The following is a 144,179-nucleotide window of genomic DNA, read 5'->3' on the forward strand; positions in this document are numbered from 1 at the left end:
GTAAATAGAAGAACAGCTACATGATTAGCTGTCCTGTCTATAGTTCATGTGCTTGCCCATTTACTATGTTTAAGATGCAGTTTGTTGGTTCTTCAAAATGATGTTCAGGGTTTTCACTCTGTTGAGCACTTCAGAAATGAGATTTTACATCATTTTTCACTTGATGCTGCCTGGGTTTTATTTGGCAGTTCAGAAGGAAGTGAATCTGCCAATGATCAAACCAACAGGCATACAACAACAACAAAAAAAGGCTTAATGTAGGAAGGCAAGATTGTAAGTGAGATAAAGGCTGCTTTCTGGTTTGACTGTGATGCTTGTCAGACCATGCTTCAGTGCAGAAACTAAATGGTGAAGAGGCAGAAAAGGGGGGCTTGGCTGTAATACAAGTCATTCTGTCTATCCCCCAAATGTACTTAAATTGTTCCATGGGTCCACTCCAGACAAGCCACATACAAGCTTCTTCTTGAACTACAGATCATCACAAGGAAAAATAACACCCTTCGGAGCATTATTCTGAGAGTAGTACTGCATACTTTTTAAAAGAAAAATACCAAATCCCTGCAAGTTCTTTCTCCCAGGTTTTTTAATTTGACCCCCCGTCTTGCGACCTGCAGACTGGTCTTCCTTCACTGCGTAGCACATTCATTGACATCTGCAGTATCTTCTCCCTTCAGATCCTCATTCAAACTTTTTTTCCGCTCTATTTCAACCTGAAGAGGAGAAAGGGGAAGAATATTGGTAATGAGAAAGGAAACCAAAAGAATAACAAAGTCTTCCTTTATGGCGGTCCATGTTCCACTAAGGTAAAGAAACTCTTGGTAAAATGAGAGTGCTTTGAAGAGAAACAGACTGAGGGAAAGCTGGGTTTTATTTACCCCTTAGAGTAAATGTGTAAGTCTAATCCGAACAGTGTTACAATTCAAGTGTCATGACATCTTTTCCAGAAGAGAAAAAGTCATGCAGAGAACTCTTCTCACCTGATTTTATATTCATTACCATCTCTAGTTGTACTTTGAATCCAAACCCAGAACAAAATCTGAAGAGGACAGGTAGCTTCCTAAGTGACAGAAGACAACCAGCCTAAATTTTAAACTCTGATGTGTAAAGCAAGAGCTTAATCTTCAAAATGCACAGAATCGCAGAAGATCTTGAATTAGAAGGGTCATCGAGTCCAATTCCCTGTTCCTCGCAGGACTGCCTAACACTAAACCAGACATCAGCACATTCTTGCCATCCTCAGGCTCAGGTGCTTTGGACTACTGAAGCCAATTTGTACTGTGATGGGGCCAAGGTGATCTACGATTCTATTCTAAATTTCAACACCTCTGAAAACTCAGGAATGAGCCAATGTCCAGTTCTTCAGAGGAATGCTTAGGAAGAGCAAATACCTTCTCCAGAGAATTTAAAAGACTACTAAAACCCTATTACCATTAAAAATATTTGCCATGCGGATCGTTTCATTATCTCTCATCTCTGTTCTTAAAGAGGGCAGGTAGGATGCCAATTTCTCTGCTGAGTGATCAGCTAACATGCAAATTTTGGCATACTGAGATTCTTGGCAGGTATATACGTAGTGCATTTTCCCATCTGCTCCTCTCCTTAGGGCAGGCAGGAAGAAGAAATAGCTAAGCAGAGAAATAATGTGATCCTTTTGTGTGCTGTAGCACTCCCACTGTAGCTGCTTTGAAGAGCAGAAAAACTCCCTGTTCACACTTTTACTGTATCAGCTAATCTCCAGTAGCCATGAGTATGCTTTTCCACAAACCAACTGCAAGCAAGGTTATTCCATCTTTGCTGAGGGATAATCTGCTGCTTTTTTACCATGAATCAATAGGCTGCACATGGGTAGCTACTGCACAGAGCCTAGCATGTGTCAAATTCCCACCGCATCTGCCCGTGGTATTTGTCTGCCTACAGTTTTCAAGACAATTAAGCATGCAAAGTAACCACAGTGATTACCACATACTCAGTTTTACCTTGTAACTGTAGTGTGCTGAATAGTTGACCCACTTCCTCACGTTGGTCTTGTCCTCGACAGAGATGGACCGAACAGTGGCTTTGGAGGCAGAAGTGGTGGGCATGTCAAATTCCACATCTACATAGCGGACAAAACTGGAAGGCACTTCCCGGTCAGAGCCAAGCTCTAGGTGACAGAAGAAGCTGTGAGGATGGCCAGAAGCTGGAAAAAAAGAGCAAAGAGACATGAAAGTTGTGTTGGATGGATCACAAAAAACAACATTTAAGAAGAAGCAACACCATGAAACTGCAAGAAACTGAGAATCTGCCTGGGTGAACTAGTTCACACGAAGTGAAGTATCTTACCTGTTTCAGTGCTGTAGGAATTTCCAGAGGAATTAAACAAAACTGCAAAAAGGACTGCCAATCACTCTGGTTTTCTTTTAGTGGGTGAAAATACAAGGTGTAAATCAAGCACAGTACAGTAAAGGTATTTTCCCTCTTCTGATTCCCCCAGTGCATGTAACATGTTAAGCGCATTGTGGCATACCCTTCTGAAATGTCTGTATTGGTAATGAGGAAAGGTGGGATTTAGCAGCTATTTCACATTTGTTTGAAATTGTTATCCTCATTTTTAGCAAAAGAAAATATACTGGATAATGTTAAATAACTTTCCTGGGCTCAAAAAGCAAGCTCATGCATAGCTTGGAAGTAACTGTTTATTCTTTACCCCATGACAAGGTGGCTAGTCATTAAAGATTGCAAGGTGAAGAAAGAATCACATTCAGCTCTGTCATCTGTAAATGATAACCTTTGTTATTATTTTCCCCCCTGTGTTTTGCTGGACAGCAGTATTGTTTAAACATTGAAGTAGGGACTGCTAGTCAAACTAGACTGGTTTTATTTCTGACTGCAGCCAACTCCCTAACCTCTTGAGCAAGTCATTTAAGGTCTGCACCTTAATTTTTCTGTCTACAAAATAAGAAAGAAAGCCTTCAAAGCCACTTTTGGATTTTCTGATTGAAGGGATCGAGAGTTTTCTCACAAGTGGAACGTTTAACAACGTTAACAACAAATCCAAGGAAAGGCTATGCAGTTCAGCAGAGACAGCACTGATACACAGCACCACAGCTGGAGGAGGTTATGAATAAGTGGGTGCAGTTATCAAACAGACATAAAAGCTTGAGTTCTGCAAGCATTAAAATACATGACCAGGACTTTCATAAGGCTTAAATATCCCAAGCAGAGTGCTGACTCTGGTTCTATAGTGAGCTGGGAACTCCCTCTGACAGCACATCCCAGCTTTTTATATCTGGAGCACGCTTTCCCCGGGTAAAATCAGTGGCACACAGCAGACCTCAAAGATGGTGCCCACACACCATGGGCCAGGGACAGCCCCACTGCTCCCGGGGAGATCACTGTGCCTCTAGCACTGCGGGGCTTTTGCTTCTGGCCAGTTCTGGGGCTCGGCTGTGGTGGACACACCTGTGGTGGCAGCACACTCCAGCCTCTGCCATGGGACACTCAGGTGCTGCAGCACGCACCTGGTCACCACTGCTCTGTGGTACTGCATTATGGAGATGCCTGAAAATGAGTCATTCCTGGCTCAAAATTTCTGTGTTCAGCACTCAGTGCTGGCAACCAACTCCCAGTCTCGGCCCCCCCATTTGATCATATCCCTTCACTCACCCTATGCCAGGCTCAGCAGACTCACTGCAATCCTTCCTGCTCATCTGCTTTGCTATGCTTTTCTTCTCCTCTAGATTACAGTGGGCTGCTCCCTCCTTCAGGCTGCCTGGATTGCCGTGGAGGTCCACAGCAGTCTGAAGGAGTGGTAACACAGCACTGGTGCAAGCCACTGTCCCGGCTACAAGGTGTTCAGCTTGCAAGGTGTCCAGCTTGCACTGCTACACTTCTGAGCTGGCACATGCTCAGTTGCTTTTGGACACATGTGAAAGTAGCACTGGGAAGTGTTTAAGCAGGCTTGAGGACACTGTGTGATGGGTGCTTTGGACATCTGAGCTTTTAAGCTTCTCATAATTTCAACTGGACACATGGAACTAGAAACCACTCTTCTAACACACATGTTGGTGGATGGCATCAAAGGCTCAAAAAAAAAAGGGGGAGGGAAACAAAGGCAGGAAAAGGAAGAAAAATATTAATGCAATGCAACTTACAATGTAATTTTCCAATAATTTAATTTCTTCCAGTAGTTTTGCCCACTAACAGAAAAGACCACGCACAATACTCAAATAAAACACAGAAGTTATTCATTTAAACCAGCACATCACGGTAGGCAACAAGGTGAAGTGATTAACAAAGCAAGTCCTTCACCAAAGTTATAGCAAAAAATACCCAGCACACGAGTGTCCATCAGTGAGGCACATGAGGCACAACTTCTGTAGACCCTCTGTTCAAGAGGCTCATTCAGAGCTCTTTCTCTAATGGACAGGTACAGTTTTTAGTAAAATCAGTCAACAGACTGCTTTTGTTTTGCAGCTTCTGCTGCCTTAAGCTATTAACATTTCTTTCTGGCAATCAAAGATCTCATAATTCATATATATGCATGGGTTACCGTGATTGGAGAGAATCTGTTCCAAATGACTCTTGATATCCCAACAAGTTTGGATTAAAGGATTTAATTTACTTCAGAAAGTATACCAGGTGCCTGGATCCACAGCCAAAGTAAAGCAAAGTCCAGATATCCAGATCCAAGGTTCTGCGCATAGGCTACATCCCTGCTTCGCTGGAGGTGCATTTTCCCATGGTTGAAGACCAGGTGGATGTTTTCCTAATATTCTGCTGGTGGATTAAAAAAACCCAAACATGTGGAGCCCAGCCAGCTGCAACTGAAGCTCTACAGAGCCTGTGAATAAGCTTTCTTTATCAACTGCTTTGATCACATTAATTGTGTTTATGAGAAGGGCAATAAAGATTGACAAGCTATTTTGGAAAGGATTTTAGCAATGTGGTTAGTAGAATCCAGTCCATAGCTTTTTCTTAGGTTAAATCACAGTCAAGAGTACACACTCTCCTTCTTTTATTGTATGCTTTTTAAGTGTCCAGTCATAAGCAGCCACTTTGGCTACAGACAGAACAGATAAGTTCCTAAAGTGAGAGTGCAAAGGGCTCCATCCCATTAGAAAGCACAAAGAGAAAACATTTGGATAAGACAGCAAAGCTACTGAAATAGTTTGCGAGCTAAGATACTACAACCTGAATGCAAGCAGCGAGCTTTGGGAGAGACCAGCTCTACTCTCGTGTAGATGAGGTACTGGCCATATTTTTCTACTTAGTGCTTGAGAACAGCATCATTTATATAGACTTTTGCAAATAGTGGAGGTGAGTTATTATACGACTTGTGGGTAGGGCTGGATACAGCCAAGCATACACAAGGTTGGGAGTAGATCACACATTAGTATTGTATGGTCAGAAGAGTATGTGGTCCATCAGGAAAAACTAAGGATCAGGAATCACTGCTTTTCAGTACCATTTATATCCCTCATTGCTTGCCATGTATTTTGAGTAAGGAAAACCATGCGACAAGTGCCATCAGGAAATGTAAACAGTCCCTGAGAGGCAAGGTTAGATTTAAACTACATTTGGCCTGCCCTGTCATCATTTTTGGATTCCCTCCCTCTCACGTAACTCATGTGTCCTGGCCAAGACAGTGCTTGCATGGCCCTTCCTTTCCCTGAAATTACATCTGACCTGACCGGAGGGGTGACGACACTCTCTTCCTCTCAGGATGTAAACAAATACTAACTGCCTTGAGTTCTGCACGGTGACAATGATGGATAGACACCCTGTGGCAGGGCTCCAACAGCACCATTAAGTCTGTGATGCATTTCCTCCTGACACGGGGATATATAATAGAGCCTCACACTTGGAGAGACAAGATGAAGCACACAAGAGGCATAGATCAACATCTCCCTCAAAGTAGTGATGGGTAAGGAAGCATCACGTCGTAGGAGGCAGTAGAACCTGGAGTTCTGCCTCTTCTGTGGGTTTGCTACTGGCATGTTCTGCGATTATGTTAAAGTCTGGGGGCTTTCGTTTCCCCAGCTGTAATGTCTGTATGGTATACTGAGATTTTTGGAGAGAAGATGCCACAGAAGGCCCAATTTCACAGCATGCAGATGGCATAGTGAGATTTTCCTCACAAGCATGTTACTGCTCATAAACAGCCTGAGGTTAATTTTGCATTGCAATATTTCTCTTGAGTTCCCAAGCTCTTTCTTCATATGTCTCATACTACAGACAACATGGAGCTTTCACTTTTGTTAGCAATACCCCTCCAAATTTGTAACCTCTGTTGTAAGTTGGTGTCCTTGGTCTGAAATGTGGTCCAACAGATTAGAAGACTTGGATCACTGTTCTGCTGACACTATAGCTTAAACTCAGGAAAAACATATGTCCTTAAAAGTGCCAAATCTGGTACTGAACTTGCCTTCAGGGAATACTGAATACAGAAACCCTCCCAGTCACCCAGCTGCATTACTACAGCATTAATACATTAATACTAAAAAGTCCATGTTTGTAAAAAGTTAGTCTAGATCAGACAAATTCAGAAGTAGAATTCACTATGAATAAAAGTAAACCTGAGTTGTCTAGCTTTATTGCACACTGCAGATGAAAGGCAGAAAGTGGAATGACTGGCAGTGATGGCCAAAGGGAACAGCAGTTTGCCCATAATATTTGAATGTTTAATTATGAAAATGTTACTAGAAATACAAAGAATTGTAGGGTTTATGCTGGTATTCCCTCTTCAAGTTGAAGCTGTCTGCACTGGTTACAGAAACACAGCCACAAACTCGTGCTTGGAAATGTCTTTTTTTTTTTTTTAATGGTTGCACAATATTTTCTGTCCTCTTATAATCCCCATTCCAGATACTTTCTAGGCATTAGCTGTGGTATATGTGTTGAAATATATAGCACCAGCCCAGTATGCTTGGCAATGCACGGAAAAGAAATCACATGTGCTGGATGAACTACAGCATTTTACGTGGTTCTGTGATTCAGTGCTGTAGCATAGTATGCTGCCATTGCAAGTTACCTGAAAAAGCCCCGCTTCCAATAACAGTGATAAGCACACAGAGATGTTCGATGCCTAAGTTCCATAATGTACTCATAAAAGCAAAGAAGAAGGCATATTTTTGAATCTGGAAAACCTAAACCTGTTTTATCATTAGCAATGTTTGTAGGATACATAAAACTACTGCAATTAAAGTTCAGATAAATGCTTCATGCAACTAACTGATGTCTTTTGGTAAGAAGGTGACTTATCCCTCACCATGTAAGCCCAATGTTCTTTATCTTCCAAAATACATAACTCCTTCTAGTTTAGGCCTGCAGAGACGATGTGCACCACTTACCTGAGTTTTTGTCAGGCAGCCGGTTTATCCTCCATACGATGGAATTAAAGGCATGCTCATATTTGGCAGTTCCCAAAGTTACTCTCATTACTGGCTCAGAACCAGACAGACTGGTTGATCCAAAAGTGGCCCCCTTGTTCACCTTGGCTTTCAAAGATTTCTCCCCCAGGACGCTCTCCCTGCGGAAGTTCTTTACCCACTTGTTTGGCACTGGGTAGCGGATCATCACGTTTTCACAAGGGACCTGAGTTAAAGGGTCACGGTTGGAAGAGAACCCAGTGGACATCATCAGCCAGCTCTGCACCTCCACCTCAGCACCATTGATGCTGGCAGCTGTCCTCAGAGTAAAAGGCAAAGTTTTCTCAGCAAAGACAGTTCTGAATCGCATCAGTTCAAACCGGCAGGCATCCAAGGGGTTGAACAGGATAATACGGGAGTTATTAAACACATCTTCATCCACACATGAATGGAACCGACAGCTGTATAATTTAATCCACTTAGTGGTAGTAGTGGGCATAATATCCTGCCTTGCAACTATTTCATTCCCTTTGATCAGGATATCATTAAGGCCTAGTCTGCATTCTGCCAGGCCAGAAAGGAAGCTGAGAACATAGATATGGGTCAGCACACTGTGCTGGAGAATCACACTGTCCCCTTTGGCCAAGATGCCATGAAACTCATCCCTGACATCAACTGTGATTTCTTCTTCCTGATAATTCAGTCCTACTGTGCTCAGATCTGTTGATGAGGCTGGCAAGTTCATCAGTGTGTCTTGCACAGCACTGATGAAGCTAAGGAAGTCTTCATAATCTGTAGTCCCAAGTTTGATAATTTGCTCTCTCTCTGCTGTGTGAGCAATGGCTGGCTTAGGCTGATACTTCTTTTTCTCCTTATAGGTTGTGCGGTCCAATCGCACACTGTGTATCCTTCCATTCTCATCATAGTTCTGGAGTTTGCGCTCTGAAATCTCATGATTGATTTCAAGTTTGAATTCCCGGAAAGGTTTCTCCAGTCCCTTCTCATAATAAAGCTGTATACATCCACTGTCAGTCAGCTTGACATATATTGGTCCCCAGTGCCTGGATGACATAATATTCTTCTTCTCTGGGATCCTGAGCATCATTGGCCATCCATCCTTTGGCTGAGCTGGTGCCAGATTAAAAAAGGCTGCATCAAGATCATATGGCATCATGGGGTCATCATCAGGCAGGGTAGGGGTGCTCACATGATCTGGTTCTCCAATCTGAAGTTGCTTGAGCTGCTCTACAGCATCTGTGTGGGTTATATTTTTGCTTGCCTCATGGAAACTGATGATATCAGACTCTTGATGAAGAATAATGAGAGAGTCTCTTTGGCTTTTGCCTGGACCACTGGAGACAGAAGAGCTTTTGGAACGCCTGTCTCGCTCCTCAAAGAATGAGCTGAACGGGTTGATGGGTGAAGGTTGGACATCTCTCAGAGATTCATCCAAGAAGGGATTAGTAGCACTCCATGGTGGTGTTTCAACAGAAGGCAACTTGGTTAAGGAGGAGAGATCGAGTTTTTGAATTTTGGAGAGGTCCCCCAGTGTGCTTTTAGGACGTTCTCTTTTCTTAAAAGATGTAGTGAGGTTACAATTAACATCTGGAGTCTGTGTTTCTGCAGGTGGGGTCTCTGTTTTCAAGGGAGAAAGATTTGTTGGTGAAAAACTGACTTCATTGTCGTCAAAAGTCACCCAGCTGGGAAAGCGAACTGTGGTTGGGGTAGATGAATGCCCATTCATGGAGGTGTTGTTCAGCTGCCAGTTGACAGCCTCCATATCTATCTCTTCATCTTCCTGGAGAGACGAGGAATTGTCTTTAAAAAAAAAGAGGGGAGGGGAGGAAATTTCAGCTAATTACTCTGAAGTTACCTAGTTCTCTTCAAGCACAGAAAACTACAGTCTGGACAACAGTTTGCATGCTCAAGGAAGGCATTTTCATATTCTGGGCAACAAAGATAATCAGAAGACTTGGCTAAAATGCTTAAGAGTCTGTCCAGAATTAACAAAGAAATAGACAGCTGAACACAGGAAAGGAATGCAGTAAGAAATAGAAAAGGAATTAGAGCAATGATTGTATTGCTCTCATTCCAACATAATAACTTAAAAAAAAGAAAAAGAAACTTAGCCCACATGTTGCAGTGATTTTTTTAAAACTTCCCTCTCTAAGCTTTCAGGCTGCATTTCTTCTCTCACCTTCTGTTATTTGTTCCCTCTCACTCTTGTTCTCATTTTTTCCCTTTCTGTCCCCATACCCTTTTCTCTACAGAAGAATACAGTAGGAGAGGGAATGAACACTGAGGAAGAGCTCTTCTGCACTTTGTCACTACATATTTGTCTGCACATTTGCTGTTAACTCAAAAGCACATGGGGATATGGTGAAAACACCATAAAGGGTATGTAGGTGGCAGTTTTGCCCAGGATGTGTTTAGCAAAGAGACTCTTTGGCCTACCCAGGGGGAAAGCGTCTGAGAGTCCTTGGATGTCTTTGAAGAATCTCTCAGAGAAGCAGTGATCTAGGGATGTACGTCAGCATACAGAAAAACATTCCTTTTAACTTATGGAAGCTGTCCCCATCCTCTGTCAGGACATGGCACCTTTGACCACTATTTTCCTAATATCAGGCTCTGTCAAGACACTTCCCAGAAGCTTACATCTTACTGTGCTATTTCATTCCCAGCTCTTCCTCATGGATATAGCTGCAGTGGTAATAAGGTGTTTTCCAAAATGAGCATACATTCTCAGAGTTCAGAAATTAAAGGATTCTCTTCCCATTTTCTTCCCACTGAGCTGATGAATAAAAGTGCTTCTCAAAATGAGCAGCCAGCATGAAATTACACTCTGCAGCTACACCACGGGTTTGCTCTATGTATGATACAACAGTACTAGCATTTGTGCCTGTTGCTTCTGATAGATATATAGGTCCTATGTTTTTACCTAAGTCACTATTCTTCAGTACAAGCAGAAAAGTGAGTGTAAAATGTAGCACTTTGGTATGGATGCACACCTGTGATATTTTACAATATTAACAACAGCAACAATAACAACAACCTATTTAAATTATTATTTAAATTGCCACCAGTTCCCCCCAAAAGATGAACTTTGTTCCCATTCTGCCTCAGCCATAATAAGACAATTTGAATTTTCATTCCAGTTATCATTTAGGACATGGAATAGGGAATATTCATGTTAGCCAAAGTCACGCCACTAGCTCACTATAATGTCACGGGTAACTTGATTTTCTGGGCCTCTCATCCCAGCTGCATGGGAGTTCACTCAACTTTTTGACCTAAGGATAAAACACACGATCCAAATTCTAAAGGTTAGTGCAACTCAGAATTATACATGAAGAGAATGATACCAATCTGTTTTCAAGCCACAATAATAACAAAGCAATAACAAGAACAGATAGCTTTTATAGACTATCCATGCATTTCAAAGTGTATTTGAAAAGAAGTGGCACTATCTCAATTTCCCTGATTTTCTTCTCTACCCTGACATTTTACTCCCAGCTTTGCACTATGCTTCTCTGTAGTCCCTGCTACTGTTTACATCACTGGATGCTCTTCTGTCTCCAGCGACCCACAGTGGTCTTTTATCTGTTCAATTTTGCCACAAGACTATAGATTTGTGAGGGGAAAAAAACAAGCCACCTTATTACCATTCATCCAAACCACCTTATTATCACCCTAAGAGAGAAAGTAATAAAAACCCCACCAAGAATAATCTGACTTTGTTCTGATCCTCAGGTCCATACCAATACCTTCCTGTGTTCTCTCATGCTTTTCCAGTACTTTGGTTAGCAAGCATGTAATCCTCTGAAGCACAGCAAAGGCAATGAAAAGATGTGGTAAAAGTCTCTGATTTTATGGTATTTCTGGGAAAACATTCCCCATTTCTTTTAGGACTTCTAGAAGTCCTATGTTTATAAGGTCAGGGTTTCTTAACAGTGGACCACCTTTTCCCTGCCTGCAATTATAATTTTTCCCTTTCCTATACCTCAGCTTTTGAACTACAGAAATCAAATGGGAATTCACAAATAAAGCAGTAAAATAATAGAGACAGATGAGAAGACCTTCTTGAGAGTCTATGTGAAAAACACAGAAATCACCTGAAGAATTTATTTCTAAACTGGACAAGTTTTATAAAATCCTTGTTTTGACTCAGATACCCAGAAATACTGCAGAAGCACTACAAGAAGATGGTTTCACATGTGTAACCATTTGTGTAATTTTATTTTCTAGAAGAAATCAGTAAACTGTTATTTGATTTGATATGTAGAAGTGTCAAATCTGGGAAGTGAAATAATCCTTCTTTCGCAAACTAAAGTCAAAAGCACATTATTCTGCTGCCAAAGAACCATATGGTTGGGTTTACAAATGTTTGATGAATACAGAGGTGGTTCTAGGAAAGAGAGGTTTTTAGCTCTGTCTGTAAGAGAATGGCTAATAGCAGGCAGTTTAAAAATAACTATATGCTAATGCAGCTAAGCATCCAAAGAAAGTTCCTAAGAACTAGATGAAATAGTGTGTTTCCCAAGAGAAATATTGGAACCTCTGCTGCAAAGGCAAATATAGCATAGTGAAATGCTTGTCATGGCTACAGGATGTCTTAGACAATTACTTCAGATTTTCCCTTCTTGACTTTTTATGAATTCCTGAACATGGGTGATAAAGTTTAAAATGCGAATGTCCTTCCATTTGGCAGCACCACAGTAGGTCTGGGAGAGGGAGCTTAAGAAAGTGATTTCCTAAATGAACTCCTTGCTTTTCTAACTGCTTTAAAAATTCCTTCCTACAAAATAAATCATGAGGATTGGTTGCTGATGGGGTGCGTTCTTCAACCCATAGTGACTCCTGACTAAGACTAGATCTGCATAAAAAAAGAAGTGATCAAAACAAAACACTTGTGGTTTTTTTTCCTTTTGATTGACTGACTTTGCTTTCTTAAGTAAATGACTTGGATAAGTGTTTTCTTCGAAAAATTAAAACACCTTTTAATTGTCTGTTCTTGCCAGAGTCCAACCTGACAGGTTGCTCCAGCCAGCTACAAAACACAGGAGCAGATTTACCAAGGTGAAGGTGACAGTAGCTCTGTTTCCTTTCCCAGTGACACCAGCAATGTGAGCCCTAGGCAAGCAGCCTCAGGCTACCCACACAACTATGCATCTTTGTATTCATTCCCACACGTAAATGGTGCCTGAAACCAGCACTGGCTGTACCTTACTATGTACATGTCCCAGTATAGTTACCAAGCCATTAATTAGGAAACCTAAGTCCACAGTGAACAATAAAATGCCAACCTGTGTTGTAATGGGGTTTTTTTGTCCACAGACCTCTTCATGTTTTGTTGGTTTTACAAGGGTTCAGTAGCAAAACAGTTAATCATTTCAGTATGATAAAACTGAAAACCAGCATTGTTATAACGGATGTAGAACATCTCACTCTGATCAGCCTCTTGTGACTCCCTACAAGGAAAGGAGGCGTTGGTTCCCATCTTTTTGTTTTTCTATTTAAAGTATTTTGGCCAAAACCACCAGGTATTATCATGCTAAAGGACACTGATAGAGACTGGAACATAGATTTGTAAGCATTCCTGCAGATATTGACTGGTCTTATGTCTGGAAGGGATGACTGATGTGTGGAAGGGATGACTGCTCACACACTCTACTCCTGCAGCTGAACGTACCATATACAAAAATTTAACAGCAACCTAGTTTCCTAGTGTGTTGAACTGTTAATACAAAAGCTATGTTTATAACTTCGTACCTTATGGCACAGCTAAGAAACATTACAAAATCATCACAGACTAAGTAATCACCAGGAGAAGGTGCAAGATGAAAGACTGAGGTAACAGACCCAATCTCTATGGTTTTTTCTTATTTCTTCTTATCCTACTCGGCAAGTTCCTCAGATCACATTGAAAGGATTCATACTTCAGTAACTTTTCAGGTGATCATACTCTGTCATATCCTGTCACTACATCTCTTTGAACTTGGGTGTCTAAATTTAGGCCATGTAAATCAGTGGCCTGATTAAACCTAGTACAGATTTATCCCAAATCTGCAGTAGTATATAGTCTGCAGTACTATATAGTCTGTTCCCAGCAGTGGGTTAATGACTAGTTAAATATGATGCCTGTTGCTTGGTTAACTGCTGCAAATTCATCACAAGTCCCAAAAGAAGTTTAATTTTTTAAAGAAGTTAAATAATCTGAAGTTACAAAGAAGTTACAACACTGAGCTTCCATCTCTATTTAAACACAATGAATTTCATCTATGTTCAGTTAATTTATCCCCATGAGTCTCTAATCTTTACAAAATCTCTTGTTTTTCATTTTAAGTGTAAGCTTTCATACAGATACTAAACCAAAGATGAAATACAAGCAAATTATAATTTAGACCCACACAGCTAGATTGCAGCAGTCCTCATACTGGAAGAACAACGTTGAAAAGGACTGTGCTCCATCTACCATCCTAAAGGACTCTAGAAGTTTTTGTGGACTTTAGTTTTTTATGGCTTGAAATTTTCTTATCATTCTGTGTCTACACATGTACGTATTTATGGGAAGGCAGAACAACTGTATTTCAGGCATTTATGCATACTGTGCTTTGTTGCCCTGAATTATTTGCCTTCTGTCTCCTTCACTCATGCTGCATCTCGCTGCTTGGAGAGGGAATAGAACATCTTCCCAAAAGCTGAGTCTGACCATTAAGAAGCTGGTATTGGACTACTCATTAGAACAGTGGTAGTTGCAGCTGAAGTCTCACTGCAACCAGCCATGATGCTACTTGACTGCATTTTTTTGTTTCACCTGTTTTCCTCTCCTTCCTGTTTACTTTTATTCAACTGGAGAAACTAATCAAACAAAGACTGTAATTCAATCAGAGCCATGTCATTATTCTTTCAGAAAATGCTCAGGATAACAAAATTAGTTTGTAACTTAGAACTTTCCTGCATGATTAAATTTAAAAATACTCAGTATTTTTATTGTGTTACGTTTACTGAGTAGTTAAAACTGGGTCATGAAAAAAAACATTTCAGATGTGGTATGGAATAACTGAAACAACATTTCAGCAACTCATAATCTATGCACTGTTAAGTCCACTTTTCCTTGTACTGATCTCAGCTATGCTGGCTGCTCTTGGCTGCAGCTATAGCTTTGCGAAAGTTTCTTACATGTTCTGCAGTCTATGCTGTGCAGCAGGCTGGGCTAGTCTTAAAACACTACCAAGCATCTGTAACACACCTCATGCACAAAACTGGTAGATTAGATTCCTACAGCAGATATCCATATTCAGAAAAAGTGTTTTCCAAATATACTGCTTAGGTTTTAGTCTGTAAACACTTAACAGTTAGTCTACTAATACTCTTAGAATTACAGTCACGAACAAACACATAACCTATCCAGAAATCACCAAAACATCACAGCAAAAGATAAATATTTATTCCCGGGACTCCATTTAATAACAATTTATCATCTGAACAGTAGATTACAAATTACAGATAGTTCATGAAAGTCATGGACAAGGTTGTTAGTGTCCTGAAGAAACTGCCAGATCTTAATGCCAGGTAGGAATTACGTGACAAGAAGTCAGAGGCAATAAGGAACTTTAAAAGGGAATAAAACTCTCCTAATGATAGTTAGAAGGCATTAGGTACTCTAAGAAAAAGCACTGTTTATCACTTAAACCCAGCTTTCTTGCTTTTTGTTTTGTTTTCCTGTGTTGTTTTTTTTCTTTTTCAGTAAAGGCTACCTTACAAAGAAACTGAAGTAAATAGATTTTGTTCTTGGAACATACTTAACAAACTTCTGTGTAAGACAATGATAGTGAGTGGGTCCCAAAACTATTACAGAAAGAAGTTTTTTTTGATTTAAACCCAGTTGAAAGTCACAGATCTAGAAAGCAAGTGTTCTACCTGAATATCAGTTCATGTGTTTCCATTAGCTGGCCAGAAGGTGGTACATTAAGACTGATAAAATTAGAAGAAGTCTTCAAAATTTTCACAAGATTTAGACGACACTATGCCTGCTCAAAGAATTCACAATATATATGTGACATAATAATACTGTTTTATAATTAAGAATCATTTGAGCCAAACTGTGAACAGATTCCACATAAGTGGTGGAGAAAGCATTAGAAACTGCTTGCATTTCCTTAGAACTTATTTCCATTAAACAAACATAATAGACTCATAAAGTAAACACCATAGCAACTAATCATGCGTACGTGATTCATTACAAAGCAACTTCGTTTCTATCCCTGAAGACATAGCATAGATACCACTGACATATTTTTACCAATGTGTCATCTAACTTTGTTTTCAGCAAGGTGTGCGCAGTCCAGAGGTGACCCAGACTGTGACTACACCCTAGCCTTAGCCATTATTACTACCATTGGAGTACTTACGCTCCCAGTTTGGCTAGGCTAGACACAGCTTGTGTGTGAGGTGACAGAGAAGAGCTGGGAAACACAAAGCTGAACCTGTTCCAGCACAGAGATCAAGAGAACTACAGGTTCTCTGAATCTCTCTGCTTCATCTTTCATCTGAAAGAACAACAAGCAAACAAGAACAATGGAAGACATGCACATAGCATTTTTCAGAAGCAGTTCCTTTCAAAGTACAGTAACGAAGATAAACACAGTCAGTCTGACTGAATGGACTTTGGACCTTGCTTCTACCCAGACGTCTGCTTCCATCTCTGATTTTACTCTGCTGTACATACAGCATATCCTTCAGTAGCAGAACTGCCACTGAGACATGACCACAGAGCTCATGAAGAAGCATTCTGAAAGTGAACAAGGAAAGAGAGAAGCCCCTGCTAGCCCAGGATATCTTAGGAATTCATTCTGGCAAGCAGAATAAATCAGTAGCAAATCCTACAAATGCAAAGACAATCCCACATCATCTTGGAGGAGCTGATACTAGTGGTTACATAAATCTCTCGTACAGAGACAATATACTACTTCATCCTGCCATAATTTCACAAACAATACATGATGCACTGGTTTTGACCTCTTAAGTTTTGTCTTCAGTGCTTGAGATAGGACCATGTGGAATAAACCTGATATTCGCGGTGCCAGACTGCAGGTGGAAATGTGCCAGCTACTGGATCTTCTCAGAATTTGGGATCCCATTAAGCAGCATCGCCTTTGACTGAAAAGCAACTCACTATGGTCTTATGCATCAAGTTATGAATCCAAAAGACAGCTGCAGTATTGATCCCAGGATCAAGTTTTATATCATATCAAGTCAGCAGCTCACATCCTATCTGCCAGACTTGTCTGTATATCTCAGGTTATGTCATATTTACACACTACCTTTACCCTGAGCAACAGCAAAATTATTTACAAGTTATGCCACTGCTATTATTAAAAAAAAAAACAAAAACAAAACCCCAAGGACTCGTTTCCCAATTTCTAATGTAAAGCTCTGTGCAAACTTCAACTTCACCTGTGTATTTGAATCATTTAATTACCTGATGAACTGTAAAGACAGATTTGTTCTATAGACAACACAGCTGATAAATATTTGTAAATTATGGAAGCTAACAGTATTCCAGTTTTACCTGAAGCTTATGATAATTCTTTCCAACCCTGTAGTTTCTTATAGAAACATGTTCCGTTTAAAGTGCAGAGAAGACCATGTAACTACGTGAGGGTAGCCAGTTTGGTCAGTCCTCCTCGACTCAGAGCATATGAGAGCTACAGGCTACAATGAAGTTTCATGAATTAACAGGGGAGGTGCTCAGTGCAGAGCTGAGAGGAGCTAGAACAAAGCCATGTGTAGGTGAATATGGCTTCTTTTTTTTTTAATTCCTGCGGGGATATTCGACACATAACACAAAGGACCAAAGGCAGTTGGCTGGAAATAGCGTGAGCAAACAGAAAGGACAGCCTGACTTAAGTGTGATGCCTGACCCAACTGGCCTGCCAAAACAACACCCCCATCCTCAACAAATAATAATTACAGGTGCTTGAGAAGCAGCATGATGCAAAGGATATGACATAGGAATGGGTTGCAAAAGGCTCAGGTGCTGATACGAAGTCTGTGATTGTCTAAGTGACCTTCTGCTAGCAATTTATGCCCTCTGCTCCTCAAGTTTTCTCTCTGTAGCAAAGCAAAACCACTAATGTAATGGAAAGTGTTAATGGCTGTTGTCAATTTGATGAATAGGCTATGATAACTCATGTGACAGCTTGTGGGCTTTATACGGACCACACAGGATAAATGGAATAAGCAAGGGAACTAATTGGAGATAGTAGAAGCTGTGACCCTTGGCTAAGCAAAACGTAACTCATGTGTGCCAAGGAATGTCCTTCTGCACTGGCTATTCGCAGGTAGGTGTATCCAGAAGAGAACAATTAGAAAGGTGGAGAAGCTGCAGTAAACAGCTAAGACTGGATGCTTAAATAGAGGATTGGCTGTAAACTGCAAGGAGAAATGCTGGGCATCTGCGTCTTACTGTTTGTTCCTCTCCTATGCTGAGAAACAGAGCACTGTCCACATTATTTGCAAGCAAGAAAAATTCCACCAAAAATACTGGAGGTAAGCCAAAAAGGTCCCTAGTGCCATTCAGCAATTGTCTGAGATCCAAGTACAACAAATACTGTTTTTTCTAAAGAGAGACAGAGTGCACGGCATGGTTCCCTCTGCCAAGACTGACCTGATATTAACTGGCAAAACTGATCATAGAAAGAATACATTTCTCCAGCTCTCAATGAAAACTGTCATATGAATGAATGATTCAAGATTCCGTTATTTTTTAATGCGTCTGTCTTGCACACTGCTGGAACACCAAAAAATATTATCAAGGAGACATGTTCTCATACAAAGACAAAACACAGAAAATATCCCTATTATTTGTTAGAAGAAACACAAGTATTTAATGCCTGATTTTGCTTCAAATAAACAGCAAGGACTGGGACAAATAAAAGCTTGTAACACCGAGATTGAGTAGTAAGGTCAGCTGGAGAACATTTATAAAATGGAAAGAGATTTGAGAGTTCTTCCAGAAGTGTAAGGTGAGCATACAGTTGCTCCTTACCCTGGGATTGTAAGGGCACGAAGACTATTTATACCTCGTATTTTAACTGTGCAACTGAAGGACCTTAGGTAGGAATTGGGATAACAAAAGTAGGTTTCTCAGAGATCCCAAACAAGAAAAGCTTTGCATTGAGTAAAAGTACCGAGAGAAACCCTGTAGTTTCCAAACAGTTACCACGACCTTGGAAAACGAACACTTGTTGCAGTAGGTACTGAAACATGCTTGTTACAGTCAGATAGGCACCACTTTATTCTGGAAATAAACTTTGTCTTCAAAATCCATATTATGCTGTTGCTAAAGTGGTTGCAGGGTTGAGCCAGGGTGCTGCGTTGCTGTTTTTCACCCCTTGAGGCCCTTAAAGATGTGTTCTGAGCAAGACAGTTTACACAGATAGGACATAGAAGAAACATTCCCACTGGTGGTAACCAAATTTCAGCCTCCTTTATGGTGACACTGTTCTTAGTTTTTGCCCATCCAGGAAAAGTATAGTGACATTACATGGGCTGTCTTGGACAGTGTTTCTAAAAGCACAGCTGTATTGGCCCTGCCAGTCTTAACAAGCACAACTTCAACCAACTTTGGAGACTAAAGGAGCTGACCTAGCTCACCCTTCATATGCATATAACAGAAGGACTCACGAGGATGTCAGAAAACAGAAAGCTTGTCAGTCTGTTCATCCACCCACATTTTAGGTAACTGATCTTGCTGTATGGCCCCCTGACCCAGCGCGAGTCTTGTTATTATCCCATGGTGCTATCAGCATCTCATCTCCAACCTCAAGGCAGCTGCCGACCAGCCCTGAAGGCTATTATGAGGGAATGGCTTGTTTTACAACATATTGCTCTGATTAAGGAGGCCATTCCTCCCTTTGCACACTCATCTGTTCCAGGTCTGGGACTCCCTTACTGCAGCCCTTCCTTCAGCCCAGGCTCCCACCATAAAAGCCCAGCTGTTGTGCAGCTATTCACAATTGCAGGAAATCAACAGAACCAAATACTGAGCTGTTACCTATCTTATGTCATTTGTAGTTTTGTTTTTCCTTTTTGTATGTGTGTGTGGAGCTACTACGTTACACAGGATTGTTCAGGGTCACTCCACAGCAGCAGCCAAACAGAAATGATCCAACAAGCAATTTCTTCCTCTCTGCCTTGGGCCATGCTGGTGTGATTACAGTGAACAGAAAGGCACAGGTCTCACTGTTAAATGTGGCAGTTTGACCAAAAGAGACTCACATGAAGAATGGAAAGAAGTAACTCATGACGTTACCACAGCACTTTGTGATGAGAAGTGAAGAGGAAACCTATACTTCCTCCCCATATGCACAGACTGTAACTTCACACCTTCCCATCCCTCTAAGTTATGATTTTGCCTGGGGGCAAAACACAGGGTATATACATTGTCCAAATTCCCTTACACTAGTCCTGCATAACTTCTAAGTCACGCTGATTTCTTTTCTTACTAAGTTTTAGCTCCCCCCATCACCACTTAGTCTTTGCTGTATGTCCTCTTTCTTCCCCAAATAATGCTCCACATTCTTCTGATGGGGGTGCAAAGGGGGAGGAATTCAGCTAAGTGACTTTGCAAAGTCACCTATTTTTCTTTGTAAGATAGAAAAAAGTTATGAAAAACATTAAATAATCCTGTGGAGAAGTAAACAAGAGACCCCAAATGTCAGATATAGCAGTTAGTGAGTATCTTACTGTATATATACACACATATGCATATATACATGAGAGAATAAGTTGTCAGCTTTAAAAGTGATGAACAAGGAATCCTGAAAGTTTCTGTCCTGGGGCAGCAGTTACTAGGAATCAGGCAGGGTACAGTGGCTGGATGGGATGGGGCTCTAATAGTGTGAGGGCAATCCGTGTATGAAATACACCACAGAAAGCTAAGCAGAAATAAACTGTGTTCTTGAATAGCCGATGAGACCTAGCAGGTCTTCAGGATACAGGACAAGATTAGGTGAGGAAAAAATAAAAAAGGAGATTGACAGTGTGATAAGAAACCTTACTGCCTGTTATCACCAAACTGCATAGCTGGTTTGGTGGCAGCTGAGAGACAAGAGCTGAGCAGAGAATGTGACTGATGTGAAGGAAAACAACAGGGCCCCCACAGCTGCTGTGCCCTGTAAACAAAGCAAGGCTTTCTGAAGGGCCATGTGAGATTTTGCAGAAGAGCCCTGAAAGAACTGAGGTCTGCCTGAAGGAAACAACAGGGATTACAGAACCGAGGAACATGGGATAATAAGATAATATAAGGACTTTACTGAGCTTGAAAAGAAAGCTACCCGGACTATAAAAGAAAAAAAATAATTATTAATGTATTCCTATAAAAGGATGAAATGGACATTCAAGAAATGAATGGGCAACAAACACTTAACAGGTAATTAAAGTACCCTTAGGGCAGCATCTTATATAGTGGCACTGACTGCTGGAGGAGATTTGACAGGATTTGCCCAAGAACAACACTGCTATGGACAAGAATGACTGCCTCATTATATTTGTTTATATTATATCTATATTCACACATTATATTAGAAAATTTCAATAAGTCAGTTGATCACTTCCTAGGAACAGAGGTTTTTTTAATTTGTGAGATAATGTTGCAGAGGTGTTTCAGTACATCATGGAAATGTGGGGTGGGGAATTTTTTTTTCCCCACTGGTTTACTTAGGTACAGTGAATAAACTACTCACAAAGAATCAGAAACAGGTGTCAGATGAAAATGTACCATCAGCAGTCTACTAGGTTAACAAGTCTAGAAGAAATATCTACAGAGGTTTAGAAACATGATGCAATCTGATCTTTTGTGCTGCACCTCCCAGGTTTGCAGGTTGGTACCACTCACTGAAGTCACATCAAGGTCAAACGATGGAAATAAAAAGACCAGTCATGTGGAGAAGAACATGCACCTCATGGGAAGCTTTGAATTTAACATCTCAGTGAAATGGCATTTCTTGTAGGATTCGTTATACATATGAGCACTTGAATTCATGAAGGAGAATTCTGCACTCACTCTGGCTTAACGAAAGCATGTTTCTGCTTGGGACAAGGAAAGAGATTATACTGGGAGTGTGTTTATTTGAACCAGAATTAATAATGTCCTAGAAATGCTGACAGTTTGGAAGATTAAATCCTGTATTTACTAACTCAGCAACTAACTCAGATCCTCCCTGCTAAATTTCCCCATCATCTGTGCACCACAACATAAGGGGGCAACCTTAGAAAACAAGATATCTACTTAACATGTGATGAAATCTGTGCTTGAGCTCGGAAAAAAATCGGCCTTGGGGTCAACTGTGCCGATGATTTTGGATATGAAAATTGGTTCACCCATAAAGCAAATTGAAACCCAACTCTTTTATTATCGGATCCGAGCAGCTGTCAGATGGCAGTAACCCGACAATGCTGCGGTAAAAACTGTGCCACACGCTAGTGCGGGTGAGCCAGGCTCCTTGGAAATAGTTTCATCAGGCATCAGAAAGCAATTACTGAATCCCAGCAAAACCTAATTATGCCCCACCTCCTCCTGTGAGAACTATCATTTAGGAGAAACCAAAATTATTTCTCTTCTCTCTGCCCTATAGTTAAAACATAAATTAAGTGGATGATGTCCCCCCTCTTTAAACTTTTATCCCTGTTTAGTCTCTTCTTTGTGCCGCGCCTTTTGTCTCCGGGATAGGCTGCCTCGCTGGGGCTGCGCCCCCCCTGCCTGGCCATGGGCGACAGGCAGGCTTGAATGAACAGGAAGGAATGTTAACCCCTGCCTGCCCTCTGCCTGCGAGGGAAGGGGCAGGATTGCTGCACTGGGGTAAGCGGAGTTTCCCTGAATGAGGAAGGCAGTGGCAAGTGCCGTCCAAGTGCGCTGGGTGCAGGTTAACTTTCACGCAGGGCACCCCTCTGGAGCATCATTACATTTGCTCATTACAGAATTGAAATAGACCAAAACAACAAACACCAAACAGGTGTTGTTAAAACCCTAATGTGACTGTAACTGGCATCCATCTGAGCCCACCAGAAATGCTGGAGAAAATACGACTGTGCTCAGTTGCAGTCATTTTCCAGGATGCTTCAGCTCAGCAGGGATGCTAAGAGGTGGTTTTGCAACTTAAACATACAGCAAGAACTAATCCTGCACATTTTATCTCTTTCTCCCACACAGCATGTTACAGTGTGAGCCATTAGCAAGTCATTGAATGGAAATGGCAAACAATTCCCAAGCACAAAGAATAAATATAGATAGCATTGGTAGCATTACCCTCTGTAAATTCAGTCGAGTTTGGAGGAGGAGCTACTGGAATCCTGTGTGTTTAACTTTTGGCTCTCAGAATCGACTCTCTTTATGTACACGCAGCTCTGGAGTATACACGTTTATACACTCCACACCTAAGACTCGCTGTCCAAACTGAAAGCTCCTGGTTACGTTTGTGATAGGCAAAACATTTTTAAAATGATCTTTAATCAACTTAGACTAACAGATCAACTGTTAGACTTTTACTCCCCGCTACTGTAATGCCAGGGCACAGAAACTGAGGGAACAATATCCAGCAGACAAAGCAATTCCCTATTCAGCCAAAAGCCACCTTATTTTGGTTCGGATGGAGACTCAAGGATCTGCCTGCAGCAGCTGCCCACTCCAACAGTTTGTAAACTATGTTCATATAAATACACTGAAGTCGGAGTGTTTCTTTATCATCTTTCTAGCCTGCAAAGCAGACTGAACATCTCTTGAGAAAAGGAGCTCTCATGAGAGTTATCTGAACTTCAGGTCAGGACAGAAAGTCTCCTGGATCAGCATTCCTGACAACATTTTAATGATTCTCTGTTGGTCCCAGCTGGAACCTGTACATGCTGAGGCAGCTGTAAACAGACAATAAGCTAAGCTCAGCTGAACAACTTCTGGCTTTGGAAAAGCTCTGGAGTTTGGCTTAAATCTGGGAAGGAGAAAGTTCAGGTTAATTCTTTACCTTACTTCATTCATTTCCTAGCAAGGGACCACCTGGAAAGCAGATTGCCATATCTGCCTCTGGATGGCCAGATGCCAAGCAGATTGCAGTACTCGGTGAAGACGCTCCTGGGCTGGTTAGGCTGTCTGCACTCTGCATGATGAGGCAGATAAGAGATGTAAAGCAGAATTCCTGTATTTGTGAGAGGCAATTTTGCTGAGGAGACAAAAGGGAGCCTCTCTTGCTACACTGAGCTAGTAAGAGCTACTTTTAGATGGAAATAATTCTGTACATCTCTTTTACTGTCACCTGTAAATGTGTTTTTTTATGAATGGTATGTTCAGTAGTATGTACTTTAGGAAAATGTGCATGGAGTTCACTCAGGTAAGGAGGGTCAGGGGAAGTAGCGCAATGGTATGGGATGGAGGGCACCTTTAGAGGCAGCGATTCTGTAAAAGATTTGGATGATTATCATCACTTCTAGTGCAATTTTAAGGCTAAAAAACTGGTGAGAAACATGAAGCAGAAGGGAAGTCATTCCACTTGCGTATGTTGGTGGCCTGGTTCCTGGTGGACCACTACGATTCGATCTTCTGTGCAGAATTCAGGGAATTAGAAAAACTGAGGAGGGTTCAAAAAAGATCCACAGCAACTATAAAGGAATAAAAAACCCTACCACACAGCAAACCACAAAAGCTCTATTTAATCTGCTCTGCAGGAGATTCGGGAACAATCAGTCTGTAAGCTCCTACACAGAAAATTATGAAAGAAAAATTGCTGTGATTTAATAAGTGATATGTGATAGTTGGAACACAGCACAGAGAAACTGAGATTAGAAATCATGCAGAGTTTTAATAGCAAAAGCAATTAACCATGGAACTGATTTACCAAAAACTCTGTGCAGTGAAATCCCATGACACGGGAGTGCTTTAGGGCAGGTAAGACTTAAGTTCTCACAGGGACTAAATCAGGGGTGTGCTATGGTTTTTGATATGCAGAAGCTCCAATTACATGATCAATTTAAATCTTTTTGACTTTTTAATCTGCATGGGAAAAAAAAGCAGCAATGGTTATTTAAGTAGCTCCATCTCACTCTCCCGTTGTGTGATGAATTTTGAAATAGCTGCATGAATTTTAGTGCTGTTCCCTCACAGAAAAACATTAATGTAACTAGATTAAGTATGGAGAGTTGAGGTCAAATTGAGCATTTCAGAACTGGCTGTAAAGTGGCTGTAAAGAATGTAAAGTAAAAGTTACAAAGAAAGCCAGGCCAGTATTCAGGATGCCAGTTGTATCTGTGAAGATGTCCTCACACAACCTGATCTCAAAGTGCTCAGACCTACACGCTCCGACACATAATAATACTGCAGTACAAGCTGCTGCTTAAAAATAACAGAGGAAGAAAAACAGGAGTTGTATCAAATTATCCTCTCTTGTAGATCACAACATAGATGAATTTTGATTTCTGCACTGTAGAACTCAGTTCCAAATTATGTGCTTATGTGTAAATCCAGCTGCTTATTCGTGCGTACACGGTGGCAATGCATTTCTTGTGTTTTCACCAAACACCAAAACACTGGAGTCCCCTAACAATGAAGCACTTGACGAATCTGAATTGCTCACTCACCCACTGAAATTCTATACAGAGCAGCTCAGAGCTGTTAATCTCACAGCAAAACCTGCTTCCAAACCTTCCCCTTCTTGAACACCTCAGCAGGCACAGACGGAGATTTCCATTATCCAATCAGCGGTATTTGGAGAAAATTCACATAGCTCTTTTTTACGTTTCAGTTTATCTTCTTATACTACACAGAAGCTTTTATCAACAAGGAAGCAGCCTACTTTTGCTTGTGGGATCAGAAAAGAAATAACCTCCCACAAAAGTTCATGAACCAAGCAGCCCTCCTCCCCCACATCCCTCTCAGCTTTAAAACATGGTGCTTTTGTACCAGTGCAGCAGGCACTAGGAATAAGGTGCAGGAGGACATTACATGCTGCTTTAGTTGCATACATACAATTTGAAATCCCCTTTTTAATCACTTGTTCCTGGAGGACCAAAAGCCAGCCCTGTGCCTCATCCTACCAGTGTTCACAGCATCAAACTCTTCCTGTAAGTAAAACTTTCCCAAGTTACTGGTATGGTGTTCAAGCTTCCCTTGGACTTCACTGGACTTCATGGGAAGAAAGTTAATGTCTTTCCCAGTCTTCTCTCTCTATAGTTCATCCATCAGTCATCCTCCCGTATTCCCACCCGACCCCACCACTTACAGCCCCTGCTGTTAAGAGTACCTTTCTTCTAAATGAAGTTTAGATGCTCCTCCTCCCACCGATACTACATCCAGAGTGCTCGGATGAATGGATTCTCTCCTTGCTGCACTTACCCGGGGCTCAGATAACTTCAGTTTGGCGGTGCCAGCTGCAGGCGCGTCGATCGGGCTGGCTGCCTCTGCCTGGGTTTGTCCATGGCTGCCTCTGTGCGAGCCGAGTAGGGAGTTATGCACCCTGCGTGTTGGAGCAGGAGCCGTGGCTCCCCGCCTGCCAATCAGCCCCGTGACACTCCACAGGGTGGGCAGGGCATAGAGATGGAAAAATGTGCAGGTTACGTTCAGATCTGGCACTCCCAGGAAAGCAGAAGGTGGGGCAGACAGAAAGGCTGGGAGCAGCAGGCTGAACGGGCACAAGACCTCGTGTTAAACCCTGCCAAACAAATAAACTAAGTTTTGCTTTTTCCTCTTTCGTGTAAAACCTACCTTCTGGGGGCAAAGCTAAATCAAACCCCAAAACATTCCAGCTGATCACCTTGCAAGAAAGGCAGCAGGCTGCTCCCTTGTCATCAGCTGAATCACCGTGTCCAGTTAACTCTTCAGATACCAGATGGTTTTAGGACTGGGATCTTCTTTTGTCCCCTCAGGGGAACTGTTCTGGCTCTACTTCAGATTGGTTAAATACAAAGGTAGCTTTTAGGTGCAAAGTACTTGCCCCATTTTAAAGAAGACAGGCATTTTTATTCTCTACATTTTCACCTCCTTGGAAATATTTTCCTATGTCTCTCTCAAACTAATGGACAGAAATTAGAGGGTGGTTTCTGATCATTGGAAGTAAATGAGATGCTAGTGCAGTCTTACAGAAGGGAAATAAAAGGCATAAAAATCCTAGTTTTAAAGACCAAACAAGACAAATTTATGATGGTGATAACAGAATATGTCTATTTGTGATAGCAGGGGATTTGACTTCACGATCCAGGGAGTTATTGTCAGTTTTTCCCATAAAAGCCAAACGAAAGAAGGAAACCTAACCTACCCACCAAACAGCCAAGATCACCAACACATAGTGCTCCACCTGCCAAATCCACTTCTAGGTCTTCCCAAATGTCCCTGCCCCAAGCACTCTGGATGTAAGGCTGAAAACCACAGGGACAAACTGTCTGTGCCTCTGAGAAACAGCCAGCATCCTTCTGCTCCATTGTGACATTTCTAGGGTTACTCAGGTTTTTCTCATTTCCCCTTAGTGGTTACTATGGAGAAACAAAATGTATCTGGGACTTTGACACACTAAGGAAAACAAACAGATTGTTTGAAGGCAAGGTTATTTGGATAATTTGGAAATTATGCCAGAAAGTATTTGGCTCACAAATAAATTATTGATTTGACATTTAAACATTAATATAAATCAGTATAGATTTATATATTAAATCTATAATTTTAAGTACACTGAATTAACTGCAGAAGGTAAATGTCTTTATGGTTTGAATGGTGGAGCATGACAGGGTGTAAAATCAACAAGGAAAGACCACGCTATGATTTTCTAAGTTTTGGTCTATAGCTGAGTGTGAATTAAATGATGAAGTGGGGACTAGGTGATGGAATGAATGACCAGGTACTGTAGGGACAAATGTGTTGTACAGGAGTCTTTCATGTAGGAAAGGTTCAGAACAGCATGCAGCAAAACTGGTGGCTGCCAGCCTGCAGAAGAGACATGACTGCCTCACTGACAAGGTATTTGTGTTGGCGGTGAGGGTGCGGAATCAGTGGTTAGATGCCTCTTTTGAGGAAAAAAACCCCCATATTAAGTGTGGCCACACACTATCCCCCTTGTACCAGGCTCTCCATTTGGGCCTTTGCAAATCTGAGTTTATGCTACCCATGTGACATAAGACAACAGCAGAGCTGGAACATTAGTCTTCTAATACCCCCAGGTCTGCCAGCCACAAAGGTGTCCCTTATGCAATGCTGTCACTGCTCATCTCCCTCCTGCACTTTGTTGTAACAGCTTCATACAGCAGATAGGGCTTTATCTATCAGTGTAAGAAAAAGCATTTTTTGTTTCACAGGGGCCAAAAATTCCCAGGCTTGCAGCAAGTTGAGGCTAGGGCAGAAGGAGAGGGAGAAATTAGCCCAAGGGCAAACTGCTTGAACAAAAACTTTTAAAGGTATAAGGCTTAAACAAACATGCTGGCTGGAAAAGATGAAAACTCAGACCTGCTCTTGTGACTTTCCAGATGAACAATGGTTCTTTTCTCATTTCATCCTCTCTCTCCTCGGCTGAGGGAACCTTTATGTAGATAATTTTGTCTGCTGTTCTGTCTGTTGCCTCAAACTTTTTCTGTGAAACAGCAATGTAAGATGAGCAGGGAGATGAAGTCATCTTCCCTTAGACTTCCCCCTTTGTTTCTTGTTCCCAATTAAAGTCCATAATTAATCTGGCCACAACAGAGCACTGCATAGGGTGCTGGGATGTTGTGGACATACTGAAGCAAACTTGTTTCTCAGGGAACAGAGGGTATTTTTCCTCATGTGGTATTAGTCCCATGACCCTCTGCCTGATAAAAAAGCTCTTAAAAATGTGCACATCAATTAACTCAAATTAGGAGCAGGATCAGATCTGGGGAGGAGAGTGAGGGCGGAAGGAAATCTCCTTTCCAAAAAACACATGCAATAAAGTGCTGCTGTTATCTCTAAGCTGAACACCTCAAAGACTCCCAACAGTCTTTGTGAAAAATCAGGATAAACTCAGTCCAAAATGCCTGCTAGGCTGGTGACTCAGGCTTTCTGCTTGGATGTGGGAAATGTAGGTTCAACTGTATTGTTTATACATGAGCTCAACTTCAGCTTTGTGTCCTTCATCTTCGGAAAGAACCCTACCCACCAGGCTACTGCTAGTTTAGGCTGAGCCTGTCAAAACACTACCTTGGACCTTAATGGAAGTCCTGTCAAAACCAGTATGGCCACAAAACTTTCCCAGAAAAACTAAAAGCAGCTGATCAGTATCAGGTGTCTGGTTCATCCCTTCCAAGACTGTCCTTTTCATGTTTGACACTTGCTTGGCTGCTACAGTTGTAGATAGCTGGAGCTTTTACTACTGGTGCCTGTTTGACAGCCTAATGCATATCAGTGGAGAACAAAAGTCTCTAAGCATTCCCAGTTATCCATAACAAGGTCTATTTTCCATCACACCTCACCAGGCTTTATTCACATTCATCTTTACAAAATATGAAACCTGGATGAAAGTCTGTTTCAACTCTGTTTCCTGAGGCATTTGAAGCATTAGTAACAGATAAGGATTTGCTCTTAAGCAGTATCTTGTTGCTGCTGGCCTTCACTCATCCTATAGCAGTTGAGAACGAGAAGGAACCAAGCCCAGCCTGTTCAACTCAGCTGAACACAACCCCCCATCAGCCACATTTGGCTTGTGTTTTATCTTGCAATCAGCAATTTCTGAACAGAAGCTATCCCAGGGTCCTTTTCTTGGGAGAAGATGGCAAAATTAAAGCTCAGTGGCCCAGAACAGGTTTCTGGAGTACCATCCTGGCAGGACAAGATGTTTCAGGCCAGGATATATTCGAAGTAAAACAGCACATAAGGAATGAAAGGCATCAAGATACACTGTGAGGAACAGCCAGATAAACCTCAGCTGTATAATATACGTGGCTTAATCCAAGCAAATAGAGCCAAATTCAGCTGCTCAGGACTGAAAAAACAAATAGACAAACCCACTAATACCCAGGAACTCCGAGACATGGTATCAGATGGGTTTCTGCTTGTTACAGGTTTCCTTATGGTTGAAGTGCTATTTTGCAAGTTAAGTGTTTAAGATCTGTGAGAAGAGAGTGTGTAGAGAAGCTCACAGGCCACAGACTACCTCCTAGCTGGTCCAGTTCTCATACTGGGAACTCTCAGAGACACCTCCTTCACCCCCAAGGGTGCCCTAACTGTGCCTGCCATTCAAATCCATGACAACCTTGCTGTGGTTAGAAACAGACCCCTTCGGATGATAGGTCACACGTAACCAAGCCCTTCTCCGACTCAAAGTTGCAGGCAGGAGCTCTGTCCCCATCAAAGACGAGGCTGGTTCAGAAGAACCTGAGCATGTTATTTTCTTCATACACTGATTGGATACCACCTGACAGAAAACATTTCTCCTGGGGCTGTGAAGCAATCTGCATTGCTGGCCAAGGACTCCTGATCTGTGTGCATAAAGGGTGGTGAGGTGGGCCAGAAAGCCAGGGTTTGGACAAGGGTGTTAAACAACAGCATTAAGCTCTATCCAATTCAACAGACACTAGGTTGGGTTTGTGTGATTCTCAGCCTTCCCTTCCAACAGAAAACATGGGTTAGATTTTGGTTTGATGTCTTGCAAGAACCTATAAATAAAAGCACGTTTACATGCACACACACATATATAAATAATTATATGCATACACACAGAATAAGGGAGCACCCTGGCTCACTTGCGGCATGTTTTCACTGCCTTGTGACTTCAAGGCACAGAAAAGGGAAAGGCTTCATCCAGTGCCTGGGGAAAGGAACCTGAAATCTTAACTCCTGACCCTAATGAATGGACCAGTAGAGTAACAGAGGAACAGACAGCTAATCTGAAGCAGCAGCAAAAACAGTGCCAAAGTTAATGCATCATCAGCAGGATTTATGATGAAGAAATACAATTTAGAACTCTGGCCTCTCATTGTTCTGGAGCAAAGCAAACTCTGATATGCTCAAGAAATAATATATTTGTGAAACAACTCCTAAGGCTTTAATGACTATTACAAAAAGCTGTCTGCTTTGTTTGGTATTATTTGTAATAACTGGAAGGTGATTTTTAAATCAAAAACTCATGTGAAGTCTGCAATGATACACAGAAGCCACACCTATTGTAACTTACTCCTGGTCATAAAAAAGAGGTGGTGAACATCCGGACCATGATGTTTGAAGGCTGAGAAAATCCTCAGTCACCCTAATGACAGACATATTGCACAACCAAGTTTCTTTATATTAATTTAGAGGAAACTTAATCTATTACATTTCCTAGCAGGTTGCCAGCAGACACTGCAGAGTGACTAGGACAGCTGGGTGTTACTAGGTTTATCCTCACTGGCCACTCACTTTCAAGGGATAGCGTGTTACATGGCCAAAATTACATGCTACCGAATCACTTGAGGGATGCTCCAAGTGATTTACCCTGCGAGCAGCAGCTGCACCAAGGGATGGCATGATCCCACCTTGCCCAAGGAGATGAGCTGCAGAGCTACTAATTGTGTTAAGAATGTGAGAAGCCAAACAAAGGCTTTTCACATCTGAGGCATCACGGCTGATTTGTCCAGGTCATGGTCTGAAGGGATAATGGAGCCAAATAAATTCTCCAGCCCATCAACATGAAGCTGAATGAAGACTTCTTCAGTCAGCCTTATTAGCAAAGTATTCTGCAGTGCCTAAGGAGGAGGGGCTGCTCTGCTTTCAACAGGACACAAAGGGTGCTAATTTCTAATCTGTGCTCCTTTTAATGCTCTTTAAAATTCACAGCCAAATTATAAAGTATGAGAAGCTGAGGAAAATAAATATGCAGTTGATAAAGGCAGCCTTTGTACTCAAACTTCTTTGGGAGAAACCAGAGTAGAAAATTATGTTGGAGGATCTTCACTGTTCCCACCATCTTACCTCATCACAGGAATTAAAAATGACTTTATCCTTATAGTGCTAGCAATAAAGAGAATTATCAACAGTCCTGCTATTCATCACTGAGGACAGTGAAACAGTAATGCACATGCTGTAGCCATAGTTAATTGCCTTAGTGATTCTAGCAGTTCTTTTTCAACAGAATTCATATTTGTTCACCATTTTGTACATGTGTTAACTTGAAATTTACTTTAAAATGAACTATACTGGCAGATTCAGCATACAGCTTGGAGACCTTAAATATTGCTATATATTCACTATCATGTTTTCCTCTTTTTAAACATCTTCCCTTTTGGTTGTACATAGTCAATATGGAAACTGACTTTGTTAAACACATTGTAAAGCCAACTCCATTTATATGAAAAAATGTAGAATATAGCATTCTCCAAACACCTGTGATTTTCTGAGTTGAAGGCTTTTTAAAACAATAAAACTAAAGGAATAAAAAGGGAGTGATAGATTCTTACATTTTTGAGGAAAATTTGCGAGGAATATGTACCTCCAGACAATTACTATGCAGTTAGATTAAAACTGGCACAAGAACTTATTTTACACTTTCATTTGGGTATGTGACAGGCTTGGTGAGACTCTAGCAAATCTGCCTGTGTTATGTGGCTCTCTAGCATGCTGCATGAGGCACTGTAGGTGATTATACTGTTAAGTGTAGTGATCAGTTGCCTTCAAAACGTATTCACTGATTTGAGTGGCATTTTCCCAATTTATGCTAAATTAAGTCGTAGTCCCATGATGTCATGCTGTTAGAGTACAGGAAATAAAAAATTATTTTGGGGGGGGGTGGCATAGGGGAGGGATAGGAATGATTTAATGAATTTTGAAAAACTGAAATATCCATCAAATTTTCATTCAGAAAATTGAATTTTAAAGATAACACACAGTAGAAATCCAGATACAAGACTTGAAGTCCTCAAGCACAATACAGAAAGAGAAAATGGCTGGAAAACCACTGCAGTTTTATATTACCGAAAGGTGCAAAAAATATCATCACTGAAGAAATTTAAATGACACTGCAGGACACTTCAGTTTAGCATTAGCTACTGCTAGAATTGGGAAGCATTTTCTCAAAGAGTACCATTACTTCATTACCTTGAAACAGTGCTACTGTAATTATCCAGTCAAGAAATAGCAACTTATGTTCTTAAGCAGAATATGAAGAAGTTGTTTTGCACACAGAGGGGTCTTCTGCCACGTAAAGGCGAATGACAGCCCCTTTACCCTTTTTACCTTCACTGCCAGAAAACAAGATGCAGCAGATTCACCCATGAGGAACAAGCTGAAGCCGCCTGCATCACACGTCTTAAACATTTAAGTTATCTTAAATTGGAAAAGAATAGAAGTGATGCAGCACCCAGAAGAGGAAATATGGACAGAAAAAGAAAAAATCCTGATATGGAGGAAGGGAAAAGGGACCTTATGGATAAAAGAACATTTATTAGAGCTAGTTGATGGATTTTAGAGAGTTCAACAACTGAAGGCAAAATTGTGTCTCTGCCCAGAATGTTTCTGCATCATAGGTATATGAAAGCCCTGTAACACAGGAAAATAAATCCTGGACAGCACTATAAACTTGGATGAAGCCCACACAGAAGCTTTACCCAGCTCTGTTAAGATGGTGTTTCAGTGCAGTCTTGTAAAACAGATAGGCTGTTGGGCTGTTCAGAAAGTGTATTAAGAGTGCTTTGTTAAAAATCTAGTAAACATGTAAAGCTGGCAGTTGTGGAGGAAAAGAATGACCTCAGTTATGGTATTATCTACGTACAATATGGCAGCTTCCAACCAACATGACTCCAGAGCACTGCGTGGACTTCACTAATGGAAGTATAACCTTTGTATCGTGAATTAGCAGTCATCTCTGAGAAAGAATACAAAGTCTTTCTAGAAGTGTACAAAAATCAGCAAGTGAAAAATAGCTTTTTCTCCTTAAAACTGCAAAAGAATGTAAGAAGGCAGTATCATTTACAATTATCACACCTGAAACAGAGCTGCCTTTCATCAGGAAGCCTTTGCAGGCTCCCTTTTATCTTCAAAATGTACTGGCAGCCAGGAGGCTTAAGAGCCACCCTGAAACTTCTCTGTAAAGTAGGGGATGGGCTGGTGCATGTGAATTAAGGCTATTCACTACTTAACATAGCAAGAAAGAATTCAAATGCAGAAGAAGTGTCTGCCTAGCCATCTGTCCTCATATTTCCTTCCTCCTACTTCTTTCCTGGAAAAAAGAAATCAAGAGGCAGTCGAGCTGGGTCTCCAGGTCTGGGAGGAGAAGCCTGATGGGACCTGGTCCCATGCCTTTTAACTTGAGATCTCCTCAGAAACAAGCCTCAGGAATTAATGAGTTAATCCCAAATGCTTTGCTTGCTGAAGAAAAATTCCTCTCCCTGCAGTCTGATGAGGGATGTGCTGATTCCTATTGACCTGCTTTTCCCTTTATCCAGCAGACAAGGGGCTACTAGCTCAGGCAAACCCCTTCTCCCTTCACACTTCTTTGCTCCATTAGTTCATACTTGGGTAGATCAGATGCACAAGATAAGCTGGCTATGTTCTGTGGTGAAAGGGGATTACACTCAAGGCACCTTCACTGTATGTTCTTAATCCCCTCCCAATAGTCCCCCATTACCACCTGCATCACTCTCCTGGGAACACTCATGTGCTTTGCCTCTGCTCTGTTATTAAGATGCCATCTGGTGTTGATACCTTAAGTACTGAAGCACTGACCTCTCTCAGCTAACCTGCCTTGACCTTTATGGATTGGTTCATCTGACGCTGTCCATCTCTGGACACATGTGACTAATCAAGAAATCAAGTGCTTTCCATGGTGTTTTAACTATGCTGTGACATAGGCCTGTCCCTCCAAGACCAGGCCAGAGAACAGCCAAGGGAGCTGAAGCAGATTTCTGAGGAGAATCACTGAGTCCTGTAATTTCAAACCAAACAGAGACTGAAAGCATACCTGCAGGGTTTGATCGCATTGTGAGGTACACTGGTTTGTGCTAAAGAATCTGCAGTGGCACAGACTGTAGCAGAGATCTATGGTCTTCACAGAGCCCTTAGTACACACCCTTGTTGCTAATCCATGGCACTGTCTTTGCTGCTTTTGTAGCCACGCTAAATCAAGCAGAAAGCTGCTAATGAAACATGCAATCTGTATTTACCTTAAGGCCAGATTTACCCTGAAAGCCTTAAGTCTACTATCAGCAAGGACTGACCTGCGTGTACAGAGATAACAAGTGCACACCCCTGCTTAAACCTCCTCAGCTAAGCATGGTCTCAAATACAGCCTTTAAATCAGCACAGCTTGGTGGCTTTATCAGGAAAAGTATATTCTACTGACTTAGACAAAGAAGCAAGATGAAGACTGTGAAGTCCAGCTACAGCAATTACTAAAGAGACACACCAACATTCAAAGAAGGGTAACAATGTACGTGCAACTGCGTCAACAAAGTGAAATGCCTTTCTGCATCTCCCTCCTTGGAAACAAAGAACTCAAAAGGTTTGTAGGGAATCCTGCAGGTCTCCCAGGATACACCATAGTTCACACTAATAATATGTTGTTGGAGGCAACCGAGCCTGAACAAACAAATCAATCTGCAGAAGGAGCAGTGATGGGTTCAGGAAAGCAAAGCCTCCAGTAAAGCCCCCCTATTTCTTTTGTGTAAGACTTCCCACCCACACCCTAGCTCGGGCTGGCTGGCGAAGGGCCTGCCACAGAGGAGGCACAACGAAGCACCCTGGGCCAACCTTGTGTTGCACTTCCAGAGCCAACTTGCTGTTCTGCCCTGAAGTGCAGTGAAGCAATGAGGGTGGCGTGTCAAATGCACTAACACCCTCCAGTTGTCTGTCCTGCCAGATGGACCATGTGCCCCTCTGTACCCTGCGCGCTGGTGTGTGCTCCCATTCTGTCCTGACCCCTCCCAAGGACTCATGCCTACCACAAAACATACAAACGCATGTTCAGGGGAGGCAGAACATAGCTGGTACAACCACATAGAAATCCTTGTGCTTTTTGCACTGAATGAACACCTCTGTCGGGCATCTCAGGAGAAGGAGCAGTCTGCATGTTTTGAAGAAGAGAATCACGAATGTTCTTGGTGCTTATGCAAGAACATGAATTTATTTCACTTCATTCAAAACAGACACTGTTCTTACCACACATTTCTTGTAAGAACATGTATATCTCAGCACCACACTCACCATTATGCAACCACATTAGAAAATTTCAGAAAATGATCAATTTTAAATGTGGGACATAACTAAAAATCTGGAGAATGGCCTAAAGCTTGGCTGCTGCCTGTGCTAGGTACATTTCCTTGTGTAGAGTCAGAATTGTACAGATAGTTGTACAGATTATACTAACTACTATCAGATGGCTGCGATTGTTGAGACTGGCATATGTACCATCTCTTCAGAAGACTCACAGATCTGCCAAATCAGCTTGAATATAGCTGCTCCCTCTGGCCATGTCAGTGCTCCTGTGGAGAGCTGTCACCTTCATGTTGCTAGAAAGACAAGGCTTTTAAAGGTCTATTATAACATAACCTGAAACCTGGGAAAGGGACAAGTCTAAGCTAACTCATTATCTGCCTTTCAGATAATAATCAAAACAGCTACTTGCTGAAACATCTACTTCTATGGGTTCATTTTATATTATGAGTTACACTTTGCCAGTAACCACCAATTTCCTCTTGTCCTACTCTTCTCACTTTTGGTATGGAGCACTGAAGACACCCAACTGTTAATTTACATGTTTACACTGCTCATATACTAAATTATTACATTGCTCCAAAATCTGCCTGAGGATGTTTCTGGAAACTGTACTTTGTATTTACCATGTTTGTGAAAATGAGCAACAAACCCTAGGGCTAGAGCTAAAAGCTGTCTGTAACAGGCACCTACCTTCTCAAATGGTACCCACACCAAGACTTCAACCAGTGAGGAGATTCCTACAGGCAGTTACGCCCACAGAGGTCACAATCTTACCTCTACGCTCATCAAAGTTTATGTCTCTTCTAAGTGCCAGTGTGCATGTTTGGTCTGCATATGTAAAGCCAGCAAAGAGCAAAAACCAAGTATCAGCCAACAGTACTGGACTGCCAACACATGGCAGGCTGCTGGCTGCCCTGTGCCAAAGACAGATGCTGTTTGCTCTGCCTCCCCCGGCTGATGCTGACCTGCCACAGACCTCTGGTGCTTGCCCCAGTCCTGCCTAAGATGTGGAAAGTTCTCCTGCAAACTGCAGTTCCCACATTCTTAACAGCAGGAGGACCAGAAAGCCTCTGGTTCCTGTTTCTCTCATCTTTGTTAGCCTTGCTTCTCCCCTCCCTGCAGTGGAAACAGACCCTGGCCCAACTCCTCTCCTGCTCCCACACCCTACTATGTGGAGCCAAGCATGGGATGCTGCAGAGACAGGTCCTGTATCCTCAGGCATGGTGAAGCAGGAGGGGATAAGAAACAGAGAAAGAGTGAAAAGGGACTCCTGACCACATCCACAGCTTGCTGGCACATCAGACTCCTCATCTGCACAGGGTGCCTCTCCTCACTACTGGACACTCCTGCCCAGCTCCAGCTCCTCTCCTCATGTTCTCTACCTGACCAGAGTGCACAGCATGTGGCAATACAGTTGTGCCACTGTGAATGCTGAAGATTCACTTCTTCCCTTCACTCCCAAATGTTAGTTTAGTTATGCATGCTCTAATCAGCATGTAAACCTAACAGGAAAGGATCCTACTCTAATATTTTGATTTTCAAAGCAGGTTTAGCTTCATTCCTGGACTAACATTAAGGCACCAAAAGGAGGGATATTTCTCTTTCTTACAGAGATTATTTATTTTGTCAGTCTCACTGTTTGATTCTTCCCTACTCTTACTGAAGATAAAAGCTCAACAAAGCCAACACAGGACTAGTGAACCCTTGAAAGCCAGGTCTCAATGAGGCCTAACTTTCTCAGAATTAATCTCTGGTGGTAATATTACATACTGCAGCTAAAGCAAACCTCATATATGCATATAGAAAGAGCAAGGAAGCGGGGCTGTGGTGATAATTAAACATCAACACATCCAGACACTGTGCCAAAGCTAATGAATACTTTGCCACTGCTCTTTAATAAGAATAATGATACAGAATGTAGTGATAAGTGCACAGGAGGCAGGCTAGATAACAAAAAGGAGGGAGTGGAAATGCAAATTAACATTAATGAGGCAGGAAAACATTCTGGAGAGGTTACTATGCTCAGATCAGGAGGTCTGGTAAGCTCCCTTCCTGATAGGTGTAATTACAGTTTTCATCACAAGGACTTTAAAGGGATCGGTTGAGATGGGGATGGTACCACACAACTGGAGAAGAGCACATAATGTAACTCTATTAATGAGGGGTAAAAATTACTTCAAAAAATACAAGATTGAATCTGACCACAATATTATGCAAGACTTTGGAACGGAAAAGTGAAAAGCAGAAGATAAAAAAGGGGATGGAAGCCAGCTTTAAAAGAGGCAGTTTGTTCCAACCAAACCTAACAGATTTCATTGACAACAGATCTAGGAAAAAAAAAAAAAAGCCTGTCTGTATTAGAAAAAGCATTTAATATGGTGCCACCTGTGAAGGAGTTAGAACAGAGACCAATACCAATATTAAGACAGAAGTAAAAACCAAGCTAAAAGGAAGATGGCCATTGAGTTTTAAGAGAAATATTAGGCCACAGCAGACACAAGTACAATTTTTTGATTAAGGCTACATGATTAAGACTATATTTATCCATATTTTTAAAGAATGATCATGGCACAGAAATGAACATGCTAAGGGTGTGCTGAATGCACACAATTATGAGGAACTGGGCATATAAAGGAAGCTTTGAACATCATACTGAAAGGAGTAGTTCATCATGAGGACTAGAGTAAGAGACATGAGATTAAATTTAACAATACAAAGTTTACGATCAGGCATTTCAGGGCAGATACATCTGTTATAATGAAAGAACTCTTCAATTATGTATGAAAGTGATCTAGGATATAGACAGACAATCTGAATATAGCAAAACGGTACTTGCCTCATGCACCAGCATAAAATGAAAGAAGATGCTGGGGTGTATCAAGAAGAAAATTGCAGAAGATGGGGATACAGTAATATCTTGATATCAGGTTATGGTGTGATCTCAGCCTATGCACACTTTTGGTCACCACATCCAAGAAAGATTAATTCAAACAGGAACATGAAATGAAAAGAGCTTGCTAAGATGGGGAGGAGAGAACCAGAATACTAAAAAACTTGTCCCATTCAGTTTAGCAAATGAAAACAGAGAGAGAGATAATCACACTGTATAAATATATTAAAGGGCTTACATTGCAGAGGGCAAAAAGCCATTTGAAAGACAATATTGGCAAAGGAGCATGTGGATAGGAAGTAGTCATGAATACATTTACACCGGTATCCTGGGAAATAGCTTCCATTACTATCATCTGAAGTAAATCATATTTAAAGCTTTCTGAAATGCCTGCATGTGAAAATATACCAGCTTCAACAAATTGGTGACTAAAGTTTGCACTCAAATGGCATAATTTCCACAAAGCCTGTCATGTGCAGAGCTAAAGGTCATATATTGACTGGATCTCTACTCTCCTTTTAGGCACTAAACTAAATGAATAGGTTTGGAGAGGGGCAACTGAACCACACCTATTTGAAAATCTTGCCACACCATAGTAGGGGCAGCTGAGACCTGAGTGTTTTGGAAGCAGTGTTAGATGCCAAACCCAGATGTGGGCTCCTGCATGATAGGTGCTGAGCGCTTTAAATAGGTTTTAAATACTGAATCCTAAGTTAATAGTTCAAATCAGTCTCCACAACATTTACTGCAATACTAGTAGGGAGTTTACAACAAGTAAATTAGACTGGCTTTCATGTCACAAAATGCTGAATCACAACCCTTATTTTTGGTAACCAAGATCAGAATGAAGAAAGTAGTGTAAAGTCTCCTCTTCATCTTGTATAACAAGCATGGCCATAATGCAAATACCAGTTTATATCTGTTCTAAGATTAGGCAGAGGATTTCAGTCTCATCTGTCAAACATAAGGGCAATTAAGACCAAATTTCTTCTAATAACAGATGAACAAGCTCATTATGCAAGATTCATGTCTTATACGTGCTCCGGCATTATTTGGTTTGATCAAGGGTAGATCAGCTAGCAAACAGAGATGCTGAGAATCAGCGATCTCCCTACAGTACTCTCATCCAACTCTGTTCATTTCTTTTTCCCTAGCATTGGGGCTGGAAAAAAAAGAATAAAAGAGGCAGAAGTTTCAACAAAAATGGACATCAAAAATAATCATAAAAAGTTTCTAAGCAGCCAGAAAACATAAACTGCCAACTCAGAAGCTGGAAGTTTTGCTTAAATGATTCATACATTCTTCTTGTTTTTAACAAACCTGCTCCCCATTTTATCATACACTGTTCTTTGAGAGGATGACTGTAACTGATCCCCTAAAGGCATTCATCCTTACTTCCAGTTCTTGTGCTGTGTAGTCCAGTGGTCCCCTGAGCTTTTCTTAAATTGCAGATGACATCATAGTAAGTGAGAAATAAGCAATTCCATGCATTTGGGTATCATGAAATTTCTCATTCTTACTTGCTGTCTGCTCCTGCCTGCCTTTTCCCCTGCTGTTTTACACTGCCAATTCTATTCAACCCCTTGGTATTCAGACAGGAAATTCTAATTAAGAGAACATGAAATGATTTACAGCTCCTGTTAATTAGTACTACTGCTGAAAGCCTGCTTACTTCTCTGCCATGTAGAATTGACAATGGAAAACGCAGTCCTCAGGTGGTAATTTCTCCATCTGGTGAACCCCATTGTTTGTAAGCTGCAGAATCAGGTTCTCTGGGGTGCATCCAGCTCTGTGGAGCACCAGCTATATCACCATGTGGCACAAAGCTGGGACAATGCTGCACCACCACTAGATACCACTATAAATCATTTTTTCTTCCTGTCATTGGTATGGCAGCATGTTACCAGGAACTGAAAGCAAATGGTGAGATAATGACTCTGAAGATTGCCACTTCGAAAGAGCTGGATATGCGGTGCCTTGGTGCTCTTCCTTCATTCAGAAGCTCTTTAACTTCCTGCAGTATTGCTCAAAACAAACCTAGTCTTTCTTCTTTCAACAGGGCAATCACAAATAGTCACTGCACTTAAGTGCTCAATCTCCAATTAAGCTTCAAACTGAAATGTCCTGCCCAGCTGCAAAATCTCCTACTGAACTCCTCTCTGGCTTATCACATAGGTATGTGGCTTTCTGCACTGCATTAAACAGCAACTGCAGCCAATGTAAACACCATGGCTGAGGAATCACAGCCTTACAAACACAAATAGAGGGCTTCAAACCACCTAGTCTGCCTCAGTGGCATGAGACAAACTGCAAGGCATCTAACCCCATCTATTTTCTCAGGATACTGCCTACATAAAGGGAGATCAGCACGTCAGTCCCATGACTGGGGCTGGAATTCCGTTTGCTTTCTTTTCAGCTGATTTGACTATAGAAAACCATCAGTGAATAGGTGTCAAAAGAGTGAAATTCATCAAGACCACCACATAGGCTCCGCACTTGGCTCTTTTATAACAATGAATAACCCTGCTACAAATCCAGTTACTGTAGCCTGTACTTCAGAATAGCCATAAGGAGAAGACTCAGCACCTGAACCTTTAGTTGTCTGCAGCACAGGTCCAATGGACACAGATGACATCAGAGCTGACTCTGTGCTTTGATGCAGGCAAGAAAACACTTGATTAAACAGCAAAATTACAATATTTAGAAAACAAGTATTTTTAAAATAAAAATGTTTTTAATTAAAACATTTATAAGCAATACTGAAAATCAGACCCAGTTCTTTCATGTTACCTCTTTCTCCTCTCACACTTTACCTCTTCCTTTATCACACTTTACACTCTTCACCTGGTGGTCTCAGTATGTGGTGGAGCAAGGAAGACCTGTTAAACTCACAGGATTGAGCAGGTTAAGACTCAGCCTAGCAGGAATTAGAAGGATCAGACCCCTTTGAGCTTTTTTCTAACTCCTTTCTAGTTATTAGAACGACGTTATATCCCCTTCCTATCCCCTGAAATTCTTCATCATTCCTGAAGAAAAAGCACGAACCTGACAGTCCTACAGCACCTTTAATCACTCTCCCTTAGGAGGCAGGGTAATAAGGAAGGTAACTAATCAGTGTTGTTTTCTGGGGCACAGACGAGGCAGATACTGAACCTTTCAAGGTTAGGAGACTTCATTTAGCCTCAGCTGAGCACACAAGAGCTGGCAGCGATATCTCAATTCTGCTTTGAGTATTAGCACTAGGACAGTCCTTTTCAAAACTGAAGTTTCAAAGGGTTGGAGATTGCTGAACAGGGGCAAATTTTGCTGCAGCTAACGTTAAATCAGAAAAATACTATGGACATATTTGCTCAGGATATGCTATATCTCAAACTGAAGTTATGGGTTTGATGCAGAAATGACTGGGTGAGGCTCTTTGGCCCGAGACCTGCAGAAGGCCAGATTAGATGATAATAATGATATCATAGGCCTTGCTTCTGACCTTAAAGTGTATGGATCAGATTACTGCCAACCAAGCTTAGTTTGTAATCCTCTGTACTAAATAGATAGAAAACCCCTTTTGCTTATTATTGTACCTGCTATTCCCTCATTCTAACACTTCTACCCTCCTCCTGACAGATTTTCTGTGCCTTTTCTTCCTGCCATAAGGAGGGACTGAGAGTGACTCTGGTTCATGGTTTATACCTGCAGTCTTCAGCTGCCTCAGAGGGCAAGATGGACAGACTATACAGCAAAGACCATTTCTACTTCACGTAGGTCCAGCCTACACAACTGAGCTCCAAGCTCCCCCACTGCAAAACAGGGATGATGATTCAACACTGCTGCAGAGGTCACCGGAATACTGTTGATTTCTCAGAGTGGCCATGAAGTGTCGAAGAACAGCTGATTTCCAGTACACAGGTCTGAGTCGGGATCAAAACTTTTCTATTGCTATGAATTATCTAGACCTAGCTTCCCAGTTCTGCCCTAGTGATGCACTAACCCTAAAGAAGTTAGAAATGCCTTTAGAAAAATATGGGACAACTACTATGATATAAGACTCCTGAATTGCTAGCTGGTGGAGAATACTGGACATAAGGATGAAAAAAAAAACAACACCCTCTGCCTCTGATGTCGAATTTAGCCCTCCCAGGTTGGCGTTGTGCAAGAACACGTTAGCTGCTATTTGCTCATGTTAATCTAGGGTCTCCTGCTCCTTGAAGCAAAGGTTTCATGCTCCCCTCTGCAGACTGTCCAGCTGCCTTTGGCAGGCTCACACATACAAATGTTTTCATGTGTCTGGGACTGGGAGACCAGAACAAGTTGGTTAATAGTTACACAGCATAACTAGAGTGCAGTTCTGGGAGAAAGGTGGTAACCGTCAGCAAATGCTTTTTCCCCCTTTTCCCTTTTGGTAATTAACATGGAATATCTTCAGATGCAGCTTGCTTCTGGCCTTCAGTGCAAATACATTGTACAGCTGTATAATCTGTTCAAAGTTGCTTGTTTGAAACCTACAGAACACCATTCTTGCAGTCATCAGACAGGGCTCAGTATGTAGCTGGCTACAGTGACAGAAAAAAAAATCCTATTTGTAAGAGAACTTCTGCAGAAAAGCACTGGGAAAACGTTTGAAAATTAGTACTTGCCCTCCATTACCTCAAAGAAATAGCTGGAGCCAAGCCTGTCAGAACTGTAATCTCCAAGCTTTAAAATAGAAGCAGCAGAACCCCCTTAAACCACGCAATTTACTTTGAAAACAACAACATTCTCAGAATTAATTCCTTGTGCTATTTATTAACTTTCTGGATTTTGAGCAGTTAGGGGTCACACATGCAACCTTCTATCTCCAAAAATGCAAATGTTCTCAGAAAATAATAACAAAATGATTTCCTCAGTATCCCAGTAGTCCCAGAGCTTCAGAAGAATGCCAACAGAACAACTGGTCAGCAAACTGAGCCATCAGCATCAAACACGGTGTAGCTGCAGCTCTGCTAAGATACAAATCACAACAGAAACAACAACAGAACTAGCAACAACACACCTAAAATAGCTATCAGGGAACTTACAACTACAAAGTTAATCAGCTTTTGATACACATACAAACACACAGAGCATTATTATATAATATAGATAACTCATATATTCTACTAAAACTAGATAAATAAACATTATTTTAGAATGAATGGTGAAATGCAGAAATCCAAATCAACCTGTAAGGTATTTGTGCACAACCTCACACCAGATCCCTGTGCTTCCAAAGCTATAATCACAGCTACAAGAAGGCCTATCCCTTGCTCCTCTGACATGTAGATACTTGGCCTTTTTTGAAAGCTGAGACAGGCATCTGCTTCAGAATGAATAAATACTTGTAATCAGTAACAGAGATGTCCTGTGTTACTTAACTTGCAGAGTACAGCACAAATGCCAGAAGTTTCTGCTTCTTTTCCATGCTCATTGACCCAAGCTGAGCAACACGGCCATGCATGATAGGAAGCTCTGAGACAATGGGCCACTTCACCAGCACCTAATATAACTTCACGCACAGTGTGAAAACCCAGCTGCTGTAAAGTGCTTGTTGTTATAACCATATAAATATGCTCATGTTAAACGGGCAATTTGCTACTACTTGACCCAAATTTATTGGCTAGCTGCTGCAGGCCAAAATACCCCCCCCATGCTGACAATGACAAAGATAACATTCCTTCTTGATGCCAGAATTCAAACCAGCACAGGCAATAGAAGTGTAGCATCTTCTAGCTGCACTTTGAAAAGCATATCTTTCTCACGTCTGCTTATGTAATATTTACCTTCACCGCTGCGAACTCTGCTGCCTTTACAAGACATCACTGAGCTTATCCTGACCCCACCACTGGGCAGGCTTTCTACAGTCCCCCCCCATAATGAGGATAAACTCTCAGATTTGGATCATTCATGCCCCTACCATCTTTCTCAGGTATCACCTCCTAGGTCATATCTTATGTAAACACATGCACTAGATAAAGCTCAAGCCCATGGAATTGTTTTACATTTCAATTCTGTGTCAGTTGTGAGAAAGTTGATTCCCAGCCATTTCACCTGCTTGGAGCTTACCAGCTCCGGACACCAATATGTGCATTCTCAACAATGGAACTTGGCTCTGTGCATGCCTGCAGTCAGACCCATCTCAGGCTTTCATCTGCTCCCACACCAAACTCCAAGCCCTGACCTTTGACAGGCAGCCTGATGCTTATACATTTTGCATGCAGAATAAATTACACACAAGTAGTGAAATTATGGAACAGAATATCCTGGATTCTCTTCTATGCTGTTCAGGTAATAAAAATTCACCAGGGCTAAAAATAGTTATTTTACTCAGTGTCTGACTACTGAGTAGTTTGCTATTCTCACCAAGTCTTTTCTCACTTGAAACAACACTAAACCCATAATGGTATAGAGTCAGGTCTAAGTAGAATTTTGATCTAAGTAAATCAAAATTAGATTTTTTATTTCCAGTGCATTTTTTAGCAGTGAAATGAAACAGATTTTGTTCTCCTCCATCAAGCTTGACCTTAGTGTCAAGACACTGGTTAACATGAAATGTGACTTCACCACCATGTAGAGCACAAGGATTCCTCTCTTTCCCTTCATGGAAAAAACACATGTTATTTGAAGGCTGCATCAAGGCAATGAAACTCCACTCCAGAATGAGGCAGAGAGTCTTTTGAGAAGAGAAATGCAAATCAAGTGCTTGAATCAAGTCAGGTTTAAGTACCTGAATTTCTGGAAAGAAGAACATGATTATGCATTTTTGTCCAGTTACACACTGTGAGGGTGGGTGAACAACAGAAAAGCAGCCAGAACTGCCAGCAGGTCCTCAGCTCCTTCACCTCCACAAACCTTGCCCGATGCCAGCAGGCACCTCCAGGGTGGCCTGGGAGCCATCCCACGAACAGGAGCAAACATACGCGCTTTGTTCATGCTTCTCTTTTGCAAACTGCATACCTGGTGGTAGGAAGACTCAGTGTATTTCTCACTTCAGGTTCCTATACCACTAAGGTAGTGTATCTTATGTTTTAGCCGATGACACAGCCATCTTGCCTATATTACCTACCTTTTTTACTTTTGAAAATCTGTATGTGATTGGAATTTTTTTTTTGTACCTGCTTTGCTAATTTGTTAACAGTTTGTGACTGGCTGGGGAAAAAATGGAGTAAGAAGGCTACACGCCAAGCTTCTATTTAAATATCAACTTATCTTTTGGCCCTATATAGCAAATAATTCTGTATGTATGTCAGTGATATACAGCAGCACTTTTGCCTCTCATCTCTCCATATGATTCAAAGTCATATGAGCTGGGCATCCCTCATTTCCCTTGCTCACATGGAGACAGCCCCAGTGACAACATCCACCTTTTGGCAACTTATAACAAATCAGCAAGAGAGCAATATCCTGCACATGCTCCAAATGAAAATTCTTACCTTTCACCCTAATAGACATGAGCTCATCAGAACAGAACTGATGCCCACGCTGGCATCCAAACAGCTGGCACACAATGATAGCTTGCCTATTCTGTCTCTCTACCAGTGCTTTCCAAACTTGGAGGTACAGACTAGCAGAGTATTCTAAAATAAAAACGGTCAGACTGACTGTAGTAACTATTATTCAAAGAAAGAAAGGTCTTTACTTATCCAAAGTAAACACTATTTCTCCACAAATCCTTTCTCTTAAGCACCCTGCCAGTACCTACCATGCTGCTATTTATGAACCTTCCTTGACATCCAACCCAGTTTCACTGAACCATAAAATAATACTATTTTCACATGATGTATGTATATGTTTCTTATGGAAGGGATGTATGACCTCAGTGGGACTTAGGAAATCCATTTTCTCAAAACAGATCTTATTTCACACATACTGTGACATTCACCGAGAGAAAACACATTAAATATCTCAAGTGTGAGCCATCATGACACCAGTGAATCAATTTTCATCACCAAACTGGGTAGCTACTGACCTTCCTCAGCTTGGGGTGAACAGCTTCCAACATACTGCAGGTGCTTCCTCCTGGAGCTGTGTATTTGTGTCCTGACATGCCAGCTCTTTCTATGCTCTGTGAAAGTTTGCTTTGTTATTCGGGAATTCCTGTCATCCCAATGCTGCATGACCCAGGCTACACCACGCTATTTCTCCTCATCCAGAGGATAACTGAGGAGCAATTAACTACAATGCCGTGCAGCACATTTTTCCACATTCAGGACACCATCTGAATAGTTCCCTACAAGGTCAGATAAAGGATCCTTAAATGATCTGAATCTACTATTGAACCACCCTCTGTCATCTCCTACACTGTCTCTGCATTACTTTATAGCAGCAGTGCAAAGCACAGCGCAAAGAATGTAACCAGCAGCCTGGATATATGTCTTGGCACTCTGTGAAAGAGAGGGGCATGTGGACCTGCCTCAGCTGAAAACACTGCCAAGCTAAGAAAATTTCTGCATAGAATTTTAGGAATGGCATCCAGCTTCTCTCACAAAATACTGAGAACCAGCCCTTAGATCAGCTTAAGTGGAATGGGAAAAACAGAAGTGCTCCAACATTTTACTCAAGTCCACCAACAGGTACATAATTACACTTGGCTGTTTGGGAGCCTGTACATATTATGGGGTGTGTCAAATCCAGATGTGATTTTTTTGAGAATTGGAGTTTGTACTGCTCCAGATCCATTCCCCGTAGATCACTGCTAAGCACTGAGCTTGAGTAGCATCAAAAAGATTTGAGATGGAAGCTTGAAGGCTTCTCTCTTACCAGCTGAGTCTGCTGCAGATGTTCTTCCACTGGCCAAGTCCTCAGTGTTAATTGACTGCAGATCTGTGTAGGAGGGAGCAATGCTTGGGCTGCTGGTGTCCTCAGAATTGGTTGTCCAGCTGCTCTCAGAGGCATGTGCTTGCTTCTCAGAAGAGCTGGAGGAGGGGCAAGTCCAACTGGGTGCTTTTGGTGGAGACACTGGATTGCAGAAAACAAACAAGTATTGGTTAGAGACCTACAGGGCAATCTTCCAAGATCACTCTATATCAGTGTACCGAAACTCTGTAAACAGAAATTCCAACATCCACAGCAACAGTTATTTTATAACAAACACACAGCAACTTAACTAGTGCCTGCACTGTTACCCTCTGGCACTACTCAGTTGTCTGCCTTAGATCCCATACTGCTGGCTGCTGTGCGTTTTCCTGTTGTTCAACTACTGCAGAAGCTGTGACTTTTCAAACCAAGAAGATTTCATGTTTCTGCTGCTGCTGCTAAGATCTGAATATCTGTGTTGTGCAACACAGTGGAGTTTTTATAGTACCACGGCTTTTTATAAATAATGTAATTAAGCATTCCCTATCTGTGACACCCACTCAAATGTAGCTGTCATCTCAGGAATGCTCCACATGGGGGGAGAGTATAAAAATAAACTGAAATTGACCTATTGACGGACACTAGAAATGGCTTTTGTTTCTGAACATGCAGGATGGAGTGCTGCAATCTGAATTAACTGCATAACATTTCTGCTCAGTGTAGGCCAAACATCCTGTTGTACTCACTTGCCACACTTGCATGTCAAAGACTTCAGTCCTGCCTAACCATCACCCAGAGTTCAGAACACAATCTTATACATCCACTACTATGAATTCCTATTGTATACTCTCTACATTGCATACTCTTTGCCCACAATGTCACATAACTGTTCATAACAATGGGTGACTCTAATGAGGAAATAAATAAATAAAAAAAGATGTGGTAAAAACAGTCTCACTGAACTAAGGAGAGGTGTACTGGTAGAGACTAATCCTAATTCAGTGTCAGCATAATAACTATGTACATCTATGCTTAGCTTTTAAACCAACAAAGATCTCAACACAACCCGAATCTTGTAGTTACAGAACTACTACTGACACAGAGGTTCTCTTCACAGCATATAATACATAAACAACCCTCATTCCTTATTACTTTGAGAGATACTTTGGAAGAAAATGGCAAATAACGTTAAAGATTATTTCTCTCTCTCTACTCCTTCCAAGTGGTGTGATGGGACACTATGGAAACCTTGCTATGTGCACAGAGGGAATATCCAAACAGTGCTTCCTGCCTTGCCAGCTGAAAAGTGCACTGTGATTCTCAGGTAAGCACGCACTAATGTATTTTATCTGTACAGCTGTGAGCTGTACTGAGCTGTTCCCAAGTAGAATCCTCATCCTAAGGATGAGGAGCTGAAAGTCAGGAGATCAGATTTCTTACCGCACATGTTGACAGTTGTTGTGTTAGTGACATGACCAAAACCCCCCACTTCTCCTTTCAGTAATTCTACACTGTGTTGTGTTTGATGCCTGTAGAGAAACAATGGCAAGTGTATGATTATGATCTGTCAGTTCCACTCTCAGGCCTTTTGTTAAACATAGCATGAGGCATCTGAAAGTCATCCTTAAAAGTTCACCTGAAATTGCTTTGTCAGAGTGCTTTATTTGGGCATAGAGGACCAGCTGAAAAGAGCAAGAGCCAGGGATTTCAACTATGTTTTCTACATGGAACACTAGAAATTGTGGAATTATTTTATAAAAAAGATCTTAGACTTTTAGCATTTCTTAAAGACAGACACAGCAATATGAAAACCATAAGCTAATTTAGAAGCATGCAAGATTTCATACCTCATATACTGTCAACTTGATGTGCTTTCCAAAAAACAATTTTTGTCTGAGAGGGAGACTGACTGTAATACTGTTGCAGAATATTTCTATATAAGGGAAAATTAAAGTTATTCCAGATAAGTTGTGCCACTTTGGAAGAATATGATTATTTGATCTTTCTAAAGAATGAGACTTGTACTTTGGAAAACCGTAACCACAGAGAGCTTTCCTGCAACAGATATTCTTTAAAATATTACTATAGTCAGCTTCCACCTGTGACTGTTCAAGGTTCCCCCAACACTAACCTCTGGAACTAGTAAAAGTGCATTTTCCCCTATGCTGAGCCAAACGACAATCTATCAATCTCAAAGAGTAAGACAAGCAAAAGTAAACTTCTACACGTTTACGTCCCTCTTCAGATGCTCCTGCTGCTCTTCAAATTCCTGGAAGCACTGAAACCAAACTCATAAATGAAGTAGGACTTTTTTCCTAGAAAGTTGGAGTCTGGTCTCTGATGTCAATAGATGCAGATTCACAGCCTTTCAGCTGCAGAAATTTCTTGGAAATCAGTTTACAATGAAAGACCAGTGCCAGAACTTCCCCTAATATGCAAATCCTGTAGCATTCATAGGATACTAAAAATTAACTCATTGATTCATTTCAAACTGAGAAACGTTTGCTTCTATGTGCATTTTAGTTTTCTTGACATGTTTGTTCCTAATATGATGGATTGGCTTTTAGCATGCAGATTTACCTGCAAGCATTCATTCTTCTTTGATGTTTTGAGGACTCGCTCCTTGATCCCTACACTGTATTACAATCAACCTTGTTAGCATCCATTCCTTTCCTACCATACAGCACCTCAGATTTTCTGATTTTAGGACAGCATCAGAGCTGGTCTAGTTTTAGGCAGCTTATCTTGTGTTGCATGTACTTCCTATTTGCATACAGAACAGCACTAGATGGTTAAATTGAGATTTGCCTTAGTGTGGGATAGCCTCTCCAGGGACATGGTAGGAGCCCAAGTTACTTGAGCCATTTAAAAGTAGACAAAGCTCTTGGAAGAAGTGGGGGGTGGTGTGTGTGTGGCGTGTGAATCAGATGATGTAACAGATCTTGCCTTGCTCTAGTTTTGGTCCTTTACTGAATACCTCATTGAATTTAAGAGCACAGAGCTAACACCAATAGAATACGAAATTGAGAGCTGGAGGCCCATTGTGTAACAAATGCAAATGTCGTGTCACCAGCTGGCTGTGATCATTTACAGATTGTGTCATGTTTGTGATGCAAGCATTTCGGTGAGCCTAAAACTCTCATTTTTCACTTTTGCAGTATCAATTTGACTAGCCTGATAGTAACCATGAGAAAAATCAAATTTTGACTTTCCCCAGCAGAAGTAAAAGGGGAAGAAGGTGCCACAATGCATCATTTCTGCAAGTAAATATTTCTGTGGCTTTGCCCAAGAGTTACTGCTTCCCAGGGAGAAACCTCCCTAGATTTGGCAACTGTGAGCTGTCTATGCATAAACCTGAAAAGCAGAAATATTTTGAAAGAAAGATTTTGCCTAGCATTTAGTCTGCCTGAACCTAGTAGAATGGTTTACAACAATGTCTTAAAGATAATTTCCACTAAGAAACTCACAATGGGTGCTTTTCATTTCTATATCTCAGGTTTTGAGTGTTCTTCCCACCTACTGAACTCTTTGCCTGTGTTTTCAACCTTGTTTCTTGCTATCAGTCCCCCTAATTTCTGCTCCCCCAGTTGTGTCTTCACTTTTCCCAGGACAACAAGGGTCCAGCATCAGCCTTGGTTTTAAGTGTATTTCCTATATGACAACCACTACGTGACTGTTATCTTTAAATTACTATTTTTTCAGACTCTGAGCACTTTGGGATAAAAAATTGCTTCCAGGGGAACATGTGCAAAAATTCCATAGCCCTAAGGTCTGACAGCATCTCTCCCTCCTAGGGCACATCCTCCCCGTTCTCATGGCACTCTGGAAATGCCACATCACAAGCCCTTCTCAAAATGTGTTTCCAGGCAGCCTGGCCATCAGCCTGGGCAATTATCTAGTCAGCTGTGCAGCTGCTTCTGCATGGACAGACAGACAACTTCCTAACAGCACTGGAACTGGGACAGGAATGTGGCCAGGGGTGCTGAACCTTCACGACGTTGCTCTTCACAGCTGCCTGCACAGGAAACAGATTTCAAACGTCTCCATCCTTCTCACACCAATCCATCTGTCCATACTTGGCCTTTACACTCCTTCCCCCCCCGCCCATCTGGCTATTTGCTATTGTTCTTATGTGGGCTGTTTGCTACTAGAAATGAGTAATTGCTGTCACCACAGGGTTTCCACGGAGCCTGTCAGCATATCCTGGTTATAAAACAGTCTCCAGCTTTGCTGCCGCCCATAGAAAGAAGACGTGACCTGCAGATTAACTGAGAACAACTGAAGGCTGAGGTTTATCCTACCTCTTGCTGTCAAATGCCCCTCATAGCTCAGAGTAGTGGGCTAGAAGCAAACACCTGTGATCTCTTCTGCCCCATGACCTTCCCTTTAAAGGCTGTCAGCTGCAGTGTCCAGGCTGTTTATAATACAGGGTCCAGAACAGGAGTGGAACTAGCTCACAAAGAAGGATTTTAAAATATCCACACCACTTCCTTAGGGGTTCTATACAGTTAAAGAATAACGGCTTTTCGGAGAAGGATTACATGGAGTACCTCCTGAAGTGACTGCCAGGGGAACCATCCTCCTCCACGAATCTCAGTCAGATGCTAAACATTTGTGTGTAAATACCCCCCAGTGGCATGGATAACTTGGGACAAGCCTTTACAGGAGCACAAATGGATGCTGCCTTCAAAACCACAGTGTTTTTGGAAAATACACTCTCATCACCTCTTTTGGATATCCTAGACCTCTGCCTACAACCTAGTGTCCCCTGTGACTGAAAACACAAACCAAGAGGCAGTGGTTTTGCCAAGTACATATATCCTAAGCCTAAGCCTGGATCATATCCCTTTTAGGATGGGAAATCAAGTAATACACCATGAGATCGGTTTTATGGAAGTCTCTTTGTTATGGCTTTATTTAGGCTGAGCAAAGAATTTGTTGGGTTTTCTTCTTAAGTTTAATAAGAAGGTGCACTTTAGAGTTTTCCATTCAAGAAGGATATTGCAACATCAGGAAGGAAACACAGTGTCAGAGCAACCAGCAGCTCCATTTGAAAAAGTATGTGGCTGTATGAGTAGGGGTAAGGATCGTCTAACCATGAAATCAAATAATACGGAGGGAGACCACCTCAGTTTTACAGGTTTACACTTAACTGGTGCTCTTCCTTCTCTCCTCACCACCATGATCAGTAAGCATTTACAACTAACAACAACCAACAAATAAAGATAGGAAGGTCTTAAGCAAAACTTAACAGAAACTTTTTTCCTGAAGATTCACCCACCTCTCCTGCACAAAAGTCTAACCACTGTCTCAGACTAGTTTATAGCATACATAAAAAGAGCAGATGGAAAACTACTGGGTCTTACCCATAACCCAACCCAAAGCTGCCAATCCAAGTTTTCTGACAGAAGCATTATTCACATTACGGGGAGTATTTGATGGACCCAGTGATCAGAGTAAAGCTGTAACTCTTTTAAGCTGCTTTAATAAATATCAGGAGCAAAGTGGAATTAAGAGAGAATCTCAAATTAAACATGAGAAAGTAAACTAATGTTTACTTGGGCAATTGCTCCACAGCCTCCTGCATGGAGGGCCAGAAGTTTGTTCATACACGAAAGCTGGAAGCTTATATAGCCATATCAGTTAGCATAACCTGAGAAGGCAAGCCAGAGGCTTTGCATGCACATTTGAAGTGTGTCAGAACAAACTTCTACATTTGAAAAGTGCACGCAGTCTTGGAAGTACAGTCAACTTTGGTTGTCTTTGCAATTCTCCACCTGCTAAATCACAGCGCCAAAAGACAGCAGAAAGTACTTATGGGCACTGGCACACTAGTTGTTGATCTCACTAAGCTTCCAGCAAAAACCATACAGGGATATGAGCAGATAAAGACTAAGATTACAAAGGACAGTGATCACCATTCCCTCAGTTCCAGATTACAGTGTCAAACATGGCTCACACTTTTAAGATGGCTGTTCATACCTGTACATAAGAAATGTCACTCCTGAAAACACCACTATATTGTTTCCCCATGAATGCATTTCTCCAGGGTCAAGGCATAAGTGGAATGAATCACAGAAATCTTTCATTTTCTTTACAAAATTAAAATACTGCTAGTTCAACCCAGATCAAAATTCCGAGACATTTTTGAAATCCTGGTAACATTAACTGTGTCAAAGTACAGTACAAACTAGTCAAAGTTCAACCTCTGAGAAAAGAAAGAGCAAGGAAAAAAATCCTGTAGGCTCTCAGTGTATTCTGTTATGTTACTGGAAGGGACCTTTTCATGCATTTGCCTCACCTGCTTGCGCATGGTTTGACGGAGCACTGGTCCATGGTGCATCTTCAAACTGAACCCAAGTACTGATGGATGATGACAAATCAGTGCTGGGACACATATGGTTCCCAAGCATAGCAGAATTCACCCTGGGTTGGTCAGCTGCATCTTCCTGCTGTGTGTGGGAGAGGTCTTGAAATTCTCCAACCGCATTGTGGTTCTCTTCTGAGGAGGTGTCTGATGAAGAAAAACATTTCTCCAGAGGCTCCTCAGTCCTACCTAAAAGAGAAATGAAAATAGAATTCGTAGAACTCACTATTACTTCATTGTTTTTTATTGAAATACCTGAATTTGCCATTAAATGTAGGCAGAAAATGTCCTTCACCTAATGTAGTTTTTAGGCTAACACTGGGCATAGATCTGCACTTGATTATAAAAGGTGAGACTTCTTTGATGTCTCAAAGGACAGATCCAAACCCTGTAACAGACCTATGCTAAGGAAATCTCACATTAGAAGAGTATTTAATACTTCAGCCCAATTTCTCCCATTATGCAAGGGTAGCAGGAGATAATTCAACCTCTGCACATACTGCTTCCACTCAGAAGGCAAGCTCTGTGATGCCAGATATCTGACAGGAGATGGTCTAATTCAAACAAAGTCTCACAATGTTCAAAGACAATCAGACAGCTTACCTCGTGGGCTAACAGGGAGGAGCAGCTCATCACTGAAGGACACCCACTCAGATTGGTGGGAGGCAATGACACTAGTCAGAGAAGTCATACTCGCAGCAGGCTACTCATCTTCACTTGGGGATCATAAGGAGGAATTAGAATGGGAGAGAGGCACAGTGAAGAGGAGCCAATAGAGGGAAACACCTCTTTTGCACTTCCTGTTCTGTTCAAGCGCTGTTAAAATAAGAAAGGAATAAATTTATGTCTTTTGTTAAATGCGAGAAATAAGTGCCACCATAACCAATTTATGTACCAACTTCTGTATGGCAGGCACAGTACTGTCAAAGTGCTGCCAACTTTGAGACAGGAATGTCTCCTGTGTCTAGAGGAGGGACACTTGAGCAACTCCTTAAAATTAAAGCATCTGAGGGTCTTCAAACAGCCTCATGTTAAAATCATCAATCACAAAAATAATAGTTTATTCCTTACCCAGGGAGCCATGCTTCTCATAACCCCAGCATGAAAGGTCGTAAGACTCTCCCAGGGTTAGCAAACTTTGATTATGATAGAACCTAACCCCAGTTCCAAGATGTCAGCATGTCCTTGCTCATCTTGCTGCTTACAATGGCTGATCCCTCTTAAGAGCAAGCAATAAACTGCATGTCTCATTACCAATAACATTTATGTAGCTGTTTCTGGGATTGTGATGGGTTGCCCATCGTTCTCATCATGGTCTGGGTATGAATATATGCCCTCTCAACCAGCTGCAATTTCAACTCTGCTGCTAGACTGGAACTTCGCAATTTTAAAAAACAATATATTTGATGTTGTTTGGAGTTAAGCATGATTTTGCTGTAGCCCAGCAAATGTTTTCACAGGCACAGCAACTTCTAATTAGTATGCACTCCAATAGAATGTACCCCCCACAGATCTGGGAATCTGCTAGATGGAATGCGCCACTGCAAAAGGCTCTGGTTGTTGGCTAGTAACTAAGGTTAGGTCCAGGGAGAGAAATTCTCTGACAAGCACCCATGACTGCCTCAGGTTTGCAGACAACTTCAAAACTCTCAGAGGACTATTGCCTCCTCCTAGGGAAGCATATGAATTAGGTACCCAATTATATCAAGCATTGAAGCTCTTGTCGCCATGGTACTCAAGTACTTGAAAACACTAAAACTCAGACTTGGCTATTCTAAAAAACTTTAAGTGGCATCTCTTGGCCTGCTGTCTCGCACCTAACTAAAGAGTTTTTTGGGTGAAACTTCAAGTTGATGTACAAGAACAGATACTTCCCTGAGACTTTTCTTTACCCTACATTAACAACATTTAGGTCCAAAGAGCAGACTGAAATTTAAATGCATTCACTCTAAGCATTGACAACAGGAAGTTTGTCATTAAATAGCTTCCAGTATGATTATTAGCCTTCCAAAGGCAGGTCAGCAAATAAATGCTGCATGAAAGAGCTGAAAACTTCATAATTTTGGAAATAACAAACCAGCCTGACACTCAGAGACTTCATGGGTCCACTTTCATTGTCTGAAGAGGAATCTTTTCAAGCAGAACTCAACACGAAATGTACAGTTTTCTGCAAACACAAAAAAAAAGATTCCTGAAGAGAATCTTGATGGTTAAGTGCAATTTATCAGAAGATTGATCCTGTCTCTATAAGCTTTCCAGAGCCTATGGCACCCCACGGTCAGTCACGCTGCATATCTTTCTCTTATTCCACAACCAATTCCCTAGTGCTGGCAGAACAGCTGCACTACAGCCCAAACCACTTTTCCTCTGCTCCCATGGCAGGATGCCTGCTTTCATGCAGTGTGGGCAGACACCTCTGCCTGCCTTGCACAACATCCATTCTATTACTAGCATTCTGGGTGCTATTAATAGAAACTACAAAGCTAAACATAGAAGCGAGCTAAGAAAGAATAATAATCAGATATTTAGGGTCACCTGGACACCCTATGAGCAAAGGAGAGGATGATCTCAGCATCTTGCTTTCCTTGTGTGACTAGTTAAGCTGCATGTCTTGGACTTGTTTAAATATCTGTAATCAAGTCTCCTTTTCCCAAACAAATGAATACTGGCCTCTCTCTCCTGGAAAAGTCTTGACAGAAGATTGAAATGGCAGGAAATTAGAAAACAGTTTACCTTGCCCTTAATGCACAGAGACTCCAGTAGAGACATGAAAGAAGCAAGAAAACAGACTGCTTCAGCTGTGGAGGTACGCGGGAGATTTACACCGTTATTTTAGGATGATTTTGCTCTTTTACCCTACTGCCCTGCAACAAGCACACTTTTCTAAATCCACTCAGTACCAGACAGCAAAACTTAAAACACCTTAAAACGGACAGTGAGCACTTAGAGCTCAGAAAAGCAACGGAGTACTATACAGTGCAGCATGGAGTGCATACTCCACCTATGCAAATTCCCCATAGCTGGAATTTTCTACAGACTTCCCAGTTTGGTGAAGGGAATTGTGTTGGCTTACCGGAGTTACCACAGTTTTTTGACAAGTGGCCTGAAAGTGAGGAAAGTCAGCCTGAGTGTATCATAATGTCAGAGATTCTCAGAATAGAGGAACTCTGAGAATGCATATGAAAAGAAATTAAGACGACACATGACTTACACAGCAGCACCACTGAAAAAGATCCCATAATCCATGCAGTGATACTGTTTTTCTTGCTTATATATTTTCTTACAAACCCAGGGACCCAAACATTAACTGGTTATTGTACTTTGTATTTGGTTATTGTAGGAGACTGTGTCAGGGACAACAGATAAGGGTCCGTGGTGAAACACTCAAAGACAGAAAAGTACTGTTTGTCCACTTTGGCTGCTCCCCAGGAAGTCCAGCTTTGGTTCCTACCCGGACAGTTCTGCTTTAGAACTCCCCAGAAAAGTCTCAGGCCTTGGAGACCTTTCCAGGTACTGCTGGCTGCTTCTTCTGATATAGGCTGGCCCCCTGAGTCAGAATGAGTGCGAATTTTTGTCAGTATAAAAGCCCGAGCCTCATATGGGGGAGGCAGAACCTAATACTACCCAGGTCAAGATTGCCTCCACATGGACACCCGCTAGGTTTGAGCCTGCCACCTCACACTGCGATGATGATTCTCAGAGCTGGTTTCCTGATAGTCTCCACAGAGTCCTCGTGGTTGGTAAGATAACCAGACATCGGAAGTATCCTTCACTATCTCTATATTTTCCTATATTAATAAACGAGTTGCAAATTCTCTATTTGTCTCTCGTTTTCTCTCACCTGGAATCCTCAAACTCTGGAACAGAGACCATGGAAGGGAAAACAACTAGACAAGCTGTTAAATTCCCCATAGCAGAAAAAGAAACTAAGCCAAAGGGACAGTAAAGAAAGGAAAGACTCTGACCATGGCTTTTGTTGTAACAATAAAGTTTCACTAACACCAGGAAAGTCTCAAGGAAAAATGTCATTTTATCTTGACCACATGTTTGGCAAACCTGTACAGACAAAACAATCCAGTAGCACAAACTGAGGAATGATTGCTGCCTTGGGCAAATTTCCAAGTGTGAGAGAGCTCAACTTGGCCTGTTACAAGGACTGACCAACAGTACAGCATGACCTGAATAATAAACAAGCTCCACATTGAAAATCTGTTCTCAAGCATCATAAGGAAGTCCTCAGTACTTCAGGGTGCCACAGCAAAACCAAAACCCAGTATAAATGACAGAGAAAAAAACCCCAACCAACTAAAACACCCCCCGCCCCCCAACAAACAAATGAAAAACCCAAACACCAAAATTTGAGATGCCCAGTGAAATAAAGGAATTGGATTTTATTATTATTACTGAAAATACCAGTCTCTGCCTAAATGCCTGAGGTAAACTTACCATATTAATTACCTAGATAATGACAGGAATAAAGTAATATTTTGTTATTCAATTATTGTATTCCTAATATTACAATCGTATTTTCTTCATGCATAGAGATTATAAATTGTCCTAAGAAAATCTTTCAGGTTTCAGAACACCGAGTTTCAGAACTTACCCCAGTTTTAGTTACTCTAATTCATACATGCCCCATGATTTCAAATGTTGCTTAAGCATCTCAAGTTACCTCTTGGTACATAGAACACTCATATGGAAGCTCTCAATACCTAAGAAAGGATTAGGGCTCAAAGGGAGACAAACAGATGTCCCTTGTGAAAGTCCTGCAGCCTCTCTGGAAGCAGGGATGGCTTTTCCCATTACAGATTACACCTAAGCGAATGGTAACAAGGGCCTTGATAGAGCTCTGTCCTCTGAGCTTGGTCAAATCCACTTTGTGCCATTAGAAGGCAGGTCATTACTGCTGTCCCCTGGTAATTTCAGACAGAGATGGAGTGAGGCAGAGAGCGGTACTGAATGTGACTATAGCTATCTGATATGTTGGATGACAGAAAAGCAGTGGGGGTGTTCCTGAGCATGGGATCCAGTACAGCCACACTAATTAATGACCGCAACAAATTATTCCAATAGATATGATCTGCCTAAATCCACACTGCAAGTCAGCGACAGAAGCAGTGTTAAAGCTGAGTTGACCTGGAATGCCCTTATTTTCTATGCACCACAAGAACCCAGCCACAAAGTATAAAACCATGTCCTACAAATACACAGCTTTGTTGTAAGCTCACATTTCCTAACAGTTAATACAAGAAAGCTTGCAGGGAACACGTTGGCAAGAAAGTCACAAGCATCTCCCCCGGGAATATTTGCGTCAAGGCTAATATCTGAAAGGGCAACAGCTGATGTTTTCTCTACACCACAATTTATCTGCCACAGAAGCTCCTGTTTTCCAGAGAGAAAAAAACCACCTAAGATGTTCTCCTGCAGGCAATACCAGGCAGTTAAGAAGGCAATGGTCTCTCTTCTTCTGGATGCATCATAACAAAGGCCAGTTAGCCAAGATACTGTTTAGTGGGCTTCAAAATCTGATACTGGAAGAAAACGGTAAAACGTCTTCTTCTACTCCTTACACTCCCAAGAGCTTCAGAAATGTAGAAAGGCACCCTACAAAAGCAACAATTAGAAATCAGAAAGAATGTATAGCAGGCAGAAACCAAGGGAGCAAGCCAGACAAAATGTTTGGCAATGATAGTTCACATCCCCAGTCACACTGGCAAAGTAGAAGCTCTACATTTTAGGACTTTAAATATAGCTCACTGTGAGTCCATGATGCATTCAAAGTGTAACTGAAGCTTCCAGTCATGTAATTGCATTAAAACTTGAAGGATAATTTCCCGAACTGCTAGCCTTCCAACTCAAACAAGAACCTGAGGTAAAGACCAGCAAATTCTCTTACCATATAGAGCAACATGGTAGCACATTAAAACTAGATTAGTACAAGATCACAGGAAAGAGGCGACATGCCAATTTGTTTAGCAGAACATTTTCATCTGTAAAATCTGGGATTTCCCTCCCCCCCCCCCCCCCTTAGTTAGTATTACACAAATACAGAAAAACAGTAAGCAAAACACTAATTTAAAGATTTGCCTTCCCCAGGGCTAGACTAATTCAGAATCACTTTACAGATCAGGTTTTCCTTTGGTCAACAAAATTCTGTTGGCAATAACAGGAGGCAACAAGAAATCTAAGTGCAGTAAGCAGAGACAGGTTGGTAGCATCATCTGATGAAAGGGTGAATGCACGGTCCTCACCACTCTTCCTTCCCTTCCCAAGGCCTCCACAAGGCAGAAATCCAAACCAGCACCTCCATCCCAGACTTCCACACCTGACCATTACATATGTCACACTTTGTCTGCTTCAGGATGGTGCATCTGCAGTATTCATAACTATTGCACAACATAATGCTATAATAAGTGATGTTCCAAACCACAGTACGAGAAGGACACTGGGCTTAAAAACTGGTTTCTTCTTTCAAACATGAAAAAGGGAATAATACAAGAAATTAATAGAAAAAAGCTTCCACTGAGCACCCTGGTTCACACGTGCGATATTGATGCTTTTATATGTTCTTGTCTAAACTGAGCATAGACAAGCTATAGTCAGATGTATTCCACTTACCAAACGCTCCAAAAGCTACTGTACTTTACTTGCTGCTGTGATGATTATCAAGGTGTGGTATTTAAGTTATCTCACTCACATAAAAGCCATTATGTTCTACAATTAACCATCCTTGAACCAACTATGTCATTGATGCCTGACATCACTGCAAACAGCCATAAAGAGGTGAACACAGATCACAGAGCCCTGCCTGTACCTATCCTTCTTCTAAACTAGGACTAATGACAGAAGAAACAGGGAGGTGAGTAAGCAATCATAACTTTGCTGGAATAGTCTGCTGCATGGTAAACACTCTTCTAGTAAACACACATGCTGGCTTGTATGAAATGTCACCCTGTTCTGCCTGCCAGGTACTAACATTCCAGGATTGCCTATATGCATTGCAACAAATCACTGCTTGTACAGTGAATACTGGTAAACTCAAAACCTGATCCTGCCTCCATTTATAAAAGGAGAGCCAGCATAATTCTTCCTGTGCCTCAGGACTAGTTTCAATTGCACACATGAAATCAGGGCTTTATCTTCTCAATTGCAATAAAGATCATTTTAGAAGTTAGCTGAAAACTCTTCCCTGAAAATGGTGGGTATAATTAGTTGCCATTAATCAGTATCAGTTAAACTCATTTTACACTAAGAAAGCTAGGAGAAGAAAAAAAAAAAAGACACACACAAAAAACAAAAACAGGAAAGAAAAAGAAAGAAAAAAGTCAAGCCCTCGAACACTAGCCACATTCAAGACAAGGGAAAAACTGGATTCTATAGACAGAGATGCTTCACTGGAGGCTGTATGGCTACAGAGAGGATGGGCATTCATCTAGCTGAGCTGTGAACAGGAGAACAGATTCAGAGCAAGGGAAAAATACAGAATCCAACTGTGAAAGCAGCAGGAAGACAAGGACCATTGAGGAAGCAATGCAGTCATGAAAGCAAGCAAAGAAGTTTTCCTGTGCTGAATGCTGGCTGGAAAGAAAGATTAGGAATACTGAGTGAGAAAGCCATCTCCAGTCCAAGCCTTCTCTGTTACTTCCATATAACTAAGAACTACATATATAAAAATACCTTCTATATAACTGTGCTTCTATGTAACATCTCTTATAACCTCTAAGTTGTACCAGCAGCTTGTCCCTTTCCAGGGAAAAGAGTTTAAAAAGGGATTTTTACTACAAGGGAGATCCCTTTTGATTTTTATATATAAAGGCAACCTTAAAATTGTGGCTGTCCCTCAGCTTAAGGAAGTCCTGCATGATTATTTAAAGCCAGACAAATAACAATGCTGTGGAAGAGGTATCACAGGGAATAAGCCTGCCCTGGCAGAAAATTCCATGGATGATCCAACTGGTCTTTCCTCATTTCTAGTGCCTGGAGAGTCAGTTGAGATTATGCAACTTCATGTGATGTCAGGTCACTGCAGCCCTTCAGGGCAACCCACAAATATCACGTTTGTTGTCACTCTCTATTTTAGACATTCTAAATATAGGCCCATTAGACTTGATGGTGCTGTTTGGTTAGCATGACTACTCCTGTTTCAAAAGAACAAAAAGCAACTCTAGGAAAAAAACATGCCTGAGCAAAGATTGAATTTAAAGGGACTTTAAAGTTAAATGGAATTTAAATTTCCTGGTGCAATAGGGTAGAGTCCATTGCTGATAATGAAGTTCAGAATTCTCTGCTTTCTAACTACCAACACTTTGGCATCATCTGGATCGGTGAACAGCAGCTGCTCATTGTTATGGTACAACCCGTTTGATAGTTAGCTATGCCTGTGAGACAGCAGGCAAGCTTATGCATTCCAGAAGAGGAATCCAAGGTATGTTGTCATCTATCCACCTGAGATCATGTAGGTGCTGCAGGGGTACACTGTGAGAAGCAGACCCCTGTGGCATATGGAGGCAGCAAATCACGCATGTTTTATTACACTCAGTATTTTACCGAGGAAGCTAGAAGAGAAGCCATTGCAAGTCTGAGTATCAACAGCAGGAAGAAGGACCAGTTGCTTCTCACACTCAAAACCATCATATAGTTAATACCAGCATTTCATGAGATGCTCATCTTTTAATCTGACACAAATGTCCAGTTATGAAGCATTCAGGGCATTGACAAAAACACAATACTATACATTGAAATTCATATGATTTCGCTCCCACAGTGTGTGTCACAGTCCCTGGTTTCACAGTGCTTGGAATGGCTCAAACAAACAGCCACTGCACCAATGCGTTTGTGAGGCTATCCACCAGCAGATCATAAACCAGAATGATTAAGAAGAAAATAAAAGCCAAAACCCAAACCACGGACAACAGTTAATCACTCAGTAGTTGGGGCACTACTGTCAAAGTAAACTGTCAAAACTGGAACAGCAGGGAGCTAAACCCCAAAAACTGCTGGGTAAGCTTCTGTAATGGCAGCTCCTCACGTGCCTGGCTTGAGACAGTGGTATACGAGCGCTGTATATGCTGTATGTATAAGGTGCATGTACTCGCACATAGTACAGCAAATCTAAAACTAAACAAATGGGTCTTTATAGGTACATGAAAAAAACTCCAGTTTTCACACAGAAATAGGAATATGATATGATCTTTCAAAATGTCGTGTTGTGAAGATATGGAGTAATTTAGCTGCCCACTCCAAATCAATCCTCTAATAAAAGAAAAAATAAATAAATCAACAAACAAACCAAACCAAGTGAGATATTTCACTATTCTTTTCATACAACTAACTCTTCAGTTTCAAATAACAGGCATTTGTTTTATCAGTAAATCATTTAAAATGTAACTGCATTCTGAGTATCCCAAAGGGTGCCCTAGTTGCCTACACTTTCAACTTATGTACGTGGAAACTAAAATATGAAACTCACATGGTAAGACAAGTGAAGTCTCAAACATACTCAGCTCTCAGCTGGACTTGGTTAACACAATATCCTGCCTCCCAGATTTTTAGACAAGAATTTAATCCATGTTACATTTCTGGGTGCTGTCAGATACTGTGTAACCCAAAGGTTATTTTCTTTGGAGGAAGGCATCAGGTCTGACTTATGCATCACCTATTTTGTGTTATCCACGTGCTTTAGTAGAACAATAGGGTAAAAAACCCCACAACACCTAAAACCACCAAGATGACCCCGACCCCAACCCCAACACCCCCTTCCACCCAAGCCCCCCAGAGGTGTAAGATAGGGTTAGGGTTGCCTTGCAGACTGCAGTCTAGTCAGGAAAACAGAGCAGAGAGAACTTTATAAAGACTTCACTCACTTGGTTGAAAAATGAACATAAAGCACTGCAGACACGGGGATGGATCCTGGGCACTTCGGTACAACAGCAAGGATTGTTTTCATTAAAAAAATCTGGAATCTGGATATCCTCCTCTACGCAATCCCTCTCAGGTAACACTAGCAGCAGTGCTGTCTGTGCGACAGCACAGCTGCTCGCTGAGCCTGCTCTACAAGTGGAAGTAACGCTGTCAGGTCACCTCACTTCCCCACCCAACCTTACGTAGCCACAAGCGACCACGGTTATCCTGTTCCTCAGCGCACGATACATCTCATTTCACAGTGTTGAGATATGTGGAAATACCAGTTCAAGGCAACACTGATGCAGCATTACTGCTCTCTTGCCAGCTCTGGGGAATTTGAGCCCAGCTAACCTTTGGCAAATACTGCCTTACCCAGGGGGCATGTTTTGGAAATGGGATACAGACAAGTAGATTTTAAAGTGTTAGAGATATTTACCTCCCTCTCACAAAGGCCTAGACACTCAAGGGGACTGGGACTCCGTTTCTGCTACCAAGACAGAAGTTGCACCTCATGACTTGCTGGCAGAATTGCAGATTTGACACTGGCGTAATTCACATAAATAAACAAAAGCATGTTACAAACCACCAAAAATCAGCAGAATTACAGCTTTTTTCAAGACAGCCTTATTGAAAAGAAGGGATTATCACTTCAAAGTTAGTGCCTGTTTTGGTATCACTGAAGACCTCAATGCAGCTCCCAAAGGTCTGTGCCCACCCTCAATCCGTCTTAGCTCCAAACATACTCGTACGAACAGCCTGGATTGAATAGAGGGACAACTTGCAACCTTTCTGGGGAAAAAGTGAATGCTGGTGCTGCACTCTGAGCATGCACATAGTGCAGTACACTAACACGTCTGCCTCAATGTAGAGAGACTGAACAACTAGATTGTAGAAGACAGAAATTAGTTATTTAGAAGGGGAAAGTACTGATCTGTGGAACCTATTTTACCTCAGTTTTATCCCCTTCAGTGACATATGAGATTCTGGCAAATCCATGCACCTATCAGCTGAGATCTTGCTCCGCATGCTGAACTTGCGCACCTTGTAATTTGGAACGAGATTTAGGAACACGCAGTTGAAGTTTGCGCTACATATAATTTTTATAACTAGGATAAACTTTTTAGCCAGGTAAGTATTTGAACTCCAGCGAACTGGAAACAACGCAGATCAGAGAGAAAGAAGCATTTCTGGTAGTGTCTGTCCTCAGGAGCAGCTTAGCAATTAAAGAACTAATCATCAAACTCCATAGGCCAAATTCTTCCCTACAGCTGTTCCACTGAAACTACTTTATTAGAAAATAAACTGGGCTTGTGCTGTGGAGCTTGACCAGCTCAGGTTCCAGTTATACAGCTAGTAATACTTTCTCTTTTCAAAACCACTTAGTAGTACTTTTTCCATGCATTTCCATCACCCACACAACCACAAAACCACCACGCAGTTCTGCAAAATGCTACCTTCTGTTCACAAGAGGCCCCTGCTTCAGACAGCAAGAGAACAAAATTACTATATCAGATACTCACCCCCTTTTTCAAAAGTCAAGATAATTCTTTCATTTCATTTCACAGCTGGCAAACCCATAGGCCCACAAAGAATTAGTTGCTATAAATACTCATGCCTATAAATGCCAACTAAAACTTGGCCTAAAAGAGCATAATGAAGCAAGAAACACAGCTCAGCAAAAAGACATCCTTTCTGTCCAGCTCACCAGGCAGGTCTGCTGCCCTTGGACCAGGAGCTCTGCTCCGATTCTCAGCTCCCAAACACACTGCCTGCTCTTTGCACGTTAGGGTAGTTCCGCACTACTAGAGCTCCTTTCTAGGATCCCGGAGGATACCAGTCAGTTCCGTCCTCTGTTTCAAGCTGAAGGAATTGTGCAACACGTGTAGTTTAGCTACATTAATAAAGCAAGATGGATCACATCTCATTTAATTCCAGATGCCCAGTTAGACATCTGAGATAGTCACCTGATGCTCTGTTTATAGTCAACAGAAGGAACACAACACCTCCAGAGGATCCTTCCTCTGATCTATTTTTGAATGAGGTAAACCCCCCTCCAAAAAGGCTATGGCAATTAACTTAGGGTTGTATGTCTTCTTCACACCCAAATTAAGGCAACCAAATCACAGTCAAAAATACAATACACTTATTTCCCCTTTCATTGACACACTGTGTTAATGTACATCATCCCCCCCCCCCCCCCAGGGAGTCTAATCCCACAAACTCTACAGTACACACTCCTGGTCACACAGTGTCTATGAAGGTATTTCCTGTTATTATAATTATAATATATTTATTTTTTTATTATAATTAAATAACACCCCCACACACACACATTTTCAGGTTATTTTCCTATGCTACATTTTGGCTTCCTCCTTCATTACTTCTAAGGCTATTATTTATTTCTTTCAGGACTCTTTCCTAGGAGTTCTGTCTTCCCAAGGGGAATGTCTGTAACAAAGCTTAAAAACCACATTTAATATTCAAGGTAAATGACATTATACAATAAAACGTATCAGTATGATTGCAATCTGCCTACCCCGCCTTGTCAGTACCAAACACAGAACAACTGCCTTACTCTGCAAAGAATGAACAAGAGGCACTCAGCAGTGGTTTGCTACTCAGAGACTTATTTCTCATTTCAGATGAATGCCCCTGAGCCATACAAGATGAAATCACAAAGTGCTGACTTGAAGTAATGGCACAACTAATCAAGACGTTCCTGGAGCATGACCTCTTCCAATAAATAAAAATGTAAACTTCAACAAAGTCTTATACGTATTTCTAGACACTTCAGTGCAGTGGAATGATAAACCTCAACATATCACTGCTGATAAAATACTTCCAACATTTTAAAAAGCATTTGCTGTCAGGAAAGCAGCTAGTGAAGGACTTTGGAGATGGGTGAGAGCTTTAGAGAGAGGTCTTCAATTTCACGGCTGCCTTTCATGAACTGTTTCTCTATGGAACTGATGTTTAAGAAACCTATACATTTTAGTAAGCTACTCCTTTTAAGATTATTTTCTATTAATAAAGCATTATTTGTTTCTATCATTATTTACGGGACACATGCATTGAAGTCTTAACTTTTTTTAACATTTTACTATGATGTTTACATTTTTCCTTGTATTTTTTTTCTGTAAATATATACTAATGTTTATGTCACATTTAAAAAATTGTTAGTAAGTTGTTCAAGATGTTATATCCTAAGTCTACACTAGCAAGCAGTGTAAAACCTTACAGGTAGGTGCAGAGCTATAGGGTGAAATACTTGGCATTGAGGGCACAGCTTTCACCATACTCTTTTTGTGGCTTTTACTTCCAATTATCTCCTGCCTGATCCTGCAGGCTGAATTTGCATTAGCACTTGGAGTACATTAAGCGAGCTCCTGGAGTAGCTCTGACGCAGTTTCATTTCAAACAAAATCAGTTTACTTGCTCTGAGATGCAAACTGAAGTGTAGTTAAGTGCGGAGGATCAGGACAATCATTTCAAACATCCATTCCTGCTTTAACTAACGCACTAATGTATTTGCATCTATATTTTCCAGAAAAGAATGTAATCCTGGAGCACTGATGCTTATCCCCTGCTATCTCCATGGGACTCCATTCTATCAGGTCTTTCTCAGTGTCAATCTCTGAAATTTTACACCCTGAAGTTATGAAAGAAATAGGACCTTCCACACCATTCACCTTATTTTCATATTTAAAAGACAGTGAAAATTGATGGCAGAAGTTAAGAGGGAATCCCTATCTGGGATTCATTTATTCTGCTAGTTTAGTGGCAAAGACTATGACAGATGCTTCTCACAAAGCCTTTGTGCAATACTCGGATTAAAAGCTGCATGAAGAAAGGGTACAACCAGGAGCAAAGTGTCAGAGCAGGAGAACCCACAAGCTACAACTTTGTAGCTGAAACCACCTTGGCAACTGCTTTGCTGAGTGGAAAAGTCCCCTGTTGTACAACAGGGGCAGAAGCCTTGCAGAGCAGAACATCTTGAGAGAGTTGTAACACACAGAGATACCACTTCTCATCTTCATTTGCTGATGCCAGACTTGGGTTAGCTGAAAATTAAGGACTTCACAATTTAGCCCCCTCACAGTATGGTGTTAACCCACACACCGTCTGGGTTTCTCAAACAGGGAACTGTACCAGCTGCTAGTTCCTATGGAGATAGATGGCAAGGTAGTGCAAACTATGACTTGAGATGGGGAGCTCGCTACTACTAAGATGTAGCTGTTGCTTTTTTACATTGTGCGCCTTGGACTGTAATCTAAACCAACCACACAGCAGAGTATTAATGATAACACTGTGTAATGAGGGATCCAAAGAACTCATGTAAAGGAGAGATCTGCAGTTAAAGACCAAGGTATGCTGTTAAATCCTTGATGATAATTAAGGACATGATAAGAGAGTACAACTAGTCAGAACTGAGATACAGTGCAACATATGTGATAAAAAAACCCTTGACCTTTCCTCTTATTGGAAAGTTTAATATGAATGCCTGCTGATGGCATTCATATTTTAAAACTAATTTAAAAGCTACAGCTATAAAAGAACAATGATCACTAAAGCTGCCATTCCAATACCTAAGGAAAACGGTATGTCAGATCTGCTTGGGAGTTACTGCTACTTTGTACTTCAGACCTCCACAGGAGTATCATGAAAAGCCTTTAATGTTATACAGAAAAGTCAAAGACTTCCCCAACAGAAGCATGATATAACAGATTAAATGTAATTCACAGCAAATATTACTTTATATTACAATCAACCAAATCTTAAAATTCTTGGAGAACAGAGAACCCAGCCGTTTTAGAAACTAAGTATTTAGGGAACTCGTAAATGTTGCATAATCCCATGTAATACATCTCCCTGGAGAAGGGGACACCGCTCGTCAAGCTTTCCTGGGATAACACAAACTTCATTTGCTAACATAAGCCTGCTTACCTGGAAAAACATTAAGACAAAGTGTAGAGCTCACCTGCCTGTGTAACACCAGGTACATTTCAGTCCTCAGCAGAGGAAATAAACCAAGAAATCACATGCCACAATTACTGCACACAGGCATTCTGCAATCAACCTGTGGTTCGAAATTTACTTGCCCAAACTAGTAAGTTTACAAAACGCACGTTTCACAGGAGACAAGAATGATTCATTGGTGATTCACAAGAAATGCCAACGTTCGCCAAATCTGTGCCTTGACAATACTAAAAGTGCCCTCAAACCAATACAGTGAAGTTATTCTAAGGATAATTCCCAGCAAAAGGCACAACCAGGCATGGGAAGATGTGAGCTGTAAGGCATCGCCTGACCTAGCCCAGCACTAGAGCGTTTTTTAACCTGCTTCCTTCTGAAAAACTGAAGTCTCAGAAAGGATTAAAAGGGGGGGAGGGGGAGGGGAAGGGAAGAGAGAGAAAAATAATAAAAGTTGAGTCTGATTACAGCCAATTACTCAACAAAACAATTAACAAAAATCAACACAGAAAAGTAGAGCTGCAGTACAGAAAGAAACATGAACTTGGCAAACGTGTAGAGAGGGGGCTGTCTGGCCATATATCAACATAAAAAATCCACTTGGCATGGAAATATCTAATTAGAGCTTTTAAAACCTATAATTTACCTAGTGTATTCAAACGAGACAGAAAGATGAGTGATTTTTCTTTGCTTTGCAATATCTTAACCCGCAGAAAAACGTTTCAAAAACAGCACAGTTCAGTAGGCTCAAGCAAGGAAAAATCCAAAACATGAGTAATTGCATGGAGCAGCTGAGGGGTAGGTGGATACATGCAGCTTCCACATGCCGCTGTTAATGACTCATTAACCCTTCTGCAGACGCAGAGTAATGAGTTGCTAGGGCTTGCATGGAAACACAGCGTGCATTATTACAGACCCTAGAGGACAGCCCTGATTTGGGAGAGGATGGCTGGGGGTGGCTACGCTGTTTATCACAGTCTTCCTCGAAAACAGCCATGAGGTGGGTGTGAGATCCGGGGGAGGGGGACGCACAGTCCTGCCGGTCAGGTCTGCGAGCGGAGCCGTGAGCCCCGGCCAGGGCAAGGGGGCCTGGGGGACGGAGGTGAACTTGGGCTCCACCGGGCGCGCAGCGGAGGCCGGCCCCTCTTTGAAGTACAGCGGGATAAAGCGGCAGCCCCGGCTCCGTCACCTGCCTTTAGTTTAGCTCTCCCCTGCTCCGGTGCCTGGGACTCCTCCGCCTGGCCCTGCGCTCCGACGAACCGGAGCCGCTGCGCCCGTCCCTGGTTATCAGGAGAGGCGCGCACCCCCCGCCCCGCAGCTCCCCACCACCCGCTTCCCGCGCAGACCCACCTGCGGCAGCGGGGGCGGCGCGGCGCTCCCCGGGGCACGGTACGGACAGCGCCGAGCAACGGCGGCGCGGCCCCGTCTCGTCCCGCCCCCCGGCCAGCGGCAGCGCAGCGCCGCCACCATTGGGCGCTCCCCGGCGACGCGGGGGGCCGCGGAGCCGCATTGGCCGGGGCGGCCCGAGAGGCCGGGCAGGATCCTGCGAGCGGCCTCCAGCGAGCGGCCGGTGCAGCCGTCGGCGGTGGGAGGGTTGGAGCAGGCGGTCGTATCCTTGTTCCCGGAGCGGATCCACGATAAAGAGGTGCACGGCCTGTTGTTAAACACGAGTCAAGAGCCAACACGCGTTGCTATCTCACCGGCAGCTGCCCGCTCTTGCAGAAATGCAAAACCCGAATGTGTAGATAGAAAAATACAACACAGAAACCTCATTCTGCTCGGGCTCATTCCACTGGCATGCTTAAATACGACAATAGTTAGTTGTAACTAATGATTTTGTGTACCCGCTTCTAATACAAATTAACAGAAGTGTCTATTTTGTTAGACGATGGATTTCACAGATCAGCAAATAGCCCCACGATTTATACCAGTCAGGACTAATCAAGATAACTGCAGCATCTGTGAACCAAGTTGGTTTTAAGCTGGCAAGTGGTAGTAGAGTTACAGACATAATAACATATAGCTAAACTATCATTTGTGACTTTAAAGATTTCAAGTTGCACTTTGTATATGCAAATGTCATTACGGAGGCTTTAATTTGTAAACCTACTACAATTTCAAAGCTTCCAATGAAAGGCGGGTTATGGATAATGAGCACGTGCACCAAAAACATGCACAAATGCAAGCATGGCTGTGCACACACACACCCACTGGTGGATTCGGAGGATGACTCTGGAGAGCTGCAGAAGCGACGAAAGTCACCAGAGAGCTTCCTGCAAATCTGAACGTTGCAAGCTGAGAAAGATCAATAACCTTAATTAGATGCACTAGAACATCTTAAAGTCCTTTCCGACTCTAACCATTCCATGATTCCAGCATTGCAGTAAACATTATCATAAGAGCTTTTATTAGTAGTGGGGACTCACTGTAAAAAAAAAAAAGAATAACATTACAGAAATGTAACTCTTCTCTGGGTGAACTATCAGTTTTTTAAGTGCTCATGTAAACCACTGGGGAAGTCTGGTGAAAAGTACCAGATAACCACACAGTTATGATAACTGATGTTCTGATTGGCAGTTAGCAGCACTGCTTCGCTTGATTGTGTCTCGAAGGAGCTTTCAGGGCTTGAAGGTTTACTACTGGTACCTACTCCTCTGGGGACATGCGTTAAAACATGCCACTCAAACAAAACACGCCACTCAGAAATCAAAGCCCCCGTGGTAGAAGTGGAGATACCCTCTCGCACAAAACGCTGACAAGAGTGCCAGCTAGAGGTGGTTGGGAGAAAATAATACGCAACCCGAACATTGCCAAACTATTTGCACATTGTGAATAGTCTTACCCAGAAGTGTAAAACTCCCCCGTGTTTATTTGTATATACCGCCCATTTTGCCGTGAGAGGTTAAGGCTGGTAGCCATGCTCATTTCTACGTGTAAAGGTTAACTACAACAAGGACACAGGATAGTTCTGCTCAGGTACAACTGGTGTCTTTGTTTCTTCTCATAATTAATTTATGGGCTGAAAGAACTACAGATTAGCTTTCCAGTTACTTCCCTCTATCTCCTCCATCTTTAATGAATACAGGGTCGAGAATAACATCACTGACCGTTGATGCACTAGCGTGGGAGAGATCCTGACCTGAAACGCCCCAGGACCATCAATCCTTCCTGGTTTCAGTCAAGTCCTGAACCGTGTTTCTTCTTTTTTCTTCATTTGTTTCTGAATAGCAGCATCAGGATCAGCCATTACAGAGTAACGTTGCGCAACAGTACTATGAGCCTGTAGTCACAAAGGCAGCTACAAATGCTGCCAGGAACAGTTCAACAGCTGCAATAGTTGCCATATCTTGCACTGCTAAAAGCACACATCCTGAAATTTCATCAGGTTGTAATTAACACCCACTACTAGAAATATAGGTTATGTTTTCCAACTTTGCTGTCCTTTTCACCCTCAAGCATGTTTACTGATAGCCTTTAGATAAAGGTTGAGGAAATTGATCATTCTTCATTTAAAAAGACATTAAAGGAAGAAGGCTCTCATATAATGTTCTGCTTTTTTAGCACTTTTCCCTCTTTTATGTATATTAACAGGTTTAATCTGGCTCTAGCACTGATTTGTTTTTCTGATATCAAGTAAATTGAAGTTCCTGCATTCAACATCCTTTTAAATGGGGGGGTGGGGGTGGGGTGTGAATAGATGATTTAGGACATTTGGTTCTCTTAAACTACTCATTCCATCAAAGTTATTATACCGTTACCAAAGTATCAGACAGCTCTGTTTAATACCATTATGCTACTTGGACTTGTAAGAAATTTTTACTTTGAGTAAGATCTAGAATGGAAGGACTTGCAGGTAACATACCTGCTACAGGCTTCTTATGTTTTCAAGCCTTCTCTGAATTGAAGCCACAGAGCTGTGTGTTCCTGTGTTTAGCCATGAAGTGGTCAGGCAGTTGGACTAGGTGGTCATTGTAGATCCCTGATGTAATATTCTATACTACATTCAAATAGCTATGCATTAAATGTCTGGTTGAAAACAATTACTCATACAATAGCAAGAGAAATGAGGATACACTTCTTGAAATCTCCCCCTCCTCTCCCTCCAGTGTAAGAGTGGTGGTGGCGAAATCACACGCACTCCAGACTCTGATCTGCCTACTTCAAACAGTTTGAGTTTGAACAACAAAGATTACATCCTTCCATTTTCTAGAATGACATAATGTTGCATATTAACCATAAAAATACAGTATTCTATTGCTGACATTCTGACCTATGTTGAACATGTATTTATGGTGAGACTCTACAGGATCAGAGCATGTGACATTGTAAACGTATGTACTTTATAACTAAAGGCTAGACAATCCTAATTCTAATTCATTTTGAATATACACATCACCTGACTTTTTGTTCTTTCAGCCTGACAGATAATTAGGGTTTTAAATGTTAATAGTTCATTATAAAGACAATTTATTAATAAGTCATCTGCTTTACTGCAGATTTAACTGAATTCATCAGTTAACAAAATTCAATATACTTCATTGTATTAAATGAAGTGAGGAAGTGTGATTTAACCCTTGGTGGTATCCCAACAGAGACCCCATTCAGAAGTGTACAGAAGCACTTACAGAATTTTTTACTCATCTGGACCTGCTTCCACAGTTAAATCTGTACTTCACATACTTTATACCGTATAACTAAGTACATCCTTACAGCTCATGCATGATCCTCAGCCCATGGGTTGATATTGACACAACACAAAGAACAGTAAGAGAAAATAAGTGTGTTGTGCCAAAGGATTGTTTGCTTAGCTTCTTTACATTGTACATATTCAGATGCACGTGAACAGCTTTTGCTTCAGCCAATACAGCCAAGCCTGAAAGACCATACTTCAGGAGAGATTTATGTAACTGTATGTCTCACTTATGGCAAGATCAGTTTAAAATCCATAGCTCTGGGACAAAGGCACTGTTTCCAGCGTGCTACGCTGTCAATCTTTCCTATTCATAGCCTGGGTATTTTCCCCAAGGACAGCAATTGCTCAAGTGTCCACCTGCGCTTTGCCATTTAACAGCAAACCAAACCATTCAGTAGCTGCAAAGCATGTTCTGCCTGTGATTTGACCAAGTGAAGTGTTTGCAGAATAGCAGTGCTAAGAGTGTTATGGTTAGTGGAGAAAGCTGGAAGTACCAAATGCTTAATATAAGCAGTACAGGGAGAGACAGAGGCTTAACACGTTCCTTTATACACCTTGAACACTTCCTTTTCTGTATCTGCAATGATTTAACATCTAGAAATCCAGAGGAGACAGTGGAAACATATTTTATTTGTATTTGGATAAGGAATAGCTTTTTGAATGGACAGTCTATCTATTTTTCTAGCACCTTTCACAGTACCAAAGAGAGAGCTAATGAGATTTGGAAAGGGGATTTTTTTTTTTTAGGTTACTTTTCTGTTCATTTTCAGTATTTACCATAAGAGTTCTTCAGTTCTCAGGCAAGGTATTATTTGCCAACTGTTTACTCTATAAAAGCTCTGTTTTATGATGCTGAACTAGTATCACCAGAAACAGTTAAAAGTATTTCCTGTCAATCCATCTTTTGGACCTGAGCTAAGAATGACAAAAGTAGTGAAAAACAAACTTTTGGGAGCCTGCAAACTCAATGTAATAATTAGGCCCCAAACCAAAACAGTAACAGAAAGAAATGTTACACTTGCAAAGTAAATATTTTTTTTGTATCTCTATGGAGCTTTTCACTGAATATGCAAGATAGCAGAGTAGTCAAACATAGTTAATATGCAGCATTTGCTAAAATCATTTGTTAGTTGAGAGATAATACCTTAATGAAGAAACCCATCTTTCCTTCTCTCTTTTGAGAACTTCTTACCTACTTGCATGCTTTGCCTTTCACAAAGATCAGACTTCTAGTAGGAAACTCATTAAGGCTGTTGGTTTAGGAATGGGGCAGAAAAAGCCAACACAGCTGCGTGCAGTGAGATCACATTTATCTCACTGAGGCTGAATTCTTTAACCATAGCCACCTCCCTTCTGTGCAATGTTTCCCAGATTTCAACAATCAAGTCAGATTCAAGATTATTTATAAAATATATAAAATCCTTTACTTACCCAGTTACAGACGCACATTTAACGTTACACTCTGGATTTCACAATATATATCATTTTGGTATGCATATTTTGGTGTGGCTGTTCTTCCTGGTAGGACTGCCCAGTCCTATAAGCAATATAATGAAAACTAGAGATGGAACTAAATACAACTGGAAAAGAATTAATTCAAGGCCTCTTGATTTCACAGCATCAGTAACAAAGATAATCAACTACTGGAAAAACTCATCAAACATGTAGATTTTCAGGACATTAGTCTAAAGATTCAGAGTTGGATGATTCTCTAAGGAATATCCTATTTATAATCCAAAGCCTTAATCTGAAACGTGCCACAGTTTTAACATCAGCTGTAATAATGACTTGAAGTCCATGAAGTATATTTGGTTTTTTTTTTTTTTTTTCACACATCCATTTTTAATACTAGTAATGCAAGTAAGCTTTTCCTCTGACGTCATTGTCAAACAGATCTGGGAAATCTCATTTAGGAGCACCTCCAATGCCATTAATGGAATTTCAGTATATAGCAAACTCCAGAGCCTACCCACTTTAGGATTCCACAGAAAGGAATACTGTAAAATATTGTAAAATACAATTTTCAAATTATTTGGATAGCTCAAATATTTCATCAGATGGTCTCATTGAAAATATGATTTTAGAAGACTCTTCATCACCTGTTGCTAAGCACTTTCACTTGCTTTAGTGGGAGTTTGTAGTCTAAGAAAATGTGGATTTAACTTTGCTAGAGAGCCACCGTCCTGGAAGCTGTGCCCAACTAGTGCATATTTTATCTATACATAATATCCTAAAAGATGTTGCGAGACAGACCAGGATGGCAGCAAGTTGATGGACATACCTATTAAAAACCCTTTTAACAGTCCAGGGAAAGCAATCCTTTACAGGGTCTTTCCAGAAGCTACAGTGATTTTTAATTTTGCACTTTTGCTCTGCAAATATGAGAAATAAGAGCACTGAATTATTTAATTTTAGTAAGTTTCTGAAGCTCCTGCAACCACTCTTTTCTCTCGCAGTACATATGCATGTGTGTGCATATACATATGTGCTCCCATAATGTAACAATGACTGAAAGTGGGTTATTTCTTTCATGATCGCTGAGGCCTGAAATACTTTTAACAACTCCGTTTGATATCTGCTGCCCCATTGTGGCTGAAAACACACAGACCAGGCACAAATTTTTCTGCCTGCAAAAGCAAGTAACTAGAAGCAACAAAAAGAAAAAAAATTGCATGAATATTGTACAGAAATAGAGTCACATTCATAAATAACAGATGGGAACTGGAACATCGAATTCTGCAGTACAGTTTATGCCCGTGTTTAGGAGGAAGGATGAATGTGAAGAAAAACAAGCACAGAAACAAAATAATAAGCAAATACAGAAAATGCCTGATATAATTGGAATAACAGAATAAAGTGTTTTCTGACAGAAAAAATAATCTTCTTCCAAGTTATTTTCAAAAATCTGGGATTGCAAGCCCCTGTTATGTGGAAAGCCCCAGAAGTTGGGTAGCTAAGAAATAAAACTGTGAACAACCTACCCCTTAAAGTGGAGGTCTGTCTGAAATACTGATGCACTCAGGAAAGCTTACCAGAACAACTGGCAGTGGCACCGATACCTTTGGGGGTAAAAACATTGTCTGAAACTTACTACAGAATTCAGCTACTGTGCTGTGGAAGTTAAATCACATTTACCTTTTCCTACCTGAAATGCAAGTACAACAGTGCTCCATGACCACTTATGTTTCTTTCTGAAAATGAAAGTTAAGACTAGATGTTAAAGTAACCATGCCAAGTGCAAGGTCCTACACCTGGGTCGGAGCAATCCCAGGCACAGCTACAGGCTGGGCAGAGAAGAGATTCAGAGCACCCCTGTGGGGAAGGACTTGGGGGTGTTGATTGATGAGAAAATGAACATGAGCCAGCTTCAGTGTGCGCTCGCAGCCCAGAAAGCCAACCGTATCCTGGGCAGCATCAAAAGGAGCGTGACCAGCAGGTCAAAGGAGGTGATCCTGCCCCTCTACTCTGCTCTTGTGAGACCTCAACTGTGTGCAGTTCTGGTGTCCTCAACATAAAAAGGACATGGAACTGTTAGAGCAAGTCCAGAGGAGGGCCACGAGGATGATCAGGGGACTGGAGCACCTCCCATATGAAGGAAGAAATTTCTTCACTGTGAGGATGGTGAGGCACTGGAATGGGTTGCCCAGCAAAGTTGTGAATGCTCCATCCCTGGAGGTGTTCAAGGCCAGGTTGGACAGAGCCTTGGGCAACATGGTTTAGTGAGAGGTGTCCCTGCCCATGGCAGGGGGGGTGGAACTAAATGATCTTAAGGTCCTTTCCAACCCTAACTATTCTATGATTCTAAGTATTACCTGGAATGACGGTACACCTCCTTCAACTTAGCTTCAGAAAAAGTCATTTACAGTCTCACGATATTTTGTTTTTTGCAACAAACAGACTAGAATGACTTCTTCCTCAATAATTCTTTATGAACATGGGAAGTGAAATCAGGATTCAGAAATGCCATTAAGCAAATGGTCATTTAGTGATGAGGAAGAACGTTTTGGTATTATACCAAATAACGCATGAATGGGTCAGGTGTCACAGGTTTACAAACTACACTTTCTATTAATATTTTCATTTTACTGTAAGTTTTTTAGAATGAGAAGAAAGCAGCATAAAAACCAACCAAGCCAGGAAACCAAACCAAATATACTGGGTTTTGATGAGCATTATTCAGTGGCTCTTTATTAAAAAATAAACACCCCCCATCTCCCTCCCTCCCCCCCCAAAAAAAAAAATAATCCAAAGACAAAACCCCCCAAAACAGACAAATCCAACGCTTCTCCCACTTTCACAGCTGTGTATGTGCTTGGTACTCTGTGCCCACCATAGAAGACAAGTCCCTATCGATACAGGCTACAGGCAAGATAGGGTATTTACTCTTCTGACCTTGAACACATTGCATCTCAAGCCAGAGACTCTTTTGCAAGGTGAGGGATGGTCTCGCTTAGCTACACCAGGCAGACCCAGGCTGGTTCTAGCACCAGCAGTTGTTTCCTGCCTGCAAAGTGGTAAGGAGCCTCCAGATACTTCAGAGAACTAAGTAACTCGGGCTGTTCACCTACTGATGCCTTCTGTAGCTGTTATGGTTGCTCCTTCACCCTCCATACTTTCCTTCTCCCTAATTGTTTTCTTCCAAATTAACAAGCACAGTGGAAAGCAAACCAACATAATAAATTTACGAGGGAGGGAATCAAGTGTCCAACAAGTGGAGCGTGAAGGGACGAGTAGGTTGAAAAAGGCCTAAAAAGTGAACAAACGTGTCTACTTGGAGCAGTGCCTCTCCCACTAGCTGTTTCTAGACACTGTATTTTCCCTGTATTACAACTGACAATGCAATAGTAGTCTTAAGGATACTGGTCACTGTTCTCAAACCACACAGCAGCTCTGGGTCTGCCACACGCATTATGGACACCATATACACTGAAGAAAGGGTCACACATGCACACATATACAGAGGGCAAGTTTCTAGCACAACTGAAGCATAATTTTCTATTCCCCTTTTTGTGCACCTCCAAAATTAACATTTATTTTATCTTTGAAGTGGAACAGAAGTGCAAGTATCCTTACAGGAATCCAGGATTCATTTAGGCACATCCTTTGTTATCATAACCACTGTGAACACTGAGGGTAACCACATCGGTGGTATCTTTATTTCACAAGATTAAAGATACAGTACAAAATGAATCTGTACATCTTTCTATTAACAGAATTTGTTTACACAAATATATTACATTTGACCAGCCTTTATACTGATTTTAAATACAAAATAAATTTACAAAACTCCTACAAGACCCTTTAAAGAGCTGCAGCTGATAAAAACAAAGGGCTCCCCCCAATAGTTCCTATTTGCCATATGCATTTGCAGTAGTTCAAATCAAACTAAATCTTTTGAGTTTAATATTCTCTGAAACAAAAATAGAATTTCAGTTCATTGTTGCCTATTGAAAAAAGGAAGCAACTTGCAGAGGTGTGTTCCCCTTTTATAGTGTATTCCCCTTTTATAGACCAAAACTAGCATATAATAGGTGTAAATTAGATAATGCATAGTCTTAAAAGTCCTTTCACAATCCGTGTTTTAATATTCTCAAAAAAGAGTAACATCTGATAGCTGGGTGGTTTTGGTTTTGTTTTTTCTTAAGAGCAGCTGACTTATGGAAGATAACTAAAAACTGAGTAAAATTGTCTCACAACAGTTTTATTGGGATGTTTGTATCAAAAGCCTTATCTTCTGTTACATTACGCCATGATGGACAATATAAAGCAAAAAACAAAAAATCGAAAGTATTTCAGCAGACAGCTCTGGGACAGGTTTCAGAGTGATGAACTACAATCCTGTTTTCTCAACAGTTCAGCATTTTTTCAACCAGCAAGTGGATCTGATTAATAATTTGAGATGCAGAATGACATTTTCCCCCTCTCTTTCCACAGTTGTCCTACATATAAAACTCCCACCGACAGCAGTCACTGCTTTGTAACCGTTTCATTCTCTGTGCAAAGAAAGAAGAACATGTGGCCAAGAAGGTCAAATAGGCAAGCTTTGGCCTACATTACTACAAAGAATACAATTTTTCCATTCAAAGTATGCTGAACGTAACCAGAAAGGCTTCTCTTAAATCAAGTTTCCCTTCTAAAATACTTCTGCATATAAACTGCAAGACAACCTGTATGCTACCAAAGGGAACAAGTTCTTCACTGCAGTAAACTGAGCAACCCAGCTCCTTTAGGAAAAAAGCTGCTTAACAGAGTGCACAACAAGAAAACATATTGCTAGTAAGAGTTAACTACCCTCAAATGCAAGTTTCAGAACTGAGTAGCAAGGGATTGTCACAAAAATGTAATTCATGTTAGAGATGACCGATTTGAATTTATTAATTTCTTTAATCCCTGAGTTAACTCACCATTACTCATGGTAAGTACCTTTCTACTACTACCACTTCATTCAAATGAATGTCATCTGAAAAATTAGTGGTAATAATTTGGTGGAAGGGAAAAAAAGCAGGAGAAAGACTTCCTTATTGCTTCTTCAAAAGGCAGTTCTTTAAAGTGAAATAACTTGCTGAGCTTCAATCGCTTTCTTCTGCCGATTTCTTGGGATGTAAAAATGCATCAGGTTCACTGAAAGTCAGCTATAAGGCTGTCACATAGCAGCAATGATGAGAGATTCTCATGCAAATAGGACAGAGCTTACAGAGTTTAGTTCTAGTAGATCAAATCACCAAAACATTTTAATAATGCAGTAACAAAATCGTTAAATGTCTAACAGACCAATACCAATGAACCAATGTTATTTAACTGAAAAACATTTTCCATATAATCTTTAAATTTATTCATGCCAAGCTAAAAAAAAAAAGCTATTAAGTGACAGAGGCAAAAATACTTCAGAGGGAGTGTTCAGAAATCACACATTTTAGAAACGCACCTGGGGAGTGCTGTACACTTTAGACACCAGATTAAAGATCAATACTGTTCCATTTGCTAATGATGATTAAGACTGAACAAGACACTCTTTATCACATGCTGCAACCTTCTAAATGAAAACAAAAGATCAGTCTTCACATGACCAGCATAAGCATTTTGAAGTACTGAGAAGTTCTACCTATACTTTAATACTAGTCATCCATGACATTTCAGTTTACAAAAGGGTGTATTGCTGATCTCCTTTCCCAAACTACAGCTGTATTGTGCAATGGTCTCCTTGCAAATGTACTAAGTATGAAACCATTACAAAATCTCAATTCTAAATAAAGTGAACTGATATGTTGTTGCCAATCCACTGGAAAAAAAATTGCATGAAAGGAAGCCTTAACCCTTTACACACAACAGGTTTTTTCATAAATCAGCTAAAGCCTCCTCATTTTCAGTTGTATTTCATTCAGCTTTAAGACACTAGAGGATTTAATGCTAGTACAGAAACAAGTATTTCACTGCCACTGGTAAATAAGAACAGAAACTTCATTTTTTGCCTCTAAGCTACTCCCTACTGCTTCCCACCTCCAAAATCCTGAAATTATAAATCAATGAAAATCCTTACTAAGTGAAGATTCCACTTGCAGTCCAAAAATATCAGTCCACGGGTCATGTTCTTTACATTCATTAAAAGGCCTTTGCAATGACCTGGTGGTATCAGAAAGCCATAAACCATTAAGTCATCTTTCTCTTTGGGTTTTCTTGTTAGAAGGGGTCCTCCAGATGGCACAGCCAAATGTTATTTTGACTTTCCCATGTATGCCAGGTACAAGAGAGGTTAGAGACAGCCAGAGCATCGATGTAATCTAACATACGATTTTTATCAGTTAGCCAAACTTTGCAGTAGCATCACTGGCATTTAGTGAAGATCTCTGGGGCCCTTTTTTGTAGATGCATTAAACAGATGCATTCATGAGATAATATATTTTTCCCTGTTGCAGTGTAGATCGCTTACAGAATTGCTGAAAATTAAATACTAAACTTCCACCTCTAAAACCAAACAAAAAAGTAAGCTAACTCACTGAGATTTCTGGTTCTGTCCTTTCTTCAGTGTCCACAATAATACTGGTGCTTTCTGCAACCCAGACAGCCTCTTTGTAGATTTAAATAATTTAGGAACACTACCAATTTGGTTTTATGTTATAAAGTATTGCCAAGTACACAGGCTCCAAAAAAGTTCTAGAAGGATGCAAGATCTGGGCACCATGTGTATAGTTCTCAACTGATGAGCTTTACAGACCCAATCTGTCCCAGTCTGCCTCCTGGGCTACATACTGTCTGCTGAGAACTGTCTAGTCTAGTCTAAGGGGAACAGAGGAAAATACTCAAAACAAAAAAGCACAAATAGAGAGTGGTATGTTTGCTGTCTAGTTTTACAGAGTTTATAAATAACCCATGTTAAACCACCATGGCAGCATAAAAGACCGAAGTGTAGGAAATATTAAGAAAATTAAATAAGGATTGTAGAAATACTTGGGATGGAGATCCGAATATAAATTTATACAGCTCTAGTATTTTTAGAGTTTCAGTATCATTCAGCTTCTAGGGACCTGAATTGGCCATAAAATTGTTCTTACTTTTGTAGAGGGCAACTGCTATCAAGCAGGCAAAAGCCTTTCATTGCTAGCCTTCTGCTATCTCTAGGAGATTAAAAGACTCTGAATAAAGAGGAACTAGATACAGCAGGCAACAATTTTGTAGTAGCACTCTTGTGTTTCTATGAAAAAAAGCCATAGTGTTATTCCATTGGCACTGAAATAACATTCAAATCAGTTTCAACAGAATTTTCTTATCCCTGAAAAAAGGCAACATTCTAAGCAGCTTTCAGACTTTTTTTGTTTTCCTCAACTTCTTTGCGCCTCTTTTGGGGGAGGGACCATTGATCCAAAGTCCTAAATCACAATGAAAATTGTTCCTTTTGGAAAAATCCAGTTCTTTCACTGAGGCTTTTGTTGCTATTGTGGCGGTTGATGCTCTGGTGGTGGCTCTTGTTGAGGCACAGCTGGCCGCAGTCCTGCTGGTCTGGGAATTGCCTGATGTTGCCTTTGTCTGTAAGCTATAATTGTTCCCAGAAGCAAGGCGATGATGGTCATAAGGTAAAGATCCCACTCAGGCCCCAGCAGCTGGTCCATATCAACATGCGAGAATACATCTCTTATCTAGAAAACAAGAAGTCCACATCATCATGCCAAAGAGAAAGAATGGGAAGTTACTTTGATTTTAAATTTGACTTGTAACATTTTTTCACGTACAAATACCAGTTGCTACCTGCTTAACTTCGATAGCAGATAGTCATGGATAAGACCAGAGAAACAGGTTAGGGAAATTCTCGTCAAGGGAAGAACAGCTGTGCCCATTTCAGTTTTTCACAGTTGCACAAGTAAGAAATAGGCATCACAGGTTCAGTAGCTTTCTTAGCAAACAACAACAAAACACATCTAAAGTTTTCAGAAGGCTCAAGTTTACACTTCTGCTTAAGTAACATTACAAGGCAAGCTTCTTTTAAAATGGAAAACACATTTGATGCTTTTTTTTTTTTAATTCTGCATAACTTACATTGATTTCTCGTACATACTGCAAGGAATAAATCACTCTAAGCTTGCAAAGTGCTAGGAAGACAGGAACCTGAGCATCTGGGCTTGCTTCAGCTGCCATGTCATAGAAACGTTTTGCAAGATGAAGATCCTAAAGTTAAGAAAATACAAAGCTCAATTTTGAAGAACTTGAAAAATTAACCATAAAATATAGAACTTTTACTATAATCTACTGCATACTGTCATTTGAATGCAAGGTTTTCCATCAAGTTAAACATCCATTCAGTAAAATTACACCTTTTTTGAGGTATGTTCACCTTTGATTAGACAAGTAAAGGGAAGCTTTGAGCTGATGCTAGAATTGAAACTGACAAAGAGATTCATATTCATATTCAACCCATGCACTGTAAACTAAGGCACATATTTCGGTAACTCTGGTACACTATATCATCTCCAATACCACACCAAACATGAAAGACTATGAAAGCACAAGCCATGAAAGAGTACAAAGCAGCAACCCATCCCAGTTATACCAGAGTATTCATGCTGCATAGTGCAGCTTCTACCCATTTCTGCATGTACTCCTAAATTAGATTTCGCTCCTTATCCAAAATGGACATAACTTGCATTAATGAGGGGAGCCTGGCAAGAGCATGAGCACAAACTTTAGGAAGAGCTTAAATTATTGTTCTCTTTTGTAGTAGTTGGAATAAGAAGATAACTGTAGGAAGAACAGAGGATACATGTATCTGAACAGCTTAACTTTCCTTTTTCTGGGGAGTTTTATTGGCTTCACTTCAGACACACACTGTGCAATGTTATGATACCTGGATATAAGCTGCTTATGTTCACTCAGTGATATGTAGGGCAGGCCTGTGTAAGACCTACCTCTAGAACTGTTCCAAGTTGGACACTTAACAGAAATCTCCAGGACTTCATGCCACATGTTCATTTTATAATTTTATCATGATTATGAAATACCATAAAGATTTTCTGTTCATTGATACAGTAAAGCTTGGTTCCATAACATGTGGAAATAACAGTATGAAAATCACATTATGTGAATGAGATGTACTAGCTCACAATTTTAGCATTTTAATTTAATAAAACAACTCTGAATAATCCTTGAGCCTGTAAAGACTGTGTTTTGTTTAAAGACCATTTAAAAGAGTTTCCTTATCTGCTTCATATTGTGGTAGTATCAGCATAGAAGCAGAATCATGGCTTATTTTAATTTCTAATTAGCACGCACTTCATTCTGCTTATACACTCTTCACTCTCACTTGACAGTGAGTACTATTGGAATCTGAACTTTAATACACAAATGGCACTGAAATACCATGCCAAATCTTAAGAGAAGACCATGAGAAAATTAATTTGTTCTTATTTTGAGCAGTATATGGAAACAGTCTTCATTTCGACATGCACGCTCAGGAACTGGACAACCTGAAACCTCACACATGTACACTGTTACACACTTTTCATAGATTGAACCTATGAAATCTATAGAATCTATGAATCTATTGAAATCAAAGATTTCAATATTCAAATCAAAGATTTCAATCTATGAAAAGTGTGTAACAGTGTACATGTGTGAGGATTTTTGAAAGGGCTTAATATTTGGCATTGACCTGGTATGAGTCTGAAAACCAACTATGTAGAGGAGATATAGCATAAAATACTGTATGGAGGAAAGACAATTTATTCAACAAGTAAAGAAGAATAAGGTAAAAGCTGTTTGGAAAGAAAACCAACCAAACAAAACCCAGTAAAAAAATACCATATTGATGCAGGATTAACCAGAGTGAACAGTGACCTGAATGGAAATTGTGCAGGCCACCTTATTGGATCATTCTCCCTAACTTTAGAGGGCCTCTAGTCTTAATGATGTGGACACAGGTGGGGAGGAAGCAAGAGTACACATCCCTGCCTTCGACCGACAAAATCACAATTTGTTAGATACCACAGTGCTGAAAAATCTTTGTATGTCCTTTCCAGAGGCCTCTAGTGAAAGAACAGACTTCAGTGGTACGTATTACCTGCTACATCAGGAAGCATGATTTTTTTTTTAAACTGTCAGCCATTTGGTGCTCAAAATTCAACAGCGTCCATTCTGGGAAGAAGAAGCCAAATATTCTTTTGCTTCATTCAAAATTCAGTCCTAGCCTTTTTCAGAATATCCTAAGCCCAGCCCTAGTCTTATTTAGTCAGCCCTAAATCTCCATCCTCTCATCTTACAGTTGTAGAGTTTTAGGATGCAGCAAGTGAAGACTTTACGCATCCAGAATTACCAAGTCCAGTTTTATACGTGGAACTTCCTTGCTTAAACATTCTCAGTGCTTCTTTCCCATATTTGTATTAACTATCATCATTTCAGTTTAACTCTTCCTTCAACAGTGGATCTGTATGAGAGGAAGGTATTATTCATCTGCATAAAGCAAGGCTGCACATGCTCATCATGAGCCCTTGTATACTCATTTCAGCTATCTATGTGTAGCCATGTCTGCTTCAGGTTGGAGAATTACTCTATGCAAATATAGCATCAGGACTCAGGTTTCTCATATTCTTCGCAGTTGAACTGAACGTGATGTTACAGTATTTTCAAAATTTCATTATGTGATCTAAATTGGGCTGTTTTCAAGGCAGAAGCAAAAGAAATGAAAAAAGTTCATGCCTGAAAGGTGTGTTTAAAAAAAAAAAAATAAAAAAATCCATAGCACTGCTGCTTTTAGAAAAGAGTCCTAAAATAAAAACAGAAGATAAGCTTTAGAAGTAATGCTGTTTGTGTACTGTATTGTCACTTTTACAGCTAGCTCAGTAAACAGTTTTCAAATGTTGATTGCTTGGTGCTCCCAAAGTAACAATATTGACCTTACGACTTGTCCTTCACTATTCTGACCTTTTGCCACGAATTTAGGGGAAAACCAACAAAAATGGGTCTTCCAATAGACCAACAATTACCAAGAGGTACCTACACAAAAAAGCAAATGTTGAAGCTCACTGGAAATAAGGAAAATGAGACCAATTTTTTGCAGTTTCAGGTAACACAGAAGATACTGCTAAACTTACATAAATTGCATGCCTTAGTTGAACATTAAGGTAGGCTGCTCAAACTTAGCATGCAATTATTAATTACATTATTTTGACACATACAAGAATGTATTGCTCTGGATTGCAAAATTTTCACTTAACTCTTGGACAGCAATGCACCATTAGGCTTCCTACCTAAGAGAACCAGATACACTGCTTTCTTTTAGGGAATGTACTTTGCAAAGCAAACTGGCCTAGCCTAATTTGAAAAACCATAGCTAATAATCACGTCGTTGTTTGTGCTTATGGCTTGTTACTTGAAGATGCACGAGCTTGTTTTCAAAAAGTCATGGTAGAGAACAAATTAACCAGTGTTTTGGAGGATACCAAAATACTCTGGACCAATACCAATCTTGTGCCAAAAATACTCTGAACCTGGAAACTATATGCATTCATTTCATTACACTTCAAAGTCTCGAAAGCATTACTCAAGCATATGACACTCTTTTTGCCAAACCTCACAATCTTGGGCAAATAGTTTTTTCCCTGTCTATGCCTCATTTCTTCACATAGGCAAGTGTGAAGTGGATATACTTATCCATTTGCTACAGGACAACGTATCGGGAGATATGCTAATTCCTACTAAGCAGTTGGTTATACAGTGCACAAAGCCCAGTAGCGGTTATGGAATTAATCTAACATTAGTAAATGTGCTGTAAAAAAGCAGACTATTAGCCTACAGCTTACTCACCTGTTTGATGCCCAACCCCTTCTCATGCATGTAGCCCAGATTAAACATCGCTTGAGCACTGTGCTGTTGCTCTGATGCCAGTCGATAATGAATAAATGCAGTTTCATAATCAACATCAGTACCAAAGCCATAAAAATGGTAATCTCCAAGTTTAATTCTTGCAACAGTATATCCTATAAATCAAGAAACAACAAAAAAGATCAGATAGGTAGGCAAAGAAAGCCTTGCTAGTTTCACAGGAAGATGCAATAAAGGCTTTAGTATTACTTTTTACAGTTTCCACGAATTGTCTCCCTTTTCCCTCTCTCATGGACAGTCTGGTTTTGTTGGGTTGTTTATTTTTAATTTGGTTTAGCTAACCACAGCACAACTAATTTCTATTTTCAGGGAAGTCTTTTCCCCAGTAATCCTACCAATATTTTTACTGCTATTTAGTGGCATCAGTTGAAAAGCTTTGTCATGTTTTTCATAGTCACTTACTACAGAAAAACTTTTGATTTATTATGTGGTCAGTAAGGGCTCTGTCTTTGTTTTTGAAACAGAGGCATCTAAAACTTGAAAAATAAAGTTTCTCATCATCATTTGGTAATTGAATACTTAACCATTTAACTATCTCAATTTCTAACTTTCTACTAAAAGCCAAGTAGGTCTGAAGAATTTCAGACAAAATTCTTTGGCTCCATTTACATGATGCACTTGCTCCTAAGTAAAAAGCCAGTAGACAGACAATGAAGATGCACCTGTATGGAAGTTAGAAACCTCACACTGAGATACTTCACGATTAAGTTTAGTTTTGCTTATTTTAGTATAGGATCATGACCACCAAAGTTTAAACTTCAGTTTGTTGGATATCAAGACTGCATTCTTCATGGCTGAGCTTTGAGTAAGAAATATGACAAGTACCAAAATCCTGAAGAGTACTTTTGTATCTATTTTCCAAGTGGATTCATTTTTAGAAAAATCAGTGTAAACATTTCTAATGCTATTTAACACTGCTCTATAATTCTGTATGGCACAGCAAAAGAAACACATTGTACAGCTGTGTTTTAGACCTTTAAGGCTTCAGGATCTCAGAACAGCTCAGAACTGCATGCATTCTGCAATGGCATTATAGCTGAGAGTGGAACGAAGAACAGCAACTGCATTATGTCAAATACAACTAATGTTGAACTGAAGGAGGTAAGCTTTCCCTCCGTTTCATAAAAAAAACACATGAAAACAAACATTAATGGCTCTACTAAAAATAAAATAATTGGAACTGTGAGGTACAGATATACCTTGAGAAGCAGCTCTATTCCAGTGAAGCAAAGCTCGAGGATAGGTTTCATTTTCTTCTACTATGCTGGCTTCTTCTAGAGGGGAAAGTAATTCAGTTAAATAGGAGCATGGTATGTGTCCACAATACCACAAAAAACCCCACAACCCTATGCTTATAGTTAATCCACTGAAATGTATTAAAAACTTGAAGTCATCTGTGCTATAGCACAAACAAGATTCAACGCATCTGACACTTATAAAAGACTCTCTCATTTATATGGTCTTTCCATGTATCTGCTCACAGAAGAACTAGGAACAAATTGTATTATTTCACCCTGAAATATTCTTTACCAAGTTTCTCTCCCATTCCTGTGGTTAATTCTGAAGCATACTTGAGGAATGCCAGAAGATGCAAGTCTTAAGAGCACACAATTTGGGCTCTGAGAAAAGTGCACTCAAATACAAGGCTAAAGTATAACCTACAGTCTGATCATCTAAACCCCAAGACCAGTCAAATAAAACAAAGGCTTAAACTCTTTATTCAGCAGCGAGTGAATATTCTACACAATGGTGCTACAGGTACTTCAGAACAGAAGTTATTTTACTTGTTCATGTTATAAACTGAGAGTTGATGAAGTATCAGGAGTTCAGACAGTCTATAGGATAAACTCTTTTTCACGTCTTGTTAATTATGGTTTCAGCTATACTATCTCACAGTTGACATATATATTTTCTGTATAAAGTATATAAAATGATTTTAAATTCATCTCCAGTCAAAATGTCGATATATCTGAGTAATCACAATCAGAATTTTAACTCAGGGAAAGAGGTTATTTTCTTGCAAGTACACATTCTGAGTCAAGATGTAATTGATGTAACTTATCTAAAGGTGAGTCACTAGGGCACTTCTGAAAAACATTAACATGAAATCTTAATTTTGTGTTAAAACATCTATTGGTGGATGATAGGCTAATTTTTATATTAAGATACAAAGCCCTAAAGATTATAATAGGAGTCCTAAATTTCTGGATTTGGGATCCAGAAAGTTTTAAATACTGGGTTTTGTAGTTTCTAGAAAGATGTCATGTGTACTTCCATTATTTCCCTATGACCTCAGACTCCAAGAAATCCAAGTTCTAGCCACCTAGTTTGCATTAAGAGATCTAGGACAAGTTTTTTCAAGTCTAAGAACTAACTGCCCAGCTCTTCATCCCAGTTTCAAGAGCAGTACGAGTAAAGTTACAAAAAACTTCTAGGGACAGGGAGGGAAGAGTGCTGGGAAAAGACACTGCAAGATAAAAAACCAAAGAAAACCAAAGCTTGTAGATAAGGCACAGTAAAGACCAAAGGTAAAACTAATGCAATTCCTACTTTTCCTACTTCACAGATTTTAAAAAAAAAATGTTCAGGCTATGTTCAGGAAATCCAGGGAAGAGACTTTTCAACACTGTGCAAGCTTCTAAAGCATTCTCCCCCATCCCATTTTTAAACCCTGTAAATCAGAATGTAAGAGTATTCTTTTAGGCCAGAAAGCTGTCCTTAGAGGTGAAAATTAAAACTGACTGCTTTCCAGTATGAAGAGCAAGCAAGAGGACAAGAATCTCACTGAAGTTCTAACTGAATGAGAGTAATTGTATCTTCAAGCATCCTAGCATTCTACTAAATGGGCTACTGCAGGCCAACTCCAGAAAAAATTCAATAGATTCAGGTCCTTACTCTGGTCAAATATGAAAGCAGCATTGCTTTGTGCAACCTCATAGCCTTGTTCTGCCAGAAGAAGATACTGAACCACAGCAGAATTTGAGTCACCATCTTTATAGCTGTTGTAGGCAGTCATAAGTCTTTCAGACCAACGCCCCCGTTCGCATACGTTCTTAAACAACTGCAGGGGAATAAAACAAATGGGGCAGAAGACTGGTTGTTAGGAACTTCAGAAATTTAGGTTTTAGAAGAGGTCAACCTTTAACATTCAAATGCCTGTTCAAAATATTCACATTTCTCAGGAAAAACTTGATAGATTAATTCACTGCTTAAGACAGGCTCACTTCAAGATACAGGTTACTAAGCAAACACATGCCAAGATTCAGATGCTTACCGAGAATTACTGAGCTTTTCTGTTACACTTAAACACATGCTTAAATGAAGAATTGGGTAGTTACTGGTATTTACTTCGTATTACATTCTTTTAATTTTCTTCGTAGTTAATAAAGCAAATACAAACTTGCCATATCAACATATGAAAATAAAGATTTTTCTCGTGAGATACACAAAATAATATATCACTTTGCCTTTTGTTAGCCCTGGCTCTGCAGTCACCAGTGGATTTTAGCCAGGACAGATTTCCTACATAAGCTGACGTGGTTATACCCAACTTTCTTCAAGCCAGTATTATTTGACCCTTATAAATGGATGACCTTACCTCAACAGCAGTATGACAGGATCGCATCACTCCAGTGCCAGTAGCATGCATTTGAGCCAGATTATAAAATGCAAGAATATGGCCACCCTGGGAGGCCAAGTTGAAATACTTCAAGGCCTGTTTATAGTCTCTCTTTACTCCAATGCCATCTAAAAGAAAGAGTCAGTCATTGCTATTAATTCCTCTTGAAAAGCAAAACTGTATGAAATACAGTATGTACTTAGTCTTTAGAATTATTAAATAAAACTGTGAAAGTGTTAGGAAAAAACAATAAAATATAAAGTCAATCTAGTTAGACCACACTACAGGCTGCATATGTGTGCGTACACACGCACACGTACACACGCACACTTCTAATGCCACCTAGTGAACAGTACACACACACACACACACACACACACACACACACACACACACACACTTCTAATGCCATCTAGTGAACAGTTACTGAAAGGGCAGATGCTCAGACCTGGCAAACCATTACTTTGATGCCACTTACTGTAATACATGGAACCCAGTTGAAGCTGTCCATCAACCCATCCCTGTTCTGCAGCCTTCTGGAAATACTTCAGTGCTAGCTCATAGTTCTGCAGGAAGATTTGGTCCCCTCATTAGAGCCTTGCAATACACCACAATTTACATAAAGACAGACAATAGGCGTGTACTCATATGTAAGGACAGATCTGCATTACAGAAAAAAAATTACAGCAAAATGTTCTATTCACCTGGTCAAAATCTGGAAACAAAAAACCCTACAATGATATTGGCATGTCTCAAGTCTGTAGTTATCTCAAAACTGGCATATAGAATTGCTATCAAGAGTTACGTGTCACAGAATGGGTGCCCTGTTCTGTTTCTAGAACAATCATTTAACTTAGTTTCTCAGCTTTGGGCTAAAACAACTTGAGTATCTGTTCACATAGCTAAATATAAAACATTTGACAAGAAACCTTCTCATGGGATAAGCTACAAGGCACATGAACTAATTAAAAACTTCAAACTGTTCCTCCAGTCAAAGATGACTTACCACTGGAACACCTCTTCCATAAAGGTAAGCCATTCCTAATCCACTCTGTCCAACTGGGTTACCCTGAAAACACAGAAAAACACTTCTGTAAAGAAAGGCAAAACCTACAGCTGCATTTTTCAAATTTACCTGTAAAAATAATTAAAACAAGCATTGCTTAAGGTGTATTTGCTTTAACTTTGCTTCTAGGTCATAACAGTTATTTAGGCAGAAAACAGCATCTTTGGAAACTTTTATTCAGTAACTACACAGGTAATGGAAAGGAAAAAGGAAAAATTTCAATGCCAGTTACCAAGGTCTACTGTGCACTTTCAAACTGTCATATGAAATGAATAACCCACACTCACAGAAAGGTGGGGCATTAATAGCTTATTCTTCTTCTGGTTTTCCAAGTTTGAGAATGTTCCAGATGCTACAGAAGCTCCCAAAACCACCACAGGAAATCTGAGAGTCCGTTTCAATTTAAAAGCAGCTGTGACAATATAGCTTCAGATTAATGAAAACTAACACTTAACAGAATGTCAGGCTAGGTAGGTGGTCAGTATTTCATACTGATGCCAGCATTCATGACAGCTAGACTCCTTGTACTGAACATAGCTTCATTAACCACCATGACAACTGGAGGCAGTTTCCGACATATTCACACAAGAAGGTTTTAATTATGGGTTAATCTGGGAAAGAAGTTGAGTGTAGGTATCACAGTATCACAGTATGTCAGAGATTGGAAGGGACCTCAAAAGATCATCTAGTCCAATCCCCCTGCCGGAGCAGGAACACCTAGATAAGGTTACACAGGAACGTGTCCAGGCGGGTTTTGAATGTCTCCAAAGAAGGAGATTCCACAACCTCCCTGGGCAGCCTGTTCCAGTGTTCCGTCAGTGTTCATAGGTATATGCATGCAGAAGTGCACAAAAAGGAGCATTTGCATCATTTCTGAGCTAATCAGCTTTTTAGTACATATGCTGTATTTCTAGCTTAAAAATCATACCATATCAGCAGCTTTCTTGAAATACTGAAGAGCTGTTTCATTGCTCTGAGGTACAACATCACTTCCTTCTGAATACATCTGAAAGGGAAACGTGTTACTGAAGAACAACTGAAGAAGTCAGTTTAGCATGGAGATCATGAACCATCTTCGCTTTGTGTATGAGTATTGGACTATTCTGACTATTGCATTACTGAAGAGTCATTAAAGAACTTGTCCAGAAGCAGAAAAGATCTGTATACTGCAAAATTCAGATTCAGAGGGTTTAACTGTCAAAATGGAGACTGAATTCCCCATAAAATTAGAAAGTTTTCATTATAATACCCTTCAACTTTGAGTTCTACCAGTGTGTGGTAAAGAACACAATCAAGCAAAAATTTTGTAAGATGAGTGGAAGTCAAACTACACTGGCAGTTAAAAAAAATCTTGAAAACAAAGCAAAAATTAGTTATTAAACCCTGTTCATTTCAGCATTTATTAGATACAAACCACTCAAGCAGTAGAGAAAGCAGAAACCTGCAATTCCTTCTGTTGGGTGCCTTGACCAGCATATTATTTTTTTTCATGCTCTAAGGACATGAATTTTGCATCTCTACTGCAGTGACAGCCTGAAGATGAGCTAGAGCTGCTGGTTACTGCAGCCTAACCTTAAAGTGTACTAAAATAGAGTAATAAGGATTTCGCTCCTCAGAGGGCGAAGCTACCCCTGCAACCTAGATCTCAGGCAAGTGACCTAAATACCTAAATATAAGATATTAACATCACCATTAGCAGTTTGTCTATCATGTCTTATATTAAATAAGGACTTAAATCTGAGAAAACTGAAACAATGGCCCACCTTGGAGATACACTCAAGCTTTGGTTCAGAGTACATGAAGACCCATTGGCAACCCTGACTGAGGTGCCTCAGTTTTCTACAACGAGTAAGAATACAGATGTCTTTCTCCTTTCCTTCCTGGCCTTTTTATTTCCCAACAAGCAAAATTTTGACAAACTTTTGTCCATACACTGGAGGGCATAGAGGCCTACTCTGAATTTTGAACTCTACCACAGAAAAATGACATTTAGGTATTTAACAATTTGATTTTTTTTTTTAAAATCTAGTTCAAGCACTATTTTGAAAAGACAAAAAATTCTAAAGCAGAAAATTTAGGCTAGACATAATAGACTAAAAAAGAAAATTCAAACCCGTAGCAGAATAGAAATGCTTCAAATCCAGCATTAAAGTTCCATATTGCCTGATATCAGAAAGTAGGAAATATTTGTTATTTTTCCTTGAAAGACAGCCAATTTGCTTGCTTGTGAGAGTGTTCATCTTACCTTTCCTAGAAAAGCCATGGCATGTGAATTGCCAGCATTAGCTGCTTGATTGAAGTACTCAAATGCTCGCTGTAGGGAAGAAAATAAGAATTTTAGCCACCATGACTATGATTTGAATACCTTTTCTTGCAAATGAAGCAGAAGCTGTTTGCCAAGTTACCAGGTTCTTCTGGGGACAAGAGTTATGGATCCCACCTAATTTAATATACGTAACAGGGTGGTTCCCCACTTATAATCACAATACTTAGCAGAGGAGAAAAACACCACCACCACCACCACACAAACCCCAAAACAAACAAAAACAGAAACAGCAAAAAAAAAAAAACCCACAAAAAACTCCCACAACTGCTACTATGCAGAAGCAACAGAGATAAATTTTGTTCCCTTATTGTAGCTCCAAAACCTTGTTTAGGAGAAGATGGATATGCCAGTTCCTATTCAGTTTTACACAAAGATTGGTTATACTGTTTCTGACCCACTGACGATCTCCGAACCCTTCTAGAGCAATCGTTTTAAGGTACTTTAAATGCTATGACCATTAAATAATTTCTAGTCAGTAGCAGAGTTTGCAATAATTATCAGGACCGCACATCCTCAGTTGTCCATTTTTTCCAATACATACTTTAAGAAAAGGTTAACTATTTTAACTTCTATAAGGAGCAGTACGTAGGCTGGCCATCATCAGCAAAAGTTGTTTTCCATGCGCACTTACTATCCTTAGTATTGAAAGTTGCACTGTTTTACCTATAGAAGCAAATTATTCTTGCAAGCCACAAACTAGACTATCATTGCTAATGCACAGACAATGTGTCATGGAGATTCTACTACATGTACAAAAATTCAGCCAGTTTCAAGTAGTACCTGGTGAAAACCTGGTCTTTATTTCTGACTTCCTCACTTCTAAGATTATTAGTCTAAAACTGATTGTGTAAGAAGATCAGCTGTATGTATTAGTCACATAAAGATTAAATTTTATTGAATGAATTAAATTTTATCAAACAAACTACTGAAATCATTAAATACCTTACAGTAGCGATTAAAACACTTTTGCTTCACTGTGGTCTCAGCTATACTTTTTCGCTCTCCACCATGGGTAATATGCATAAAATATATACAGAAAGGGTACCTGATGATTTTGCTCTACTCCTCTCCCACCGTGTAAGTGCAATTGTCCAAGGCCAACCTAAAAATAAATTTTACATTGCAAATAATTAACTTTTCTTTAGGGGTTTTCTTTTCCATTAATACAGATACCAGTGAGCTAATTAAATGCACAAAGACAGACTGTATCAGACTTAAAAATGCCACAAAGTCTGAAGGCATAGATTTGCTTCATTAACTACAGTAGAGCCCCATTTTTCCATTAGCCTAAGCAGACATTTAGCCTAGATAAAAGTGACATGACCAGATACAAAATAATTTTAGCTCATTTGAATTCTACCTACCTAATTCTTAAGTCATAAATGAGCAACTTCAATTGTGACAATTTGCCTGTATTAGTGTCCTCCCCTTCTGCACTGTGTCTAGAAGAGGGCCAGCCTGCAGCATGCAGAAGCCATGTAAGAACAGATACAGCAAGAAACTGAGGTCCCCTGATGGGTCCAGTTCTTCCTTCGTAACACCTAAACCTATCCTTAAACTACTCTGTCTAGTGAAAGCCAAGATTCTTTTTCCCAAGATACTAAAGCTGTAATGTTTTGAATTTAATTTCCACAAAGAAAATCCATATTCTATTCAAGCTCTACCTTAAACACACTAAGATATGAGACTCTTCTCATAAAAACGAAACAGGAAATAGCAAACAGGTTGATGTAGGAGGAAGAAAAAAAACTATAAAGCTCCAGTGACTTTCCGTATTTCATGAAGCTGTTTCTGTAATTCTTGACAACCTCTGCATGTCATCGTGTGAACTTAATCTTACCTGTGCTTGCACATCTCCTTTCTCTGCTAAAAACTGGTAATACTGAATCAAGTCGTCTTCTAGCATACCACTTGCCATTCCTGGATTTTCTACTTCATCTGCTAAGCGGATTCGCTGAACTACTGTGCCACCAGTCAAAGAAATGTCACTAGCAACTGGAAAACAGGTAAGAAATTTTCAGTTTTGTTCAATGCAAATATTACACTCCTACTTAGTAAAAACAGATCCCTACAGAGCTTCAGACTGTTACATGGAATTAATTACTTTCACATTCTGTAAGAATTAAAGACATTTCAATAGATAAGAGATTAAAATAGCATATCATATCATGACTCAGAGCCAAACAGATAACTTGTTTAATAGCAGGAATTCTGTATTTTTATACTATCAGTGTTGACAGTACTTATAGTATCTTCTAGGCGAATAATATAAAAATACAGCTAAAGTTGAGAACATTAGCAGAGTAACAAGCTTTTACCATGATTAGCTACAAGTCGGTAGTGAGTGAGAGCAGATTCACAACTTGGAAGGACTCCTATCCCAACCCAGTACCGGTAACCCTAGAAAGGAAAATATGAAAATAAGGGACTACCGGTTATTTGACAACATAGTGCTTGCCAGGTTACTAACTTTTTTGACCTCACTTGGGCAAGATTTGATGACACAATAATAGGCAAAACAAAGGCCCCAAGTCCATTGTGTCTGCATTAAAAGCAACTAACTGATATAATTAAAGTTTAAGCATAGCCAGTATACTTCAGATAGCACTCAGGATAAAGCAAATAAGCAGAATGATACTTATGAATAAAAACCTAAAGCCTTTTACTTACACATGTTACACTTTATTGCCAAATCTCACAATACTAATTATATTAATATACATAACTACATAAAAGATCTTATATATAAAGATCTTTTGTAAAGATTTCTGGCTTTCACAGTTCTCATTAGCCTATAAAGATTAAAAATCTGACACTTCTGCTTTAAGTCAAGAGATGCAAACATGGTCCATCTAAATTCATAGTGGTATACAGCTTAGAATAAGCAGACTTTTCCTTAAATTAACACGGAATAACAGGAAGGATACTATTGCCCACGCAATGCAAGCATCATGATCTAACATGTGGACAGTGTATTCACATGAATGTAAACCTTACATTAAAATTTTAAGATATTACAAAATTTGTTCATGTGTAAAGTTAATAAACTATCTTACTTACTAAGATCATATGGGCAATCAGATTTCCTCCTAAAGCTCCAAAAGTGTAATACACCAGGGCCTTAAAAACAAACAAACAAAAAAAATCATAGGTTACTTAGATAACATCTGCCTCCAAGATAAAATACAAGAGCACACGCTGAAAATTTGTATGTTACCTTAGCTTGACTAGAATTGACTCCTAGACCAGATGCATATAGAAATCCAAGAGCCTAGAAATAAAATAAAGTTTGTCAGCACATACTTTGAAACCAGTTTTCCTGGAATACTTAAGTATAAAGTCAAACAATGATTCAAAGCTGCAAAGAACATGACAAGCTCTACCTTCACTTGGGTACCTCCTGCATCTAGTGCCTTTCCTGACCCTTTTAAAACACTAAGTTTCTAAATTATTCAGTTGCCTATGCATAGAAGTCTTACAGTTTGATTTACTGTCTAACAGATGAATTTCGTATTTTGCACATGTTCTGCCACGGGTTAGTTGTATTTATGACTATAAGCAGTTAGGATGCACAGAGCTGTTTGGCTGACGATTTTTCACAGGCTATTTTTATTCTTAAAATTTACATAGTTACTGCTCTATCTATAACACCTGTTACAGCTGTGCTGCTCAGAAAAGAAACTATTAGCACAGAAGATAACAGTTTATATTTCAGTGTTCTAAGACTATTCCAGATAATTCTAAAAGTGCACACACACACAAAAATAATCACCTCATGCAGACACTACTGAATTCTAGACCAATAAAAGTCAAGATCTTCATTAAGATATAAAATCTCTAGAGAAAACACGTTCCTGCTGTCTATGCTGAATCAGCACTTCAACATTAAACAGGAAACAGCAGACTCGGTAGCTAAAGAGCTAAAAGAAACAGGAATAATTCCTAAAGAAGCTGACACTTCCAAAACAAAAAAAAAAAAAATAGTAAGTGTATTCAGATATTGAGACATTAAAACTGGTAACACCCACAATTTAAGACATTACATGTGTACAAATACATATAAACAATTCTATGATGTTCAAAGGTACATGGACAAAGGAAGTCCCATCCCACTAAACAGCTTTCAAGATTCCTAGGAGTTTATAACTTCCTAGATTATAAATGTGTTTGTGTATCTACTTAAGTCAAAGATAAAACTGCAGATGAAAAGCCACAACAAGCCACAAGAATAGAACACAGTTTCAGAGGAGATTTGGTGGCTGGAGTCTCCTCTATCTACCAATTTTTTGATTTATACACCCAATCTAGTCAGTGACAGAACAGATAAGAAATTAAATGACAAGACTGCCACTATACTATATTATAATAAGCCATAAAATGGCTGTTTAATGATGTTTTTTTTAACTCAAAAGGGAAAAAACTGTTTCCATGTGTTTACCTTGAGGGTGCAGGTGCTATTTGTTACTGCACCCTCAGTAATGCTACCAGCATAGAGAAGCCCAGTAAAGCAGAACCTCTAAAATAAAGCAAGGCACTGGTGGAATTTTAAAAGGTAAAAGCAACCAGCAGTCAGGGTTAGGCATTAATAAAATACATTTCCTGAATCAGATGTTTTACATCAAGTTCTCGAACAGTTTAAAAAAGCAGAACTGTCTGCTATTTTTTTTAACCAGGCAATAGATACCACTTAACTGTTGTCATTCTATTCTGGACACAAGAACAACCTATAAAATCACCTTAGAGTAAGTATAATCTATAAAACAGTTTATAAACCTGTAAGAACTTTTGCAGAATCTAAGGACATACATACCATTTGTCCTTTAGGAGAACCTTCTTCTGTTAATTTTTCAAACAGTTCTTTTGATGATTGTATGTTCTGCTTCAAGTAATCCCCAAACAACAAAGCATAAGACACTTTCTCCATCGCCTTGGTATGATTCATGTCAGCTGCTTTCAGAAGATATTGATACGCTCTTGAAAGAAAACAATTTCTTAGTCACCTCAATGTAAAGAAGCATTCATAGACCTGAAGATTCTGGGGAGGCATTTTATTCCCCTGTTTTAGCCTCTATTTTCTACAAATACATCTACCTCTGTTCCAGCTCTGAATTGTCAACCTATGCAACAACTCATATGATTTATCTGATAGACAAACTAGATTTTAATGTTCACGCTACTCCTTATGCAAAGTGATCATGTCTTTGTAGCAAGAATTTTAAGTCTTGTACTAGGTATCATGTAGGACTACTACACTGAGAGTACCACATCATGACAGAAAAAAGAAGACTTAAAGTCTATGGAGTCTCTTTGATTTGTTGAGAACAAAATCATTCAAATGAGAACACTACTATGAGGATTGGGTGCAAGACAATTATATACATAATAAATTTTGTGATGAAACAATCATACTAACAATGAGAAAGTTCTCTGGAAACTCCCCTTTACTTCAGCCTTAGAACTTACCATAGTCCTCTAAAATAATTTCACAGCATCTGGTTTCACAGCAATTAAAAAAATTATAAACTTAAACATTATAACACAGCAGTATCAAGCATGCTCATGGACCTTTGAGAGCATCTGAGATTTTTCTTTATCTCTGTTCTATTCCCAGACTTGTTTTCTATCTTTAGAACAAGCAGAAGCACACCTGGCTCCCGACATAACTTCACCTTCTAAGAAAGGGTGAAGTATTCAAGAGAACTAAGATCTAATATTGTTTTACAACTCCTACACTATTTTATATAATAGAATACCAGTCAGAGTCTGACAGATACTTGTCTCTGCCAAGGTGTGATGGACAATTTCTAGCTGTGCTTCAGCTTCCCTGACAGATGAAGTAGAAATACACTCCTTATCTCCATGAACAAGTTTAATATTGTAATAGTGCTCACATAATAGTCAGCAGCCTGAAGTTACCACTTAACTGATGAAGTTGCCAACTTGAGTACCAGAGAGTTTCTAAATTAACATAGCTGTTCTTAATTATAGTGGTAAGCTGACTATTCCATCAGTTATTGGATATACACAGAGTAGAAACAGACCAGAGTTAACAGAATACTTGTTTCATTCCTTTTTTTTTTCTTTTTTTTTTTCATCTACAAGCATTAAGTCAATGTTTTGATGACACTCATTCTTCAGAAATTAGTCTTATACAATTTTTAGTGGATTCAGAGGAAAGCAGGCATAAATTTGCTATTTATTTCCAGTACTAACACTGCATAGTTTGATCCAAGTCCAATAAAGGGCAACTCATTTAAGTTCTTTTCCAGTTAAGCTACAGTGACGAGCTATGTCACTTTTCTTGTTGGGGTGGAGAAGGTAGACTTACTCTTTCTTCTGAGCCTTTTTACTACTTTCATTAAGGATTTTCATTCCAGTCTGATAAACATCCTCAGCTTCTTGCATCTGCCTTCTCTTATTAGACTGTTCTTCAGCTAGAAAAGAGGAGGGAAAAAAAAAAAAAAAGGTATCTTAAGAGCTCCAGTTACACAGCCGTTCTAAAGGGAAAATACAACCAGAAGTACGTTTCTGAAGACCACTAAATGACCCAAGTGATTACAAACAGCTGTCTAAAGGTGTGTTGGGCATCTTGGTAAACAGTTTCTTCTCACATGAGATCTTCCATGTGCAAATTTGCTGCTAAAATATTCTTTTAATTGCTCTACAACAAGCTGTGCAACAAGAAAAAGTTTCCTCCTTCAGGAGGACACTTTTAAGAGAAGAGTTGCCTTCATGCAACAAATCAATGCATACAATGGGAAACATTGTCAAACCACTATACTCTTGACAGCCTCAGAAAATAAGAGTTTTGTAGATGCCTCCACGGCAAGATTTCCCAAATAGTTCTGGGAGGTGGCATTTGCATTATAATATTCCATCATGAGAACTCTGCCTTTGTAATTTCTTGTATATCACAGTATAAAGCCTACATTAATATACAACAGGGACTTCCAGAGCCTGAAATAAAGAACATGAAAAGGACTAAAACAATTAAGGACTTGAACAAGACATCAAGTTACTTACTTTCACAGAAGCCCCACTTTTGATCTTTCTTGTAATCGTAGGTTGTTGCACACCAAAGCCTGCCATCTTCCCTCCCATCTGCAGTGCACTCTGGATATTCCTTCTCCATAAACAAAAAGGGGAAGTGGCAAGGTTCACCATCTGCAGTGCCCCCTATAGCTGTCAAAACTGGAAATACACACTCAGGAATTAAGACTGATTTCCTTTATTTCACAAATTGAAGCCACCTATTATATTCAGGAAAGCACTCATATGCTGTTTTCAATTTCTGTGAACCTCATTTAATAAAGTTTTCAGTAAAATTTCTGATTTACAAAAGCCTGGAAAAGTAATTACATTTCTAAATAGGACTTAAAAGTACATTATTCTTACTTTTAATTACGAAATGAAACAGAAGGTATAAGTTTCTTATATCCTTTAGTTCTAAGCAACAAAAAATCATAGAATGCTTCAGACTGGAAAGGACCTCAAGATCCTCTACTTCAAAGCCCCCTGCCATGACACCTCACAATAGAAAATACTTTAGTTGAGACTGGAGAAAGCAAATCTCTTACATTTTTATTGCCTACCAAAATAAACTGCCCTTTCTTTCACTTTGTCTTCCCTGCAGTCCCTTCCTGATGCAAAAGACCACCCTTAAAGTGCATTCTAGTACATACATTCCTTTTAGCCCCAAGGTTTGACATAATCTTCACAGAACAACTTGCATCACCAAGTGCAACACTGAAAGTATTTGAATATCACTAGGAAGTACACTTTATACGTACAACTCTAAGACAAGACTTAAATGAAGTTGTGAGTCTAGTAATTTTCTACTGTTGTGTATGTTAACATTAAAAACTTTATTTCACTTCGCCAATACATTTAAGTTGCATTCAAAATTACTTTGAATAGCATGATTTATTATTTGTTATGCATTAGGACTTCAAATATTACCAATTCTAATACTGGAATATTTTTAAATAAAATCCATCTTCTATGAAGACTAAGAATTATCTTCATTTTTTGATACAGAAATTATTTCAATTAGCATTTTATAAAGATTTTTCTGTTTCACTAAGCTAAATACAGCAGTTGTGTTCTGCTTCATTTGAAGACATTTGCAAAGCCATGAAATTGAGAATTTCAATGATACGGTCTTTTTCCAAGCTAAGTTTGTAATTCTTCTGGTTATAGAGAAAGCTAGTTCTTTTTTCAAGGTTTATAATTGTAATGTCTACAGACCATACTAATTATAAAATTTCATGTTGATTTTTTGAAGCATAAGGAAGTCTCCTGGATTAGTTAGCCCTCCAAATTGCTCTTCATAATTCAATTCCTTGGCAGATGTTGCACCATACCACTCCAAATTAATTGCCCCATAACACAGAAGGAAAAATGTTATTTTCAGAAGCTGCATTCAAAAATAATGTACCCAGATGCAATTCACCTGGAATCAATTTAGGTATCTGCTAACCACAGAGTGATGCACAAACTTGTGGTAAGTGTACATATAACTGCAGCTGATGGGACCACTTAAGACTGTCATTTGAACAACCTCCAGGCCTAGGATTTTAACATTAGTTGAGAAATTGAAGTTTTACTTGTATTGTTCAGTACCCTCTTCTCTTGTACTGAGAGTAATAGAACATTAAACATTTTTATAGTGCTCTGCATGAGAGTTAGCTGTACATTAAAGTTATGAAATTACTCTGCAACACTCCTTCTCCTTTACTTTTTTAAAGGTTCTAAATTCAACTATAATGCTGTTTTGCCCCCCAGATAGTAACAAACCCTACAGCAAAACAGCAATGCAATCGCAGGATAAAATGCTCACCAGCTACTTTATTATATACCTAAATAATAACTACAAACTGAGGTAAATAATTTACTCAGAGGATTACTTTTTGTGAAATTGAGTGTACAAGTAGCAATTAACCAGTTTTAATATATCTGATTATATGGCATTTTATCATTATAGTTTGTCCTGATTTGGGTATATCTCATCTCATATTTTACTCTGCAGAAACCCTGAATATAGATTACTTTTAAGTATTGACTAAATTACTATAAGAGTCTTCCAAATAGGAAAATAAACACAGCAGGAACTGTCAGCTCTGTATGAACTCGTGGGCACTTTTCAGCAAAAACTGTCAATATAGAACTCTATTGTTACAAAAACAAAAGACTAAGAACTAAACTAAAAAAATACCATTTCCTATACACCAAAGACCTCCTCACTAATCAGAAGAGAACAGGACAACCTTTTTCTTAGAAGGTTAAAAGCCCAAGTAGTACTAATTTTAAATTACTGAGGATTTTTTTTTTCAGCTCAATTTCCTGCAAAATACATGTGGAAACTTGAAGAATCCTTTTTTTTTTTTTTTTTTTGTCCCCTGTGTAATCTCATGACTATGCACAGGAGCCAAACTATTTAAAAATGCTTTATTCTCCCTTAATGCAGTCCTGTCACCAGGACCTCATTTAAGAGATGCAACATATGTAGCTGAGCTAGACTCCTGTCTTGCTCAGTTAAAGTCTGCCAGTAAAGCTGCCCTTTGGCAGGCTTTTTCCCCCTACCAGAATACAAGTACTTTGCCTTCAGAATTGCTTCTTTGACAAAATGAGTAATCCTGCCATGCACATCACTTATGTACTTCCTAAGAGGTTCCAAAAACTGTGCAAGACTTTAAATTTGTGGTTTTTGAAAGTCACTTGTACTCTGACAGGTGTAGTTAAGAACTGTAGCTGCCAGGGAATAAGCAATCTGGTTACATCTTCCTGTGTGAGATTAGAAGTACCTCAAAGTTTTCTTTTGAAACAGACTGCACTAAGTATGCTGTTAGCTCATTGTTTTGTGGCAGCAAGCTATTTAGTGGATTTTATATACTTTTTTTCAGTACAACACCATGCCTATCAGCACCAACAGTTAATCCTATTACTGAGTTTTGATGAACTGTATACTAGTTCTGTATTAGTAAGGGTGGCTAATTAGAAAACAGTCAGAGTTAGTACATAACAGCTCATTTCGTAACTCCTGCTTTCTTTTCACATTCAAATCTGAATTCAGAAGATAGACTAATACTAGTATTACCATGTAACCATATTTTTTCAGTGAAGTTGAAGATTGAACTGTTGGAACAAGTCCAGAGGAGAGCCACAAGGATGATCAGGGGGCTGGAGCACCTCCTGTATGAAATCAGACTGAGAAAGCTGGGGCTCTTCAGCCTGGAGAAAAGGCAGCTGCATGGAGACATCATAGCAGCCTTCCAGTATCTGAAGGAGACCTATAAGGATGCTGAGAAGGGACTCCTCATTAGGAACTGTAGTGGTAGGACAAGGGGAATGGGTTCAAACTTAAACAGGGGAAGTTTAGATTGGATATAAGGAAGAAGTTCTTTACTGTGAGGGTGGTGAAGCACTGGAATGGGCTGCCCAGCAAAGCTGTGAATGCTCCATCCCTGGAGGTGTTCAAGGCCAGGTTGGACAGAGCCTTGGGCAACATGGTTTAGTGAGAGGTGTCCCTGCCCATGGCAGGGGGAGTGGAACTAGATGATCTTAAGGTCATTTTCCAACCATAACTATTCTATGGTTCTATGATTCTATGAGCCGCATTTTATGAACAATTGAGAAGCCTTTGCTACATAAGCTAGGGTACTCAACTGTGCCATTTAGTTATCACCTACTACTAACTGCATGTCAAGAAAATTATATCAAGTTTATATTTTTATTAGTAGTAAAAGAAAGAACTACTAGGATTTTCTGGGAATTTATACAAAAGGACATAAGCTTTTACCTATATTTAAAAGTCTCCTGAAATCTACATGCAATTTAGATGTTGCCCTAAGGCTTCCAATGCTGTTCTAGGAAGCTTGTCTTTGCATCACTACTTGTTCCTTCTCTTCAACTGCTTCTCCAGGCAAACAGGCCGGAGGCTGAAACACTGATGCAATTTCTCCTTCTATGGCTCGTATATGTATACACAGCTTAGTATGTATACTTGAGTCCTATTTGAAGAAATCAAGTTTTCTCCATTTGATAGTTAAAGCTTTCCAACAAGATGGAAACAACAAGGATTATGGAAAACTGTTTCAAATGCATCTAAAAATAACCACTCAGATTTCAGTCATGATATACTTGAAAACTTTTTGATGTTATTTTCTAATGGAAAAGGCAGAAATATACCATTCCATTCCAGAAAGGTTAAGATGCTAGTTATTTTATGTTCAAAATTATTAGTTTTGTATTTATTCACATGCCAAAGTTGCTCAGATGCATCTTTACTGCCACTTGTTCAAAAGTCTATGAGTAGTTACCTGGACTCTGTACTTCTGCTTCTTCCAAGTCTTTATTTAATAGATTTGACATTTCTAGAGAGTTCAATTCTTCTAGCGAATTTTCTTTTTCCTCCTCTTGACTGTGAAAGTTCTCTTCGTCCTCTGACTGAGAGTCCGATTTCCCTGATTCAAGGAAGATCTGACCTGCTACCACTCGAGTTCCTGTGGAATGGTCCTTTACCTGGTCCTCTGCAGATAAAGTCTGAAGGAAAGCAGCCACATAATTTACACAATTAGAAACTGACCAGCAGCTGAAAACCCCACATTACTCTTAAAGATATTATTAAAATACTAGAGTTTAAACAGTAGCATAAAAAGTAAGTTGAACTACCTCTATCAGCTTTCATTGACTCTACCCCTTTCAGTTCTTTGAAGAGAAAAAATTATTCAAGCATAACACAACATTAATTCTTATGATGCACAGAAGAAACTAATGAGACAGCAAGAGTTACAGAACAGTTTACTGTAGGAATCAAATTATAGTTCTCAATTTCAGACCTTTGCTCTGAAACAAGAAAAACAGAATGACCAGAAACTTATTTCCTCACCTTTGACTCCAGTGATTCATCCTGATTTCCCTCTTCATCTAGAAGAGATGTCATAAGTCAGAAAAGCCTTTCCATTAATTATTTTCTTAAAAATAAATTTAGCTATATTATTGTACCATGTTTCTAAGATATTCTAATGTACTAAATTGACTAATGCACTTCAGAAAGACTATTAGTGTTGTCAGGAGGAATCAAATATTTCACAGATGATCCTCTTCTTCTTAAGTTATGCCAACACAACTGTTCATCCAACAGTGGAAAAAAAGTGTTTTTTTCTTTTTTTTTAACCTGAATCAATCCTCTAGATTGATACACAGTCTGAATCAATCCAGTCCAACTAAACTAAGTAAAGAGGTATGAATCAACTGAAAAGCGTCAATGGAATTTAAGGTTTCTAGTCACTAAATCAACTTTAATATAAACAGCTTTGGTAGTGACCAGAAAATTACATTAACACCACCCTATTTAACCACTATTCTTTACAGAAAGCCAGTTCATTTTGCCTGACCAGCATATTCAAACCTTTATATAGAGGTCTCTCTCCACAACTGTGAGAAACTAGATTGTCTTCAAGATACTGTTCAAAAGCTGCAAGCCTTGTTTAACTGTCATCTTTCTTATCTGAATGGGCTATGATATTTGGTTAGAAAGACTGGAAAGAGAAAAAATGCTAAATAAAAAAGAAATGCTATTAGGAAGAGATGTAAAGGAATAGAGGTGAAAAGGAAGGAGGAGATAATCAGAAAATATTATTTATGACAGTTTTACCACTGGATTGCAGAGTTGTGTTTCATTTCCTTTCTTCCTGCAACTTAAATGGGCTACTCACTGTGCTTCAAACAACGTGGTTCATACACATCTTGACTTAAAGCCTCTAAGTTTATCACTGCCATAACATGACTGTTCTCAGTCATCAGTATCTGATATTACCTCATTTAGATAAACAACCATTCACCCACACACATTTGAAAGAAGGTGCTACAGACCTCCCTCTCTCTGGTACACAACTCAGTTAAACCAAAATAAAAGCTCAAAGTATAAAAAGATAACTAAGCAAATCTGCCACTAACTCCTACTACATTTAGAAAACCCCTTCTGAGACTCTGAGATGTATAATGCCTTATAGCAGTGGTAAGACACTGAAAGGCTGGAGACCTGCACTGTGACTAGAAAAAGTACTTAAACTGATAGTAGTGCCCTGTACATGAAATACACCATTAATACGTTACAGTTAGCTATTAAAGACAAACACTGAATGCCAACAAAATTAAAAGTTTATAGAATTCTGATAACTTTCGATAACCATTTGGTAGCAAAGAAAACTTACATACTTCTAATCCTCATGCAAATAAAGTACCTTATCAGAGAGAAATCATCTCTGAAGTGACAAACTACAGACATGCCACTCAGTACATGTTCTGAAGACTATTACTGTAACAGTGCAATGAAAGGGCTAATCTTGGAAGTCAGGTTCCAGAAAGTGATTTCCATATTGTTATTTGAAATATAACCTTTGATTAGAACAAGTAAAAAGATGAGAATCAAATTCAAGCTAAACCAGCACAAAATAAAAATCAAGAAGGAATGCAAAGACTTACAAGTGAAGCTGCAAAACTAAGGTGACGGGTTTGATAGTGCAACTGAGACAAAGAGATGATATTCTGTTGAACATAACGAAGAATATATAAAGCTCAAGAAGTCTGACAGCTAGCAGACACAGGATCACAAATATCTAGAACAGATGATGTTGGTAAGCGTCTGTAACCTACACGTTCGGAAATGAATGCATGTAGAGCCCTTCAGAAAAACTAGTGGAGACAGCAAAGGTCACTCCAGATGAAACAGGCCCTGCAAGTAGCAACCAAGACAGCATAAGAACACACAGATTTGAAAAAAAACATTAAAAGCAGCATAAGGAAAAAACAAGGGAAAAACAGGTGCATTTCTGGCAGAGACCATAGTGCTTATCAGTTTGAGGAATCTGATAAGCCTGATTGTGATAAGTCATAGGAAGCTCTATCACTGAACTTCAACACTTCAGATCACCATGTAACAGTTGTTTATTTAAATACAGTAAAAGTACATATGCATTTATGATACTTTCTGGTCCTTTGCATTTTGAAACCATGAGACAAAGTCAAGTTTACCTGTTTTCCCACAAATTACATGCTACCATCCTAAAACCAAATGCCACTCCTACAACTTCAAACTCCAGAGCTTGTCAAGAGACTCATACATGCTTCTGGAGTAGGAGAAAATGAAAACAGGGTTAACCTACCAAGTAGCTTGTATGCTACTATTAATATATACAAAGCAGTGATACAATACCTGTTCCTGCAGTAACAAACATCATGTTGTTTTTAACAGCCATACCAGCTAGGGTGTTTTGTTTGGTCTGCTTAAAATCAGCCTACGTGACTGACAGCATTAGACCATTCTAACTTTTTGGTAAAGGCTTTATTAACTGATTTCAATTTGTGGAAGGTTGACTTTACAAGAAATGACCACACAAAGTCAAATATAAAGAGGGTATAGCATTTATGGACACTTATTAAAGAACAATTTTATTGTAACCTCATATGGAGAGAAAAAGATTTACTGAATTGAAAGGTAAGAGATATCTGTGCAACATAAGGTAGAGCTCATTAAATGCTTACTCTTCCTCCCTGAAAATAAATAAACCTGTTTCATTTCTATTGCATCATTTAAATTCTCTCTAAAGGAGCCAGCTTTGCTCCTAAGAAGTTGTACTTGAAGAACTGTTTTCAAAACAGTAGTTCCAAAACAGCACTAAAGCAACAACAAAATGTAAGTTTAACTCTTCTCAGCTCTGGGAGTTCCTTCTAAGTTAGGCAGATGAGGTTGCAGTGATGACCAATAATGTGACTAGAGGAAGGATCATTTATAGCCTTGTTATTTTGCAGAAGTGCTGACTAATACACACCTGCTACTCACAGAAGTGTGTCTACTTCTAAGAAGCAGTTAAGAAAACTGTTCTGAAAGTGTTAATGAAAGATCTATGGAAGGTCATAGTTTCACCTAGGAACAGTTCACTAGTCAAAGCTCAACTACTGAACAAAGTCACAGATGTTATGCTTGTACACTTGCTTCAGAGATTAAAGCTGATAGTTTAGTTTGGTTTTCCACAGTTACATTAAAAATAGTAACTTTTTCTTTTTCCTTTCTTTTTTTTTTTTAATTTGGGTCTGTTACCAAGGCTGCCTAATTGTATAAACCTCTTCTGAAAAGGCCAACTGGAAATTAATCCTACCATTTGTTAAATGAATTAGGGAGATGTAACAATATATTAAAAGTAAAAAGTAGGCAAAACCACTTGTAGCTGAAACGGGCAGCTGCCAGCATTGTACAGAATGCTTCACTTACATACAGTGCTGAGCTGTAGACACTACTGGATGCTCTCATGCCCACCTGCGACTCCAAAGCACTCCAGAGAGCTAAACACTTGTTTCAGCCATCCACCACTTCATATATATTTAAAATCAGCTTTAAAATTTATTCATTTTTCCTCAATTAGAAATACCAGTGTTCAGTCAATTTAAATATAGCAAAGTACTCTGGCAGTCTATGCTAGATAAAAAGATCCTACCATATGCTGGATAAAGATCCTATCATTTTGTGAGAAATACCATTTTCAAGAGAGCACTATGGAGAGAGGGGTAGAAACAAGAAGAGCTACACCGTGTGAATCAGCAAGAATGTCATTCACTTGAGGAAGCCCAGCAGTTCCAAAGTTTTGCTGTATTAGAAGAACAAATCAACTGACAAATCTATAAAGCAAAACTACTGCTACTACCAGGCAAGAAATACTATTAGTTTTGACATTAGAATGATCACTCACCTTTGGGAAATTGCCATCAGCCTGCACTTAAAAACTTTGTGGCTATCTCCCAAAGTTCTGATGAATGCCCTATCACTGTAGCCAGTTTCCCTTCAGTTTCTGCCAATCTCTTCAAACTTCAAACACAATTACAACAAAGCAACTGGTAAGAGTCTGAAGTGATGTACATCCCAGTGGGTGCACGAACCAACCCACTGGGGGTGCAGGAAGAAAATACTTTTTGTACCACTAATAAATAAAAACTTCTCTTAATAGTGTTTATTTCACCTTTATCACACTTTTTTAATTTCTGTTTTTGCGCATGTTTTATGACGTGCATAATACGTTAGTACAGTAGTACACAGAAATTTTTTAGTAAGTTCAACATTGAAGATGCATGCTTAATTTTTTTTTTCTTTTAATGAGAGTGGTATATGAGCAAAAAAGGCTTGGCAACAACTGCTTTAGAGTATCCATCAGAGATATTTCTGTGGTACTTTTAGTTATTTCTTTCAATGTTCTTTCTGTGAAACTGACTAGTTTGACTTCAAAAGAGAATTCAAAGCCTGTTTATACCATTCTTGCAGGAAAAAAAGAAATATTCAGAAAAATATTACTTGACATTGCTTCTCATGACTTTTTCAACTTTAAATTCAGCACAGAAACAGACTCTGTAGCATAGACGCTATTCCTATTATGCACACCTCTAAAGCATGCAGTGAGTTAAGCAAAATCCTTAAGTGGCATCTATTCAGCAAGACTGATTTCAAATATCCTTGGCAGCAAGTAAATTGTTCCTAGCTACAATCTGTGCAGTGTATTCATTTTAGTGCAACTTCATGTTTAAGATATAGGTCAGCCTTCACACTGAATACAAATATTTTTTTTCCAGTCCCCTTGCAATTGCTGGATAACTATTTACAAAGCTTACTCTCCAGCAGTTTCTCTGTAGGAACTGAGATTCCTTATCAGGAAACAAGTTTAGGGAACATATTTCATTTAAGTAAGTAAAATCAGAAGGGTCAGGGAAAGCCACTGAGCTGTGTCTTTTGAGAGACTAGGTACAGAGCTTCCTACAAGTATGTGACTGCCTATCTGCCCTACCAGTTAATGAGACAGTATGAAAACCTCTGCCTGTCACTACAATTAACCATGGAAGGTGAAGGCCAGTCAGACTGCGAATCACTTCTGCTTTCTTCCGGTAGAATGACAGAATTTCTACCACTTAGTCTGAGGAAAATAGAAAAATAAAAAAAAAAGAATCAAACACTACCATCAATCAGAAAAAAATGGGAAGTTTTTTTCAACATTCTCAATGAACAATCAACAGAAGCAGCAGTAGGCCATCGCTGCTGTGGTAAGCAGAAGATACGCAGCTTCATCTGTAACACGCACACAGTCACTGTTTTTTTGCTGCTTTTGTCAATTGCCCATAGACTCCTTAATATTCTTTCCCCAGGCCCCAGTGTGCAATTTCTGTATAATCTGTATTAATATAATAACTTTAAAATATAGCGCCCATTTCTTTTGGCCTGAATTTTCTTGCCTTCACTTCCAGTTCTCAATAAACTGATTTAAGCATTTAAGCAAAGTTTATGAGTACAGAGTTAGGGTTTAAAGCTATAGTTAAAAGACCCACTAGTAAAAAAACAAACAAAAAAAACAAACAAAAAACCCCCACCCCATTAAAAACCATCTTCTGAAGTCAGAAAATGTCATACTTAAACCATTTTTACTCATCCTTCTTAAAACTCCTCCATTCAACATACTCACATTCTAGATGACTGTTTCCAGACCAGACATTAGGAATGAAAAAGTGTTTAAGGAAGCATTCAACACACAGTCTCTAAGCTTGTACCAGACTGGAGAAAGGGGTTGTGTTACTGTAGGAAATCAAAACACTGACGATGTGATGACTTATTTTACTTCAGAATGATTCTTGACAAAAATCTGAGCAAGAAAGATGCTTCTATTGCAATTTGCTGCCAAAAGCTGGACTCTGTACACCTTCTCCTAATTAATTCTGGCTATTAATCAACAGTTTACCCCACAGTAGTGATTTAAGTTTGGCAATAGCTTCTAATCCTTCATACATTATACCATGTGCTTTCTTGGGCCTACTAATCGTTATTAGTTCAATTGATTCTAAGCATACAGTTTTGAAAGGCTGAACTAAGCTATCGGAACTTCATATTCACACAGTTCTGTGATACTGGACAAACAGTCAAAAGGATTGCATAGCATATGCGTACACCTGAACAGACCTTAATTCTGTCACCTAACATCCACACTTCCACGTACACAGCAGATGATTCATCCAACACTGCCAGTCTCATTTTACCTTAGCTTTTGTCTTTATATACACTATCTGTGAAAACATGCCATTAGAAGTCTAGGTACATCTCTCTAGCTTTACAGAACTCTTACGTACCTTCTCCACACCTTGCCAAGAGTCCTGCTGGCTTGCAGCAATACTTACAAAGCTCATGTAACTGTGCTTGGTATCTTAACTGCATAATCTGTATCTGAACTTCAGTAACATTACTTTATATTTCAACTTCCTAGTAATGAACCCCAAACCACACAACTTAGCTCTAGAGAAAGCTTTAAGTTACTTTCCTGAAATACCACTGGCAGCCTAAAAGCACATCCCCAGTAGCAGTGGATAAGGCTGTCTATTAAAGGAGTGCTTTCTGCCTTTAGAAACACTATATAAATAAATGCATTGCACATTCTCCCACCCACCCGTGGTGGAAAGAAGGATGTGGGAGGTAGGAACCTCAGGAAAGGAAGCAGGTGACAACACATGAGAAGCATACAAAAACCATGCTGCACAACAACAAAAGAAACTGGAAAAAAGGTTTTATTGCGACATAATGCAGGCCGCAGAAATGCTCTATATATATGTGTAAGAAAACTGTTCTGATAACACTAACATCAGCATTATCAGCTCCTCAGCAAGAAAATATGTACTAGTAAGGAAAAAAAAAGTCTCATTTTGGTTTTGAACAGAGCACGCATTACAAAGTAGGCTTCTAACGAGCTGTTCAAAGGCAGAGGCCAAGCTAAACTGGCCCCCGGAAAACAGCAGGCACAAGGTGAGCTATGGGCCCGCCGCCCCTCAGCAGCCCGGCTATTCGCGGCCAAGCAGCAGACAGGAACTCAGCTCCCTTCCTCCCCTCCGCCGCCTCAGCGCCCTGGCCAGGACAGAGCTGCACCCTCACACCCCAAAGCCTCAGCGAAGACACAGAGGACCCCTCCCCCGCTGTCACCGCCTTCACGCCCCAGCGGCGGCACCAGGACTCCCACAGACACCACGGCAGCGCGCACCCGGCTCCTCCGCAGCAGGCCACGGGGGGCGAGGCCAACGCAATGCCCAGGCCGAGCGGGGCGCGGAAAGCCGGAACCCCGGTACTCACCGGCGGCGGTCAGTCCTGCGACCCAAAGCACCACGAGGCATAACAGCAGCGAGAGGCGCGCCCGCTGCCCCATCCCGCTAGGCTCCCGAAAGGCCACCGACGCCGAGGGGCCCTGACTCCGGCCTCCTGACTCCGGCCTCCTCGCCCCGCCCACTGCCCCGCACCAATCTGCCGGTCGCGCTGACGAACAACCACGACTGCTGGCAGCGGCAGCACACGCACTCCTCCCGGGGAACCGCCTGCTCTACATGGCCCACTCCGATTGGTTCGAGAAAGGAGTTGCTCGGCTGCCACGCCCTCTTATTGGCCAATGATATCAGAAAAGGAAAACACGTCCCTCCGCGAGTGCCATATAAGTACGTGAGCGCTTTGGAAACGACAGCTTCTATTGGCTCGTGTGTCCGCTCCTACAACACCCACAGTACCTTGCGAAGGACATGGAGCGCCACGGCCGCTAGGGCCCGCAGGCGCGGCAGGTACTACGTCACCCACAACCCCCCGCGCCAAACTGCGGGTCTGGCGGCAGTTCTGAGCTGGGCGCTGGGCTCTGGGCTCTGGCGGCGGCTGCGCTCTTCCTACTGAAAGCTCAGAGGCTGGACGGGCAGGGGGAAGCTGTTCTTCGGTGGCCGTTTGTGGCTGTGGGGAACAGTGGGGCCGGGCAGCGGTGAGGGAGGGGGCTGGCTGTGGGTGATGAGAGCCGGGCAGCGCCATAAGCCTGGGTAGCTGGGGGCGGAGGGGAGGGAACACCACAGGCACGCAGTAAGCGGCTGCGGGACCGGCTTTCCTTTGCGCTAGGCTGGCTGTATCTCGAGACCCAGCTGGAGTCAAGACAGTAGCTCCAGCCGCTTTTTCAGGGCACCTGTAAAGGGAATTTGAGGGTTTAGCTTAGTTTGCTGACTTCCTGTTTTTCTTCCGACTTTTTTGTTCTCTGTCATTAGGCTTCTATGTTAATCTTTTTTCCCCCTCCAGTGGAGAAGTGTGGTTTGTGACTAAAGTTTGCAACAGGGAGCCCTATGTCAAACAAGAGAATCCCAGGACACACTTTCTTGATTAGATGTATGGGGGGCAGCAGTGAATCAAACACTTGCCTAAATCAGCACAGCTGAAGCATGTGAGACTAAAAGGCTGTCATTGGCTGAACTTTAATTTCAGAAGGGTGCTAGCTCCAGCAAGGGGATTGTAGGACTGTCAACACAACGCTGGTTCATCCTAAGAATCACAACCCTGGCAGTGTTCAAGGCCAGGTTGGATGCGGTTTTGAGCAACCTGGTTACTGGAAGGTGTCCCTGCCCATGGCAGGGGGCTGGAAGTATATACTGGTCTTTAAGTTCCCTTCCATCCCAAGCCATTCAATGATTCCATGATCATTCTGTAGGTGAAGTAAAATGCAAATTAGGAAGGGGGGGCAGAGTCTCAACCTGTAATGGAGTGAAAGGCGACTGGGCAGTAAATGTTCCTCTGTGTGTAACCGGACCGTGCTATTGCGCAACGCGGTGCTGAACTATAGTAGTTTTGCCTTCCACAGCATGAAGCCGTCACGTCTTTGCAGCGCCAGAGCCGGAGCTCTGCAGGGCGGCAGCAGCCACACCACCAAGCGTCTGTTATTTCCCCTATGGGATGGGGGACAGTGGCAGGAGCCGAGGGACGCGCGGTCGCACCTGCGCTGGATGAGGGCTTTTCTGCCGGGAGGTGTCTGAACTGTGTGTGAGCGCCTCGGGCAGGTCTCACAAGTAGTTCTGATCCTTATCGGTAGAACGCTTAAGTACCAGTAAGCTGTCCTAGCTACCGCGGAGCTGTAACGGCGTCGTCAGAGGCGGCAGCACGATCTGAGGGGGTTTTCCGAATGCATTACCGTGCCCTGGGGGCAGTTTAACCTCTGCCGCGCTCAGCAGAACGGTATCCAAACCCGCCTCTTCCCGAACTCCGCTGCCCGCGGCGGAACGCGCTGCCGCCTGAAACGGGGCTGGAGGGGAGGGGCGCGGCCGGGAGGTCCTGCCCCGCCGAGGGCCGGTAGCGGGAGAGCATGGTGCGGGTGTTGTGTGCGCGGCCGGGGCTGTGGCGGTGTAGGTGTAAGGGTACGTCGGCGCAGCCGCAGCTCCGCAGCGGTAGCCGTGTTGCTCTGACTGAGGGGTATTAGGTGCTCGAGTGAGTTGCGCAGAGCCCTCGGGGTTGTCCTCTACCACCCCCAGCCTCAGCTTTATTTCCCGTAACCCTGCTCAGTTGATAACCCCCACCAGCAGTCGTAATGGTGTGTCTGGGTGCGATGGCTGTGTAAGGCTCAACGTAGGTTCAGGGGAGACAGACAACAACACGATAGCTAAATGTAATTTGAGCAATGCACTCCCTAACCCCAGTGCTGGTTAAGGTCAGGCTCAAGCCAACTTTGGAAGAAGCATGTCTAGGCACTGTACAAATACGACTATAAATCAATTACCTTATTCCATAAATAATGGATAGTCCAGAACCCTCTGGGCTCTCCTGCACAGTAGGGGGCTGTGAGAGGTAATGAAGGGTCAACGAAATTTTGCTTTCACCAAGCATATGTGGCCTGCACAAGATAAAGGCTTATCAATCATGACCATCCTGTAATGTAACACCAGTGAAAGAAACTGAAAGAACTAACATCCACAGGACTGGTAAGAGCTGGCTCAAGACCCAGGGTGAAAAGTTCACCTTAGAGGAAGTTGTCTTACTTCATCCCCAAAGACTCCCGAGATGACCACCAGGAGGCAGAGAGCATGCGCCAAAGGAGACCAGGGCAGACTTAGGGAAATCCTTTCCGAGAAGCAATCGTAATAATTCCTCCCTGTTCTCAGGATAACTATGAATACGTGTTCAGCTGATGCAATATGAAATGGATGAAAAGCTTGTGTACGGGTATAACGGTGGGCTTCTGGCTATGGTCATGCGACCAGCGCTGTTTTCTTTGATCCACTGACTTTGTCCCTAATAAAGTTTTTTAGAAGTGAGCATGTTTCTCACAGGGTTGCATGCCAGGATCTTCTCTTGAGTAGGGATGCATCTCAAGGTTACTCCCCAAGGCTGAGAGATTCCTTATTGCATCAGACACCCAGTAAGTGCAAAACTTAGAAATCTTAGCTAAGTGATATAAAGGGTTGATTGTGCACATATAATCCTTTAGACATAAGTTGTTGACCAAGTTTGGGGCAAAGTCTGGATCCAGTTGCACTTCTCTCTGAGAAGGAGCTTAGAATGCAAGGGGCTCCTTTCTGAACCTCATGGGAACAGGAGGGTCTGCCTGGCAGTTTTGACTGACCCTGTCCTCTATGCAGCAAATAATCAAGTGTGCCTTGCCGCCGAATCTTGTTAAAACACTGTCACATTTACTACTATACTTTATTGTTATAGACACAAAATTGTTGTTTTATATCTATAAATATACTGTTGCTTCTCTCTTACAAGTGAAGTTTGTCAACTCCATCCACAACCAGGTGTTCTAGTCTTGAGGGAACAAATTTCTTCTCATCCTGACCAAATCAGGCTTTCTGTAAGCAGGGGTTGGACTAGGTGACCTCCAGAGTTTGCTTCTAACCAAATTTATTCTACATCTAAAGCTGGAGGAAGAGGGGGGTGTTAAGTGAAATGGAAGAATTAGAAGAAAAATATAATGGTGGAATGTTTTGGGTTTTTTATTATTTTTTTTTTCCTGAATTCCATAATTGCCTTCGAAATAAAAAAATCAGATAATATTGCAGACTGAGTTAGTTCAAATTAATGTAGTATGTGCTGCACTCCAAGAGTGTGGTAAATTTATTGCTGCATTTCCATTTATGTGTGCAGCAGCCATAAAATTCCCATTACTTTTTGTAATAAGTTTTACACTGTCTCCTGTGAAGCTTTGAATAGAAGCTTAGGTGGTATTTGCTGTGTTCCTTCTCTCTATGCCAGAATGTCCAAGTGACCAGACAAACCATAGGGCTCAAATTGCATCCTTTGTGTTTTAGGTATACTTAGGTGTAATTTCTCAAAGAGTTATGTACATTTTCATGAGATGTTTTGGACCTATTTAAATACTGCCTAGTATTTATATGGCACAATGTAGTATTAATCATTCTTCAGGTAAGAGAATGAAAGTAGGTGAGCTACAGTTTGAGTAGTTTAGTCATACGCATGATAACTTTCAGGGTATTTCTTATGCTTGGCTTTTGTCTTTGTAATTTGATCACACAACTTTCTCCTTTGGATTTTACATTGATTGTGAAAATTTTCTTGTATGACTTCTTTTTTTTTTTTTTTTTTAAATGCAAAACTGGGAGAAGTATGAAACTCTGTACATCTTGAAGAGCTATTTCTCAATAATCATCCTTGCAGAATGTTCTCAGAGTTTTTTCAGCTTGTTCTGAAAAAATGAAAAGAAGCAAGCTTCAGCCACCTCTCAGGGAAGATTTCTGTCCCAAAATACACTAGCTTTCTGACAGATTTATTTATTTATCTTTTGTTTATTTATTTTTTTATTAGAATGCAAAATATATAGACTTTTTAATTATCATAATCATAGCATTTTAGCTGTGTTTTTTTTTGTTTTATTTTTTCTTTGTCTTAATGTGTGTTTTTTCAAGTTTCTGAGCACTTATTTCTGAGGATGCATGACAAGAGGAATAATATTCCTAAATCTCATATTCATGTATTCAAGGCTGTAGGAGGGTTATGATTCTAGCAAGACCCATATGCAAAGTAAAAGACGCAATACAAGTGCCAGTTAAGCAACCTGAGGGAGAAAAGGTGAAAATTGCCAAGCTTAATATCACCTGGTCTGTGATATTCAAGTACCCTGTCGCAGGGAATGAGGGGAGGAGAAGCAGTGATGGAGAAAGAAAGGAACATTCTTCCACTTCATGTTAGAAAGTAAGTTCTTGGCATGGCTTTCTTGAGAATTCCAGTCAAGAGGAATGAGGAGGTAGCTCTAAGAGCTGTCATCCAGTCTAGACCAGGAACAAATTGTAGAGGTACAATTTGTAATACGCCAACGTTGTGAAGTACTAGCATTCACATAAACAGAAATGCAAATAGCTCAGCTCTGTTTCTCCTTGCCAGCTGTGAAGGTTTGAAGCTCATTAGTGCAAACCTCAGCCCTTGTGCTCTAGCTTCCCAAATATATCCACAGATCTTACTAATGGGCTCTGGTACCTGTGTCTGGACCCTTGGCCCTTACCCAGTATGCAGGGACTTCTCTACTTAGCAGGTAGGCTTGACGTTCAGTAGCAAAACAGATGCATGCACTCATGCACTGTTCTTGCAGACACCCTCCGCTCATGCAGCCCTCAAATAGCAGATCACTAGGTGGTGATCTAATGTCCATGCACAAGCCCTGTGTCCTTTACCTGGTTGTTGACCTAGACCCAGATGTAGGTCTTTCCAGATACAGGTCTTTTACTGGCTAGTCCAGTTTAACATTTGTTAGCAAATTATGGGTATATGTACACCTGCATGCACACGTGTACACACAGTTAAATTCCCAAGAGAAATAGTCTGGTCTCTTCTGCTGCTGCACTTGTATTTATAGGCCCTGTAAGCCACAGTCCCTGTTCCAGTTGCTGGCACTTACACCCCCACAGCACACACCCACTCCCAATGGTGCATGGTCCTTTCTCCAGTTGCTGCACCCAGATCTCTGTTGTATTCTGGTGTCTTTGTTCTTGGCAGCTGGATCTACAGGCCTGGTGACCTATGGTCTGCTTTCCAGCTGCTGACAGTTGGATGTTGTAGCACTCTCATAGGGTAGAGTGAGATTACAGAGGCAAAATCAGTAAAAGGATTTAATAAGAAGACAGGAAACACTGTGTTGATCAAGTGTAGGGCTCAGACAAATGTCCCATTTTTGTTCTTTCCTACCCATTCTTATCCTTCAGTTTCCTTGCCTTTGTCACTTCCCATGAAGATCCCATAATTTTTACATAACCCCGCAAGTTGTTTCTGTTATTCCATGTTTTTGTTACACTCCACAAAATCCCTTTAAAAATCTCATCCAACTCTTTATTCCACCACCCCACCCCCAGCTATGCTTGATTAGTTCCTTTTAATAGCCCATCAATTAATGACTGAACAATTTTGGTCTCTGTCTACCTTATTACGTGATCATTAATGTTTCTGTGTCTGTTTGCTTTATTGCTTTCCTTTTTGCTTGTTATTTCTGTTACACTGAATAGGCCTTAACCGGATAGCTTAATGAACCAGATGCTCTTACATTCTAGGTACTCTTACAATGGCATAGGGAAAAAACTCGAAGGTCTTAGAATCATGCTGCTTTTTGCATTGGTTCTGGTTTTACCTCAGCTGTTGAGTTTACATTATCCCTTGTATATTTTAGTGCTCCTTTTCTCAAGGGGAGAGCTCCAGTTTTCTTCAGGGAGTTTTCTTACAGGATTTAATGAAACCTGAGAATTACGTGCTTACCGCAGTTGTAATGTTACAGTCACACAGGCCCAGGGGCATACATTACTTGTATAGATTTCTTATGTCTCTGAATTGTGCTAAGAGCTTCTTCTCTCTGCCTAGTGTGGAAACCTTCTGGCAAGGACAGTTGGTGTGCTTGCACTAAAAATAATGTTATACAGTTGGCTGTGCGCTCAAGGTCCTGTCTTTATATGACAATGAATAGCAAACACAGGGTGTTAAAGCATACACAAAGCCTAATCTAAAGTGTAGTGATATCAGGCCAGTCTGTATACAAGTCTGGAGAAAATACAGCATTTATAATTTGAAAAGCATTGCAATTATTGAAATAATGCTGTAGAATCTACAGCAGAATTCTATTGTATTTACTAGGATAATATTCAACTGTAAAATCAGTAGAATTCTATCCTAGCCCCTAAATTTCAGAAGCTGAACAAAAATGAGGAAAATAACTGCTATTCTATGTTTCTTCTAAATAAAATTGAGTGTCTGTAATTGGAAATTGCAAGAGATACTCTATTGCCTTTACGTACTGCTGCACATATATGTGAATTTAGGCATATTAGAGTGTCTGACATGATTTTCTGAGACATGTTTCATGAGACGGAGTGCAAATGCAGAAGGAAATTAAAACTAATGCTGTCTGTAACCTAAAAATTTCATATATGTTGCACTTATGGATGTAGCAGTGTCGGTTATATTAAGAGCAATTTCTTGAGTAACCTGAATTACTCTAAAGTTAGAAAAGCTCGGAGGGACTGAAAGCCTTCAAGGTAAAATAGGCCAAGATAACTAGCAGAGTATGAAGGTGGGTTCAGGGGTAAGTAGGACTTGGATGTGTTTTTTTTTTTTTCAAGCTTGTGAGCCATGTGCTTGAAAATTTCTGTGCTGAATGCAGGCCCTGGAGCAAACCAAGAACTCTGCTCAGTGATCAGGTGAACAGGCAGAGATGCATGCAGGATAGTCATTATGGGAATAGGGTTGGGAACTAACTGGGAAACATCCCCAGAGTTGTAATTCTGGGGGCAACACAAAAGCAGATAAAGAGTGCCTCTCTGAGAAGGTTGTATTTTGCTATACTGATTGTACTCCAGCCTTCTGTGACCTCTTGGATACCTGATTTGCGTTTACATTATAGCAACACTGTTATTTCTGGAACTTTTTCAGGGTTAGCTGATAGGCATGGTTATTTACTATTCATAATGCTTTGCTTAGAAAATCTGAGTCACTCAGCTGGAAAAACAGAAAACAATCACAAGGTTTAAACTATCAATCATAAATAAACAATTTTATCATTCATGCAGAGAGTAATTTATTCAGAAAAATGATTCAACAAACACTTTGAATAATGAACATGCTCGGGAGAGTAATTTTTTTCTGAGGTTATTTGGGAACAGGAAATAGTAAAAACTGATCAGCTGTGTATATTTAGAGGCATGTATGTAGAAATAACTTGCATCTAAAAGGACTCAAAGACTTAATGGAGTAGGAAGTTAATATTCAAGGCTAGATGTCAGCCCACCCAAGACTGCTTGAAGCACATCATCAGAGAACTAACTTGGGGTGTGAAAAATTGGAACAGTGGGAGGTTGGAACCAATGTGTATGAGTTCTCTGTTCCTCAGGAATGGATTAGCAGCACAAGTTTTGCCAGGGCATAGATGGAAGAGTTTTGAGGAGGACTTCCACCATTGCAGGTTTATACTGTTGTCATGCCTTGATCCTGTAGCTGCCATTAGTGAGGTGGCGTTTGTCCGTGGCGCAGAATGGGCCACTGAACTTTGAAGGAGGCAAGGTGAAAGTCAGTGGTTTATGGCTAGATGTGCAGCCATATGTCATTGCTTCTAGCAAAGCCCACACAGGTCTTACCTTGCCACCAAGTGGCATTGTTGCATTGATTCACACAAAGTTTCTCCTGCCCTCAGTTTCATTGTCTTTCTCTCTCATGTCAGGCCCCTGATGCACTAAAAAGCTAGCAAAACGTGGTTTTTTTTATCTTTGCTTTGGCTCTGAAAATTAATATTCAGTTTACTAAAAGCCATTAAAATGGCGTTTCTCTGATCAAACATCTGAGACATGAAGCAAAGCTGGACTTGTCCTGGAGGGAAATGTTTTAGTTCTCCTAGGTCTAGTGAGAGAATGATGGACAAGAATCAAACCTCTTTTATTTTAAATATATTTGCTCTGATGAAAAACCTGTTTCCTCTAATGGTCTAGCTGCTCCTGTTTATGGTTTAAATCTACTTACAAGTGTAAGAGGCAAAGTGAGTGGATTTTGCATGCAGCGTGTGGGTGAACTGTGGTTTATACTGAGTTTGATGTTCATGAATTCATATAATCTAAGTGACTTCATTTTCAGTGCATGCTGTCCGTATGCTTGAGAGACAATTTTACATGCTTTTGGTGAAAAAAATCTCATGGGAGAGAAACAGAAGGCTCAAGGACAAAAGGGAAATCGGTAACTGAACAGGGAGATGAATAAAGGAAACAGTGAGGAAAATGGGAGCAGTAGTAAAAGAGTTAGGGAAGATAATGTAATTGAGGAATGATTGCAAGGACTAGAACAACACTGGGGAGAGATCACTGTTAGCACCTCTTATAGGAGAGACTGCCCAGCTGTTTTCATGTGCAAAACTGCAGTGTTGGTGGGGAAGGTAGAGAAGATTTACAGAAGCTTTAGCTTTACACTGCTTGTTGTCAGCAAGTGTGCCACAAACTTGTATTGTGTGGCTTGGCTGTAGTCCTATGACAATCTTTGGTAGTTCTCAAATACGTCAGTTTTGTGTTCAGCAACACTAAGGTGGATGGAATATTCAAAATTCCTAGGGAGAGTATAGAATATAAAAGAGAATGTATGTCCAAATGTCTCCACAGTTCTGTTCGCCATATCTTAGAAAGAATATAATAGGACTTAATAGAAGGCACTGAGCGTGTTCGGAGGGATGGACCAGCTTCAGTGTGAGAGGAAACTAAATGAAGTTGAACTTCTCTTTGGAAAGAGGTGATTGAAAAAGAATTTCTTAGAGATTTATGAAATGACAAGTAGTATGGGGAAAATATGTAAAGAATGATTATTCACCATTTCTAACACAGGAGTTCAGCAGGTATCCAAAGGAATGATATGCAGGTTTAAAACTGGGGGAGGGAGTAATTTTTCACCTGGTGTGGAGTAAAGGTTAATGGAAAAAATTTTATGATAAAGTGTGAAGAAGGTTGTAAAGAATAGGTCTGGTTTTGGTGGTTAAACTTGTTGACCTGGATCTGGTCCTCATCATAAATAGTAAACACTTCTGTGATCATATAAAACTGGAAATGACCAAGAGAATCTCTGTTTCTGATACTTTGTTCCTTAGGCATTTTGTGCAAGCCATTGCTGAGGGCAGGAGACTGACCTCAGCTGACATTGAACAGTATGATTCTCAGTATATTCATATATTCTCATTGTGTTAGTCTGTTCAAGATAATTCTCCTTGACAGGTAAAAATTCTAATGCTGTAAAGCCATGTGCATGTAAAGGGGGACAAATAGGTAAAAATAAATAGTGATGTATGAGATCCAAAGTGTGAGTGTCAAATCAGGAAGTAAAGCCTGCTCATGGTAAAGGTTTTTAATTGCCATTAGTTCTTGTCAAGGGATCCAAGAGCAGCTGTAAATCAGAGGCTCAAAGCAGGTTAACTAGTTCAGCTGAGAGCATGCAGTAAGGATGCAGAATCTTTTTGTAAGTCTGTTATAAAAAGAGAAGGGCAGAGGGGCTTTCCACAATTTCAGCTGGCTACAAAGTGAACTTTTTGTAGCTGATTGAGTAGAACTCTTTCTACTCACAAGCCTTTGGGATGACATAGAAATTTATCACAGCATTGGAAAAAGGGGAATCGTTGTATTAAATGAAATAAATTTGGGCTCTGATAACTGCTTCTACTACTCTTCCATACTATGACTATGTGTGTGTTTCTATCATACAGTTTCCTTGGATACTGTAAGTGTGATTTAAGTAAAATTAAGTTTGTTGTTGGCTACAGAGATGATTTCCCCACTAAAATGCATCAGTATTTCTATGCTGTCCTTAAAAGCAAGAGGTAAAACCACCACATGTCTTAATGAAACACTAGGTGAGGTTGGGGCTGAAATTAGTTAGGTTAGGGTATAAACTACCTGAAGGAGAATTTAAGTACTGTAAACCCGAGGATGGTGAAAGCCTTCAGTAATCCCTGTTTGTTTGCAGTCAGGTAGTGCTATAATGGCTGTGTTTCTCAGTAAATATTGGTCTTAATGACTTTGAATTGGCAAAATTCTTGAGATTGATAGCTTGTGTCCACACGAATTTGACTAAAGCTGCAAACTGTGGCTTGGATCAGCATTATAACTGTCTCCTGAACAATAAAAGCTGAGAGAGTAACCTGATGGTGGAATATGGTAATGGATTCTAATCTGTTCTCTGGGTCACGCCACAGGTGCAGATCTGCTATTTCAGATTATTGCACTAGATAACATTTTCATAATATATGGATCCCAAACTGGGTATGTATGCTTTTGGGTTTGCATTCATTGGAGTACAGACACACTTAAGAGTTGCTTTTTTGGGGTGGGGTGTCAGATCCTGTATTGAATGCTCAAAATGGGTTTTGGACAGACAGGCTGCAAAAAAAAGCATGACCACAGCTTTAAATTAATGATACTTTAAACACATAATTGTGGTATCATCTCTACTTGTGTTTTTGCCCTGTGGAATGTTTCATGTTTTCAAGCTTTGCTCTACAGCTGCTGTGTTTAGAAATGTCAGAAAAATTAAAATAAATTCAGGGTGCTGATGTCAAAGACCTCCAGCAGCTGGAGGTTGATGATACAAAATTAATCGTGTTGGATTCTGATGTTTAGAAATGGGCTGGGATCCTGAACTTCTGGCGGAAAAGGGAAAGGAAAGCTTCAGCCAAATTCTCTGACTCATTTCTGATACTATTTAGATATTTATTTTTTGCTAACGTAGACAGTAGACGTTGCCACGTTACTAATACAGGGACTAATAATGTCCTGCATGTTTTTATAGAAGATGCCCTAGATATGACCTTAACTGGCAAAGCACATTTCATTGGAGGAAGTGGAATTGATCTGCCTCTATTATCAGTAACAGTTCTTGCAATTGCAGATTGCCTGATTAAGTTTAGAAGGGTCTTCTGTGCTCAAGATTTCCCCTCTGTTTTTCAGGGAGATTTTTCTTATTCAATATAGGTTTTCCTACATTTTGGTGCTAAAAAAAAAAAAAAAAAATCCTACCAGACACACAGCAGATGATTTTAAGGTATGTATAAGCCCATTGAGGCTAAATGCCTTGTCTGCCACCTCACATGACCTGGAGAATTTACAATGTCTCAGTGAAGAAATCCAGTATCTCTGGCTAAATATGAAAACGTTCATTTCATTTTCATTTAATGGACTTCCATTGGTGTCTGAATAAGATAAATAATACACAGATGCTTTGCCTACCGGGCAGTCACAACTGTATTTGCTACCAATAAAATGAGTGACAATATTAATGTATACATGTTTCTGTCTGTTTTAATGGGCTGTAATTTCTGTAACATGTTACTTTTGACTGAGACCGAGAATTGCACCAGTGAACCAAGTTCATTTTGTATATTCAGCATGTTCTAAGAAGATATATTTAAGCCAACTGAGATCAGGAAGACACATAACTGTACCATTTTAACACTGTTCGGCTTCATAAGCATGGTTTTAGTGAGGTTGGTCTAATATGGTTACACAGCTTTTGGCTTATGAGAGACTCATTTCTGGTTTTCAAAAACAGGGTTAGATGTGTGTAAGAGATAGGAGAAATAAATTGGAATTAATTTTGTTTATTGCTGCCTGCAACCTCATAAAATTTGGGGCTTTTTTAAAGGGCATACAGTTGTCATTAGAATTATGGCACCCAGTTTAACGTATTGCCAGTCAGAGATGATTTGAGAGGGATTAGTCATCTCTTGCTTCAGGAGTTTCAGCTTGCCTACAGATTCAGCAGGGTGAGCATTCATGAGGTTCACACCATGATCGGACAGGTGATTGTCACAGATTTCTCTGTTATGATTGTGAGTTTTAAATGTTTGAGGTATCAGCCTTCTCTGACTCGATAATGTTCCCTTGGGAGGCTTGTGCTGGTGATCAGCTTACTTCCTTTCATGATCTTGGCTTTTGTCTGCTGAGCTGCTTTGTAACCCACAGCGCATAAACAGTTTTGATGGAGCGCAGTGTACGTGTTACAAACTGTAGTACGCTCAGCTATAAACTGACTAGATTAGAGATCCAACTACCCATTTGTTGTGCAGGAGGAGCATTACAGTTTAGATTTAAGAGGCATTTTCACTCCATCAGAAAGCTGTCTTTACTGCTGCTTCTGCCATACATGTCACTTAAAGATTAGTAATTGGGCATCTTTCCTCAGCAGTGACTGTTCTAAACGCTGAAGTGAAATCTTAACAATTTAAAGAAACTTGCTTGGGGTGTAAATTGGATTTGCTCTGAGTTATGGGGGGGGTCCTCTCTGCTAAAATTCTCACTTACGTTTTGTGTTAGGTGTTAACCCAAAATACCCAGTTCCAGATACTTCAGAACTTAAGAAAGCTGTGAAAGCTGGACACCGCAATACAATACACACCACAAAATGAAGGTGTTTCCTGTTACACCTCCCTGTAGCCCAGGTTTTCCATCTCGCCCCGCTCTCGACGCTCCTCCCGCCCCGAGCAGGCAGGAGCGCTCTCCGTCCGCTAGGTGGCACTGCCGCGCCGGCTTCCAGCCGCCCGGCATTCCTGGGGATGTTTCCATTGTGGCTTATACTGATCAAGTGGATCTCGCTTTGAGTGTCTTAAAGCGTCTTGAACTCTACTGCTGCTAATGATTATGGGATACTACTGCGAGAATTGTTCTACTTAGTATCCCTAAAAATAACAGGCGAAGATTTCTGGCTCAAAGTCCACTTTTTGAGAAGAGTTGCCTTAATTTCTCAAGGCTTTCATTGCTCAACTGTGAAATGGCATTAGTAATGTATCCCTTCTTTACTGAACAAGAGCTTGCTTGTGGAGCAATATTCTAATATGTGGAAATATTTTAATTATTAAGTTTTGTCTGGGATAGAGTTTTAACTTTCTTCCTAGTATCTGGTTACAGTGCTGTGTTTTGTATGTAGTACAAGAATGATATTGGTAACACACCGATGTTTTAGGTGTTGCTCAGTAGCATGCTGATCAAGGGCTTTTCAATCTCTTATGCTCTGCCAGTGAGGAGGGGCACAAGAAACCAGGAGGAAGCAGAGATAGGACACCTGACCTTAACTAGCCAAACGGGTATTCCACAACATAATGTGGTAAAAACACAGCATAAGGCTATTTAAATCTCTAGGTAAACATCACAAAGAAAGCAAATGCAGTGCAAAACTGACTTCTGTACAGTAAATAACACAGCACCATTGTGCATGATTTGCCTCACCAAGCTGTGGAATTATAGCTGGTTTCTTCATAATGAAGACAAGTGTCATTCAACAGACATTTCAATCTCAAAACATGTTTTAAGTATCTTTATCTCACTTCTGGTACTTCTGTATTATGCCTTCTATATCAAAGGCATGAGGAACAGTTTACGCTTTTGTGATTCTACACTTCTTTTTTTTTTTGCATTGACTTTACTGGTTTTGTTTGTTGGGTTTTTTGATTTTCTTTCCTATTTTTTTTTCTTTTTTTTTTTTTTTAATCCACTGACTTATTGTGGCATCTTTGTTTCCACTTTTGAGTTCTGACCAGGTTATGTGTCAGAACAGTTTTATTTTGAAAAAACACACTTTTCTGACTTGGGACTGAAAACCAGATGAATGTGTAATTTTTCTCTAGCACATTACAGACCAGCTGTTGCTAAGGTTTGCTGTCTAATTTAAAGCTGGTCTTTCAGCTGGAGATGTAGCTGAAGCTTGATGTTATGAGTTCATCCAATTTCAGTTTTTCAATTATTAGTGTTAGCTTTTTATTTCAAAGTTGATCTTTTTGTTCCTAGTTGTTTATTGGCTACTGAAGTGAATCAGTGTATTGTGAGGGCAGAAATGGGTCAGCATCTAACACCTACAGTACCTGCTGAAGAAAACTTGCCCCCCCCCTTTTTTTTTTTCCCTTTAAAATAAGCTATTTATTCTGATAGGCCTGTGTGTGCTGCTGTTTCACAGGTGCCCTGTTTTACAGGGCTTCAAAGTAAGTAAACTGCATATATGCTTGTTGGCTGCATTTTTAGTATATATTCAGATGCTGCAGAGAACTGATTCTGAACCTAGAACCACCTGTTGCAGCAGTGTCTGATTTCAGCTTGCATGTCACCCTTGCAGTGAAAATTGGGATTATTGAGATTTTGCTGGTAGGTGTTCAAGAGGAAAGATTGAGGATGGGAAGAAAGCCCTATATAATTTAGGTGATCTATTCCCCCTTTCATGGGGAATGATTCTTTTAGAGTTTCTTGTATCAGTAAGTGGGTAGATGAGCAATGAAACATACAATTGTTTAGCATGTGTGACTATAGTTCTTTACTACTTCAGCATGCAAAAATGTCATACTGTAAATTGTACAAACGGAGAATAAGACAACAGAATGCTACAGTTTTATAGAGACTTTCTTTATATGTAATCTGCATCGTGCAGATACCTGTGGGCAGTTGCACATGTGGATGTTTTATGTTATTTTTCACATTTGAAGGAGACTTATGATCCTGAAGTAATCTTAAGGAAATGTTATTATAAAACCTCTCATGCCTTAAAAGTCTCTTTATAGCTTTAGAAAAGTAACTGTTGCTGTCAACTTTTTTTCCCCTCATGCCAATGTGTTTATTTTGTATTTTTGGTTAAGAAAAAAAGAAATAACAGACTTTGTAAAATAGAACATTTTTTATTTGAATTTCAAGTAACAAACTCATTTCTTTTAGAGCTGATAAAAAACTTAGAGTTGAAATTAGTGAGACAGATTTTCTAGGACAGAAAACATCAAGTTAGAAAACGCTGTGATGATTAGTATTGTGCCTTTGAGGTTTAGTAATGGGATACAGTGCCTTCATTTTCAGTTTCTCTTGTTTTTCAAGGGGTAATGGGTTAAAACTTAAACAGGGGAAGTTTAGATTGGATACAAGGAAGAAATTCTTTCCTGTTAGGGTGGTGAGGCACTGGAATAGGTTGCCCAGGGAGGTTGTGAATGCTCCATCCCTGGCAGTGTTCAAGGCCAGGTTGGACGAGGCCTTGGGTAATATGGCTTAGCGCGAGGTGTCCTTGCCCATGGCAGGGGGGTTGGAACTTGATGATCTTAAGGTCCTTTCCAACCCTAACTATTCTATGATTCTATGATTCGGTGTTTTTGCTGCTCCTACAATATAGGACAGTGGTTGTTCTTCTCTGCTGAAATAAGAAATCATTCCCATTTTTCAGACAGAATAAGATGCAGAAAGTGATTTTTAAAATTTTTTCTTAGCTTTCAGATGATAAAATTGTAAGCACAAGAATGTCAGATGGAGCAGTTTTCAAGAATCTCTTTGTAGTTTTTTGAATATTCTGCAGAATTGCAACATTTAACTTGTTAAAAAGAATGTCCAACACCCTTTGTATCACTTATGCATTGCTTCTCCTTTTAGTTCTCAATCTGACAGAAAAGTGCCTTAAGCCATGCCAGAAACAGTGGTATGAACTCATTTGAATTAATGAAGGCCAAGGTATATCTGCTGCCTAACAATAGAGCTACCAAACAACCTAGCTCCTTTACAGTGGTTATTCCAGTTCAGCAGCATAGAGACCAATGTGGGTAAGTTTCTGCTACTTCATGACAGCTAAATCTAGTATTTGGTGAGCTCCAAGTACATCTGGTAGTTTACCACAAACATCAGTGTTAAAGCCAACATGAATTATTTTAATACTTTGAAAACACATAACTAGCTATTCTCTTCATTAGCCACTGTAGTGAAAAATGCTAGGCTCTAGCTGATCTGCAGGCTTGGAACAAGAGTCTTAGCAAATTCATTTTCAGTTTCTCTTGTTTTGCTATCATTTCATGTGATTCTTGTTTCCCTTAGGCAAGTGTGCCTTTGGGAAAGAAACAAGTCTAAACTGTAAACTTGTTTCCAGAAATTTATCAGCCTGCTTCAAAAAGTCAATTGTGTTAATTCAGTGTGAGTCTTTGAGGTTGTAGAGGAAAACGTCAAGCTCTTTCATGACCCATTGGCTTCATTAAGAACTGATGAACCTGATGTCACATGACTGGGAACTGGGGAAAAGAGCCTTAGTATTTTTCCATTTCCTTTCCATCAGTTTCCTAAAATCCCAGGACATAACCCCTGATGGTTTTAGTTTTTGAAACATAAGTACCTCAACTGCTGCATCTTAATATGACTACACAGAGTATGGATGTGAACTACAGTGAACGTAAATCAAATTACCTGCCTGATACATGATGTCACCGTGCCATAATGCTTGAGAGCTGTATTAGATCTTAAATTACATTTAGAAAAGTAGCTGTATGATCCTCTTGCACTTATACTTGTAAAAAGATAAATCTTAGATTTTGAGAAGAAATGTTTTACCTGTGTTCTGGTTAAGCTTTTATGAGAAGCTGTCTCAGCAAACAAAAAATTGCATTCCAGAGGGTGGAGGAAAGGAACAAAGCAGATATGCCAAAAAGGACTAATTCTACCTGTCTTGTCTCTCAGGCTGTCTACTAAATTCCTTTTCTCCCTGTGTGCTTTAATGGAAAGCTGGATAAATGAGTAAAAAATGTTGGCTAACCTTACAGTAAAATCCTGTGGTGACATGTTCTTTCCAACAGTTGTGAAGCGTACAGAAAGAGCGGGGGGGGGGGGTGGGGTGGGGGTGGGGGGGGGGTGGGTGTTATGCTAAGGTTTGGAGAGAAATAACCCCAGGCCTGTAGATGTCAAGGCAGAACTTTCAGAAGTTTATGGATCAGCCTAAAGGAATTTGCTCTGTGCAGCTAAGCAGAAGCAGCAGCACCACCACCAGTTGACTTGCCCAAGCAGTTACAGTGTTACCACTGTGAACTCCAAATACTGAGGCAGGACTTGAAGTGATGTGGACTAGAAGGAAGTACTTGTCTGGATAATTACAAACGGCACCATCTATAATAATGGTAATGTCTTTGTGGACAGTTTGAACAGCGAAAGAGCTACATTTGGAGACTGAATTGTTTATTGTGAATTGTTCTCCCAGCCTCTCTAGTAAGTGATCTCATGTATCAGTATTCAGTGCTTTCTCAACTAAAACAAAACTGTCTGGCACTGTGCCACTGCCTTACTTCCGTTTACATGCTATTAAGTTTACCACCAGCATGCATCTTTCTCTCCTTGGAAAATACACAGATGGGCAGTACTTGACATTCTTTCTCTTTCCCTTCTTTTAGTTTGAGTCAAGCTACCTGCATGCCATAGTGATCATACAGTTTTTTTAGTATAATTGAAAAATGTCAATAGAAGCTGTTCTTTGAAGAGTTGCATCAAGAAAATTACATTTTCTACCCTCTTTTTTTTTTTTTTTTTTTTTTTTTTTTTTTTAATTCCCCTAAGCCTGGTCATGGCAGGAGTTTATTTTGTTCTTGGTTTTTGTCTGATAGAGGAAATTTCACAGGCTAATCATGACACTGTGGGAAGGAATGTTTACAGTAGCTTCTAATTTCTGAAAATATAAATGGGACATTGCTGAGGTCTCCTGAAGCAATGACTCTGTACTACATACAAAACCGTTGGGTCATTGGGTCTTGCAAAGATGAACAGTTGAACAGCCAGAAGAGAAGGGCTGTTCCAAGATTATGATCACAAGGCCATATTGCTCATGGGCTGAAGGGGGCTAAGGATTTAGATAGCAATGGCTAGATGGATACTTACACTCCTAAATTTGAACAGGTGATTACAAATATGCAAAATCTGCACAATTATTCACGTAATCTTCTCAGTGTAGTCATCAGCAGACGTCTGAGTGGTTTGAGCAGATAGGGCTCATACTAAGCTGAAGTAGGTCAATGTGTCCATTATGTGTAATAATCTTGTCTATGTGTTGACTTGAATGGAAAAGACAGGGTGATTTATTCCAGTTGGACTTTGTCATGTAATTGTGGGAGAATGTGCTTGTAAGGGCTTTGCTGAATCAGGGCCAATGGAAAATACTTCTAACGATTTAAGCAGCAATTGAAGACAATAAAATAGTTCTGTTATTTTGAATATTTTCATAGATGCTTATTGCATTTATAATTTGTGTTGCATCAAAATGGTAACACAGTAGTGAAAGTCTGCAAAATTAAGTGGTTAACTCCTCTAAGAACAACAGAGGAAAATTCATTAAGGTTACTGTGGAGTGTAATTTGTCTGGAGAATTAGACATTTCTCCCTTAACGTGTTCAGAATTTATGATCTGTGGAGTGCCAAATCCCAAATGGTTGCTGAAATGTATTACACTAGGGAATAGCCTCCCAAAGAAGGGAGGAGAAGCATCGCCCATTGGGGTATTTACAACTACATAGTGCAAGTGTTGGATAGCTAAGCTTATTATTGTTCTTAAAGCATGGATTGTTCTATAATTCAGACACAAAGAAGTAATGCTGAACCTGGCACATGGGGTTTGAAGAAGGGGATGGGGAGAAATAATTCATATTTTCTTTCATTTAGTTGAAAAGATACCATTTATTTTGTAGAGATGATTAATATAAACCTTCCTGTTCTTCTGTTGAGGCAAGGGGAGCAGACACTGCCTGCTGAAGACTGGACTTTGTTGAGGCAATATAAGTTTTTGTTCTTAGTCAGGGTTTTTGACTACATTGAGAAGGTAATCAGTGAATGAGATCTCTTGTGTGAGCTGTTTGCATGGATATCAGAAACACTACTTGGGAGAAGCTCGTCATGTCTGTATTGCCAGCTAGGGAATGGGAATGCCCCTACCACTGACTGGGGGAATAAAATGCTCAAAGTGAAATACTCGCTTCCAAATTTGAGGCATTTGAAGGACAATTCTTTTGGGTTCACTTAAGTCTTATTCTGTAACGTATTTTCATGATGGATCAAAAAGTGTGCTAGTCTTTCCCTTCTAATTTGTGAGGATGTAAAAGTTTAGGCTGATACAGATGTTGAGCTCTAGATCAGATTGTGATCCTTGGTAGAAATGTCCAGTCTCTATAACAAGAAATAAACTAAAAAAGAAGTGAAGTATTTTTTGTGTGGTGTTCTGCCTTTGAGCTCACTGACTAGAGAGTAATCGCCTTTCTTGCTTTGGTTTTGTCATGTAGTTTGGTGTACATCTTTGATATTGCACAACAGCATTTTTTTAAACTCATCCAGCCAATACTTCATTGTCTGATCTGTCCTCTCCAAAGGCAAAAAGGGATAATTCCTACCAGGATTACTTTGTCCATCATCTTGATGGATTTGCCCAAACACTGGAAATCCTACGGGGAAGGAGCTGTCAAATGCACAAATACTAAGTGGAAATTAACTTGCCAGAAAACAGTTCAGTAAAGGAACTTGTAAACAGCCCACAGGATTAAATGTTGTTCAATAATCTAGAAACTTTATAAGTCCTTTCAATGCCAAAATGCAACTTTAATTTACAGTGAATTTCCAGATAGCTACTTGCTCTTTTGCTTTCCTGTAAGATGGGCCTTCTTCTTTACCAGTTGGCATGCCTGGCTTGCATGAATATATTACCTGGTGTATTCATCCCCTGCTGCTTGGGGAGTAATGCCACACAGGGAAGAGTGCTTGCTTTTGAAGTTTGATTGTGTTTCCTATCTCTGACTCCTTGGTTCAAAGAAACCAAAGCAGCATACCTACTTTAGGAAAAATTATGACTTCTTGTGACACCTAGTAGTCAGTTTGCAGTCAATCTATCTGCTAGGTACAGACTTAATCTGAGAGAGTAATAAAGCCTTTTTTCTGGTTCTTGGATTTGAAAAGCTACACAACTTCTATAAAGGTGCTTAGTGGGATTTTGGTTAAGGTGAGTAACTATCAACCAGAGACAAAGAATTGTTTGATAAAAAGCAGTTAACCAGCCTCCAAAAATACTTTTTATGGCAGGATGTATTGAGGACATCTGCTAAGCGGGACACTGCCAGCCCCCAGGCCATATGCTTCATGTCCCTGGCATATGCACAACTAAGCACAACAGCACTGAACATATTGGGAGAGGTATGGATGCTTCTTCTCCATCTCCTCCCACTCCTCAGAGAAACAGCCTGGAACAAACTTTTGGTGCATAAAATTGTGTAGTAGAAATTCACCAACCCTTAGGCAAGGATTTAATCAAGAGAGTCAGAACACCTCTGTGTCTCTGTGATCTGCAGCTCTGCTGGTCACCTGTGTCCTTTTTAATGAACTACAGCTCAGAATCTGCCTTTGATTTGTGTTTGTGTTGAAAAGGGTTAGGGTTGCAGAGTTTTCTGTCTCTTAACTCCCTGTATGCCCCTCAAAATAAGGAAATGGAGAGTATGTGTCAAGGATATTAGTATCTAAGATGAAGTATTTTCTGACTCTTAAAAGTGTTTTCTTTTGGCTGTGTTTCCCATGGGCAACACTTCTATTTTTACATTGTAGAACAATTCGGCAATTTCTGGGTTTATGTATTTGCCTATATCTTATAAAAATAATAAATAATTCCCAACATTCAAAGCATGAGTGAAGTAAACCACATTGAAGTAGTAGTTCTCTAAATTTTGTTCTCGGTTTCATTTGATTTTTTTACAATGATGTATGATTTCTTCCATGCACGTTGTTGCTTTGACAATCTGATTGTATCTTTTTCCCCTCTGCACTTTCAGGATAAAGCTGACATGACTATATTTTTGTCTAACTTAATTTATACTTCGTCCCTGTCTTAAAAAAACCCGTGGGGGGAAAAAGGTGAATGCCAAAAGGTATTAGAATTAAAAGTAGTAAGATGGCATTTTTAAGGTATATTATAAACAATGCCCCTGCAGCTGTTGATGTAAATTGGGTTATCTGTTGCTAAACTGAAAGTAAAATTATAAATGACAGAACAGATAGAAGTATTCAGTAGCTGTTTCTGCTCTATTTTTTAATCCCCCTATAATATTATAGATAGTATAAATTTATTCATTATAGTTAAAGTGGAACGTGAGAAACATCAGGTGAAATTAAGTATTTTATTATCAGCAGTTCTGGAATCCTAATAAATAAACAAATCAATCTAGCACTTGAATTCTTTTGAATTGAGCCATTAGTTCAATATTAAGGAGTGTTGGTGAATGGGGAAACTCTGTAACAGTGCAGGAGTGCCATCATAGTACAATATTTAAAATTACTCTAAGGGTCTATCAACATCCAAGAGACCCAAGAGAATAGCTAATTCTGCATAAGTCTTGGCAACAAAGCAGAACAGTTTGGATGCCATCAACAAAAGGTTAGAGGCGAAGAACATATTATTGTCAGTCAAGATGCTTTTATGGAAATGTGTCCTGTCAAACAAAACTGTCATCACTTGACAAGATCACAGATCTGGCTGATAAAGAGAGCAGAATGAATATAGCGTACTTGAATTTCTCAAACGAGTTTGTCATATCGCTCTAACATCTTGGTTGGGGGGGAACCAATGAAACTTGGCTCTAAGAGGTTATATATTAGATGGATTAAAATCTGGCTTCATGGCAGATCTAACAAAGATACTATTGGGAAGAAAGCAGTGTTTCTGACAAGGTCCCTTAGGAATGTGGTTTTTTTTTATATTATTCAGCATTTGAGCAGTGTTCTGAAATTTTATGCAAATTATTTATCAGGAAATAATATCTTGATAGTGCTATTGAATTTTTACAGAATAATCTGCATTGTCTGTATCACCAAAGTTGAGCATTTTCTACAGATAAATATAACATAGTACACGTAGGTGTAGAGAATACTGGCTATACGTAAACAAAATTTCCAAGAAGCTTCTGAAAACAATTAACTTAGAACAGGAATTACTAAAGTGGTAAACCCCATTATTAAGATAGCTACTCAGCGATGTGCAAAATGTTTCTGTTGTGAACACTGGGAGACTGAAAAGGGGAATAGCAGGTAAGCATACAGATGTAGTCTTGCCTCTGCATGCAACACTGGTAAGTTTACTACATTCCTATGTCCAGCTTTGGGCTTTCTAATTTAGACAGATCTAGTAACATTAGAAAAATTCAGAGAAGGCCATAAAAGTTATCCTTAGCTGGATATTAATTTGAATACATTGATGTATTCCACCTCTCTCTCTTGTCTGAAATTTGACTTAATATATACAGATAACTACATGAAAGCAAGATGCCCTAGAAGATTTTCAGTCTTCTTTGCAATAACACAATGAAATAGGCAAGTTTTATTCTAACAAAAAATCAACCAAAACAAAAAGCAGTATTTAAGTGAAGATAGTTTCAAAGAGTTCACTAGAGAATGTGGTAGACTTGCCTTACTTCTGAACTTTTAACATTTAATGCTACCTCGCTAAAGAGCATACTTAAATATAATTCCTGGAAAGCTGTGTTAAAATGGAAAGAGATCATGATGAATGGACCCAGCAGGCTTTAAAACTTGTGAAGACCTGGGGAAGCACTTGAAACAGGTGCCTCAGTCTGAGCATGTACATATTTCATGCCTGTTAGTTACACCTTACTTATTTACACCTAGCACTTTTCATTATTTGGAAGAATAAAATGCTTCATGTGGGAGCAAGACCTCACTTTCATTGCCTCCTATGAGCTATTGGTCATTTCAATAACTTCCTTTTTAATCTCGTGCACATGGGCCAAAGGAAATCCTTTTTTGCAGTTGATCATAAGAATTCAGGGCTCAGTGTTTTAACCCTCGCTGTTCCTGGAGTACAGAACATTTCTTTCGGAGATTTATGAATTTCTGAAAGCTGTTTTTACAGTAGCTGTCTGTATCTGAGAACTAGCTTTATGCAAAGACTTCCCACTGTAGTCACAGCAATAGCTGTATTTCTCCTCAATTCTTTCTTCTGCTACTGAAACGAGAAGGATATGAAGTGTAAAATATTGGGCAAAATTTTTGCGGTCCAAGGCAACACCCCTGGATACATCACTTTTTTTTTTTTTTAAGGTTTAAAAAAAAAATAAATCACTTCACAAAACATTTGAATTTGTTGTGTCTTGGGAACTTCACCAGCTAATTAAAATTGGTGTGAGTTTACTGGCATATGCACACTCATGTGCGCTTGCATATGCTTTTTGAAAGATGTGAAAGATGTTCTCTACCAATGAGGGTGAAGGGTGCAACCATGCACTCCTTGAAGAAAGGCTTGTCAGTTTTTGTATTTTGTTTACCCTTGAGTAGCTATTCCTTCCACTTACATTTTTTCTAACAAGTCTTTGTATCACTGAAGTTGAAAGAAAAGCTAAAAATCACATTCATATGTATGAAAGGCTTTTGAAGCAGAGATTGTTCTAAGTTAAACCATGAAAACTGTAATAGAAAAAGAAAAAGCCACTTCTTTTTCTGTTGAAGTCCCCTTATCTACTAAGGTTCTTTGTGCATCTGTAACCAGCTACATGCTGATGCCAGATGTTCTGGAGGGAATTGAAGTGTGGTAGACTTCTAATTTGAACACGTGGAACATCTTCATGTTTCAGCAGAACAGTGTTTCTCAAGGAAAAGGCTAAAGGAGAAAATGGCTGATATGCCTCAATCCTTCACTAATAGTATTTTCTGATAGCTGGAGGGCAATGCCACTTTCTTCCTCTGGAGAAAGCAGTTGCTGCTGAAAGCATCTACACAAGATTTTTTTGTGGGTTTTTACCTGAGAGCTGTACAGCCATATGGCCTTACTGCCATCTCAGGGGCTGTTGCAACCATTTCCCATTGCAATTAGGCTTTGGCTTGGTTTGTGTGGGCACACAAGATCTCAGAATCTTGGGAAAGTTGATTGAAAGGGGTGTCTGAGCTGAATTTCACCCAACATCCTACTGGAAGTAGGGGTTTTGGTACTGATAGACCATGTCAGGTGTGGTTTTATCTTGGTGCAGCTTGGAGATTCCTCCATCTTTCTTTGGTTACTTCTTCCAGTGCTAGACTACCCAAACTTCCCAAGACACTAAAAGCTGTGGCTTTTGTTCCTTGCTAAATTTCTGAACTTAATAACAAGTGTGACTCACTGTCTTGTCTGCTAAAGTTTCTTTCCAGTGCACTGGCAAGCTTTCACCTTCTCAGACGTCTCTTTATGAGCATTAATAGGCACTTTGTCTCTGTGGTCCATTCCTTTTTGTGGTAAGTCTTCTGGGAATGACAGCAATGTGGCCACTTTTCAGTGTTAAACTATTTTATGATATCTACGGGCATCAATTTGACAGGAGATTGCTATTAAAAGAAATGGCTGTAATACTCTTGCCATAATCAGAGCCGTCGTGCCTCCACTGTTAATTTAGCTTGCTTCGTGTTAGACATTCACTGAGCTGGTTAAGATAAATTCTGACACTTAATCACTGTAGTGTTTTTCAATAGTTGCATACTAATGTGTTCAGATGACTTGTAAGCCTCAAGTAATCAGAGGCTAGCTGAGCCATCAAAGCAGGTTAAAGGGAAAAGACAATTCTGTCTTGCTATCTTTAGCTCTTTTATATTAAAGTAAATGAAACATATTTTAACCATGGTAGGGTGGTACTAGATTATCAGCTCTGGGTCTGATGATTTGTTTTGGGCACAATGTAAAATAAGTCCAAGTATGTTTCTGATGTGCTTTTCCTATTCTTGTTTTTATTTACTTTATGATGCTTCCTGAGTGTAAGCACTTGATCCCTGAGAAATACCACACTCTTGGTGGAGTTCAGTGGTGAGAGTGAACGAAGGGTGATGGAAAAGCTGAGCAAAAGGAGTAGAAATGTTTGTATGTGACACATCTCAGGAGATCTGTGCATTGGTTGGGGTAGGGCTAACAGTATTCCAGCTTGCTCTGTACAGTGGAAGCCTTGACTTATTGTGCTATATTAACAGAAAGGAAAGAATGTGAAATGCTCAGCCTTGTTCACTAAGTAATAAGCAGAATTACCGCAGGACAGATGTAAACCAAGGTAGCACTTGTCTTTGGGTTGTGCTCTCTTGTTAAATCAGATTAATTTCCTTCAGAAATCCATCGGTTTTGCTACAGTTTTGTTCATCATATTGCACCTTTGTCTTAATTTTAATAGTGCGCTAAGACAAATCAGACTAATATAAGTTATCAGTCAGATGTGTCAGCCGTGAGTATGTGTCAGCCCATGCTTCCATGTATGCAGTGTGGAACAGAACTAATGGACTGTGCCATCCTTCTCCTGATCCATTTCCAGGGAAAGTAGTGCCTGTGTGTTTTGCCTTCTAAATAGTTGCTAATTCCAAATGTACTTGGGCTTATCCCTTATAGTCACTGACAAACTGCCTTCCCTGTTTGTTTCAGTGCAGTGCTGGCAAGGGGAAGGAGATGAAGAGATGCCGCTTTTTTTCTATTTGACATGCAAGAAAGCTTGACCATTTCATTTTGTTAAATATTCCATGGCAGTTTTCCAGACAGTGTTTTGTAGCCCAGGTGTTTTCTCCAAATGCCTTGCGAAACTTCCCTTGTGATTTCAAATTAATTTAGCTTTTTTGTCATACTGAAATGTAATTTAATACTGTCTTTTGCAGTTGTGCTCAGAGGTGGCTGAATTTCAATTTTGAGTGAACCACACACTGGTGCTTATGTAACCTATAAAACATGCCGAGACCTTTAGGGAAAATGAATCATTAAAAATAGGGACTATTGGTGCTATTACTGTTGTTACTAAAAGTAATAATTACCTTTCTCTTTCTGGAAATTCTATATAGCGTTTTTCCTATAGGAGCCTTCCCTGTCTTGAGGCTTTTCTAGTGGCCTTTAAACTTTAATTTGCAGCCTTAGAAAGTCTTTTAGGTACAGGCTGAGAATTTGTTACTAAAGAAAGCCCTCCTGCTGATGGAGCTGTGTGTTTAATTCTTGGCAGAGCTCGGGAAGCACTTGGCTTGGTTTGCTTGCTTTTCATCTTTTTCATATAGCCTTATGTGAGATCTCGATAATTCTCAATTGCAGCTCAAAGGAAAGAGGAACATAGTGTATGTATTTCAAGAATACTGCAAAGAATTTATTCTATTTGGTTTAAAAAGCCTTGGTTTGATATGCTTTTTTAGACATGCATACATGATGCAGTTCCTTCTAGCAGCAGGACTAAAAAGGTGATACTGTAGTCAGGCATTCTGTGAGGTCAGTGAGATGCATGCCTACGCACTTGCAAATGCATTTTGTAAGAAATCACTTTGCTTTGTTAGCATTTAGCTTATGAAGGGAGGCTGTCAAACTGAAGGAAACATTATACCAACAACTGTAGCACCAGCTTATCTTTGGGTTTTTGTTTTCATTTTTTGCATTTACGTGTTACAGTTTTTAATTACTTTTAAAATATACTCTTACTGAGAGACTGGCTCTCTGTTTGTAACAGGAAGGGAATGCAGCAGCAAACTAGTTTTGCTGTGGTTCTTTGATAGGTTGAAACAAGCAAAACTCCACTGATGTAAGTGGATTTATATTAATTTATATCTGCCCAAGATTTCTTCCCTACTACTGTTTCTTTCAGTTCAGTGTGTCCTCCTGTGCCCTATTTGTTATAGTTTTGGAAATGATTATCTGAATCATGGCAGTCTGTCTCAAACACTGGACATCTAAATGTGAATGAGATTCCCTAGGTTCCCTAGTGGTAGAAATTGGTTCTCTTCAGGATACAGCCAAGAATCATAGACTTACAGAATAGTCTGGGTTGGAAGAACAATGTCATTTAAGCTGTAGCTCTTAAGTTGTCCTGTGGATGCTTGTACTGCTATCTCTGGATGGTATGAGGTGTTTAACCTTATAATTTAGGTGCCCAAAATCAGACTACAGGGAACCTGCTTGTTTTTGGCATTTCTCACCATACCCTGCAGTATCTGAATATTTGTTGGATGTTAACAATCCCATGTGCTGCAGCCCAGAGATGATGAGCTGTTTGACAGAAATGTGCTGTTATCAATGAATGCTTATTCAGAAAAGCCCTGTAAGATGTCACAGTGTTGCGTGACAACATTGGTTGTGGTCTTCTGGCACAGTTGCTAAGCAGGATCTCATAGAATCGTAGAATTGTTTAGGTTGGAAAGGACCTTTAAGATCATAGAGAGCTCAACCGTTAACCCAGCAGTTCCAAGCCCACCACTGAACCATGTGCTTAAGTGCCACATCTACATGTCTTTTAAATACCTCCAGGGTGATGACTCCACTGCTTCTCTGGGCAGCCTGCTTCAATTTTGACAGCTGTTTTGGTGAAGAAGTTTTTCCTAATATCCAATCTAAACATCTTCTGGCACAACTTGAAGCCATTTCCTCTTGTCCCTTTGCTTGTTACTTGAGAGAAGAGACCAAAACCTAATATGCTATGACCTTCTTTCAGGTAGCTGTAGAGAGCAATAAGGTCTTTCGTCAGTCTCTTACTCCAGACTAAACAGCCCCAGTTCCCTCAACTGCTCATCCTAAGACATGATAAAATATCACCATTAGGTACTCTTTTGCAACAGTCTCATGAGAACTGGGCTGTGCATCCCCTGGTAAATAAAAAGGAAGTTTGACATCAACTGATGAGGCTTTTTATATTGCAAGGCTTTCTTATAATGTTCAGCTGTTTTGTTGAATCTGTATTTGATCATCCTACGTTGCCTTGTGCAAAAAGGCCATGATCCCAAATGAAGTCTATGTAACATGGGGTAAGAATGAAATACAGTACCTGTTATTTATATCTTTCTTTCATTTGAAGCACTTTAATATCTGTAGAGAAATGTTTAATAGACTCCTAAAATAGCTCTGGATTTGTTAGACAGCACAAGAATAAAATCCAGCTACAGCAAGCACCCTGGGAATTGATTTGGTTTCATTTTCAAAGCACTGCTGATGCCCAGGTGGATGGAAGAGGAACTTGGTATGTAGAAACATGGTAGATTCATGGTAGGAGTTGGGTTATAGAGGAAAGTTAAAAAGGCTGCATGCTGTATCAAGTAGTGGGAAGAGAAATGCTTCCTGGTTCTGTATGCATTATTAAGAATAATAACCATTTGGTAGGTGGAAGAAACTTTACTTAGTGACTTTCTGCCTTTACTACTTTTTCCTTAGCAAATCTTGAAGTGGAAATATTTGAAGTTAAATGGGTAGCATAAAATAGCTAGAAATCTTTTCAGCTTAGTTGTAAGCGCCCAGTTAATTTCACAGTGGAATTACAGGCGGTTTGTCAGTGCATTTTATCACTAGCATACATTCTTGTATTAAATGTGAGGATCAGAAGACTTTACCTTGCTACTTTCGGTAGCTGACTGAAGGATTTCAGAGTATGAAGTCTGTCCAAAGGGATGTAGTGGGGTGCCCTGCTCAAAGAATCACATATGTGGGAGACTGCAAATAGCCTAGGGGCAGGGTGCACTTAAAGCCAGAGAACCTGAAAGTTCTTCCATTAGTGCATTCATTGTGCTGCAGGAACAGAAGCAGCTTTCACTGCAGGAATTCACAGAATCACAGAATCATCACAAAATTCATTGGTAAATAAATGAATTCTACTCAGTTGGAAATCCTTGTAAGACTAAATGATGTTTCCAGGAGTATTTGTGCATGCTTTAGATCCAGATCTGGATTTTGGATTGTGAGCTCCCTAAACACAAAGTTTAAGGTTAAGTGGCTTTAACTTGTTAAGTATAGGATCTTGCTGAGAAATTCAGAAGCAGGCTGATCTGATACAAATCGGGATAGTAATACAAGGTCTGGGTCTTGGTTCACACCCAGCATTTTTTCTCTGGCCAGTTTCTGTTTCCCAGGTGATGAATTTCCCAAGCGATGGACTGTCATTGCTGTTTGTAGATGGTAGAATGTGTAGGCAGTATTTGTTCCACTGTCACTGTTTCATTCCCATTGAGTAATGGCATCCTCCCTTCCCAAATCTCCTGAGCATTTGCAGTCAAGAGGCAAGACTCTTCCTCACTTCTCTTCTGGCGGTGTGACAGGGAATGCTTAAACATCCATCACAGTCCACAGAGTAGAACTGCAGGGTAAGTTATCCATTCATCCGTCTGCCTACTGTCCTGTCCATGGTCTTTGGGACTTTTTTCATATAAGCCATTATGGAGAAAATAATATCACCAAGAAAGTAGATTTACTGTTGTTTGGTGTTTTTTTTTTTTTTTCCTTTTTTTGGACCAGCAGTTTCACACAGTTGGAGATGTGACATATTTGACTTGAGTAAACTCATCCTGTCTGCCTATCTTCCTCTAGATGCTGAAGTACATCTTCATCATATTTTGGTCTCTTCTGTCCCAGTGGTGCATCTGCTTCCATTTTTTATTCAGCTGTATTTATGATTCTTCATGAAATGCCTGTTGATCAGAAATCTGGCTTTGCTCAGTTACCTTTTTCACTGTTCTACATATAGGCATTTCAGCTGTTTCTACTTAGTCACAGGCAAGCACCAAAAGATGCTAACAGTGGCAGCATTGTTATCTCCCCGTCACCGATCTGTCCCTACACCTCCCTCTTAGGCAGTTCTTACTGGCCTTTTCCTCAGCTTATGCGCTGTTCAAACGGATAGCCTGTATGGTGTTCCTGAGGAGGTAATTGCAATTTTCTGAAAATTCCCTATTTCCCTTACCTACAGTAGTGTGAATTTTTGCTTGTCAGCCACTTCTCCTGTTAAATGAAAAGATGCTCTTTTGTGAGAGTCTGTGGATTTCAGCTGCTGAAGCATCACATGTTTGAAAAAGAAAAAGCAGTTGATCTGTGAGTTATCCAAGACCACACTCACAACAGTATTATAAATGGATACAATTTATTGAATAAATAATGATAGGAACAAATTCTGACTATGCAATATCAGTTATCTGACCAATGTAATAGAAAACTAGCCAAGTTAGGTGGACCCTGCTGTTTGAAGTGTTTTGATGGTCTGTCAAAGGAAGGATGTTATTCAAAATTTGTGGAACATCCGTGGTTTCCTGTGTGGTTTTCCCTGTATCATCTTACGTACTTAGCTAGGACAGGTTATTACTTTGTCCTCCAAATAGCAAAAGAGGTGAACACCCTCCTTTCTGTCATCAGGTAGTTTCCTAGAATCATAACAAAAATGGTTCAGGACAAGACCTCATAATAATTCAGTGTGTTCTTGTACCCAAAGCAGGGTCACGGAAAGTGAATCAGTCCCTTCCTCTTTGAAGGCTGTGATCAAGCACTGACCATAACCTACTTGGAGAACCACATACCTGTGGTTATTATCATGGCAGTAGGTCCAGAGATACGTGGATCTCAATTTTGACATGGCCCAGAGAGGAAGAACACCTTGATTCAGATTGGTAGCTCCAAATGTGTAAACTGACTTATGCCCTTTTTACAGTAACAAATTAGTCATTCTAAAACCATTGACCTCTTAAACTCTACTGTGCCTCCTACGATGTATGTGCAAAGGATGAACCTTGGTCTCAACACGGACTGTAAGAGACAGAGTTTTGCTCTCCAGCCAGTTAGTGCCTATTGCAGAGAATGGTGGCCTTCAGCTGCCTTTCCCCTAGTCTTGGGTTTCACATACAGTCTACAACCTGCTGCCAAATGAGAACGTATTCCTGTGTGTCTGAGAGTTAATGGAAGCAAACTCAAGAACATACAAAACACATTTAGGCTCATGAAACATAGATAATACCATTTGGTGGTGACATGCTTTTTAAATTGATAGAATAGTCATATTTCCATGCCATTTATCTGATGTTCCTGCCTGAAATTCATTTGCTAAAGGCAACTTAGGGAATACATTTTATGTTAAAAATCTTCAAAACATTAGAAAACTTTCTTGCCACCTTTGGAAGCTGACTCTCACTGAAGTGAGTGGACCTTTTTTTCTACACAGGAATATCCCTTCTGCTGCTTCTTCATAGACAGCCTCACAGAGTTGTTTGCACTGTCTCTCTTGGGGCATGACATTGCAGAGAATAGAACTTAGCAGAGCTTCCAGTTGTGGCACCTGTGACCCCTTTAAAGAGGGACAGGTATGTACCCTACTGGCTTTAGGTTTCACAAAAGG

The 144,179-nt window shown here is 40.1% G+C and overlaps 2 protein-coding genes across 7 annotated transcripts; both read right to left on the reverse strand.

Moving 5' to 3' along the window:
* Positions 1-563: 563 nt before the first annotated feature.
* STON2 (stonin 2) lies at positions 564-69,819 on the reverse strand. Of its 4 annotated transcripts, none has more exons than XM_061367549.1 (7): positions 69,798-69,819; positions 54,177-54,389; positions 53,508-53,762; positions 47,171-47,368; positions 7,332-9,167; positions 1,977-2,179; positions 564-710 (listed from the first exon to the last, which is right to left on the reverse strand). In XM_061367549.1, exons 2-7 carry the CDS (start codon positions 54,262-54,264, stop codon positions 627-629), a joined length of 2,664 nt encoding a protein of 887 aa, XP_061223533.1. In that variant the 5' UTR covers positions 54,265-54,389; positions 69,798-69,819; the 3' UTR covers positions 564-626. The 4 variants fall into 4 exon arrangements, with proteins under 4 accessions (XP_061223533.1, XP_061223532.1, XP_061223534.1 ...); XM_061367548.1 differs by lacking the exon at positions 69,798-69,819 and adding an exon at positions 69,155-69,301; XM_061367550.1 differs by lacking the exon at positions 69,798-69,819 and adding an exon at positions 69,155-69,300 and having other exon boundaries at positions 53,508-53,720.
* An 11,195-nt stretch (positions 69,820-81,014) lies between these two features.
* Positions 81,015-112,819, reverse strand: SEL1L (SEL1L adaptor subunit of SYVN1 ubiquitin ligase). Of its 3 annotated transcripts, none has more exons than XM_061367546.1 (21): positions 112,661-112,819; positions 105,404-105,441; positions 104,835-105,057; positions 100,540-100,707; positions 99,845-99,950; positions 98,327-98,489; positions 96,734-96,787; positions 96,577-96,636; positions 95,835-95,916; positions 95,357-95,511; positions 94,562-94,618; positions 93,436-93,504; positions 92,119-92,196; positions 91,131-91,193; positions 90,603-90,690; positions 90,104-90,252; positions 89,401-89,566; positions 87,705-87,776; positions 86,428-86,600; positions 82,669-82,797; positions 81,015-82,271 (listed from the first exon to the last, which is right to left on the reverse strand). In XM_061367546.1, the coding sequence occupies exons 1-21, from the start codon at positions 112,731-112,733 to the stop codon at positions 82,068-82,070; spliced, it is 2,370 nt and encodes a 789-aa protein (XP_061223530.1). In that variant the 5' UTR covers positions 112,734-112,819; the 3' UTR covers positions 81,015-82,067. The 3 variants fall into 3 exon arrangements, with proteins under 3 accessions (XP_061223530.1, XP_061223529.1, XP_061223531.1); XM_061367545.1 differs by having other exon boundaries at positions 87,705-87,779; XM_061367547.1 differs by lacking the exon at positions 96,577-96,636 and having other exon boundaries at positions 87,705-87,779.
* Between the last annotated feature and the right edge of the window lie 31,360 nt (positions 112,820-144,179).

The sequence above is a fragment of the Neopsephotus bourkii genome, unplaced genomic scaffold (assembly GCF_033783945.1).
Source record: "Neopsephotus bourkii isolate Nb327-2 ecotype Australia unplaced genomic scaffold, CSIRO-AGI_Nbou_v1 NB_1376, whole genome shotgun sequence".
Lineage (NCBI taxonomy): Eukaryota > Metazoa > Chordata > Aves > Psittaciformes > Psittacidae > Neopsephotus > Neopsephotus bourkii.

What these genes read in the sequence shown, in the direction of transcription:
- STON2 (XM_061367549.1), bottom strand. Translation starts at nt 54,264, where the DNA reads ATGACTTCTCTGACTAGTGTCATTGCCTCCCACCAATCTGAGTGGGTG. An exon ending in GTCAAACCATGCGCAAGCAG is followed by an intron (nt 47,369 to 53,507) that starts GTGAGGCAAATG and finishes TCTGCAATCCAG; the next exon opens with TGTCTCCACCAAAAGCACCC. An exon ending in GCTGCCTGACAAAAACTCAG is followed by an intron (nt 2,180 to 7,331) that starts GTAAGTGGTGCA and finishes CTTTTTTTCCAG; the next exon opens with CTTCTGGCCATCCTCACAGC.
- SEL1L (XM_061367545.1), bottom strand. Translation starts at nt 112,733, where the DNA reads ATGGGGCAGCGGGCGCGCCTCTCGCTGCTGTTATGCCTCGTGGTGCTT. An exon ending in ATGAATCACTGGAGTCAAAG is followed by an intron (nt 105,058 to 105,403) that starts GTGAGGAAATAA and finishes GCTTTCCTTCAG; the next exon opens with ACTTTATCTGCAGAGGACCA. An exon ending in AAGGAGATGTGCAAGCACAG is followed by an intron (nt 94,619 to 95,356) that starts GTAAGATTAAGT and finishes ATTTATTTTTAG; the next exon opens with GTTGGCCTTGGACAATTGCA.